Here is a 132,802-nt window from a genome sequence, read left to right on the forward strand (position 1 = left end):
CCGCTCACTTTATCCTCACCTGAGGTGTACCCGGGTGGAGAGTGAGTGAAAAGAGGTGTCCAGAGATGCAGGTGGAGAAAAGGCACAAAGATGGGCCCTGATGCCAAGGGAAGGTATTGGTGTTTTATCTGTTAGGACCTTCTCCCAACTGCCTTAGAATGTGACTTCCACAAGAACAGGGGTCTCGTCTGTCTTTTCCTTTTTCCTACTTGTATCACCAGCACCTAGCATGGTGCCTAAAATATAATAATCTCCCAACAATGTTTGTCGATTAATTGAATGAAGGAAGGAAGGAAGGAAGGAATGGTAAGCTGCTAGAAGGTTGAAGCAAAGAATTGGAGTTACCAAGTATAAAGTGAAAGGTCATTCTAGGAGTAATTATTAAAGATGTATTTAGGAGTAAGGCTGAAAGCAAAGAGCCTAGTTAGGAGGCTACTGCAGTGTTTTCTGGCCTTGCTGAAAAGTAGGCATACGAGGGATGAGAATGTGATTCTGGCATAAGAATGGACTGTGGATGTGTATCGTTCCCCTCAGAATGGATGACAGCCTCTCTTCTGGAGCCAGATGCTGGTGATTTTCAGCCCTTCGAAAAAGGGTCATCTCTTCCCTGGGGCGTTATTTGTGGGTAAATCCAGTGGTTCTCCAGTAAGTGTCAGGGATATGGTCATCTTGTATTCAGGGCAGATGTTTATACGAGCCTCATGTTTATGCAGGTTCACACATTTCACAGAAGCAGGAACATCCACCTTGTGCCAGATAATGAGGCAGACAAGCCAGACACTGGCACGGCCTCCATGGAGCTCATGGTCCACGTGGGTACACAGACAATGAAGAAATAAACACAAGACTACAGCTTAAAATGCCAGGAAGAAAAAGGACAGAATACTATGATAAAGCATACGGGACCAGAGGAGGATCCTAGTTTGGACTAGAATCAGAGAAAGCCTCTTTGAGAAAGTGACATTTGTGTTGAGACCTAAAGAATTATTAGAAGCTACTCGTAGTCAGAGGAGACAGTAGGTTGTAGGCTCTGAGGTGGGAGAGGTTTGATGAGTTCCAGAGCTCAGAGGGGGAGGTCTGTGCCCCTGGAGCTCAGAGCAAGGGGTGAGCTCCCAAGGGGGACAGAGCTTTCAGGGCACGGAGGGCTCTGGTGAGAAGGTGAAGTTTTACCCTCATTCGTGGAGGGTTATTTCCCCGTGTGCTTTGTAATCCTGGAAAGTGGGCTCTATTCATCAGGACTTTATCTGTGAGACTTGTGCAACGGAGTTTTGAGTTGAGGGTAGAAGCATCTATAATAGGTCTGCTGTTTGCTTCTATCAAAGAAACAAATCCTCTATCAGGGAGAGGGGGACAGGGACGGGGAGAAGGAGGATGGTTGGTTTGGTGAAGGAGAGGAGAAGGAGGAAAAGGATGGGAACTGGCTTGAAAATAGGTCAGGGATGGGTTATCATGAAAATGGAGAACTGGGTCTCCTTCGGGTGTCTTTGTTTTTTTCGTGATAGGGGCCGTGGTTGCAGGACAGACAGCGAGGAGGTATCAAATAGGACCCTGAGGCTCATGCACTCTGCATTTTGTGCCTTCATCAATGGCCTCGCATCTGCCCATCACCTGCTCCTCCATAAGTACTGGGTTGGGGAAGGAGTGTCCCTTAATGGCTGATTGGCCTGTTGTCTCCAGAACCACCTACTCAAGAAGGACGGTTTTCCCAAGGGCTGCGGTGGAGCGGGGTGGCGCCCTGATGGAGTACAGGGCGCCCAGTAGTAACCGCTGCTCCAGGGAAGCTCAGGAACTGCAGACCCCCGGGTTCTCCTCCGCGGCCCCTCCGGGCCCCAGCGGCTCCCGTGAGCATCATCGGGCTCTGATTGGCTCCAGACCGACTCGCACATGCTCATTGGCGCGCACGCAGGGGGTGGGGGGGGAGTTTCTACGCGGCTGGTGCCTCCACGTGACCTCTCCCTGATGGGGCGTTGGTGAAACTCGGGGACTCCTAGGCCGCCTAATGAACTTGTTATAAGACAGCCAATCAGTTAGCCTTCCTCTACCTTAGTCACTTCCCGGTGAGTTACTTAGTGGTTTTGCAGTTATTCACTGAGTCAGTCCATCGGGCTCATAGTGAGGCATTAAATCAGTACAACGATTTGTTCCTCTGAAAAGTAAGTTCTCCAGTCGGTGTTCTATAACATGTAGTAAGTCAGCCAGCCGGTCACTTGCTGCACTCAGCAAAAATCCAGGAGGATGCTCCATTTTCATAGCCAGGTGGAGACATGTTGAGGAAAGTCCAGTCTGGAACTTTTGGAACCCGAACCTGAGGAGGTAAATTGGGAAAGGGAAATGATCATTTGGCGGGGAAGGGGGAAGGTTGCCTTGAAGACAGCCCACGAATGTGCCAAAGCCTGGGGGAGGGAATAAGATTTGGAAGAGATCAGAATTTTAAAGTCTGAGGGACCATTGCATACTGGGCAATAAAACCCCCCGGTGTTAAACATGATGAAAGTAAGGGGAAACCAGAAAGGGGACAGCTCTCAGGTGGCTGCTCCACCTCCAGTATTACATCCATATTCTAGGGAAGGAGAAGAAGGAGAAGGTGACAAGGAGAAAATAGTGGTGTCAATATCAAAAAAAGCAGAATTCCCAGAACATAGCCTGATATGTTTGTATTTTGAATAGACGTCTCAAAATATTTGCTTCATAATAAGTCTAGCAGAGTCCAAGGTTTTTATTTTTGCAGCGTACATGTGGGAAAAGAGAAGAATGCAATCCCACCGATAGGCATACAATTTAGGAAAATGGTGCTGTCGATTACAACGTTACTGTTACCAGAGCGCGAAATTATCAAATAAGACAACTGGTCAGAATTCCGTTTTATTTGAATATAATTTTCTTAAGACATGGAGTAATTTCTAATATCTTTGAAGTCTCTTAAGACCACTTTGTTTAAATTGTTCTTTCAAGGGAGGATTTGTATTAACAGAGAGTGGAACAAGTCAGTGACAGTCATGAATGTTAACAAAAAAGAACTGTATATTGCAGAGGAGAACATAAATTATATTCTCATAAACATTCTCAACATGAATGATTTGCACAATATGAAATCAGATTCCTTGAACCCTTTTAAAACACAGAACAATATATTTTGATTTAGCGCTGCATCGGAAGGGAGCATCTTCAATTCTTTCTGCGAGTTGTTTCCTTTATTATAAAAACTTGTTTTTTCAAAAAATTAGGCTCTAGAATTTTATTAGCTAAGTATTACATACCTTCAGAGCTCAATTGTGATAGCAAAAATGGCATCAAGGCTAAATAGGCTTTTATTTGCTGGTAATAATTTCATAACGTTTTTCTTGTACTTGACTCAGTGGCCAGAGCTATGTCACATGGCCACTCCTAAATATAAAAAAGGCAGGCAAGTAGAGGTTTAAAAAAAAGAAAGAAAGAACTCGGGACTTGATCACCTGAACACATTTGAAATAATAAGGAGACACAGGAAATTGGATCACACAGGCAACACCCGGGGTCTGCCTGAGACATTGCCATAAAAGAGATGGACAGATAGCGGTGCTGAAGAGAGTCTGAGGCAGGAGGCTTTCTGCTTGTGGATATCCTTGCGAGTTTCCAGAACGAAGCTATATTCAACCTGTACGTGGATAGAGTGTAGGATTTGAACGTGGGCAGAGGAGAGAGTTGCAGCAGGATGCCATGAAAAGGGGAGTGGCCTGAGTAAACCTACAGAGGTAGGAATAGGTGGAGTATGTGTGGAAAGAGTACCTTTTTCTCTGTGGCATTCAAAGAATTGCAGAGGGGTAGGGAAGGGGGCAGTGGAGATAGGACAAGTGTGGGGCAAAATCATGGAGAGCCTCGAATGCAAGGCAAGGGAGTTTGGAATTTACCCTGTCAGCCATAGCGATGTCTCTTATTGCTCAACTATCTCTTAGATACATCCCATCTTCTCCAACCCCCGATCCACTGTGCCAGCTAAGGTCATATCATCTTTCTCCTGAACCCTTGCTTCCTCCTCAGTACAGACCCAGAGGGACCTTTATAACGCTCAAAACTGCATCCCATGGTTTAAAGCCTTTCCATGACTTCCATGACTTCCCCATTGGCTTGGGAGAGAGCCCAAGCTCCTCAGCCTGGCATTTGAGGTCCTTTAAAGGAGGAAGGGGCTGAGTGAAGACTGTAGGAGAGAGAAGAAGGCAAACATGGTGTTGGGACTCCACAGAGCGTCACGGGGATGCTCCTGTGTTCTTGAAGCTCCTAGCAGCTGCTCCTGTGAAGCTCCTAATTCAAAAGACGAACAGAGCTTAACCTTTTCACTGCGTTAATTGATTTCAAATTTGTTCTCCAAAATGTGTCAAAAATCCACAGAAAATAATTACAGTATTTGTATTTTAAGTAAATACAGTTAAGGTGCTATATTTTATGAAAATAAATTATTACTTAAAGTATAAAAATATCCTATTGTTATTCACTCTTGAAAAACACACAAAAATATAGAAAAATGTACGTCTGCTTTCCTAAACTTCCTTTCTAGAACACTGAGCTTGTGGGGCAAAGTTGAACGCCACAGTCAGAGGCATGGAAATATCATTCGACTATAGACGAACGTTGCAGTGAAAATGTTAAGGGAGATGGAAGAGACAATAGCCCCTAGTAAGCAGTGGATTTATTTCTACCCCCACCGCATGTCTTGTACTGCTGCGTCTTTCCTCACCCATTCCAAATCCTTCCCTCCAGGACACATGGATTGAGATCAGAGTTAGCAGCAGCACAGGTCCTCATCCTCTCTGGTCCCTGAGATCTTATAGGTGCTGATGGCACTACTGCTCTCATGGTTGGGTAAGTGGAATGAGAGACAGGGTGGGAGGCATCTGAAGGAGCCAAGAGTGGGCCGGGGTGGGTGTGAGTGGGAATAGAAGATGGGCAAGGCTGAGGCAAGGTGAAGTGGTGAGGATCTGCAGAATTAAGTACCTGATAAATAATAAGTAATAGAGAAGTTCCATGGGCATTGTGGCCCACCATGTGTCCCATTTCATCTACCCACCAGCTGCCTGAGGAATTAGCCCCATTTCACAGATGAGGAAACAGTCTTTGGGAAATTAAGCAGCTTGCCCAAAGTCCCTAGAAATTTTGCTAGTGAAGTGCCCAACTCTTCTGACTCCTAGTTCTATTTTAATGCCATGCCCCTGCCACTTTAGAATTTAAATGATAAATGCGTGCACATCTTCTCTCTCCAGCATCCTGTATGGTAGGTGTTACTAAGTCACAACTTAGAGAAGAAAGAGCATAGCGGCCCAGAACCAAGTGTTGAGATGCATGGAACGTGATGTCTTGGAGCCCCGGACTTTATGTGTGGAAAGCTGGGGTCCAGGCCCGAGACTGTTACTCTTTTCTTTATGACATGGCACAGGGCCCTTAATCTCTCTGAGCCTCAGTTTCCCCTTCTGTCTAGTGGAGTAATAATAAAGGCATTATGAGAATGGCGTAAGCTGATTTCTATGAAGGTGATTAGAAATCTATAAATGCTTACACAGGAGGTATTATTACCATCATTTTAGGATGTCGTTACTAGAAGTGGCCTCAGGAACCATGAAGTTTACCAGGACATCCGTTTTGTACATGAGAGAATTGTCACCTAGGAAATGGAGAAGGAAGGGGAAGGAATAATTGTTCACTAACAATATGCAATTATTATTACAGGGTACCATGTGTCTCTGTAGTTCATGTCTTTAATTCTCACAACATTGCAGCATTATGAGAATTAAAGGGTATTATTGTACCCATTTTTCTGATTCAGAAACTGAGATTCAGAAATGATGCAACATGGCCATGGTCACAAGATACAGCTTCTACCAACAAGAACAACAAAAAACCCAGCAGGCCAGATTAGGTTGGTGCAGTGCGGGAGTCCCCAAAGCCACCCTCAGGTTCCACAATTCCCAAAAATGACTCACAGAACTCAGCAGAACTGTTACATTTATAGTTACAGTTCATTGTTGCAGAAGAGATTCAAATCAGCAGAAGGAAGAGGCACATAAGGCAGGGTCTAGGAGAGACCAGGCACAAGCTTCCAGTTGTCTCTCCCAGTGGAGTTGTGCGGACAGTGTTTACTTCTCTCAGCAACTGCCAAGCAAGGAAACTCACTGAGCCTTAGTGGCCAGGGCTTTTATTGGGGGTCTGGTCTTGTAGACATGGCTGGCCACCCTTCTGTCTGACTTTAGTCTCCAGCCCCTCCAGAGGTCAAGCTGCTACCTCGTGCCCCAAAGCCCCCACCATCAATCACATTGTTAGCATAGACTATTTCTGTGTGGCCCAAGTCCCCAGGTAAACCAAGACACTCTTATCAGGCAGGACATTCCAAGGGCTTAGACGTTCCCTCCCAGGAGCTGGGCAAGAGCCAAACCTTTCTAGAAGAAGGTTAATCCTTTAATGCACCATTGGGATACTGGGGAAAACTAGGGGAGTCTGTTTTTCAACTTGAATCTCTCCCCACAGGGTTACTTTCTTATGTTTTGATGGAAGTCACGAAGATACCAGTGGAAGAAGGCCTGTGCACTACAGTCCCTTACAGATTAGAACTTCCCAAAGAATCCCGAATCAATTCCATGACCACAGGCTACTGGCTCAATAAGAATATCAGCTCCCTGATAGCTTCAAACCAACCCAGTGCTGCCATAGATGATAACACCAATGGAAGATTCCACATTATTTGGAATCTTGAAGAGCGAGACTGTATCTTGCTGACCCACCATGTACTCGAAAGTGACAACGTGACATCCTATGCAGATCTAGGAGAACAAAAGAGTGCTTTACCGAGGGAGACTATTACAGTCTCTATGTCAGGTGACGTGCAAGCTCATGCAATGGGTGGTTTGGAAAGAAGAAACTCCAGAAGAGGTTCTGGTAATTTTATGGTTTTTACTTCACCAGGCACTGGGCTTTCCAAAACCTTAGGGACTTAATTTTTACAATATATACAAAAAGATAGGTAGAATTGATAACTTTATTTTTCTGGATAGAAATGGCAAAGAGAGAGGAAGTGACTTGCCCAGCAGCGTCCAGCCAGTGAGACGTAGAAGCGTAACTGACCACAGATCAGCTGGGAGGGGACAGAGCCTCCTGGGAGAGTGGCCTGGGAGGGAGAGAGGCAGACTAGGAGCTGGCCCGAGGAAGCCGAGGCTGGGGAACCGACCAGGGCTCATAGGTAATGTAGATCCTCAGGAAATTCACTCACCGGGGTTCAGGCTCAAGTTCTGCCACTTTAAGCAGGTTTCTTCAGTTTGCTCACCTAGACGATTGGGTATGTCCTTTCCATGCAGAGAAGGGAAATATACAAGTCCTTACGAAAAGCCACCCAACAACAGCAATCCCAGGTTCCATGAGTTGGAGGAAGGGGTACAAAATGAGCTAGTGGGTGGGAAAGCACTCTGCAAACTGCAAACGCTGGGCCTCAGTGAAATGTCCATGAAGGTCCCTGTCCCCAAAGTTTGGGTCCAATCCATCTCTCTCCTTTAGACCTGACCCAGAAACCAGAGCTCTACATCCCAGAGATCCTTGTGGCTGGGGAGCCTGTCACCTTGTCCTGTACCATCAGAGGCTCCTGCATGGAAACCAAAGCCCTCTTCCTGTCCTGGAAAGGGCCCACCATGTCCTTCAACACCGATGGCTCCAGCAGCTCCGATGGCTCCTCTTCCTCTTCTTCGGCGCTGTGCTTCCCCCCTAAGCCTGAGGACTACAGCACCACCCTCCAATGTCATTTGAACTTCTCCCTACCTGACTTGACCAGAAGTAACATGGCTACGCTCCAGGTGGTCTGTAAGTGCCGGTGGGCAAGGGAAGAGCCAGAGTCTGGGAGAAATGATACGCCCAAGACAAAGACCTGAGTCCTGTAGGAAGGGGAGGGAAGAAGTCTGGGGAGAACTCACCTCTTCCCCTGGTTTCTGGGGCTGAAAGTTTAGAGATAAGAGCTGAACCAGAATCTGAGCCAGATGAAGAGAGGATGAAGGGGAACTGCTCTGAATCCCAGCACCTCTGGACTCCAAGGAAGTTTTTTTGAAGCTCCCTGTGAATCATGAATGAGGAGAAGGCTGGGTCCTGGAGGAAGCGGAGAAGGGAAGTCAGGATGCCTTGCCAACTCCTGACCCACCCTCTCCACAGTACCCGCTACGCTGCTCCATTCCTCCTGTTCCTTGGAGAAGACACTGCAGTGCAGCTGCTCTTTCTATGGGATCCCCACACCCACCGTGCAGTGGTTGATGAAAGGTGTTCCTGTAAGTGTGAACAGCATGGATAACATCCTCCAGGTGACTTCCACCATCACTGCCCCCGGGCCAACAGCACCGTCACCCTCATCGGGAATCCAGAAATAGTCATGAGCCTCCACTGTGAGGGGAGGAACCTATATGGAATCCATACTTCAAGCATCTTCCTGATACCAGGTAAGTATACAGGGGTCTAGTCACTAGAAGCCTGTCCCTAGGGACCAGGGACAAAGGAAAGAGTAGTAGCTCAGACTTCACAGCCTTAGGAGGAAAAAAACACTCTCACTTCCCTCTGATTCCAGATAAGAATTCAGTTTCCAAAGTGTTCGTGAAAGGGCTGGTCCAGGGCTTTGTGTATGGATTCATTGCATCAGCACTCTTCTGCTTCTTCCTTATCCTCCTTGCGTGAGTATCCAGTTAATCAGCACACCTTTTGCAAAGCATGCTACATTTATTTATGTTCTTTATGTCCTTCCTTATAACTGTTCCAGTTTATTCCGCTTTGTCTACCCTCTTGTTATGGGCTCTTATATCATTAAATTGAAGCCATTCTTCTTTTCCAATGTTTGCGTTTAAGGCTATAAATTTCCCTCTAAGCCTAATTTTGGCTGCATCTCACAAATTTTAATATAAAATACTTTGTTATCATTTAGTTAAAATATTTCTAATTTCCATTATGATTTTTTGACCCATGGCTTTTTTTGAGATACATGAATGTTTTTAAATAACCTCATTTCTTCATTTCTAGCTTAAGTCCAGTAAATTCAGAGAATATACTATGCATGGTTTCAATTGTTAATTTTATTTGTGGCACAATTTTTGTTTAGTTTTTATAAATATTCCGTGTGGGCTCAAAAATAACATATTTTCTACACTTGTTGAATTCCGTGTTTTACATATATGTGTAGCCTTTAAATCAAGTTCATTAATCGTGTTGTTTAAATCTTCTCTAGCTGCACTGTGATTTCTGCTTGGTGCCCTTCTCTACACTTAATCTTCCATCCCTGTTCCCTTCTCTTACCTGGCTGACGTTTACTCCTCATTTGGGATCAGTTCACAGCTCTTCCATCATGGGCTCCAGGAAACCTTCCCTGGCACCTGGGTTAGGTATCATTTCAGGGCTCCCACAGCCGTCTAGGCTTTGGGATATTAATTCTAATGCTTTCACTCTGATGTCAGTGTGGATATCTTTTTTGTTTGCTGTTATTTATATTTGTTTGGCCTCTTTAATCTGTGTTCTGGTGTCTTTTATCAATTCTGAAAAATTCTCATCCATTGTTTCTTCCTGTATTGCCTCTGTTCTTCCCTTTCACTATGGGGTTCTCATTAAATGCTTGCAAATCTTTCTTTCAACCCTTTTTCCTCTTACCCTGTAGTCCTATATTTTCCAGGCATATAGATAAGTAAACAAGTGCTCGCTTACAGGTCTGTACAAGGAAGATACTAAGGGAACGCTACCCGTTTAGTATCTCCATCCTTCGGTGGGAGTGGAGCATCAGTACTTCCCAGAAGTTCTTCAATTTACCCTTAATCAGCCCTCTCCAACATAGTACTGTCAGTATTATGAATGTTTTTCTTTTTTCCACAGCTCTCTCTTCTCCCCTCCACTCACTTGCAGCAGCAAGGTTTACCTACTTCACAGGAGAACAGCAACCCACAACATTGGTGCTGATGATTCACTCCTTGCCTTCTTCGGAGAAGGAGGCATTCCTCTTCCTGTCTGAGGTTAGCCTTCCCTCCTTTACTTAGGAATCCATCTCTTCCACACTCCATTAATCATCCCTTCTGTCTCCTAAATTTTCAATCATTCTTTCTTTACTGGCTCTCTCTCTGAAGGATATAAAAATGCCCAAATCTCTCCCACCTGAGCCCCACAAACTCCCTCTATGTACCATTCAATATTTTATTTTGAGAGAATAGCGTACACCCACTTCCTGATTCTCATCACCCTTACATTCTTCAGTCCACTACAATCTTCTCTCCAGCACCATGCCACTGAAATAGCACTTTCTAAAGCAACCAGTTATCCTTATCCTAAAAATCCAATGGCAGATATTCTGTATCTCTCTTGTTCATCTTTAGGTGGCATTTATGATTCGGGTGGGTGTGGTGAGGCCCTCCTACCCAATACGGTTTTTTCACACTGAAGGACTATGGCAAGGCCATCTGCTAAAATTGACATGGATGGGAGCAGGGGTAAAGGATAGGGAATTTAGGAAGATTGTTTGTGGTATTAAGGGTGGTTGGAATAGCCACTCAGGAAAATGAATGCAATCTGCACAAAGACAAGGAAAGCAATTGTTGAGCAACAGTGAAGGTCCAGTGGTAATGGGAGCTTATTCATTGTTAATGGCACCAAGTGTCATTGCTGTGCGATGCTTCCTCCCAGCAGTGGTCACTGGAAGAGAAAGAGTAGATGATGGCATTGATCTAGGTTTGGGTCTTTGCAGGCAGAGTTCCATGGAAGGGTGATGAGGTGGGAGACAAGGGAAGCATGGAGGATGGAAGGAGACAGCACTTCAAATGGGTACCATTTATACCCATCAGGGTAGGGAAGGAAGAAAGAGAAACCACGACAGGTGCTAGAGAACATGGCACCTTGGAACTGAAGCTTTCACCTATGAGATCAAAAATCAGGAACACGAGACTGAAATGAGAGCACAAGAAACCTGGATAGAACTAGGCAGATCATGAGGAATTGGGATTTAAATTTTCAGAGGTGGAAAAGTTTTGGGGGATAATGGACCCTTGGTAGTTAAGGGAGACATATCACATTAGTCAGGACTTTTTCAATTATGAGCAACAAGAGCTGAACTCAACAAGTTCAAAGAAAAAGACAGCAGTTTTGGTTATCTGTGACTATGTCACTACCCCCAAAACTCAGTGACTTTAAACAATGATCATTTTAGTTTTTCTCACAATTTCATGGATCAGGAGTTTGGGTAAGGTCCAGCTGGATGATTTTTCTGCTTTCTGTGGCATCCATTTAAGTCACTTAGTAGTATTCAGCTAGCAGCTGGGCTGAGATGGAGGGTCCAAAATGTCCTTGCTCACATGCCTGGCATTTTGATGGGGACAGCCGGAAGGCTGGGCTCAGCTGGTCCTCTCTTCCTTTCCTTGTAGTCTCAGAGCTTCTCATCTCTTCCAAGGCAGAAGTTGCCAGTCCTCCTTACGGGTAGGCCTGGAATTAACAGAGCAATTCATAGGCTAGCCAAGGGGAGAAGCACCTCTTCATGGGAGGGCACCAAAACTTCATAGCCGTCTTTAATCTGCCACAGGAACATATTGACCATGTGTAAAGTCTGAGACTTAAACAACAGAGATTTATTTTCTCATAGTTGTGCAGGCTGGAAGTCCAAAACGAAAGTGTCAACAGGGTTGGCTTCTCCTGAGGCCTCGCTCCTTGGTTTGCAGATGGCCACCCTCCTGCTGCCTTTTCACATGGGGAGCCCTCTGTGCACACATGCTCCTGGTGTCTCTCCCTCTTCTTACAAGGACACCAGTCACATTGGGTTAGGGTCCCACTTAACAGCCTCTGTGTAACTTAATCACCTTTTTGAAGACCCTGTCTCCAGGTCCGGTTGACCCCTGAACAACACGGGTTTGAACTGAGCAGGTCCATTTCTATGCAAGTTTTCAACTGACCGCACAGTTCAAAGCTGCGTTGTTCAAGGGTCAACTGTACAGTTACATGGATCAGGGCCCATCCATACGACCTCATTTAACCTTAATTGCCTCTTTCAAGGCCCTGTCTCCAAATACAGCTACATCTGGAGATACTGGGTGTCGGAACTTCAACATGTGAATTTGAGGGGAAGGACACAATCCATCCCATAATAGGAAGTACCTATACTTCAGGCATGACTGGATCCAGGCATGCAACTAATGTCCCTGAGAGTCTGTCTGTCCCCATCCCTTGGCCCTGCTTCTTCTGTGTCGACCTGATCTCTGGAGGTTCTCTCCACCTTGTGGACAAAACGGCCCATAGCAGCCCCAAGTTCACATCCTCCCGTCTTAGCAACTTTAGCTGAAAGAGAATTTCTCTCTCCTGGTGATACGTCAATCCCAGAGAAGACTTTGATTGTCCCCACTTGAGTCACAGGCCCATCCTGAGCCAATGGCCATCTGCAGGTGAACGAGGTACTTTGACGAGCCAATCCTGAGTCTGCTTGCCCTTCCTTGTCCGTTCCCATGGAAACCACACGAAAGCTCCTGTCCAAGCTTCCCCCCTTACCCCTTCCACTTGCTGACCCACCCTGATGCTTCCCCACGTGGTCTTGTGTGGCATGGCATGCCTCCTCTTCTGGGAACTGTGAGTAACAAACTATCTTTTCAATAGCAGTCTCCTGATCCGTTGACTTCACCATAGCTAAATACAAACAAAATCCCAGGTACATTTTAAAATAACTAAGGAAGAGCTAGACTGGTCAAAGCAGGGGGACCAGCCAGCAGGCGTGCAGTTGCCAGGGCAAGAGAGGAAGAGGACCGGTCGTGTAACCAATGGTACACCCATACAACAGAACACTACGCAGCTGTAAAGACAGAGAAAGTTCTCAGTGCACTGATACACACAAATATGCCAGCAATATTAAGAGAAAGAAGAAAAGTGCAAAAAAAAAAAACAAAAAAAAAATTTGTCCAGAAAAAAATTGTGTACATATCAAGATTAGGGGGTTGGGAGAGAAACAGAGGAAAGGCACAGTCATGAAGGGCCACTCAGCTGGAGGGCTGGGACTTTGCTTTGTCCTGTGGGTGCTGGGGAGCCATGGGAGGACTGTGAGCAGGGGAGGGGCAGGGCCAGCCCTGGGGCGGAGGACCGGGAAAGAGGCTGGAAAGAGGATCCAGGCCAAGAGAGTAGGTATTTGTACCCCCATTTGATGAAGGGAGGGGAGGATTGGTCACAGAACTGCAAATGGAGGGAAACTTGGTCTTCTGACCTCCAGCCCAGGGCTCCTTCTGGTAACGGGAGGAAACTGAGCACAGCATTGACCAGAAAGCTCATTGCCTTAGAATGAAGGTGCTTAAATGGTGGGAGAAGAGCCAAATCCCCAAGGACAAAGAAGCCCTGATCCTCAGGAAACCAGAGCTGCTGAAGGAACCAAAAACATCCAAGGAAACTTCACCAGTCTCGGTTGGAGGTAAGTCCCTGGGCCTATGGGAGCCCAGGTCATCCACCAGCCAGCCTGATGCACTGCTGAGGCCACCAGAGGGCACTCATTAGAAACACAGACTCCCAGGGCCCCCTGCACCCTTCAGCTCAAACTCCCAGGGCCAGAGCCCAGAGGGTATGCGCTTGGGGCAACCTCTCCAGCTCATTCCGATGCATGGCTACTGGCACAGAGAACCAGGGCTGGGTCTTAACAGCCTTTGTCTGGTTCTTCAAACTGAGTTCCCCTTCCAGCAGTCGAGCCCCAAGGGGCACCAGGCCCAGCCCCTGCCTCACGGAAGCCACTCAGCCACCGGCAGCTGCTGCCTTGCCAGGAGAGGACAGTAAATACTAGGAAGGGGGCTTTATTAGTCTTTTCAGGCTGCTGTAACAAAGTACCACAGACTGGAAGGCTTACACAACAGAAATGTATGTTTTCATGATTCTGGAAGCTGGAAGTCTGAGATCAAGAGGGCAGCAGGGTTGGTTCTCTGCAAGGTTGCTCTCCTTGGTTTGCAGACAGCCATCTTCTCCATGTGTCCACATGGTTCTCCCTCTGTGTGTGTGTCTTAATCTCCCTTTCTTATAAGGAAACCAGTCATACTGAATTAGCGCCTACCCTAATGGCCTCATTTTGCCTTAATTATCTCTTCAGAAGCCTATCTCCAAATACAGTCACATTCTGAAGTCCTGGGGATTAGGGCTTCAACATATGAATTTGGAGGGGCCCAATGCAGCTCATAACAGAGGCTTCCAGGAGCCAGCTGGCTCCCTGCATTTGTGGGAGACCCAGAGAGGGGAAGGCTCTTGCCCAAGGCAGAGAAATGCCAGGATCTTGTTTTCCCACAGTCTAGGACTCAAGAGAAAGAAGACCATGGACACGCAAACCCCAGGATGGATCGTGACAAATGTGTGACTCACAGACTCCATCTCAAATACCCCCAGAGGCCTCCGTGTGACCAGCATCTTGCCAGCCCACGCCAGAGACACGCCTGCTCCCTGCCATCAAGCACGCATGAGATACAGAGGAGCCTGGAAGGGGGCCGCACTAGGAAATGCACAGATGCTGTGGCAGAGGCCACACGGGCACTGTGACATGACCCTCCGACAGCCTCAGGGGCACCACCAATCAAATCCAGCCTCAGCAATCCAGAGAGAGAAACTGAGACCCGTAGCAGGGAAGGGGCTGGAACACTAAACAAATCCCAAGGGTTTCTCTCCACAGAGACTTTGGGGATCCTGAAGCCCCATTCTCCACACCTTGCTTTGCAAACAGGGAAACTGAGGCTTGTAGCACCTCAGGTCATGCAGCAATACTACTCCCCCTGGTCAGGACCCCTGAGTCCTGGGTCCTTGGTCCCTGATCTTGGTCTTCTTCTCCTGACCTCGTAAGACTCCGTGCAGGGACTGCAAACTCAAAAGTCCACCAGGCCAGGCAGCTAACAAAATGAGTGCAGTGCACTGGAGGGGTGTGCGGGGAGAGGGGGGTGAAGCCGCCATCTGGAGAGCTGGTGCCCCACCAGAAGGGGGCGCCTAGCAGCAGCGCACTCTGCTCCCGATTCTCACCCTACCCCCACCCCAGCAGGAACCGGGTCTGTATTGCCAGATCATATGACTTTATATTTTTTCAGGAGAATCCAGAGATTCAGATTTCACTGTGAAATTTCTGGATTCGAACATGTTAGTAATTGAAACCATGTTTTTAAAAAGCAGTATGGGTCCAAGAAAAGCCTCTTATTTGCAAATCCGAGTAGAAGCACAGATAGGGAAGGGACACTCTGTCTCTGAACCCACGTCCTGCCAAAAGGAGGTGTCTTTAATCAGAATGCAAACCCCTTGCCAAGTGCAAATGGAATCCCCAGATACTGGACAGAGGCTTGGGTGTGGAAGGGCTCGGAAGTTTCTTAGGTGGAGAAGAATGTCCCAGGTGACTCAGCAGTCCCAAAAACCCTGCCCTAGCAAAGCTTACATTCTGGAAGTGGGGAGTGGAGGGGAAGTGATTGAAAACAAACAAGTGAACTCATGAAATAAGGACGTGGTAAAGGCTATGGAGAAAACAAAAACAGAGGTATGACAAATACTGTGTTGGGAGTGGGGGTTGCTTTGCCTAGTACGATCTACAAAGTCTTCTTAAAGGGGAGACCTGAGTGATAAGAAAAAGTCTTGTGCCAGTCTGGTGGGAAGAGCATTGCAGCAGAAGGAACGGCAAGTGCAAAGGCCCTGAGGCTGGAACAGGTTTGTGTTGTTCAAGGAACAGAAAGAGAGGCAGAGCAGCTGGGGCGGAGTGAGTGTTGTGGCGCACCAGTTGGTTTCTGTGTTTCGGGGTTGTTGATCTAAGGTGGAGGCACAGGTGGAGGCCCGGAGACCAGGTCATTGGATGCTGTAGTCAGAGTAACCATTGGGGGGAACCAGTGGCACCTCAGAGCAGGGTGGAGTTGGGGGGTGGAAGAGGACAGAGTAGAGTCTGTTTAGGATGCAGAACAGCAGCTCCTGCAAACGTGGGGAAAATGGGGGAGGTTTGAGGATGGACATGCTTTTGAGGTAAAACAGCCTCTATCGTGTGACTTCAAAATTTCATGCCTCCACCTGCCCCAGACCTGGAGCAGGCTCAGAGACTGTTCTCCTCTCTCCTCAGAGGCCGAGCAGGACTGGACAGGGGACAGGAAAGTGGGCAGGAGGGAGGACGATGCCTCTTAAGGGGATGCACCGTGGAGCCAGGTTATCAGGGTGCTGGGCAGAGCCAGCACCTCCCCTGGGATCTCTTATTTTTCTCAGCATCCTGGAGGGAGGACGCTGAGTTTCTGGGAAGAGTAGTTACTTGTCCAAGGTCACACAGCCAAGTCCAAGAAAGAATGGGGTGCGGACTTTTTGCACCTAAGCCCTGGATTGCCATCTCCCCCTCCCCCAGCCCCAAGATCAGGTTCCCCCAGTTCCTCTCCATTCCTGTCATTCTGGGGATGAGGGTTGGGGTGGAAGGAAAAAGGAAATTTCACTTCCAAAGTCAGTGTTATTCATGAAAGGCGAAAGTGAACTGTGTCCCACAGAAAGAGGGGGCTGGGGGCCAGGATTCGTGGGTCTGAGAGATGAGGGGATGGGGGCCTGGACTCCTGGGTCTAAAGGAGGAGGGGTTCAGGGACAGGTCTCCTGGATCTGATGGAGGATGACATTGGGACCCGAAGCAGGAGGGAGGTGGGCTGTAGAAAGGTCCCGGACCCGGGATTCCGGGGATCGAGGCAGCAGGGGGTAGGGGCCGGGCCGCAGTAACAAAGGCCTCTCCCGCCCACAAGCAACCCCTCACGGCCCCGCCTCCCCGGCCCCCCGCCTGTCCTGATTGGTCGGTCTTCCTGCCCGTCTGCGCCGCCCCCCTCCCCGGGTCTGCAGCAGCTCCGGCCGCCTCGTCGCGCCCCCCCAGCCCCCTCCCCCCGCCCCCGCCGCCCCCCGGGCCGGTGCAGCCGCAGGCGGGGTCCCCCTCCCCCTCCCCCTCTCCCCCCAGGCCTTGCGCGCCCCGGACCGGCCCCCCCTTCCCCTCCCCCTTCGCGCCGCCGCTGCCGCGATGCCCCCCCCTGCGCCCGGGGCCCGGCTCCGGCTCCTCGCCGCCGCCGCCCTGGCCGGCCTGGCCGTCATCAGCCGAGGTACCGCAGCGCGGAGGGCGGGGGGGTGGGGGTTCGGCCGGGACACCGGGGTCCCGGGCGGGGACTGGGGGTGGGGGCTGCATCCCCGAGCGGGGAAGAGGAGTCCCCCGGACGCGGAGGTCTGGACTGGGGTCGGGGGCTGCATCCCCGGCCTGGGAAGGGGGTCCTCGGACTACTGGATTGGTGCCCGAGGGATGGTCCATGTCCTGGGGCCCGAGCTTGGGCCTCGGGGCGGAGGTCTGCTCCTCCCGGCCGGCCAGAGGGTCACGGACACCTGGCTCGGGCCTGGGGTCGGGAGTGTGCTGCTCCGGGTCAGGGAAGGGGATACGACGCTGGAGTAAGGGTCCCCGAACAGGATCTCTGAACTGAGTTGGGGGGTGAGGGGAGGGGGGTGCCCCATCGGGGGCTTCCTCTTTGCGTGGAGAGCGTCCCTGAGGGATTCCTGGCCTGAGGGCTAGGGCAGGCGTTTGTGAGCAAAGGTGGGGGTATGGTGTCTTCCCAGGGTCAGCAAGAGGAGGGGGCAGGGGTATCCACAGACCTCCATCCCAGGGCCAGAAAAAGAAGGGAGGGGGGCCTATTCTCTTAGCTGGGAGAGGCTGAAATTCTCCAGCTGGGTCATCTAGGTTGGGAGAAAGTGTTGGTATTTGGGGGTTTGCAGTTATGTGGGGTAATGGAGATCCAGGAAGTTTGGGTGCTGGGCCGGGGACTCAGATGTGGGGAGCTCTGGCTGGAATACCTGCCTTCTCCGGGCTGGACAGAGGAAGGGACAGATTGAGAAGGGTGGGAAGGGAAGGGTTAACGCAGGGTCAAAGTGTTCATCTCAACCCTCCAGTGGAGGTGGGGGCTAGATTGTGGAGCTGGGAAGGGAGAATGGAAAGTGGGGGGCTGGGGTGAACCGGGCAGTCTCTGGATAGAGGATGTGTAGCTGGACCTTGTGTCTCTCCTGCCGGGGCTGCAGCTGGAATGGTCCAGGAGATGCCCCTGAGGAGGGAAGGGGAGAGCAATTAGGCAGGAGGCTGGCAACAGGGTTAATTCAGTGTTTCTGGGCGATTCTCCCAGGCCCTGCCTCGAAACAGGGGTCACAGAGTCAGGGACACACCATCAGGAACAACCTAGAGCCCCCAACAGTCTCAGTGAGGCAGCTGCTCTCTGCCTCCCGCCCACACACACCCGGTCTTGCACAGCCTCGTAAACACGGACACCGAGTCCATCCAGGAGCAGCACCTGCAGCCGCCCACGGTCACACCATCACCGCCCGAGCTCGAAAGTCAGTACAGGCAGGACACAGGTCTGGGCCACAGCAGGTCTGAGCGTCAGTCCCTGCCGGTGCAGACAGTCTGAGTGCTCGTTCGCGTGTGACCTGTCTGACTCACTGTCTGACTTTCCTACTGCCTGATTGTGTCTTTCTCTGTCTCATTCACTTGTCTCTTTGGGTCTCTCTAGGAGTCACTATTTCCGGAGGCTCCCTGACTCTGGGTGACAGTCCATGTGTCTCTGTCCCTGGGTCTCTGTCTCTCCATCCCTGCTGGTCTCAGCACAATTTCACATCTGTCCCTCCCTGCCTTTAGAACTGCTTCCCATTGTCACACCATGTGTGCCTCTCTGTCCCTTCCTGGCTCCCCCACACGAGCCTTGGTCCTCATTCGCTTCTGGGAATTCACCTCACTGACACCTCTCATTTTTCTTTTGTCCTTTCCTTGTCTCTGGCCTTCCGCCTTCTCCCTCTCCTCCCCTCACTCCCTCCCCTCTCCCTTCACTTCCCCCTACCCTATCTCTCTCCCTTTACTCTCCAGATAACTCCCATTTCCCACTTTTCAGGACCCCCGAAATCACTGGTGTCCACACATCTTGGGCTGGGAGCTTAACGGAGCCAGGAGGTGGCCAAGTGCTTTCCCACCTCTGGGCCTTAGCGTCCCCATCTGAGAGCTGAAGGCAGGAGGGGTTGGGGTGGGGTGAGCTGAGACAACCAGGTGGTGGAAAGGCAGCCCCACCCGCCCACTCACCCCTGACAGTTGGGGCTCCCTGAGAAAAAGCCCGTGGAAGATACACAACGTTGTCTTCTGTTTTTCATTTGTTTTTCAAATTGTGGGAGGGATGCGTGCCGGTTAGCAGTCCACTGCTGTATGTATAAGAGCAAATCCCACAGCATCCCCACTATCCCGAGACACCCCGGTCAACAACCCAAGCACATCCTCTCACAGCTTTCTCTCACTTAGACAAAGTCGGACATGCAGAGTTCCGCATCTGTAAGGGATTGGTTTACTTGTTGGTGTTTTTCCCAAGAGAGAAACAAAATAAACCCATTTCTCTGCAATTGACTTTTTTTCTACCTCTCTGGTATCCATAGATATTGTTCTATCTTTATTTTTTTCTATATTCTTTATGACACCACACACATACACACACACACTCACAAGTAGCGGCAGCAAGCGCGGGGCAGGGCCAGTGTCCCCCTGGTTCAGACGATGGTCTCTGCCTTATCCATTAATTTAACACATATCTCCTGAGCCCACAGTCTCTCTTCTAGGTGCTGGGGACCTACACGTACACAGCAGTGAGTAAGCCAGATGAAGTCAGTGCCCTCACGGAGCTTAGATCCTGCTGGGATAGAGAGAGATCAAAAAACTAAAACAAAACCTAGAAACAATTCTGCAAGTAAATAGGTAATCTCAGCGAGTGAGAGGTAATGTTAAGAAAATCAGAATGGTTTGGGGGAGGAACTGGCCATGTGAACTCAGGTGGTCAAAAGAGCCATCTCTGAACAGCTGAGAGTAGAGTTCAGACTGAAAGAAGGGGAAAAGTCAGCCTTCAAAAGACCCCAAGGGAGCAGCAGAGGCAAAGGCCCTGAGGTGGGAACCAGCAAAAAATTCCAGGACTGTTGCTTAGTGTCTGGACTCCAGGCATCAGTGATGCAAAGGTCACTGGATTTCCAAGGTCAGCAGTGAGGAAGAGGAGTCTGGAGGCTCCTCAGTGGCAGCGAGGCCAGGCCCCACCCCTTCTCACTGCTCTCCCCTGCCAGAGCCACACACCCCCTCCCAACATGTCTCTACACCCCCTCTGTCCAGCCACGCTTCTGCCACTGCCTCACGCACACTCCTAAGCCTTGGGTTCCCCATCTGTGGGTTCCAGGACTGTGGAATCCAAGCATCCCCTCATTGATAGTTACCTGCTTTGGAGGGTCCCAGCTTCGTCTAAGTTCCTTCCAGGAGAGCAGAAGGTTCTTATCTCCAACTCAAGGTCACCCAGTTGTTAGAAAGCCCCTTCTGTCTCAAAAGAAAGGAACTCACCTACCTATGGCCCACCTCCCTTGATTTATCAAATAGGCATGCGGGCCACTAGTCTGGACTGACAGAGACTGCGGTGGTCTCTCCAGTCACCACTGGATCCCCACACAGGCTGGCACCTGCCAATCATGCCCCGTGCAGCTGTTAGCAGGTACTGTGGTAAACTCATTATTTGAATGACCTCTTTTCATGCTTCCCCACAATGTGATCCCACAACCCAATGAGGGAGGCACGGTGATCATCCTCATTTACAGGTGGAAAAACTGAGTCCCAGGGGGATGAAGTAACTTGGGCAACACAGAGGAAGAGCTGGGATTTGAACCCGGGCAGCCCAGCTCCCCACTCTGTCCTTTTAGGGGCCTGCTTATGCTGGCTTGGTGGTGTCAGAGCAGAAGCTAACAGGGCATCTATCTGTATATGAGTCACCGACTCGAGTGGGTGCTCAGCACAGAGCAACTTAAAGCCCAGATTCGCCCTGCTATTCCTGTGCCCCACTCCTGGGAGACTGACTCCAAACCAGGGGGAGCAATAGATGTTCTTTAAAAAAGAAAGTGTGCTTTGGAACAGCTAGCATTTATTAGGCTCTTTCTGCATGCCAAGCACTGAGCTAAACATTTTGCTAGCATGTTCTTGGGGAAGCCCTCACAAAAACCCTCAGAGGGACCTTCAAAGTTTCTCCCTTTTACAGGTGGGGAAACTGAAGTTCAGACTGGCCAGCAGGTCACCCAGCCAGGAAGTGGTGGGGCAGACAGTCAATCTCCCAGCCCAGTCTGCTCAGGACTTCCTTATCCAGTGTCTAGTGAACACCCATTCCCTCTACAAACACTTCCCTGCTCTGAGCTAAACACAGCCAAAATTCAGGCCCTTGGAGAACTGGTCAGGTGGGAGAGGCACCCCTGGACACTGTCCCAGCTGAGTCAGAAGGTACCCATGAGAGGGAATAAAGACTCTGCCTTGAACAGTCAGGGTGGTCCTCCTGGAGGAGGGGGCATTTGAGTTTGGGTCTTAAAGAATGAGTAGGAGCTCAAGAGTTGGAGAAGCATGTTGTAGGCACATCCATTTACACTCACTCATTCAACAAATATTTTCCAAGACCTCTGGGGGCCAGGCCCTATGCTGGGAGATGCTGGGGACACAGACCTGAGTCGGACACAGGCCCTGCCCTCAAGAAACTTCTAGTCTGATGGGGGAGACAGGCAGTCACGATAGTGTGATCTGAGCTCTAATGGAGGTAGTCCAGGCATTGTGGGGACACAGATTGGGCCTGCAGGGCGCAGGAAGGACTTCCCAAAATTGAGCCAGAGTTTTCCAAGCAGAAGTCCCTCAGGGTGGACCTCATGTGCACTAGTTTGTTTATACATTAAGCATCTCTTGAGGCCTCCTGTGAGGCAGGCCCTGAGCCTAGCTAAGCTGGAGCCCTGGAGGTGGGTCAGACCCAGGCCCCGCCCCGAGGGGCTCCCTTCTGGTGAGGGAAGCAGACCCGGACACAATCCAGGGTGATCGGGGCACAGACAGGGAGGGGCCGGGCTCAGGGACAGAGTAGGTGGTGGAGTGGCTAACCTGACCCCCACCCCCCATTTACTGAAGCTCAGAGAGGGAAAGGAACTTGCCCAACGTCACACAGCACGAGGGGCCTCCTGATCCTGGCGTCTGGGAATTATGCAAGACAGACAGGCAGACCCATGACATCAGATGTATAGACATACAGATCAGGAATCAGAGACCCACTTGAAACATTCCTTCATCACACGTCTCCTGGGACTGCTCTCACCCAGGCTCCAGGGTGTGCTGGGGACACAGAAATGGTCCACTCGGGCCTTATCACGGGGGAGCAGGTTTGGGAAGCAGACCATCCTGATCCAAGGAGCAGGGTGGAAGCTCAGTCGGCTCAAATGGGCCGTCTCTCCCAGGGGAGGCCCCACTGTACTAGGTCCCTGGGGAAGGAGAAGTGTCTTGATGGGAAATGGAGGGAGAGAGGGATGGGGAGAAAAGTGGGAGATGGAAAGCTGGGCCCCATACACACTAGGGGAGAGGAGGCAGGAGAGTGACTCCAGGTCCCCAGACACCAAGTGCCAGGAAGGGCAGGGCCTCTGTGAGTGTTGGAAAGACCCCTCTGGCAAGCAGTGCCACTGTCTGTCGGTACATTTGGTTAGGGTCCTGCCTGCCAGTGTGGGATGCACTCCTCACCCCAGAACCCTGGTTTGGGGACCCAGCCCCTGTGGTGTCTCCTGGCTGGAGTCAGGGGCTCAGCCCAGGAGCCCTGGGTTTCTTGAAGCTTGGGTGGCACCTTGGACAGCTCCATCCTTAACCCCAGCCCGGGGTCCTCCTCCTTTAACCTGGGACAACGGCTGTCATGGGGGGTGGAGGGGCGATTTTGCCCCCTAGGGGGCATCTGGCAGTGGTTGTCACCACTGTGGGGTGGGAGGAGCTACGGGCATTTAGTGGGTCGAGACCCCAGTAGTGGGATACTGCCGTACATCCTACACTGCACAGGACGGCCCCTCAATGAAGAATCATCCAGCCCCAAGCATCAGTGGTGTCAACGCGGAGAAGCCCTGGCCTAGTATGTGTGTGACCAGGAGTATGACAAATCCTGTGGGGGGGGTGTGTGTGTGTGGCCGGCCATGTGTGATCTGATTATAGGTGACAGTGTGACTGCGTGCACCAGATTCTTGGCCCAGAGCAGCCCCCTTGTATTTCAGAGGCTGTGACAAAGTAGCTGTGTCATTACACAGGCTGTATCTCCGTGCACGACTTGCCAGAGTGAGGGTGGGGATGAGCGTGGCCCTCAGGCTGGGAGTGTCAGTGTGGCCAATTCGGTCAGCGGGTGTGTGTGCACGCCCACGTATGTGAGGCAGCGCCCTGGGCAGGGCTGTGAGCGGGTGTAGACTTTGCACCTGTGTGTGGGGGGCGAGGGGGTTGTTGGTGTCAGTGTAACTGGGTTGTATGTGGTGGGGTGACTCAGTAGGCAATGGCTGCTTGGCCTCTGTTGTCACATCCTTCTGTGCCTGAACGTGACAACAGAGATGTTCTTGGGAGAGAGCTGTCTTCTGCTGGGTGTGTGTCTGGGCTGTGTGTCACCATGAGTGTGTATGGGCCTGTCCCTCTGAGAAGGACTGATTGCCATTCGTGTGACTGGGTGTGGGACTGTTTCCTGGCCTGGCACCAACTCTGTGTGTCTTTCCTGGACCCTGGTGGCCGAGTGTGTGTCTGTATGTGTGTCCATCCCCTGGCCATCTGCTGTTATCAGGGCTGTGTGTGACAGTGTACCCTGCACAACGGTGGAGGGCGAGCCCCTTCCCTCTGTCCTGGCGTCTTCAAAGCCCAGGAGCAACTGGGTGAGCCCAGGTTGAGGGGCCGCCCACCATCCTGGCTCTGCCCCAGCCCCAGCCTGAGGGCCTGCTGATGGAGGGGGCCCCAGGGAGTCACTGGGGCTGCACGGGCAATTAATTCATCAGATTAATTAGCGCCTCATCCTGGGGCAGGGCAGGGCCCTCCCTCCCGAGGCGTCCAAGGTCATCCAGCCTCTCCCCAGCCTGGTGCCATCTCCATGTGATGCCTCCACTTGCCCAGCCCCCACTTCCTGGCTCCCGTCCAGCCTGCTGGCCACAATCCACAGAGAGATGAATGGGAAGGGTGGGGGCTCTGCCCGGCAATGGGGTCTGCAAGCTGTACTGGAGCGAGTGGGCAGGCATGGGCCTGCACCCACAAGAGCGTGCCCAAGTGAGCATGGGCACACAGGTGTGTCTGTGTAGACGTGTGAGTCTGCAAAGCTTTGTGTGTGGCAGTGCCCCATGTCTAAGGGTGTATTTGGGCATCCGTGATAGATGTGTGTCTGGTATATATACGTATGTGTGTGTGTGTGCGTGTGCTTGCATCTGTGTCTGTATGTGTGCATGTACGTGGGTGTTGAGTGCCTGCATGCAGCCGGCTCTGTGTGTGTCTTTCCACGTATTCCTGAATTAACATGTGCACATGTGTGTGTCTGCATGTATTGGTTGCAAATGTACATGTATCTGTGTATCTGTGTATTCACGCATCTGTGAATATGTGTACCCATGACCATCCATGTGTATGTATGTATGTGTGTGTCTGCATATATATGTATGAATGTTCTTAAATCCATGTGTGTCTGCACACTCTGTATGTGTCCGTGTGCACACATACATGTGAATATGTATGTCTGTACACATACATCTGTGTACATGTATCTGTGTGTGCATCTATGTGTATGTCTGTACCCAGTATCTGTGAATATGTATATGTGTGAACGTATGTATGTGAGTGTTGGTGTACACGTCTTGCACGTGTACATGTGTGTTTGTGTGCTGTGATGAGGTGCTGTCTCAGTGTCTCTGAAGGTATGTAGGTTTGTGTGTCCCAGTCCATCTGAGTCTGTGTGGGCCTCTGGGAAGCTATGTGTTGTGTGTCTGTTCTGAGTGTGTCTGCTATACATGTCTCTGGAAGCATCGATGAACACGTGTGCAGGTGGGTGTGGGAACGTGCATGTGTGTGTGCACGAGCACAGTCTCTGCCATGCTGAGGGCCCAGTCCCAGCCCAGGCCCTGCCACTCTGAGCCTGCCCTTCCCCCGTTCTGTCCGCAGGGCTGCTGTCCCAGAGCCTGGAGTTCAGCTCTCCTGCTGACAACTACACGGTGTGCGAAGGCGACAACGCCACCCTCAGGTACAGGTCTCGGAAGACCTCCCAGAGACTGGGGTCCTGCCCCCTCACCTTCCCTAAGGAAAAACCATCCTGACCTGAGGCATAGCCCAGCACCTCCCCGTGGGGAGAGAAGCCGTTAGGGGCATGGACTCTGGGCCTCCGTGTCCCCATCTGTCAAACGGGCAGAGGACTGGTAACCACTGTGTGGGTTGTTGTGGGGATCAAGGGTCTGTCTATACACACACCACACAGCATTCTGTAGCTGCTTAATACAGGAGAGCCAGGATGATTTCCCTGGAGGTCTGCCTCTGTCCACTCGGGGTTTCTGTCCCCTCTCTGGTTCTCTGCCTTCCTCTCTCTGGGTCTCTGTCCCTCATCTTTCTGTATCTCTGTTCCCCTCTCCCAGAGTGTCTGCCTCCTCTTTTCGGGTCTCTGCACTTGGGCTCACAACTTTCCCTCTCTGAGGCTCAGTTTACCCACCTTAAAGTGGGCACAGTCGCCTCGCCTCACAGGACTGCAGTTGGACCTAGAGACGCAGTGGGCCTTCGTCTCCCCCCTCCAAGCCCCCGCAATGGGAGAACCAGGCTGGGGTGGGGGAGAGAAGAACCTTCCACTCCTGGTCCTCCCCGGCAGCTGCTTCATCGACGAGCATGTGACCCGAGTGGCCTGGCTGAACCGCTCCAACATCCTGTACGCGGGCAATGACCGCTGGACCAGTGACCCACGGGTGCGTCTGCTCATCAACACGCCCGAGGAGTTCTCCATCCTCATCACCCAGGTGGGGCTGGGTGATGAAGGCCTCTACACCTGCTCCTTCCAGACCCGCCACCAGCCGTACACCACTCAGGTCTACCTCATTGTGCACGGTGAGCCTGCCTCCGCGAGGCCACGGGGGCAACAGCAAGGGAGGGCGAGCGGGAGAGGACCCATGTGTTCCCCGATTCCAGGATACACCCACGTGGAAGGCAGACACAGGATTTCAGCCAAGGAGAGGGAGGGACAGTCACACAGAGAGTGACGCTTCAGCATGACAGCTTCTAGGGCAGGAGAACTACAGGGTGAGGGGAAGGTATACTCATAGGAAGACCACATTCATTCACTCAATCCCGTTTATTGAGCACCTACTACGTGCAGGCATTGCTCCAGGCACTGGGGATAGAGAAGGAGCCCGGCAGCAGTCCCCGCCCCTTTAGAGGTGACTTTCCAAGGAGACACAGCTTCCCAGACACAATGTCTGAGCTGAGACCTTCAGCTAGGCACAGAGCTGGTGCCAGAGAAGGAACGGTATATGCAGGGGTGCGGAGAGAAAATGAATGATGTGCAGAGGTGAGTCCCATGTGGCAGGATGCGCCAGAATTCAGAGAGGAGAGATGGGGCTGGAGAGATCCATAGAGGAGGCAGGAGGCAGGGAGAGCAAGGAGGCTGCCTCAAACAGCATCAGAAGGAGGCTGGAGGGAGGGAACAGTCAGAGAGACGGGAACCAGACACAGGACAGCCCAGCAGGGCCATGACAAGCCCCACTAGGGCACCAGACCATCTGGGTTCCAACCTCGGCACCACCCACCAGCGGAGGGACTCAGACTCCTCGCAGGCATCAAATCCAAGACGTCATTCATTGGAACAGGGACCTTTATTTTATGCTCTGTTAGAAAAGAAAAAAACCCTGCCAATTGAACGCTGGCATCCTGATTAGAGAAATGACCAAATGAGGTAAAAAAAAAAAAACACACCAAAGCAAAGCAAACCAAAAACAGCCACACGTGTTAGAATTGATGAATATAGCCACATCCACCCCGGAGGGTGGCAGTGAGGGCTTAACGAGTTAATTTTTATAAAACACTGAGAACAGGGGCTGCCACACAGTAAGCACCATATGAGTATTTGTTAAATAAGTTAATTTTAAATAATAAATAAATAAATAAATAAATAAATAAATAAATAAATAAATAAATAAAAATAGAGGTGGGGAGGGAGAAATTCAGAACAGAAGATAGAGAAATCAAGTTAGCATGAAGGCAGAGAGAGACACAGACTGAGAAAGAGGACAGAAGACCAGCAGTTAGACAAGGAGCCAGATGCAGAGGCATGGGAGAAACACAGAAAGTTGGAGGGAATGTCAGCTGGACTCCCGGGTCTGGGGGAGGAGGGGCCGGGGCCTGGACTCCCGGTCCTAGGAGCCCATACCCAGCCTCTAGCTGACCTCTCTCCCCCACCCCCATAGTCCCTGCCCGCATCGTGAACATCTCCTCACCTGTGACAGTGAATGAGGGGGGCAATGTAAACCTGCTTTGCCTGGCTGTGGGGCGGCCAGAGCCCACGGTCACCTGGAGGCAGCTCCGAGGTGAGGATCCCACCCCTGGCCCAAAGCCCCTTGTCCCACCCCACCATTTGGGCCCCTCATTTTCCTGTTTCCCTAGCTAGATTCTCCAGTGCCCCTTTCCTCCATTCCTGATCCCCTGAACGCTGTGATGACTTGATTCCCCCTACCACCCGATCCTGTAATTTCCCCAGCAGCCTCAGAGCCTTCACCATTTGCCGTCTAGGCCTGGGCCATTTCCTCCAAATCACCTGCTAGACCCCAGCTTGCACCCCTCCCCAATCCGCCCTGTCCCTACCCCCAATATCCCTAGTGTCTTCCCCACCAGCCATAGGATTCTCCTGGACTCAGATCCCTGTCACTAGGTGGCCAGAGCTCGGTCCCAGCCGGTGGTCCCCACCCATGTTTGTATCTGCGGGTCGCATCACTACGTCTCTGCTGCATGCTCCAGCCCAGGGGTTCTCAAAGCGGGGTCTCCCTGTCCAGCAGCATCAGCATCACCTGGGGACTTGCCAGAAATGCGCATTCCTGGGCTCACCCCGGACCTGATGAATAGAAACCACCACCCCTCAAAACTGTTGTAACAAGCCTTCAGGTGATTCTGAAGGTTGAGCTGAGAATCACTGCACTAGGCCACCCCCAAACATAGTATCAGGGTGCCTGAAGGTGACTTCCCCCCGACAACCCCGCCTGCCCCTTCTACCTGGATCTGCACTGCCATTTCCCAGATCCCTAGATTCTCATTCACTTGGTCTTTGGAGACCAATGGTCACTGAATCCCCTGAGATCCCAAACTAGGTCTCAGACCCTGGGCCCTCCCCCACTGGGTCATCTGAGCCCCACATTCCTGTCTTGAGATCTTGGCTCCCCAAATGCCCTAAGTCCCAAAGGGTCTTCTGAGCCTGATGATCTGTCCTAAGACCCCAGATGTCTGAATTGCTGATCCCAATCACCAGATCCAGATTCTCTGAACCCCAAGAGCTAGACCTCAGAACTCTGGACTCTCCCCCATTGGGTCTGCATTTCCTGGATCTTTCTGAGCCCAAAGATTCTGGGAGCCTCCTCACTGGGTCCTCTGAGCCCCAGGTTGGGAGTCATGTGCTCCCAGATCCTTGGATCCCCGGTACCCGCAAACTCGAGACCCTCCCCATTCCCAGATCCTCACTCCCCGCCCCGCCCCTAGCAGGAGATCCCAGCCCCCTCCACTTCCACACCCCCTCCTGTCTCCCACCGACCCTGGCACTCCAAGCCCTGCGGTGCCCACCCCGCTGATGTGTGTCCGTGTTGTACCCGTGTTGTCCCGTGTTAAGTGTTTGTGTCCGGCCCCGCCCCCTCCCCTTCCCAACCCCCACAGATGGCTTCACCTCAGAGGGCGAGATCCTTGAGATTTCCGACATCCAGCGGGGCCAGGCTGGGGAATATGAGTGCGTGACTCACAACGGGGTCAACTCGGCGCCCGACAGCCGTCGCGTGCTGGTCACAGTCAACTGTGAGCTCCCCTAGCACTGGGTCCCTGGGGAGGAAGGATCTGAGGGAAGAGAGGGCTGGGAAGGAGGGAGGATGGGCTGGGGGCAGCGGCCCTTATGCCCCACCTGGCTGGGAGAATTCGCTGACTCTCGCCCCTCGCCAGACCCTCCGACCATCACGGACGTGACCAGCGCCCGCACAGCCCTGGGCCGGGCCGCCCTCCTGCGCTGTGAAGCTATGGCGGTGCCCCCCGCGGACTTCCAGTGGTACAAGGATGACAGACTGTGAGGACAGCACGGGGTGGGCTGTGGGAGGAGGGCATTCCTTGCTACCTTGGACTGCGGTGGGGGGCAGGGAGGGTGCACGCGGAAAGTAGCAGAGTCCTAGGTCCCAAGAACTGGGGGGGTCCAGCTTCTAGGTGAGGGGTACACTGGGCCCCAGCAAGATTATGGGGACTTTCTGGAAGCTTGTGTCCCACGATGATGAATGCTGGAGCCGGGTCTCCTCCAGTCTCCTCAGGCTATTCAGGAAGAAGGTCGGGGGTCAATGCTGAGGACCTGGCGGGAAGCTTTAGGAGCCCATTGGGGCTGGGATCCAGCAGGGTCTGGGAGCCCCTAGAGACTGGGGGCACAAGCCTGGAGAGTCCAGCGTCCCTGAGGGGCAGGGGTGCCTGGAGAGGGGCATCGGTGGTTGCGATGAGTTGCTAGACTCCGAGGCCAGGGGTCTCTGGAGTCTCCCAGGAATCGGGGAGCCTGAGAGTCCGGGGGGTTGGGCTCTGCGCCCTGAGGGAATCCCGACCTGGTCCCTGACCCGGGTCCCCAGAAGAGTCAAGAATGCATTTTTGGACAGGCTGAGCAGCGGCACGGCGGAGGGCCTGAAGGTGCAGACCGAGCGCACACGCTCTATGCTTCTCTTCGCCAACGTGAGCACCCGGCATTACGGCAACTACACGTGTCGCGCCGCCAACCGGCTCGGAGCGTCCAGCGCCTCCATGCGGCTCCTGCGTGCGTCTGAGCGCCGGTCGGCGGAGGGGCGGGGCCTGGGGCGGGGGCGGGGCCTGGGGCGGGTGGGCGGGGTCGTGGTTTGGTGAGCCGGGCTTGGGCGGTGGAGATGCCCCAAGACTCACCCGGAACTTAGGAAAGACGGTCGCTGAGGCTCAAGCAATTTGAGTAAGAAACCGATCGCTTCAATGAATATTGATTCGCTGAGCGCCTACTAAGGGCCAGGCGTTGGGCACTGGGGACACGGCAGTGCACAACAGACAAGGTCTAGGGACTCGCAGAGCTTTCTGTCTAATAGGAGTAGAAAAGCAATAAACAAGTAGACAAATGAAAAAAAGCAAACACATACACATAAAGAAGTAAAAAAATAATTTTGGATATCAATAAGAGCTACGGAGAAAATAAATAATAGGATTGGGAATGGTAGCATTAGATAAGTTCATCAGAGGGAGCTTCCTGGAGGGGGTAACATTCGAACACCTGACTGGTAAGCAGTTAGCACAGCCCAGATCTTCTGGAAGAGCTTTGCAGGCAGAGGGAACAGCAAATGCAAAGGCACAGCAGGAAGCTAGCTTGACCTGAACAGAGGGGTCAAGAGGAAGGGAAAGCCAGAGTCTCATGGGCCATGGTAAGAATTTTGGATTCATGGGCCATGGTAAGAATTTTGGATTCTATTCTAATGCAAGGCGAGGACACTGGAGGCCACATGGGAGGGACATGTGGTTGAGGCTTCTCAAGAGAATCACTTTGACGGCTATGTGAGGGAGGGGTTGTGGGGGACGCAAAATCTAGACAGAGACCAGAGAGGAGGCTACTGCAGTCATTCAGGAGAAGAGTGGTGCGGGACTGGCACAAAGTCTCTGTATCCGGGAGATGTCTGGGAGGTGGAGGGAAGAGGAGAGTGGAGCAAAGCGATTCCAAAGTTGGCTTGAGCAGCTGGGTAATTGGGGATGTAGTAAGAAGTATTGAAATGGAGAAACAGTGGGGGGTGGGGCAGGGCCGGAGCCAGTCTGGGGAACAAAAGTCAAGAATGCATTTTTGGATATTGCTGACTATAAGATGCTTTGTGGCAATGCTGCATGGACAGAAATTGTATGACAGAAAGACAGACATTGACAGCCCCAGGCAGACGCCTGGAAAAGAGGTGGAGACCTGAGAAAAGCAGAAGAGACAAATGCTCAGCAAGATGCTGAGACTCAAAACACTCGGAGAAGCAGGCACACGGAGTGAAAGGCTCAGAACTGCCCCTGGAGAGGTAGCTTCAAACTAGACCTTCAGGGACCAATGTAGAGACAGGCACCTGAGAGACATATACATGGGGTCTCCTCCTCTCAGGCCTCGTCCTGTGACCCTCTCTCTTTCTTCAGGCCCAGGGTCCCTGGAGAACTCAGCGCCGAGGCCCCCAGGGCCCCTAACCCTCCTCTCTGCCCTCGGCTGGCTGTGGTGGAGGATGTAGGAAGAACCCAGTGCAGCTCGCCTCCCCCTGTGGGGGCCTGAGGCTGAAATCAAGAGAAAAAGGGGGAGCAAGCGGCATGGGTCTCGAAGGGGTGGAAGAGCTCTCAGACACCGAGGAAGAAGAGAGGAGGAGAAAGAAGAGGAGGGAAAAAGATCTTTAGAGAACCCATCACTGTGAGGGATAACGCAAAATTATGCATCTTTCTACAGCCATTCTCGCCACCGTTCACATTTCCGATTGTGACCCACCCTCCCCACCCCATCCCTGCCACCCCACACCCCTCTCTTAGCTCAGGCTGTCAACTGGATCGCATGTGTATAGTGAGTGTGTGCGTGTGAGCCTGCACGTGTGTGTATGTGTGTGGGGGGTGGTTGGGTGGGGTAGGGAAGGAAGTTTGGTAATCTTCCTTCCTCTACACCCCCACGTCCATTGCCCCCAACTCTGCTGCCTCTCCCCTCGGGCTGGAGGTAGGTAGTGGGGCTTTGTGGTAGAAGATGTGAGGGGAAGTTTTCCAAGCTCCCTGCTTTCCCAATATATGCACGCACACTGCCCCCTCCCTTCCCTGCTGAGAGGGTGTCTCCTGGGCTGGTTGGGAGTGGGGAGGAGTGTCGCACTCTCCTGCAAGCTGTCATTCAGCCTTTGTGAGCAGGTGGGGAATCTATCTGGGCTCTGGGCCCCCCTGCTGTCAGCCACCAACTGCCTGTAGCCAGAGGCCCCATCACTGGCTCAGTGGCCTGAGACCTTCCCACTTTCCCTGTCCCCACTTCCCCAACCCTGGACTTTCTGGCCCTGTCCTGGGCCAATCGGTGCTTCCATCCCACTGTCAGGCTGGTGCCTGTGGTCACCTGTCTGTCTCAGTGCTTTGCCCTATCCCACCTCCACTCCCTTCAGCCACCTGCAGCACCAACCAGCTGCCCTCAGCGCCCCTGCAGCCAGCTCACACCTGTGGGCTTGCTGGTCTACTACTCCCTGGCCTCTCACCAACTGTACCTCCCAAAGACTGACCTGACTGCCCTCACACACACTCAGACAGACACACACACACACACACACACACACACCAGCGACTGACCAGCAATAGCCCCCTGGCTCCAGCTGTCCTGTAGCCAGTGACCAGCTGTCATTCCCCCAAGGGTGGGCAACTGTTGTTAGGAGGGGACACGGAGAGCCTCAGCCCTGATTGTAGGAATACCCCACCCTGGCACACCACATCACGCAAAGTGGAGGGGAGGCCTCACACAGACATCCCGAGCCCAGACCAAGATGCCAAGTCATCAGCTCCAACTCCCTGGAGACCCTCTATAAATACCCACCCCAAACCACACCACCCAGAGCTTGGGAGGCGGGGGGAAGAGGGCAGAGCAGAGGCGGAGGGCAAGGGGCAGTGACTGTACCTCAGACAGGGGCGTGGGCCCCATCCCACATTGTCTTCCATTCCCAGGGTCCAGGGGACAGGGTCGGGAGGGGGAGGGATGCAAGGGAGGGGGTGGGGGGACCCTGGGGGCCGTGTGTTCCAATCCATGGGGAGTGTTGAGACCACCACACCAATAAACGCCTTTTTCCAAAGTCTCTGCCTGCAGGTGTCAATGTCATTAAGGATTTGGGTGCATGGAGGGCAAAGAGTCATTGGTGGCACCGCCCAGCATCATTTCTACCGTCTCCTGAGGTTGCTTTTCTCCATCACATGGAGAGATCTTGGTTATGTGGGGACAGCAGTGGTAGGGAAGACAGAACGTGTAGCCTGAGAATGATAGAAACAATATGGAATGGAGAGTGAAAGGTCTGAAGACACTAAGTCCTTGATGACATCATTTGAACTGCTGGATCAAAACTTAACCTGATGCCCATTTTCACTTACATAAGCAATAAAGTCCTTTGTATGTTTAAGCCAACTTGTGTTAGGTTTTATGTCTCTGGTGATCAATAAGGAAATGAAAACTCTAACTGATATAGAAGAGATATAGAGGGTCCAGGTAGCCAGGACCCCAGCCCTCAACTTCTCAAAATGATCCAAGAGCTCTATGATCCAAAGGCCTCTTTCATCCCAATCTTTCACCAGAACGCCTCACATCCTTTCCTTCCCTGAGACAGATTCTGGTTTTCTATGCTTTAGCACTTTGTTCCCTTTCTTCTTTGCCGTCAGACCCACGTCCCATGATACAGGCGGAGATGTTTGGTTTCCCACCCTTCCTTGCAGTGATAGAGCCAGTTTTTGGTCAATGAGACCTAAAGGAAGTTTTCTGATAGGCTTCCGGGAAAGTTTTTCCCCATGCATGAGGTTGGTCAAGGTGAAGGTGTAAGAAAACCCTCCTCCTCTCTTTTTGTCTTCAGATACAGTTGTGTGAAGATGTGATACCTGGAGCTGCAGTAGCCATCCTGCTAAATGAGACAATGTGCCAACTCACTGAGGATGGCAGAGCAGAAGGATGCAAAGAGCCCAGGTCCTTGATGGGGTCACTAAGTTGCTGAGCCAGCCTTGAAACCACCCACTTCCGTATTTCTTGCCACCATTTATATTGTTGCTTGCAGCCAAAAGAATCTTCATTGACGCACCCCCTAAATTTCCGTCTGGAAACCCAGCTGAGAAAGGAAGACGTGTTGAGGAGAGCAGCAGCAAACCCTGCCCTCCACTGGCACCAAAATGTGATCAGTTAACCAATATTCATTGATTGCCTGCTGTGTGCTAGGCTCTGTGTTAAGTTCTGGGGATAACATTATGGTCTCTGTCGTCACGAAGCTCTGTTTAGAAAGGGAATCAGAGGCTAAACAAGTAATGATGTATTTATGGATGAGAAGCAACAGGTTCAAGGTCCCCAGGACCTAATCTATGACAGAGGCAGGCATTAGAGAAGGTCTCCAATAGGATTTTATGTAGGGACCCTTCCAGTTTGCCCCTCACTCACTAACCGTTACCTTTACACTTGAGAAATGAACAACACAAGGAAAAGAGTTGTGCTCCAGGCAGAGTGAACTCTAGGAGCAAAGGCCTAAGGCAAAAATAAAGTGTGGCAGAGAGAAAGCCTGTGCTCCTGGAGTGGCAGCAGGGAAAGTACTGGAAGGAGAGGTCAGAGGGGCCAACGGAGGCCAAACTACTAGTCTCTGAAGGTCATGATGAGTTTGGACAATATCAGAATGGCAATGGGCAGCCATAGACGGGTTTAAAGAGAAGAAAGATGTGATCTGATCTGTTTTAAGATAAAGATTCTGGAAACTGGGTGGGTATGGCCCATAGGACGCAAAAGTGGATATAGGAAGACCTTTTCAGAGATGAGGCAGGGCCCCCCTCCTACTCCGAGCAGCACAGTAAGCACCGCTTTTCCGCAGCACAGCCCGCATGTCTTGGCTGCTTGGTGGTCCACAAACCACACTGTTAGGTAAGCAGGGGTCTCTCCCAGCCCAGGAGTCCCCTCTCCTTAGTTGCACAAATATGGGTAGAGTCTTCTGAGGTGAGAGAGGGAGACAGGAAGTCCCACATTCGGGGTCCAACCTTCAGTCACAGCAGTACAGGAAGGCCACGCCTGCTGCTGCGGAGAAACAGGAAGTCCCACCCAAAAAGTCCTGCACAGAGCAGGCCATTAGTCCTGGTCACACCTGCGTGGCTGCTCGAACAGTTTTCGGGCCGCCACCTGGAGAGATGACTGGACGGGGGCCGGTGGCCTGGAAGAGAGAGAAAGGATGGGGGACCAACCTCAGAGATTACCCTGGATGTGACATGACTCATCCCTTTCTAGTGCTAGCTCTCATTCAGAAATTAGCTGGGTTCCCTCCATTTGCAAGGAATAAAAAAATGTCTAGCTACACTTGGGAAAGATAAGACAGGAAACAACCCAACTTTGTGGGGAAGAAGAAATTCCATCCCACTTTGGAGAGAAAATGGAAGTGTTGCCCATTTGTGTGGGCAAAAAGGAGGTCCCACCTTACTCTCCTTTGGGAAAAGATTGTAATGTCACTCTTCTTTTAAAATCCATAAATGTTGAATGGGAAGCCCTGTCCAACATTTACATATTTGAAAAAGTATAAAATTTTACCAGCTCTGTAAACCAACATGTAAAGCTGGAAGAAGAGAATTCAGACCATCATATGTCCCTGACTAAACAAAAAAAAATTCCACCCTGTCGCCAGGGGTCACTGGGGCACCCGCACTCACTTGGTGAGCCCTGGTTATGCCAGCGTCCTCCATTGGGGCTTTGAGGGGCAGCGGCTGTGGGATCTGCGCTGGGACCACGCTCTGCGTCTTCTTTTCTGGTGAGGGGGCCACAGACTTAAAGGTAGGGAGATACTTCTTTTTCTCGGGAGTTTCTCCTGGGAAAGAGAGATAAAAGAGAAACAAACACGTGATTGGCTGCTCCAACATGCCAACCCAGCCAATAGCAAGAGAAGCTGGACTGAGAGGTGGAGCCTTAGTATAATTGGCTGACATGGAGGTAAGAAGGCAGGACGGATGACCTGTAACTGCGCTAAATAACTCCGCCAGGTCTCCAATAGGATTTTATGTAGGGACACTTCCAGTTGGCCCCTCACTCACCCTGAAAACGGCGCAGGCAGCAAATACACAGGAGAATAAGCGCTGCCAGGAGTGCCAAGCCTAGTAGGGAGCCCAGGACGATGCCAGCGATGGCCCCGGTACCCAGGGTGTGGCCTGGAAGAGACAAAGAGAAGGATAAGGGAAGCAGAAGCCAGGCAGGGCTGGACCTGTCTCCTAAGCCTCCTGCCCCAATCCTCTCAGAACACAGGAATTTGTGACTCAGCACTCTCAATTCATTTAACGTTTACTGAGTGACTGTGGTGTCCCTGGCATTCTACCAGGTGATGAAGATTCACTGGTGACAAACCAAGACATCTACTTTTGTGGGGATTCATTTTAGGAGGGAAATCAGAAACGAATATGTAAATAAATAATATAATTACAGATTGCACGAAGAAGAAAAATAAATGTGTTATAATAGAAATAATGGAAGAGGGGTGACATTTAGAAAGAGTGGTGAGGAAAGGTCCTGAGGAAGTAAGATTTAAGCAGAGACCTGGAGAATAAGGAGCCAGGCATGTTAAACAAGGGGAAGGGTATTCCAAGCAGAGGGAACAGAAAATGGAAAGGCTCAGAAGTAGGGAAGAGTTCACCGTGTTCAGTGAAGGCCAGTGAGGGTGGAAGATACGGAATGAGGGAAGAAGAGGTAGAGGATGACATCAGAGGGGTTAGCAGGGGCCAGAGCCCAGGGGATCTTGTCAGAATTCATGAAAGACTTTTAAGGAGGGCAGCAGCGATATGATTCGATTTGTATGACTTTGTGTGGTGAAGAATGGGTTGCAAGAGGGCATGAGGCGACATAAAGAGACCAGGTAAATGGCTGTTGCAATCCAGGCAAGAGAGGATGGTGGTGTCTGACCAGCATGGTGAGGTGGAAATGGAAAGAAATAGATGGGTTAAGAAAGCATTTTGGAAGGAAAGTTAACAGGACCTGCTGGTATTTGGGATGTTGGAGGTGACTTGAGCATGTGGGTGGTGCCATTGCCCAGGACTGGAAAGACTGGAGGTGGTTGGGGGATGGGGGGACGGAAGGAGGGGACACAGTTTGGGGCAAAAACACCAAGACGTCTATTTTGGACATACGGAGTTCAAGATGGCAGTTGGACATTCAAAGTAGAGATGTCAAGTAGGGAGGTGACTTTTCAAATGTGGAGTTCAGGAGAAAAGTCTGGGTTCTGGATCAGACATTTGAGTCATCTGAGTAATGACGATATTCAAGGCAATGAGAGTGGACAGAGTCCCACTGGGGAGAAATACAGGTAGAGAAGAGGTCTGAGCACTGAGCACCAAGACATCCAATACTTAGAAGTTTGGGATTATTATCTGTTGAATTATCTGTCCTCCCCAAAAGTATACTGACATCCTAGCCCCCCGTACCCATGAATGTGACCAATCAATTCAAGGTAAGATGATTAGGGTGCTGTACCCTAATCCAATATGTCTAGTGTCCTTACAAGAAAAAGACAGAGACACCCACAGGGAGGAGGAGGCTGGGGAGCTGGAGGCAGAAATGAGACTGATACGGCTGCCAGCCAAGGAACACCAAGGATTGACAGCCACCATCAGAAACTGGAAGAGGCAAGCAAGGATTCTACCCAGAGTCTCAGAAGGAGCATGGCCCCAGTGACACCTTCATTTTGGACTTCTGGCCTTCAGAGCTATGAGAGAATACGTTTCTCTTGTTCTGTCCAGTTCACGGTCCTTTGTCACGGCAGCCCCAGGAAATTAACACAGGGAGAGAGGGAGCATCCAATGAGACAGATTTAGGGAGAAGCCCAGGAGAAGGCTCTGATAGCCCAACTCACCCGTATTGTAGACCCGGCTTTGTGATGGGGTCCCTGGAAGGCTCCCCAGGGTGGGCAGGATACGCAAGGCCCATTTCCCAGGGTTCTGAGGAGGGAAGGGCACCACGGCTGACCGCTCCTGAGGCCCCAGCATGAGGAGGGAAACCCAGTCTTGGTAGGTATTGGCTCTGCCCGGGTCAGGCCCTTCTGTCCGTGCCTGGATCTCAAAACCACTGATAAGGGCCCCACGCTCCACATCCCAAGTCAGCACTGCTGCATCCTGGGCTCTCTGCAGCTTCCATGAGGAGATGGAGGGTCCTGGAAAGATCAAGGTAGGGGTGGGATTTGTGGGTCCTAGAGGGGAGAGGGAACAGGGCTGTGGGCCTGGAGTCATGGGTCTCAGAGGAAGAGGGTCTGAAGAACCAGACTTCTGGGCTTGTGAGAATAAGGGGCTAGGGACCTGGACTCCTGGGTCTGAGGGAGGAGGCTGGGGGCCTGGACTCCTGGGTCTGAGGGAGGAGGGGCCTGGGGGACCTGGACTCCTGGGTCTGAGGGAGGAGGCTGGGGGCCTGGATTCCTGGGTCTGAGAGAGGAGGGGCTGGGGGACCTGGACTCCTGGGTTTGAGGGAGGAGGGGCTGGGGGACCTGGACTCCTGGGTCTGAGGGAGGAGGGGCCTGGGGGACCTGGACTTCTGGGTCTGAGGGAGGAGGGGGCTGGGGGACCTGGACTTCTGGGTCTGAGGGAGGAGGGGCTGGGGGACCTGGACTCCTGGGTCTGAGGGAGGAGGGGGCTGGGGTACCTGGACTCCTGGGTCCGAGGGAGGAGGGGCTGGGGTACCTGGACTCCTGGGTCTGAGGGAGGAGGGGCTGGGGGACCTGGACTCCTGGGTCTGAGGGAGGAGGGGCTGGGGTACCTGGACTCCTGGGTCCAAGGGAGGAGGGGCTGGGGTACCTGGACTCCTGGGTCCAAGGGAGGAGGGGCTGGGGTACCTGGACTCCTGGGTCGGAGGGAGGAGGGGCTGGGGTACCTGGACTCCTGGGTCCAAGGGAGGAGGGGCTGGGGTACCTGGACTCCTGGGTCTGAGGGAGGAGGGGCTGGGGTACCTGGACTCCTGGGTCCGAGGGAGGAGGGGCTGGGGTACCTGGACTCCTGGGTCTGAGGGAGGAGGGGCTGGGGTACCTGGACTCCTGGGTCCGAGGGAGGAGGGGCTGGGGTACCTGGACTCCTGGGTCTGAGGGAGGAGGGGCTGGGGTACCTGGACTCCTGGGTCCGAGGGAGGAGGGGCTGGGGTACCTGGACTCCTGGGTCCAAGGGAGGAGGGGCTGGGGTACCTGGACTCCTGGGTCTGAGGGAGGAGGGGCTGGGGTACCTGGACTCCTGGGTCTGAGGGAGGAGGGGCTGGGGTACCTGGACTCCTGGGTCCGAGGGAGGAGGGGCTGGGGTACCTGGACTCCTGGGTCTGAGGGAGGAGGGGCTGGGGTACCTGGACTCCTGGGTCTGAGGGAGGAGGGGCTGGGGTACCTGGACTCCTGGGTCCGAGGGAGGAGGGGCTGGGGTACCTGGACTCCTGGGTCTGAGGGAGGCGGGGCTGGGGTACCTGGACTCCTGGGTCTGAGGGAGGAGGGGCTGGGGTACCTGGACTCCTGGGTCCGAGGGAGGAGGGGCTGGGGTACCTGGACTCCTGGGTCCAAGGGAGGAGGGGCTGGGGTACCTGGACTCCTGGGTCTGAGGGAGGAGGGGCTGGGGTACCTGGACTCCTGGGTCTGAGGGAGGAGGGGCTGGGGTACCTGGACTCCTGGGTCCGAGGGAGGAGGGGCTGGGGTACCTGGACTCCTGGGTCTGAGGGAGGAGGGGCTGGGGTACCTGGACTCCTGGGTCTGAGGGAGGAGGGGCCGGGGGACCTGGACTCCTGGGTTCTGGGAAAGGACGGAACTCACCAGTGAGGGTGATCTGGTTGCCCCCAGCACCCAGCACCCCACTGCACAACACAGAGTAATTTCCCAGGTCCCAGTCCAGGCTGAAGTTGCTAATGAGGAGCCTCCGCCCGTCTTGGCTGAGACGCAGTCTCCCCCTGCCTCCTGAGGCCAGGGGCCGCCCTTCCCGTGCCCAGAATGCTCTCGAAGGTGGCTGACAGCCAGAGGCCTCCAGTGCCACCTCTGCCTCCCCTGACCGTGTCTCCTCCACCACTGGATGCAGTAGCACTTCTTGAGGGGCCTCTGCAGGTGCAAGAAACCCAGTTAAGGAGGTCAAGACCTTGTCCCAGAGTCAAAGAACAAGCCCTGCCCCTTTTGGTGAGTCGGTAGCAGTGAAACCTCAGCACCTCGGCCAAAAGAGGAAGGAATACCATCCCCTCCCACATTTGTTCACTCATCACCTGCTTTCCTTAACAAGGACTCATTGAGTACATAGTAGAGGCCAGGTCCTAGCCTGGGAAACTCATGTTATTGTCAGCCATTTATTGCTCTGATCACGTGGGAAGGTGTCAGCCCTCTTCCTGGGTCCAGGAAAGAAATTTTGTCCCTGCCCGTTTGAGGTTTAGGAAAAACCTGGGCCTTTCTGTAGGGTTAAAGATAAAGGAAATCCCTTTTCCTGGAGTTGGGAAGGACTCCTTTCTCATATCCTAAAGGAGCTAAGAAATACCCCGTCCTCCTCGGGAAATTGGAAAGAAGTCCCACACGCTCTCACCCGGGGTGATAGTGCAGGTGCGCGTGGTCACCAGGTGTCGAGCAAAGCAGGTGACAGGGACGCCGCTGAGACGGGGGTACGCGGGGACAGCGGCCAGGAGCACAGAAGGTACCGGCCCCGCGCGGACGCCTTCTGGGAGACCCTGAAACTGCAGGGAGGCGGCAGGAACCCCGCCGGGCCACGAGCAGCGGAAGCGGAGGCTGCGTTCCTCGGGACCCCCTTCGACTGAGCACTGTGGGGACCCGGGGGGCAGATCTGTGGATCCGGCAGAGAGACCACGAGGTCAACCTCACGGCCCTTTCCCCTCTAGCCCCGCCTCTCCGCGCGTTCATTCCACCCCTTTTCACTTAGCCCCGCCCCCTAGGGCTGAGCGCGCCCCTCCATGCTGGCCCCGCCCCCTCCCCGGGTATCTCAGCCTCTTGCTGGTTCCAGTCTTTCTCTTGGGCATCCCTGCCACTTTCACGAGGAATCTCCGCCCTGCCTTGAGGGCCTGGCGCTTCAGCGATGGCCCCGCCCTTCCATGCGGCCCCGCCCCCCCAGGTATGTATTCCCGCCCCTTACTGGTTCTGCCCCTTCTCCTGGGCAACCCCTCCCCTTTTACAGGGCGTCTGTCCTTCGTTGACCGCCCGGTCCTCTCCGGTACCTCGCCCCTCCATCCCGCCTCGGCTGCTCTCACCCGCGACGGTCAGGTTGAGCAGCGAGCGGCGGCGGCGGCCTGTGCGCTGGTTCGCGGCGAGGCAGCCGTAAGCGCCGGCGTGGCCGGGCCTGACAGCAGGCAGCAGGAGGCGCGGGCCGGCGGGCACCGCGGCCTCGGCGGGGTCCGCCAGGCTCCACGCGATGTCGGCTGGCGGCCGCGAGGCGGCGGTGCAGCGCAGGGTCACGTTGCTGCCCGCGGTAACGTAGAGGGCGGGGGTGGCGTCGCGGTCTGAGGAGATCTGGACGACCGGCGGATCCGGGCCGTCTGGGGAGAGGGAGGAGGTCGGAACCGCGAGAGTCGGGGTCACCCGGGACTCATCCAGATACCCCGGAGACTAGACCTCCAGCCCCTTCCTCCCCGGGGACTCAGGAGCCTGGACTCCCAGGTCCCTGCCCCCAACCCGAGGCATCCTCCAACTCACAGAAGACGCTGACGTTAGCCGCGGCCTCGGTGTGGCCGAAGGGGCTGCGGACGTGGCAAGTGTATCGAGCGTGGTCGCTGCGCACAGGGCGCGCGATGATTAGCTGGTCGCCCTCCGCGTGGATCCGGGGCGGCTCCGCTCCCTCCGGGTCCGCTGCCTCCAGTGCGCGTCCGTCCCGGCTCCAGCTCAGCTCCCCGCGACCCGGCCGCCACCCCATGCAGCGCAACCGGAGCTCGGCTGCACCTTCCTCTGTCTCCGGGGCCTCGGGCTGCACCGACAGCTGGGGCAGGGGCTCTGGGAGACGGGAAACGTGCTGAGGACCCAGCCTCCTGCTCCCTTGTCGCTTAGGTTCAAGACTCCAAGCCCCAGCCCCCACACCCCCTATACCAGGACTTCCAGGTGCAGTCGCACCGCCTTAGCCACAGGAGTCCTCCTCTTCTCACAGACCCGAGAGTCTGAGTCTCCAGCTCTCTCCTCTGGAGAACTGAGGAGTTGAGGCCCCCAGGAGTCTTGATTACCCAGGTCCAGCTTCCCTCTGGTGCCCCTACCTTGGCCCCTAGCCCCTTTTCTCCTCCCTCTCTCCAACTCAGAAGTCCCCTCTCCCCTACCCAGGGACCCCTTCCTCTGGGAAGGAAACACATCCTCAGAACAGCAGTGACCTGCCCGAAGGCCTGGCAGAGCAGCCCCTACAGCCTGCATTCTGGACCTTTGAACCCACTTACCATACACTCCCACCGTGAACTCCCGAATCTGCCGAGAGACCCCAGCCCGGATGACCTCGGCCGTGTAGACCCCGGCATCCTCCAGCTGGGCAGAGGCGAGTTCCAGGCTCCCTCCAGTCTGGTCAAATCGTAGGCGGTCTCGGTGAGCCGGGTCCAGGCTAATCAGAGGAGCCCCTGGCCCCAGACCCCCAGCTGCCAGCACCTTGGAGCCCCGGCGCCAGACCACCAGAGGGGCAGGGGGCCCAGGGCTGGGTACTGGAACCAGGGGGAGCTGGATGGTGGTCCCCACCAGCACTGCAAGAGGCCCCCCCACCTGCTGGGGGAAGCTTGCCCCTGGGGTGGTCTCTGCTGGAACTTTGGATTCCAGGCTGTCGGCAGAGATTTTAAGACCCAGATCCTCGGGGAAGAACTTTGAACCTGGGTCCTCCACAGATACTTTAGTATCGGAGACTTGAGTAGAAATGTCTGAAGCTGGGGTCTTAACAGAGAAAGAAGGTTCTGGGTCTTTGGCGGGAACTTGAGAACCCAAGGTATCAGGAAATACTTGGGAACCTGGGATCCCGGAGAAGATGTTTTCCATGCCCAACTTTCCGTCTTCAGCAGAAATATTTGACCAGAAGGACCCAGGCATATCATTCGAATTCAGGGCCTCAGGAAACCATTTGGAATGGGGGATATCAGCAGTGGCTTTTGAACCTGGAGACTGATCCAGAAATTTCCAGCGGGGGGATTTGATGGAGGGAACATTCGAACCCGGGCCCTGGGAAGAGCTTTCTGAGTCAGAGATGGAATTGGTTCGCTGAACTCCAGAAGAGGCTCTGAGGGCCTCTACTCCGGAGGCTGCAGAGGAGAGGAGGGGAGGGTGTTGGGGGCTGCTGAGAAGGGGGACTGGTGGAGAAGCAGCTGAGCAGGGCACTTACCGAAGAGCAGGAAGACTGGCAGAGCCCATGAGGTGTCCATGGTGCTGGCCGCAACTGAGAAGACACTGAAGTGAGACTCAGGGCCCACACCTGTCCCTCCAGGGACGAGTCTGACAGGACTGGTAGCTTCCTGGGCGGGGAAGGGAGCCAGACCCAGTGGGAGGTGCCAGGATCTCCCACCCCGATCTGGTGGCCCAGCAGCCCACCCCACCCCACTGGTCCTAATCAGCTGGTCCTGTTTGAAGAGAGGCCCAGCCTGAACCCTGCCTTCCCCATCCCCAGGGGGAAGATGGTGAGAGCTGAGTTCCTGCTGGAAATGTGGGAGCAAAGCCAGGGAGACTTCCTGGAGGAGGGTGAGGTGACTTTTCAGAGAGTCCCATCTCTGATGGCCTTAGCCTCAGCTAAGGCTTCCTCCTCCCCAGCCTCCTGGCCTTGGGTCCACTATGTTCTGCCTGCAACCTCAGATGCCCGTCTGACCCTGCTACTCCTCTGCTCCAAACTCTCCCATGGCTCCCTGTTGCCCTCAGGACCAAGTCTCAAGTGGCTATCTCACACCCAGTCATCTCTCCTGAGACCAATAGCTGCACCTCCATGTCCCCAGAGCCTCCATGCCCTGCATCCCACGTAACTCAGCATCTTCCCTCTAACCCGACCTTCCTTCTAGGATTCTCTATCTTGTATGGTTCCACCATCTATGCAGGATCTGGGAGCCTGCCTTCCTCCTCCCTCCCCATCACTGCTGTCAGTCTCTGAATCCCATCCCTCTTGACCCCTGCATCTCTCTGCCCCATCTTTTCTTCTCTGTTCCCACTGGCCAGGCCCCAGCACAGGCCTCATCCTCTCCCTTGGCCCCCTCACCTAGCCTTCTCTCTCCAGCCTTGTCTCCTTCAGTTCGAGGAGTCTTTCTATACCCAGAGCTGCCCTGCCCCTTCCCTGCTCACAGCCCTCCCATGGCTCCCCAGCTCCCTCAGGAGATAGCCAAGGAATTTCCAGACCCTGTGTGTCCTAGACCCACATACTCTATCCACTTCCTTCCTGCTCCAGCACTTATTCTTTGAACACCCTGCCATTCTTAGGTGCCAACTCTCCACTCCCAGATTTGCAGGTGCAGTTTCCTCTGCCTGGAATGCTCTCTCCCCGCCCCCCTCCAACCTGGCTAAGCCACAACTTGTCCTTCAGGTCTCTTAAGAACCAAAATTGTAATTACCACTTATCATGTTCCAGGAACTGTGCAAAAATGCTTCCCAGGCATTATAGGGCTGAACCCTTCTAAACGCCCTATGAGCTGGGTGTTTACAAACCAGGGGACTATGGCTCGGAGAGGTTGAGGGATCTGCTGGAGGTTACACAGCCAGAGGGAGAAGCTGGGCCTCAGCCCAGGATGACCAGGCTGCTCATTCCTCCTGGAAGCTTCTCCGACTACCCCATGCTGGCCTTCGTGCCCCTGCTTGGCTCCCAGTCCTTTGAGCTCACCCAGACACCGTTCTTGAAAGCTGATAATAATAATGGTAATAATACATAGTGAGCATTTTCTGTGTGTCAGGTGTGGTTCTGAGGATGCCACATTAATTAACCCTTCAAAACCCTATGGGGTAGATTATGTAACAAAGATAGCTGCAAATTCAACCCTCCTCCCATTAAGGAGTAGGGTCTCTGTCCCCTCCCCTGACATCTGGGTAGGCTCTGTGACCGCTAAACAAAGAGAGTACAGTGGAAATGGCCCCGTGTTTCTGCATCTAGGCCTTGAGAGACTGGCATGTTCCACTTCCTGTATCACGGAACACTCCCTCTTGGAACCCAGCTGCCATCTGTGAGGAAGCTCAAGCAGCCTCATGGAGAGGAATCATGGCCCCTGGTCAACAGCCAGATCGAGCCAACAGCCCCAGCCAGCTCACAGGCCACCTGACTGAGCCAGCTTGGAAGTCGACCCTCTGGCCCCATTTGAGCCACCCCAAGTGATGGTGGAGAAGCAAGCTGTTCCTGCCAAGCCCTGCCCAAATTTCAGATTTATGAGCAAAATAAATGACTATTGGTTTAAGCCACCAAGCAAGACAATCAGATCACAGGTATTGTTACTAACTTCACCTGATGGAAGAGGAAACCCAATCTCAGAGAGGAGGATCTTGCCAAGGATCCTTCTGGAGCCAGGGATTGACCAGGCTGGGATCTGAACCCAGCGTCTCAGGATCCAGATCCCACGTCCTTAACCACTACACTAAGCTCTGACTGCTTTGATTGGCCAGATGAAAAAACCGAAGTTCAGAGATGGAAAGTAACTCACTCCCGATCTCCCAGCTGAGAAGTGTGAGTAAGGGTTTGAAATCCCTAAGTCTGACTCCAGGCCCCAGCTCTTCATCGCCACACGACGTTTGGACTGTCTGTTGCTTGTCTGTCCCCAACCAGCATCAGAGCTGGCCTCATTCCCTCTCAAGTCTCAACAGGGGCCTGGCACCCAGGAGTCCCCAGCAAACATTTTGCAGATGAAAGCCCATCCCCCACCACACTGAGATTTGTCTTTCAAGACTCAACTTAGATGCCACCTCCCTGGGAAGTCTCTTTGCCCCCACAGGCCAGGTCGGATGCCCCATGTGGGCTCCCAAGTGCCCAGCGCTGCCTCTGCTTATAGCACACAGCACCCCACATCACAGCTACCTTTGCCCACGTCCACGTCCATCCCCTCTTCAACATGGACGCTTCTTGAGGGCAGGGACTGGACATGACTCACCTGGGTCTCCAGTGTCGCCTAGCACAGGGCCTGGCTTGCAGGAAACCTAAGTAAATGTTTGTTGAATGAATCAAAGAATGGGTGTCCATGGAATGAGGTAAGAGACAGATGCTGGGAGTCATAGTTTTATTGTCAAGTTTCACGGAAGGGGCTTAAATCCGCCCAATCTCCTTCAGCTTGGCCACCAGGTCCTCCGTGGTCTCCACCTTGACACCGGCCGTGCGCTGGGGCGGGTCCTCCACACTAACCACGGAAAGCTTGGAGGACAGGTCCACACCCAGGTCCCCGGCTTTGAGCACCTCGATCTTCTTCTTCTTGGCTTTCTACACACAGGAAGTCATGGTTCCCGGGACTGCTGAAGGCCCAGCCCACCCTTCTGCAGCCCCTTCCATAGCGCATGTCTGCAGATCCACGCCCACTGGCTGAACCCTTCTGGACCTACCCACTGGCCACGACACATGTGTGACTTATGGCTGTGGACAGTTCCTGGGAAGCCCCCACTATTGTGGGAATCCTCCAGCTTGAGAAGCTTTTCACTGGCTGAAATGAACTGGCAAACTCATCCTTCCAGCAGTAATAACTCACTGGACTTTTGGCCAAGCGGACCCACTGAACTCTCCCTATTGGCTGAGATGAACCACTGAACTCTCCCTATTGGCTGAGATAACCCACTGAACTCTCCCTATTGGATGAGATAACCCACTGAACTCTTCCTGTTGGCTGAGATGACCCAATAAATCCTCCTCATTTGGCTAGGTTTCACAATGAACTATTCTTGTTGGTTGGAATGACAAGGGGAAACATTTTTTATTGTCCAATGAAGCCTTTCTATTGGTTGAGGTAAATAGGAAACTGTCCCTATTAGCCGAAACAGCCCCTATGGACTATCGTTATTGGCAGAAATGACCCAGTGAGCCCTCTCTGTTAGCCAAAATGACCAGTGATTCCTTCCTTTGGATGAGATGTCCCTTGGATCTTATCTCCTCCCATCTGACCACCAGGGAGGCGCTGGGCCTGCAATATTCACCCACTCCCAGACCCTAAGTGACTTTCACTCCCAGATCCTCCGTGACCACCCCACGCGTAGGCCCTCAGTGACCCATCTGCCAAGTGCTCACCATGATATTGGGCAACGTGGCATATCGGGGCTCATTGAGCCGCAGGTCGGCTGTCACCACAGCAGGCAGCTTCAGGCGCAGGGTCTCCAGGCCCCCATCAATCTCCCGCTCCACTTTCACCTTGTCTCCTTCCAGTGTCAGCTGGGAGGCGAAGGTGCCCTGGGGAGGGACAGCATGGGGGGGTAAGCACATTAATCCAGGGCAGGCCGGGAGCAGTCCTCCTCCGGCCACTACACTCAGAGGCGAGAATGCATGAGAGAACAGGAGGAGCAGCATCCTGCAATGTGACCTACAGACACCGAGTTCCAAAACGGGGGGAAGCCACAGAAAGAGACCTCAAAACATCTAGGAAGGGCCCCACTGGCCGCTTGGAAAAGCCATCTTTGCATTGTTCCTGTGTCTGGCTCCCCGCTCGCCGCCGCCACCTCCGCCACGCGCCTCTCCCGCCACCACTGTGGACTCAGGCAGCTTTAGAGTTCTCGAACTCTCGCTTTCTTTTTGACCCGCTGCTTAGCATCACTGGCGTGCCCAACCATGTCAGATGCAGCCGTGGACACCAGCTCGGAGATCAGCACCAAGGACTTAAAGGAGAAGAAGGAAGTTGTGGAGGAGGCAGAAAACGAAGAGACGCACCTGCTAACGGAACGCTAATGAGGAGAATGAGAGCAGGAGGCTGACAATGGGGTAGATGAAGAAGAGGAAGGAGGAGAAGGAGGAGGAAGAGGAGGAAGTGGAGGCGGAGGAGGGTGATGGTGGAGAAGAGGATGAAGACGAGGAGGCTGAGGCAACTACGGGCAAGCGGGCAGCTGAAGATGATGAGGATGGCGATGCTGACACCAAGCAGCAGAAAACGGACGAAGACGACTGGACAGCAAAACAGGAAAAGTTAAACTTAAAACAAAAAGGCCGCCGTGACCCACGTACCTTCCACTTTCAGTCTCAGAATCTAAACGTGCTCACCCTCGGGTAGAGTCCCGCCCGCCGGCCTGCCCACCGCGGGCAGTGCCACCCGCAGACGATGACACACGCTCTCCACCACCCAACCAAAACCACAACGGGAATTTGCAACAGGGGAGGAAAAAAGAACCCAAACTGCCAAGGCCCTGTTTTTCTTAAAAGTACTTTAAAAAGGAAACTTTGCTTGTATTTTTTATTTACATTTTATATTTTTGTACATATTGTTAGGGTCAGCCATTTTTAATGATCTCCTGATGACCCAAACAGCCTTTGGAGCGTTCTCTGTCCTACTTCTGACTTTACTTGTAGTGTGATCATGTTCATTATAACCTCAGAGGAGGAAAAAATACCTTGTAAAAAAAAAAAAAAACCAACAAAAAATCTTATTCTGAGCATTCCAGTATCTTTTTTTGTGTATGTACTTAGCTGTACTATAAGTAGTTGGTTTCTATGAGATGGTTAAAAAGGCCAAAGATAAAAGGTTTCTTTTTTTCTTTTTTCCTATGAAGTTGCTGTTTATTTATTATTATTATTAATTTTTTTTGGCCTGTCTGATGTATGTGTGAAACAATGTTGTCCAACAATAAACCGGAATTTTATTTTGCTGAGTTATTCTAACAAGAACAAAAAATCTAGGAAGGGTGTCTTTACGTTCACTGGAAGCCAAGGTGTAGGTCCTACCATCCTGAACCTGCCAGTTGGGTCTCCCTTAATAATGAACATGCATTGAATATAAGGCACGGTTCTAAGCAACGTAAATGTAGTAAGTCAGCAGAACTCTACGAGGGAAATGTTGTTATCCCCACTTGACAAATGAGGAAAACTGAGGTAGAGACAGGCTCAAAGACGTGCCCACTGTCACCTACAGCTGACAAATCTGAAAGCAAGCAGTCTGGTTCTAGGCTCCAAGTCATGCTGTCACCAACCCCCCATTCTGTCCCCAAGTGGCCCCTTCAAGGACCCTCTGCAGGGCCGACAGCAGCCTCATGTGTCACCTCCATCCTCAAAATGTCCTCCGGGGTCTCATCGTCTTCGCTCAGTGTCCCCTCTGGTAAGGCCCCTTGCCCCTTAGTCCTGAATCATTTTCTGATGTGACCCACGCCCTTTTTGTCTAACCAATCTGTTCTCTCCATTCACTTACTCGCTGGAAAAGTCTTTCAGGTCTTAGTTGGAATGTCCCATTATTCCCAGTCTCCTCCGAGTGCCCCGAGTCTGGCTTTGGGGGTACACCGTGAACACAAACAACAAGGCCCCAGCTTTTGTGGGCACTTATCCTGGCAGGGAAAGCCACCAGTAACCAAGTGAACACACACTTGCCACTGGCCATGTGTGGCTCCTGAGCACATAAAACGTGGCTACTGTGATTGAGGGAAGGCAGAACTTTTTATTTCATTTAATTATTTTAAATTTAAAAGCCAATAAGCAAGATACATTATCAGGATTGTGGTGATGGCTTCCCGGATGTATACATGTGTTAAAGCTTATCAAATTGTACACTTTCAGTGTGTGCAGTTTATTATAGGCCAGTTATGTCTTAATAAAGCTGTTTAAAAAAATGATACTCGATACAGTTATTGGAAAACATTTAAGTCTGTTTGGAAAAACTTGGGTGTAGAAATCTACTTTTTCAGCTATGAACTTTAGGAATCTAGTTAAGTATTTCTGATGGAAATTTACCATCTGAATTGAGATGTGCTCTCAATATAATATTCACTGGCTTTCAAAAATTTTGTATGAAAAGAAAAAAGAATGTAAAATAGTTCAATATTTTTATATTGATTACATACATATTGAAATGATATTTTAGATATATTGGGTTGAATAAAATATCATTAAAATTAATTTGCCTGTTAGCACTTTTTTAATGTGGCTATGAAAAAATTTAAATTACCAATGTGGCTTGCTTGCATTTCTATTGGACTGGCACAAGCGGGGACTGGGGGACCTGGAATTTGGAATGGGCATGAGTATTTCACAGAGGGTGAGCAAGGAAGGCCTCTCTGAAGAAGTGATATCTGAGAGGTCTCCACCTGAAGGAAGGGAGTGAAAAGCCCTGAGGAAATCTAAGGGAACCGTGTTCCAGACTGACGGAACAGCAAGCACAAAGGCCCTGAGGCAGGAATGAGTTTGGAGTGGTGGAGGAGCAGCAGGACTGGAGGGGCTGGAGCACATGAGGGCCTGGAAGAGGCCCGGTGTCCTGGCTGGGGGCTCCTCCGTCCTACCCGTTGGAGTAAACATCCTGCTTTACCTGCCTCCCTCCAGAACATCAGGGACAAGGGCGGGTGTGTCCTAAGCTCCAGGCCTGGCCCTCAGCAGGTGCACCCCACTCCAGCCTCACCTGTGGCCAGTCCAGAAAGCCGGCTGTCATCTGCCCCGTCTGGTTACAGTCATCATCGATGGCCTGAAGGGAACAAAGAGGAGACTATGACAATGGGGCATCTCAGACACAATGGGGGCCTTTGAACAAGAGTGGGCAAGTGTTTTCTATTCTGGCTCAGACAGTAAATATCACCCGGTCTGTCACAGCAACCCAACCCTGTTATAGTGCACGAGCAGCCAGACAACATGTGTCTACATAAACAAATGGGTGTGGTGGCATTTCAGTAAAACTTTATTTACAAAATCAGTGGTGGCCAAAGCCAGTTTGCTGACTCCTGGTCTAGAATGATCCCATCCCTTCACATGGGCCCAGAGACAGTCACTCATCCAGGGCACATGAGAGCACCTGGTATCCCCAATGCTAAATCTTTGCCCAATTTAAATATTCACAGAAGCCTCCAGGGAGCCAGGCCCTGGGCAGGCCACACTGGGAAGTGAATAAACAGGATCTGGACCAATAAGAACATTCTATCCCCATCCCCAGTGATTGGGTCAGGGACGAGCATGTGACTCCAGCTGGACCAATGAAGAGTTTGCCCTGGGAGCTTTGCTGGAGCCCTTGGGAAAGAGGCCCTTTTCTTTCTGCTAGGGTCACTGGGCCGGTGGGATGTGAGCCTAGAGATGCAGAGAGTGAAATCAAGACAGAGGAGCATATCGTATAAGACCCTGGATCAAGCCATGCCTGAAGCTCGCATTACATAAGCTAATAAGTTTGCTTTTTGGCTTAAGCCAGTTTGAGTCGTGATTCTGCCACTTACAACAAAGCATCCTGACTAGTTCACCCAGCATCTCCCCAGCTGGAGGCCCAGGCCCCAGAAACTGTTCCTAACAACTAGGACAGGCAGGACATCAGAGTCTGAGACCCACCACCAAATGCAGGGGCCTTCAACAAGCTGTGCCACCAACACCCATATCCTGGGGAGCTGGTGTGAGACCTGGGGCTCCCGAGCCCTACCCAGACCATGCCTTTTTGGCCTGTTCTCTGGTTAGGCCCTATGCCTCAGTTTGCTAATTTGTACTCTGACTCCCCTGCTGTCATCTTTCGCTTTCTCTGTTTTCTACTGCCTGACTTAGGCAGGACACCCAATGACCTACTAGGACCCATCAGCCTCCCCATCTCCCCAGGGACTAAGCCAGCCCTCTGCAATCCCTGTCTCTCCCCACTGGGGCTCCAGTTCTTTCTCTGAGTCTTGCTGACATCTCTGTGCCCTTCTCCCCTTGCTGTCTCTGAGCCTCCTGATCTCCCCCTCCCTGTCTGTCTGAGGCTCTTCCAATGGCCGGCCCCTCTCTGCCGCTCCCCTGCCCTCAGATGGAAGGGTAGGCCTGGTACCCTATGGGAATGAATGGGCCCCAACGCACGCCAGCCTCGCCTGGGAGTGCCATGTGCTAAGGAAGGTCTAGTTGAATCTTCGCCCCAGCACACTGTTACTGCCCAAGCTCCTCCCCAAATTCCTGGCCTCTGGTCTCTCCCCTTCCAGTCCATTCCTTATGCATCCAGAGCTCGTCCCATCCCTCCCCTGCTCACAGATCTCCCCTGGCTCCCCAGCGCCCTCCAAAAGGCTCAGATCTCTGTTTAAGCCCAGGCTTCAGTCCTGAACCCAGGATGTCTCCCCACATGTCCCCCTGGGCCCTCCACACTTCCTCTCACCTGTTCTTCCAGGGTTTCCCTCCCTGTGCCTCCAAACCAGACCCTCGTACCATCCCCACCTCCTGCCTCCCTGTTACTCCCTAGGGAGGACGGAGCCCTGCAGCCATCTGTCTCTCGGCTCTGTCCCTCTGTCCTGTTGGCCTTGGCCCAGGCCTCCTTTTCTTCCACGTGGACTATCATAATGGCCTCTGGGGCTTCAATCTCACCCCACAGGACCACAAGGAGCCTTTCTCAGGCCCGTAGTGACCCTGCCCTCTCTGCTCAAACTCTCTAGGTGGGGGACAGCAAAGCCGCAACCTGCTCAGCCTGAGACACCTGAACCCCAGGCCTGAGTCACCTGCAGTGTCACCTCACACCCCTCCCTCCAATCCTGAGCAGGGTAGAAGCAAAATGTGGGGAGGGGCTGGGCACACCCACCTGCTTGCCGAGCAGCACCAGGTTCACCTTCTCCTTCTCTGCCAGCTTGGCCAGGACCCGGGCTACCTGCAGGGGACCAAGGCGATCTGCCTCTGCGGCTGGCACCTCTACATGGATCCCTCGGTCTGCGCCCATGGCCAGAGCGGTGCGAATGGTCTCCTGCCAAGGAGAGAAGGGGTTCGACATGGCTTCTAGCCCCAGGGGGACCCAGGATCTGGTCCTCAGCCTCCTCCTCCCTCAGACCCAGGAGTCCAGGTCCCCGGCCCCTCCTCCCTCAGACCCAGGAGTCCAGACCCCAGCACCCCTCCTGGGACCCTGAGCACCTGGCACTGGGTAGGCCCGCAGCTGACAGCAATGACCTCTTTCACCAGCTTCTTCTCTTTGAGCCGCACGGCCTCCTCCACGGCGATCTCACAAAAGGGGTTCATGGAGTGCTTCACGCCATCTGTGACCACACCTGTCTTGTCAGGCTTCACCCGGATCTGCCCAGCCAGGAGGGGAAGGGACAGGGTCATGGGGAAGCAGGCGAGAAGGAAAGGGCACAGGGTCAACCCACGCACAGGCTGAATGGAGACGACAGGGACCTGGAGAGGTCCCACAACTCCAGGGACAGAATGGGGTTAGAACCCACAGTCGGGTGGAGGGTCACCCTCTCACCCTCTCCTTCAGACGTTCCCTAAGCACCAGGGACATTTGACATGCTTATCCCGACTCTGTCGCTGCTCCTTGGGGCTGAAAGAGTGTTTCTTAAAGTTTTGTTTATCATAACCCACAGTGAGAAATGCATTTGATGATAGTCCCAAATGTATCATATACGTAACATACCTTAAAATATAAACACCACTGCAATGTGAGGTTTGGTGAGCAATACTTACCCTTACTTCATGACATTTTCTGTTTGGTTTTTTTTTGCATTTCATGATCAACATGTGGTCACGATCTACTTTGAAAAACGCCAGCATCAAAGGCCTCTCTCTGCCACACAAGCAAGGGTGGAGGGCAAGCAAACCTTTCCTCACACTGAGCACCGACTGTGGCCTGGCCCTGAGCTGGGCAAGGTCGTTCCGGACCAATTTTTCTTGGTGGAAAAAATTGGAAAAATGGCAAGAGTGGAAGTGTGTAGGCAGCTGGGCAGCCGTGAGTCACCGAAATAAGAGATGACAGTGGCTCGGACAGCTGTGACAGTGGGGGTGGAGGAATGAGTGGATCAGAAAGGTCTGTGGAGGTGCAACTGACAGAACTTGGCACTTGGTGGGGAACTGGGGGAGGTGAGAGAGAAGAGTCAAGCAAGACTCTCGGGTTTCTGGTGGGTACTTAGTACAGCGGCGAGGACTAGGAGGAGCCAGCCATGCCGAGAGCAGGGGGAGCGAGGGGAGGGGGGCAAAGCCATGTGCTCCCGGAACCAAGAGAAGAAGTGGCTGGTCGGGGACAGGCCCAGAGATGGAAACAGGTTTTTCTGGGGCCCGAAGTTTCCATTCTTTGGAGGGTCCTCTTTAACAAGGTGAACACCAAATCACCAAATCATGGACACAAAATTGTTCCAACTTCTCCTTGGGCCTTGAGAGAAGCCCTGAAGGTTAAGCCTCATCGGCCTCATGGAAAACGTGTCCTTGGCCAGAACTTGGGTTGCAAAATACCTATTAATACCCTACACACACACACTGAGCAGAACATTTGTCACGTTTTGAATAAATGACCAAATAAACTTCCATTACTATTACCACCAGTAACACTCACTGAGTGCCAGCCAACACTTAACTTACCATGTGCTAGGCACTGTTTAAGACCTTATTTATTCTTCATTACAACCTAATAAAGGAGGTACTATCATTGTCTCCGTTGTACAGACAGAGGAGGAAAATGAGACTAAGTAGCTAAGCATCTCCCCCAAGGTCACACAGCAGAAAGCAGACCTGGGTGGCCGGGATCAAAGTGCACACTGGGAACCATTCTAGCAGTGTACCTGCTGTCTGCGATGGCAGTGACTACATCAGACAGACTGTCCTCCCTCTCCCCCCTAGAGTTCAAATACTGGAAGGGGAGCCTGTCACGACAGCAAGAAATCAGAAAACTATACCATGAGTTACAAAGAGATAAAAGTATGGGGGAAAATACAGCAAGGAAGCAGACACGGACTGTCGGGGCTGTGATTTTAAGTAGGTGACCAGGGACGGCATCACAAATGTGACCTTTGAGCAAAGACTGGAAGGAGGTGAGGGAGGGAACACAGAGGGGGGTCAGAGCCAGCATTCCCTGAAAAGAACTGCCAGTTAGTGTGTGTGTGTGTGTGTGTGTGTGTGTGTGTGTGTGTGAGAGAGAGAGAGAGAGAGAGAGAGAGAGAGAGATCTGGGTAAACAGAGGATCCCAACCCAGTGCGGGGAGGGCTGAGAAAGGCACGCCCAGGGGACTGCAGGAGCAACCAAGGACGCACCAAGGTAGCCTGAGGGGGTGGAATGGGGGCTTTCTGGAGGACGGTGATGCCAGAGAATCACTAAACTTTGATACAACAATGGGTCAGAGTTAGACAGGACAAGACAGCGATAAGAAGCAGAGGGTGGAAGGTAAGGCGGGAAGGGTGCCCAGGTAGAAGGCACAGCAGGGGACAAAGGCCCAAGGCAAAAAGCAGCCTGGTCTGCCAGGAAAGTACAAGCCAGCTGGAGCTACGGAACCACAAAGGGTGAGGAACTGGGGGCAGGTGGATGGCTGGACCATAAAGGGTCTCAAACACCGGACTAAGGGGTAGGACGCTGTCCTAAGGGTGCTGGGGAGCCACTGGAGGACTCTGAGCAGGGGAGGGGCAGGGGCAGATTCAGGGAGACCCCCTAAGGCAGGGAGGGTTCAGACTGGAAGGAAGAGACCGGGAGATCAGGAAATTGGGGCAAGGGTCCAGGTGGGAGAAGATGAGGCCTAAACTCTGGGGCCGTGAGGATGGAGAAGAGGAAATAGGGCCGAGAGGTGGCGAGGGCAGGAGGGACGGGGCTGAGAGCGGATGTGCTGTGGGAGGTGAGGGAAGGACAGGTGCCTGGGGTCTGGCCTGGTGACTAGGTAGTTGGCAGTGTTCAAATAACTTATTTGTTCAGAAAAAACATCAACAGACACATCCAGCGAGACAGGATGCAATGGAGGGGGCCCAGGAGCACTGTGGAAGGGGCAGGCAGCATACCCACTTCAGGAAAGGACAGGAACTAATGCAAGGGCGCATTCCCTTCCTCTCGTGGAGCACACACACACCGGAGGCACTCATGTGCCAGGCCCGTGCTGGGTGATGCTGGGACCCACAGCTGAGTCAAACGTGGGCCTGCCTAGTGGGGGAGACAGATACAACCCCAAATACCTCAGGTCGGGGACCAGTGATGAGGCCGGACCAGGGCTGACGCAGGCCCAGGGGGCTGTGGAGCCTAAAAGAACAGAGGTGCGAGGAAACCAGGAGCGTCAGGTTCAAGGACCCCAAGAGGAGCATGTCTCAAAAAGCCTGAAGGCAACAGCCCTGCCACATGCTGCCAGAGCTGTCATGAGGCCCAGTGGCTGTTGAGTGGAGATGCAGGGAGCACAGACTGGAGCAGGACTTGCCTGCATTTCAATCCTGACTGCCCATGCCTAGCTGGATGACCTGGCAAGTAACAGACCCTCCACGGGCCTCAGTTTCCTCACCTGTCCAACAGGACTAATAATATCTAGATATGACAAGGGCTGAATGGGGTAATCTCAGTCAAGGACTTAGAATGCTGCCTGGTGAACGGTTAAGTACTCACTAAATGTGACCTGTTATAATCACTGAAATGTTCCTGCCGGGGCCTGGCTCCTGGCTCCTCCTCCCCACTACCTACCCCACCCTGGCAGAGGCCAGTTTCACCCACCAGGCCTCTAACATTCCAAGCCCCGTGCTGGGCAAGGCTTGGGGACATGGAGGCAGGCTTCCAGTCCGGGGGGACAGACACGAATGGACACTCACCCCTTGTCTGGTGTAGGCCAAGTACTGACAAGAAAGTGGCCTGTGAGACTGTGTGATTAACCTCTGTCCACACCAGCTTCTCTCCTGGAGACAGGCAAGGCCCTAAAAGATGTTGTCCCCCAACTGTCTCATGGAGCGTGTGAGCCATTCCACCAACTCATGACTGGCTTTCCTCTCCAGCAAACACTTCTCCCTCCCTGCCTAGCTCTCAGGCCTCCTCACTCACCCTATAACTATGTAGCTTCTGGATTCTCTCAGCGTCCTGTCACCCCAGGCACCTCAGGCCAGGGACCAGGGCTGGGGCAGGTTTCCTGTACTGTAATAGTCGATTGGGTTTGCAATGCAGCCTAGTGGGTCAAAGCGTGGCTTGTGTGCAAAGCTCTCACTGGGGTGAGGAGTCAGACGGACCAGTATAGGAATCGCGGCTCTGCCCCTTCCCGGCTGAGTGACCTCTCTGTGCCTCAATTTCTCCGTGTGTTAAACAGGGGCCATGACTCCTCCAGAAGATAAGAAATACAGAAAGTAACTCGTCCTGCACGCAATTATTAAGACAGTGAGTCCAGCACCGGGGGAAAAGGGAACGGGGTCATAACCCTAGACGTACCGGGTTTGAGTGAGGAGCGATTGGATGTCAGAACCTCACAGTCTTTGATCTTTGCCCTCAGATGTGACTTTGACGTTTGGGGGAAGAGTAGTGGCAGAGATCAGAGGTTACAAGAGGACCCCCCCACACAGTGTGCACTCGTGATCCCAGAAGCACACCGCCGCGGGGCACAGGGATGAGGGAGAGGGGGGCCCGGTCACCTTCACGGCGAAGTCTATGACCCTCTTGACAGCAACGAGCGCACGCAGTTCCGCCATCTTCCTGCCGCAGCCACCTGCGGGGTCAGGCGGCACCTTCAGCCTCCCGGTCCGGACGACCCGCCTCCGTCCTTTTCCGCGCATGCGCCCCGAGCCGCTAGCCAGTCAACCGCTGCGGTGGACGCCTCCGCCCCGACAGAGGACCAATCGGAAGGCCGGAGTGAGGGAGGCGTGGCGAGCGGAGAGAGGCGGAACCCGGAGGGGAAGGGACCGGGGCTGTGAGAAGGGGGCGTGGCCAGGAACTAGGGGAAAGGTCGTTCCGGGGCGGGGAGGCGCCCTTGGAGTGGAACTCCTAATCGTCCTAAACTTTTCTCGGCGTCCTGGGATCTACCCCTTCCCCTAGTTCTTTGCCTCTTCCTCGCCTCATTATGTCGAAGTGCCTGTGTCCCCACGCTTCTGAGTCCTCCTGTGTTTGTCTCCTTATTTTCTCCGTGTGTGTGTCCCCACATCCTCTCCATGCGCCCATCCCCTCCTGACCCCACTCCCCCATGTCCCCGTTGCCCTCCACATCCATGTCCCTTATCCACTCCAGGTTCGTGTCTCCATGCCCGTGCCCTCCAGGTCTCCATGTTCCCTATAGGTTCATGTCCTCATGTCCTTCCTGAGGCTCCATGTACCCCCGTGCTCTTCCTGTTCGTGTTCCCACGTCTATTCATGTCGCCTGTGACCGCGTTCTCACGTCCCGCAGAAAGGCAGGCGGAGCCGCGGCAGTGGAAGCGGATCCTTTATTCTGCCCCAGGCAGGCTGTGGTCACAAGCACACGGGGAACCCACTGATGGCCTCTGTGCTCTGCAAGATCATGTCCGCCAGCAGAAAGCAGAAGCCTAGCGGGAGGGGAACGGAGGACGGGTAGAGGACGGTGGGTCTTGGGGTGGATGGCCGGGAGGGCCCCGGAGCCTGGGGTTTGAAGCTCCAGGGCGTCTCTGCCGGGTCTGCAGGAGTCGGAGTGGAGTGAGTGTACTGGGGAGTCCTTGAGAGGTCAAAGTGGGGGTTCCTGGGAGGGCGGCTAGGGAGTCTCTGCGTGGAGGGGGTGTCCCTTGGACAGTCTCCTTCACCCTCTTCCCTCTGTCCAAGTTACCCGCGAGAAATGAGAAGGGTAAAGCCAGCCACCCCGAAAAATAGGACCAGGAGAAGAAGACATCGTTTTTCCACGCATTCTTCACCGTGTAGCCTGTCAAGACGATCAGCAGCAGCAGGCCTGGGCACCGCCCACCCGCGGGGTGAGCTTGGCAAGGGCCCACCTAGACCGCGCCCACCGTCCCAGGTCATGCCCCTTCCGGACTCACCGCCCCGCTAGAGCAGGCCACGCCCATCTCTTTCCAGGCTCCGCCCTACCCCTGCCCCCACCTCTGCGTCTCCAGCCCCTCTCCTCCGCAGGGTTCCCCCCGGCCCACCCTGAGCCTGGGGGCCCGCTCTCGTCTCACCGCAGAGGAAGAAGACAGCGCTCGTAGTCTGGCCCCGCAACTCCCCCTCGCGGCAGAGAATCCGCAGCCCCATCACCAAGCCCACGATGCCAGAGCCCGCCGCCAGCACCATGCACGCCCCTGTCACCGCCTGCATGGCTGGGGAGAGCCGGCCGCCTCAGCCCAGCGCTAGCGCGGCGCCTGGCCACCGCCCCTACCCTCCGGTATGGGTCTGGGAGAAGAGTCAGGGGTTCGGCTAGGGACTTGGAAGGTGTCGTGAGGGGTTGTGAAATCCGTGGTGGCCTCGGTCACGGAGGGGCGGCTAGAGCTGAAGCTGCAGTGGAAGGGATGCGGTAGGGGCGCTGAAGGACGTTCCTAGCTCTTGTGCTGGGCAGGGGAGCCAGCTGTGGTCAGTGCTGGGGTAGTCTGTGCAGTGGGGGCCTGACATCCGGGCGGGCTGGGCCTCACTCTGGCAGGACATGTTGGAGCAGATGCCGCGGATGCACTCCTGCCACAGGCCACTGTGGCCCCCTGGGAAGCGGATCCAGTAGTTGGTGGCAGTGGAGAGAATCATGAGGATATTGGCCAAGAGGCCCAGCAGGGTGCCCCCGCTCTGAAGGCTCCGCTTCACCCCCATGCCAGGGAGGCTGCTGCAGGGGTCCACACACACAGTATTGGCCAACATTCCTCCCACCCCCAGACCCATCTCCCAGTTCCTTCAAGTCCCTGAGACCCCCTCCCTCAAGTCTCTCCATGCCCCAGCCCTGCCTGGGGCCCCTGCTTCTGGGGACCTGGAGATGCCTCCCCTCAGTTGCTCTCATTCTGTGGGTCCCTCCCCCACAGAGGAAGGTCTCTGACTAGAAACTTGGAGACCTTCCCTCCCAGGAGTCACTGCTTAGGAATCTCGCTGTTTTCCAGAGACTTCCATCCCCCAGTGGAAAGTCCCTTTGGCCTGTCCAGCGCCCTCCCCCCACACACACCCACCTAAGTGACACATCTAGCTCCCTGGGCTTCTTAGACACAGAGCCCAGAGGGGTGGGGGAGGGAGTCTGGGCATCTGTGAGGCAACAAGAGTTCCAGAACCACCCCCTCCCAGCCACCACTTAAAGAGATAACCACCCGCTCCCCCAGCCACACACACAGGCAGCTCTCCTCGCAAAGTGACAGCTTAGCGTCGGAGGGCAGGTGTAGTGCAGGGGACCCTGCCGACTGCGCCATGTGTCATGCGGGGCGGCCTGCGGGGTCTCTGCTCCCGCTCCCCACACAAGAACGCAGGATATGGTGAGGCCAAAAAGGAACACCAACGGAGCCATAGGTAGGGGAGTCACACCACTATACTCTGGCAGGCGGCTGGGTTGGAGACACAGGAAGCAGGAGCCACACAATTCTCAACCCTCACTGCACTGCTTGCAGGCTCAGCCACCATCTTCTTGCTAGCCCCCCTTTTCTGCTAGCCTAGCCACGGCAGTTATATTAGTGCCCAATGGTTACAGCTGACAACCAACTAGCCACAGCTGATGGCCATTTACTACCTGAGCCAGCACCTTTCTATGCGAGGCCGAGAGCCTGGAAACTGCTCTTTGGGGCTCTGTCCCCACACTCCACCCCTACAGGCTCACGCCTCACAATCTATGCGACAAGCGTCTTCCGCGAGGGGCCCTGTGCGAGGAGCCTGGAGGTGAATGCTATTTCCTGGACACAGCCAAGCTCTCTTGTCACAGCCAGGGTTTCTCAGGGCACCACCAGTACTTCTGGGCACAGCCAGACTTCCTGGGCTTCTTAGGGTACCACTAGTCTCCTCGGGCACACGAGGGCCTCTCAGGGCACTGCCACTCTCTCTGGGCTCAGCCAGACTTCCTGGACTCAGCCAGGGCTCTCAGGGCACTGCCACTCTCTGGGCACAGCCAGACTTCCTGGACACAGCCGGGGCTCTCAGGGCAGTGCCACTCTCTCTGGGCCTCTCGGTACCGTGCTGGAACAACAGCGGCTCACAGTCAAGGTGCTTACATATTCTCAATGGTGGCCGGTCAAGACACAAGCAAACATCTGCCAGTTCCACTACATGGTAGTATGTTCCCAAACAAATAGTCAAGTGGTCCATTAAATTAGGGATGGAAGGCAATTCCCCATAGTCCATAGTCATTCGCCAGGGCTGTCCTGGGGGTGAGGGATGACCTTGACCTCACCCTCATCTCCCACGGAGGACTCAGCAAGTGTTTCCTCCTGGGACTACAAGTCCTGCATCCGGGCTGCCTCAGCAAGCACTTCCCAGCCCACAGGACCGCAGCGACCTTCGCTTTCTCCGGCCTCTGCTGGTTGGGGAACCATCCATGTCTTCCCACCTCTCCACGGGGTTCCAGCTCTCAGGCAGCTGCTCCTCCTGGTCTTCCTGAGACTGAGTGTTCATACGCACAAACTGCTCCACCGCCCTTCGGGGAGCTTTGGCTGACACCGTACCCCTGCTCGCTGCGCCATGTGTCGTGCAGGAGATCCTGCCGACTACGCCATGTGTCATGCGGGGCGGCCTGCGGGGTCTCTGCTCCCGCTCCCCACACAAGAACGCAGGATATGATGAGGCCAAAAAGGAACACCCACGGAGCCATAGGTAGGGGAGTCACACCACTATACTCTGGCTGGCGGCTGGGTTGGAGACACAGGAAGCAGGAGCCACACAATTCTCAACCCTCACTGTGCCGCTTGCAGACTCAGCTACCATCTTCTTGCTAGCCCCCATTCTCTGCTAGCGTAGCCACGGCAGTTATATTCGTGGCCAATTGCTCACTGGTTACAGCTGACGGCCAACTAGCCACAGCTGATGGCCATTTGATCACAGTCGATGGCCATTTACTACCTGAACCAGCACCTTTCTATGTGAGGCCGAGAGCCTGGAAACTGCTTTTTGGGGCTCTGTCCCCACAGCAGGTCTGGGGGGAGTCTGAGGGCCCTGACTTGGTAGGCCATGTCCTTCTAGAAACTCCTCTTTCCTTTACAGCATAAGTGCTCCCGGTCTCCAGCTCTGACTGTGCCTCCCAGGCCCCCACCCGGGCTCCTGCTCCTCCCGCTCCCTTCACTTCTCAATGCTGGTTTTCCAGGAGGCTCCTTCCTGCACCTTCTACCAGGTGAGCTTCCTCAGTACCACAGCTCCAGGGGCTATGATGCTCTGATAGCACCCCAAACTCCAGTCCAGGTCTCTCTCCCATGCCTTAAACCGGCCTGTTCCTGGCCGTCTCCCAGAACCCAGGCACTCAACCACCTCCCACCTGACTCAGCATCTTCCACCAAACCAGGGATGACCTCAGTGTCCCACCCCTGGCCACTTGCTCCCTTCCTGCCCCTCACCCTTGGATCCCCAAGTCCGGTTCCTCCTGCGCCCTGTATCTGGCTCCTTCCCTCCTTTCCATCTCATGACCTGATCCCAGTCAGGCCTGGTCCTGCCTCATGCTGCACCTGTTACATTGCCAAGTAGCTCTTTCCCTTTCTTCCCCGCCCCCCCCCCATACCGTACAGAGTGCTTTCTGGCACCTGGAGCTGCACATCCTGGCTCCCCGTTCCCCTCAGGAGAGAGTCAGTTGTGGCCATGAGGGGTCCTGGCTCCCACCCAGCTCTCCATCCTCATTTTCCACCTCCACCCCCCATCCTACATCCCAGCCACAAAGCACTATTCTCCATCCTCTGAACACTTCCGGCCTTCTCATGCTTTCACCTTGGAATCTCTCTGCCTGGATTACCTACCTTTCCTTGGCCCTCCAGAAGTTCCTACACACCCTCTCCCCAGTAAGCCCACCTCCACCCCCATAAGAGGGTCAGCCTTTGTCTCGTGCCCTCCCTGGGCTCTTCCTGCCATCCTGTCTGTATTGACAGTCCTCACTGGACAGCCCCCCACTGGACTTGCAGCCCCCGGTGGGCAGGGCCCAGGTCTGACTCATGTCAGCATCCCCAGCGAGTTCCGGCAGAAAGGATGGGCTCAGGAAAAGCCAGCAGAAGGAGTGAATGAATTAATGAAATGAGCAAGGAGGCCTAGAGTGAAGGTGAGGTGAGAAAGTCAGAGGTAGCAAGAAAGAAAGAGTGCTAAAGTGAAACACAGGGAAGAAAAGAGAAAGAAGGACAAAGAAAACAGACAGAAACGGAGAAGGAGGAGGGAAGAGAAGGACGTGGGGCAGTACCTGAGTCCACACTGGGCCCCACACTGGGCAGGAGCCCCCGGAGAGCAGCTTGAGGGTCTGACTCTTTTCTGAGTATCACCCACCATGGAGCTGGTGTGCCGTTGGCTTATGCTGTGGTTCAATAAATCGCAGAATAACAAGCTTCCAGCAAATTTTTGTTGACTGAATAAAGAAACAAATGAAGGGGCTGCGAAAGGGCTGGGGGTGAGGGCCGAGGGAGGGCCAGGTGTTCCCATGTCTCCTGATGGTGCTTTCAGAGAAGGGTGCTCCAAACCCATCCTGCTGTCCTCTGTCCTCGCCTGCGGCTCACAAGGTGTCGTAGCCAGGCCGGGGGCCACTGCAGTGAGCACCTAGACTCAGGCCACCTGGGGTGGCAGGGGAGGTTAGCACTTATCCCCACCTGCTCCCTCATAGCCCCCGGCAGGCCTTCCCAAGCTCCCGGGGCAGCAGTCACCTGCACTGAGAAAGAGGGGAACCGAAACCCAGCCTAGGTAGAAGGACCAGGAGAAGAAGGTCTGGATCTGGGGGTGTCCAGGTTGGCTCCACCGCTCACTGGTATAGACCACCATGGCCACCATCACAGAGAGGGCTGGGGACAAAAACAAGAGAGCCTGCTCTGCTCCTCTGCGGGAACTCAGAGTTCCCAGTGCCCCCCGGGCAGCCTGGAGTCCTTACCTGCTGCAAAAGCTGTGATGGATGAGAAAAGAGGCCCACGGCCCGGGGCAGATAGCGAGGGGATGCAGGACAGGACCAGGAGGCCCACAGACACCAGGCCAAGCAGGGCAGCCAGAATGCTGAAGGTCTGCGTCACGTGGATGTAGCCTGCTCAGACACAAGTCCTCTGAGGGCCTGTCCCCTCAGCCAGTTCCCCCCACGAGAGACCACGTCCCCTTACCTGCTATCAGTACTACTAGGTCATGATTCCCTTTTGGCCAGAGGCCTGAGTGAGATGAAGATGTGGGCCCCATGGCCATGAACCAGAAATCTGTGCTCAAAGCAACAAGGATAGCTATCAGGCCCAGGGAGCCAGCCAGCAGGGCCAGGGACCGACAGGGCTCCATGTGGGTGAGCGCTGGTTTCTGGGTTCTGGAGGGTGAAGAGGCTGGTGATGCAGCTCCCTGGGTCTCTGAGAGAGGAGGAAGCTGTGCACCCGAGCTCCTCGCTCGTCTGAGCTCAAGAAAAAGAAGCCCACAAGCAGTAGGGGTGGCTGGGGGCCTGTGCTCTTTAAGACCAGGCTGCTTCTGTGTCACCCAGTTCAGTTCCTGGCAGCCTACTCTTGTCACATACCCTCCCTTCCTGGATTGCACCGATAATGTCTCCCCTCCCCAACGTCCTGGTTCCCTTCACTGTGTATGGTTGGGGAAGGGTGTCACATCATCAGTGGTTTGGTTGGTGGTTCAGAATCTGCCTCTCTATCTCAGATTCTGTATCTCCCGCCCTAGAAGTCCTCAGCACCAGAAGGGGCCTCCCGGAAGAGGTGAGAGAGAGGCTTGGAGGCTCAGAGGTGGAGGTGGCAAATGAGGCCAGGGTGTGAGTTCAATGGCAGGGGGGATGTGGCCAGAGGGGACAGTTGAGGATGCGTCATGTTTTCCTGTGGGTTCTGCAATCTTCTGTTCTGGGGTGGTGGGGGTGGGGGGGACCCACAATAGGGTCTCCACAAAAGGAGGGGGCTGGAGGCCAGGATGCCTGGGCCTGAAGGAAGAAGGAGCTGGAGACATGGGCGCCACATCCTGAGAAAGGAAGGGGTGGTAGGAGGACACGTGGGGGCCTCAGACTCCTGGATCCCTCTTTGGAGATCATGCTCAGGGCAGGCAAAAAGTGGAGAATCACAATTCTGAAAGTGTGGAAGGGAAGACACACTCACATCCACATCTGATAAATGAGTATACACACAGCTCTGCTTTGAGCATGGCCGGCTTCCTCACCAGGATCATGGTTCCTGGCGGGGGTCCAGGAGCAGGGATGTCAGTGCAGGACGCTTTGGCCCTCCAAGCATGAGCCTCCTCCTCCCACATCAGCGTCAGGTCCTGGGCAGCACCTCACCTATGAGCAGGTATAAGGTGACAGTGCCGCAGCTCAGGCAGAAGGCCCAGGCAAACTTGACCTCTGTGAAGCTGGAATGGCCCTGAAGAGGACCTCTGTTGTGAAGACAAATGAGCCAGCAGACCCAGGACAGCTGGAGAAAGGGGGAACCAGTGACCCAGAAGGCCATTCATCTTCCTTTGTTGGAGACTCCGGTTTGCAGGCCCCCGGCCCTCACCCAGACCGTCACCAGTGAGGAAACTGGCCACTCCTGAGACCACGATCACGAGGACAGGCTTCAATAGGTGGAGCGAGGTCATCGGCTGCAGGGACACCAGCACGAAAAAAATGGCTGTGGACATGGCTCTGGCCAGGAACAGCAAGACAGACTTCAGGACGTCTGCGCTGTGGGTGTGTGGTGAGGGGCCAGTCAGAGCACAGGGCCCACCTGTGATCTTGACTCCATCCCAAACCCACCCCCATCCCTATCCTCCAACCCAACCCAACCCAACCCAACCCAATCCCATTTCATCTCCAAACCCAACCCCATTCTTTTTTATTTATTTATTTTTAAAGATTCAGCTTTAGGTAAAGCCTGGTTAGTTTGGTTACTTTTGTTGTTGTTGTTGTTTTTAATTTTTTTAAATCGGGGAACAGTGTGGTTTTCCAGGTCCCATCAGCTCCAAGTCAAGTCGTTGTCCTTCAATCTAGTTGCGGAGGACACAGCTCATGTGGGAATCGAACCAGCAACCCTGGTGCTAAGAGCTTGCGCTCTAACCAACTGAGCCATCCAGCTGCCCCCCAACCCCATTCTGAACCGTAGCTCCAAGCTCAAACTCAACCCCCCAATTCCCAGCCTAACCCCATTCTCATTTCCAAACCCAACTCGAAACCCAACCCCACCCATAATCCAGCTCCAGCTCAATTCCCCAAGCCAAGTCTAAACCCAATCCCAGCCTCAATCCCAAACACAATTCATTTCTTCACCCCAGCTCCAATCTCTAATTGAACTCCATTCCTATCCTCCAGCGTAACCCCATTTTTATTTGCAAACCCAACCCCAAACTAACCCCCAACCCCAAGCCCAGCCTCGTCCTAAGACTTCACCCTCTCCGCATTCCCCTTCTCACACCTCCATACACCCAGTCCCAACCCCAGCCCCAGACCCACGCCCACTTCCTTCTTCAGACTTCTCCCCAAACCCGGTAACTCCTACCTCAACCCTGCCCCATTTCATCTTCATCTCATTTTCAGATTCAAGTCTGGAACCCTGTTTCTCATTTCCCTAAGTCCCACCACCACCACCACCACCATTGACCAAAGGAAGGTTGACATTGCTTGGCTCCTGGAGGGAACCTCTAAGCCCTTGGAATGTCCCGCCTGATAATTGCTTCTGTTTACCTGGAGTCCTTGGGCCACACCAGGTAGTTTATGCTATTAGTGTGGTTTGTGGGGGCAGAAGGGCTTGGATTGCACTTCATCAGTTTGACCCCTGGAGAGGCTGGAGACTGAATAACTAAGGGCAGCCTTGTGGGTGCTTCATGCCTACGAAACTGACCTCCAATAAAAACCCTAACCTGAACAAGAAGAAGAAAAAAAACGATTAAAAAAATGAATAACAAAATGGCAATAAGTAATAGCTATCAATAATTACTTTAAATGTAAATGGATTAAATGCTCCAGTCGAAACACAGAGGGTGGCTGAATGGATAAGAAAACGAGATCTTTACATGTGCTGCCTAAAGAGACCACACACAGACTGAAAGTAAAGGGATAGAGAAAGATAGCTCACGAAAATGGAAACACGCAAACAAAAAGCTGGGGTAGCAATAATTATACCAGACAAAACAGACTTTAAAACAAAGGCTGTAACAAGAGACAAAGAAAGACCCAGTAATTCCATTTCTGGATATTTATCGGAAGAAACCTAAAACACTACTTTGAGAGCACCTGTGCATCCATCTGTGCATTGCAGCTTTGTGTACAGCGGCCAAGATGTGGAGGCAGCCTGGTGTCCATCAGTGGATGACTGGATAAAGAGGAGGTGGTACATGTACTCGTATACAATGGAACTTTACTCAGACATAAAGAATCAAACCTTGCCATCTGCAACAACAGGGGTGCACTTAGAGGGTACTGCGCTGAGTGGAGTAAGTCAGACAGAGAAAGACAAATAGCATACGATTTCACTTATATGTGGACTCTAAAGAACAAAATAAATGAACAAACAAAACAGAAACAGAATCACAGACACAGAGAACATTTTGAAAACCAGATGAGAGGGGGTGTAGGGGATGGGTGAAAAGGGGGGAGGGATTAAGATGTACAAATGGTAGTCATGGGGATATAAAGTATAGCAGAGGGAATATAGTCAATAATATTGTCATAACTATGTATAATGTCAGATGGCTACTAGATTTATTGGGGTGATCTCTTTGTAAGCTTTATAAATGTCTAATCACTATATTGTACACCTGAAACTGATATTGTATGTCAACTGTAATTGAAAAAAAATTATTTGGTAAAAGAAAACTTGTTCTGAATTAAAAACAAACAAACCCTAGACACGAGCTCCTCTGGTGGGCAGCACTCCATGTGTGTTATCACACATCATTGTTGGGAGGTGCTGTCCTTAGACTCCACTGGGGAGAGATAACTGGAATCTCACACCTGGTGTCTCCTAGATGCTGCCCGATAAGGCTCATCCCTTCGCTTATTTTAAACTGTATCCTTTCACTGTAATAAACTGCAACTGTGAGTGTAACAGTTTTCCTGAGCTCTGTGAGTCATTCTAGCAACTCATTGAACCCTAAGGCAGGCTTGGGGACCCCTGAACTGCAGCGAGTGAGGGGGGATTAAGTCAGAGAGTTAGCCGGGGCCAGAACCCTGGCATTTTGTATGACCTTGATAGGCTTTAGCTTTTCATGTGAGATGGGAGCCACTGGAGGGCTTATAGCAGGAGCGACAGGACTTTAATAAAAAAAAAACCCTCTAAAAGAGGCAACCAACCAAATGGGAAAAGATTTTTGCAAACAACGCCTCCGATAAGGGATTAATATCCAAAATATATAAGGAACTCATACCACTCAACAACAAAAGAACAAACAATCCAATTAAAATATGGGCAGAGGACCTGACTCGACATTTCTCCAAAGAGGACATACAGATGGCCAATACACATATGAAAAAATGCTCAACATCACTAATCATCAGAGAAATGCAAATAAAAACCACAATGAGATCTCACCTCACCCCAGTCAGAATGGCTATCGTCAACAAGACAAATAGTAACAAGTGTTGGAGAGACTGTGGAGAAAAAGGAACCCCCATACACTGTTGGTGGGAATGCAGACTGGTGCAGCCGCTATGGAAGGCAGTGTGGAGGTTCCTCAAAAAATTAAGAATAAAATTACCATATGACCCAGCAAGCCCTGGGTATCTACCTAGAAAATCTGAAAACATTTATCTGTAAAGATATATGTGTTCCAATGTTTATTGCAGCTTTATTTATGGTGGCCAAGACATGGAAACAACCAAAGTGTCCTTCGATAGATAATTGGATAAAGAAGATGTGGTATATATTCACAATGGAATACTATTCTGCCATAAGAAAAGATGAAATGGTGTCATTTGCAACAACATGGGTGGATCTTGAGATTATTATGCTAAGCGAAGTAAGTCAGACAGAAAAAGTCGAGAGCCATATGATTTCACTGATATGTGGTATATAAACCAAAAACAACAACAAAAAATACAAGACAAACAAGTGAAGAAACAAAAACTCATAGACACAAACAATAGTTTAGTGGTTGCCAGAGGGTAAGGGGGGTGGTGGGTGAGAGATGAGGGTAAGGGGGATCAAATATATGGTGATGGAAGGTATATCACTGACTCCGGGTGGTGAACACAGTGGGATTTATAGATGATGTATTACAGAATTGTACACCTGAAACTTATGTAACTTTACTAACAATTGTCACCCCAATAAACTTTAATTTTTAAAAAAAAAACAACATTCTAGATGCTGCCCAGAGAATGAACTGCATGGGGCAGGGGAAGGGCAAGGGCAGAGGCAGAAGTGGTTAGGAAGAGGTGGCAATGAAGCAGGTGATAGATGATGGTGGCTTGCGTCAGAGTGGTAACTGGCTGAGCAAGACAGAGTCAAATTCTGAATGCATTTTAAAGGTGGAGCCGACACTATTTGCTGATGAATCAGCTGTGGCATGTGACAAGAAGAAAGCTGAGGATGACCCCAACCATTGTGGCTTGAGCAACTGGATAAAAATGGTGGTGTCATGGATTTCTTCAGATAAACACCCAGAAGTGGAATTGCTGGGTCATAAGGAAGTTCTATGTTTTTTACTTTTAATTTTTTTTTTTTAAATTGGGGAACAATGTGTTTCTCCAGGGCCCATCAGCTCCAAGTCGTTGTCCTTCAATCTAGTTGTGGAGGGCGCAGCTCAGCTCCAAGTCCAGTTGCCATTTTCAATCTTTAGTTGCAGGGGGCGCAGCCCACCATCCCATATAGAGGAACTGAATGGGCAACCTTGTTGAGAACTCACACTCCAACCAACTGAGCCATTCGGCTACCTGAAAATTCTGTTTTCAATTTTTTGAGGAGTCTCCATACTGTTTTCCGTAGTAGCTGCACCAATTTGCAATCCCACCAATGGTGCTATGTATGGTGCCAGGTGGGTACTAGACTAGTGAAGGAAATCACGGCATAAATTATATAAATGTCTAACCACTATGCTGTACACCTGAAAGTAATATAAAATAATATTGTCAACTCTAACTGAAAAAAATATTTTTTAATAAACATAAGTAAAAAATAAAGAAGCTGTTGACACTCCATACCAAAAAAAAAAAAAAATAGAGGTGTCATTTACTAAGATGGGGGAGACTGTGGGAAGAGCAGACGTGGGGTGTGAGAGATATCGGGAACTCAGTGTCAGATATGTGAGGTTTGAAATGCCTCTTCTCTTCAAGTGGAAATGTTGAGTAACAAGTTTGAGGTGTGAATCTGAAGTTGTAACATCATCATTGCTAGAGTAAGCCCCTGTAAATACTGCTGGCATAAGCCTCAGTAAATATTTCTATTTAAAGAGGCCTCGGTAAAGTATTATTAGAGAAGGCCTCAATTATCGTTATTATTATGAGAAGCCTCTATAAGTATAGTATTACTGTTTTTTTGAGGAGGCCCCAATAAATGTTATGGGTAGGGAGTAAGCCTCCATTAATAAAACAATTATTAGCATAGGCTGTGATAAATATTATTAGAATCATCCTTGCTAAATGGTCTTATTAATTTATGATTGGCATCAGTAAATTTCACGGCAGTCAGCATCAGTTTATTGAATGAACTAAGGAAGGAGAGAATGAAGAGAAGGTCAAGGTCATGAGTGGTGTGTGAAGAGGCAGGTGCAGGGGGTAAAGGCGCAGAGTTCTGGTGTTTCTGGTTGTGGGGGCCTATCAGGGAGGGGGAGGAGGTCGGGAGAGCCAACTGGAAATGGGGCTAGGCTGGGGGGCTGGGAAGTTGTTCTTCCACAGAGCTTTCCACTTACCCTATTATCCTACTGTAATAATATTGTGATTTTTAACAAAAATATATGTATATTTGGTCTGAGTCCTGATTGTGACAGCTCCTAGAACCCCCGGAATTTCTTAAGTGATGAAAGCCGTAAAGGAGTTTGTTTTGCTATGTTAATGAGGTGATTTTTGCACCCCACCTAAGGATGGGGAGTGGTTCTGGTGGAGCCAACCACGTGATTAGAGGACTGGAGCTTTCAGTCTCAGCCCCTGACCTTGGGGAGGAGCGAGAAGCTGGAGGCTGAGTTCAATCCGCAATGGCCAAGGACTCAATCAATCATGCCTATGAAATAAACCATCGTAATAACCCAGAAGGAGAGGGTTCGGGGAGCTTCCAGGTCGGTGAGCACTTGGAGATTTGGGGAGAACGGTGACCTTGGAGAGGCCATGGAAGCTTCTTGGCACCCTTTCCAACGACCTGGCCCTGCGCACCGCTTCCATCTCGCTGTTCCTGAGTTATATCCTTTTATAATGAGCCGGTGCTCCAGTAAGTAAAATGTTTCTCTGAGTTCTGTGAGCCGCTCTAGCAAGTTAATGGAACCTGAGGAGCAGGTCATGGGAACCACCGACCTACAGATGGTTGGTCAGCAGCACAGGTGACAACCTGAACTAGCAATCTGCATCTGCAGCAGGGGGCAGTCTTGCAGGACTGAGCCCTGAACTTGTGATATCGGATGCTGTCTCCAGGCAGATGACATCAGAATCGAGTTAATTGCTTGGTGGTGTCGGGGGAAACATACACATAGGAATTGGTGTCAGAATTGGACCTCCACATCAATTTCCTAGAAGTTGAACTGTCCTCTGGGTGGGGGCTGGGTGATTTATCTCTGTCCGCATGCCTCCAGAAATAGCAGGTTGAGCCGCCATTACCACCCCCCACCACCACCCCAACCACCACACTCACCCCAACCCTCACGGTCACATTATAATAGTTTCACATCAGTTTTATTAGACTCCAACAAATTGCTCTAATGGATATTCCATTTCTCAGACACCCCTCCCCTCCTGACAAGTGGGGACTTGAGTCTTCTCGACTCCCTCCCACCAGGCCCCATTCTTCCTTCTTCCCCCACTGGACTCGGGAGTCAGGAGCCCCCACCCAGAGTCCAGGACCGAGCCCCCTCATGACCCCAGGAACCCGGATTTCAGACCTCTAGACCCTCCCCTCCTCTTCTCCCATTCCTCCTCTCTCTCATTTTAACTTCCAGGAGAAGTTGGTGGATACATTTGGGCTCAGCGGGGCGTGGACAGGCGCCGACATTCATGCATCCGGTAGGCACACATGTAGAAAATTCCTGTGCGAGAAAAGGTCCCACTGGATGCTCCCCACTGAAAGCCCCTGCCCCAGCTTTCCCTTTCTCTCCAGGTGCCCACAGGGCCTGGGGTCTGCCTTCTGGCTCAGTGCTGGGGGACCGTGTGGGACACCCATCGTCTCACCCTCTGGAGTGTTGCCCGCTCTGCCCCAGACACTGCCCTTCCCACCATCAACCCCTGTACCTGCAAAGAACGTCATGAGCAAGGCCACCCAGCCCAGGATGTAAGACCAGGAAAAGCGCCAGTCCCCAAAGCGGCGACCGAGGAAGCTGACGGTGACTCCAGTGTAAATGGCCAAGGCCAGCAGGATGAAAAGGGCTGGGGAGAAGAGGGTGTGGGTGGGAGTGGGGATGGGGGTTAGGGGTGGAGATGGGGTGGGCGTGAGATTGAGGAAAGGGGTGAGATAGGGTCGGTCGATGGAGGTGGAGATAAGGGTGAAGACGTTGAGTTGAAAGTGAGAGCAAAGACGGACAGAGAGTGGGGGTGGGGGAGGGTTGTGCTGCGTCATAAAGAATCTGGTCTTTGTCTCTGCTTCCTGGGAGGCTGGCTCTAAATCCTTGTAATTTCCTGAGTTCTGAGAGTGTCTTTGCTATTCTTGAGCCTTTGGGATCCCGCCTGTTGTTGAGCTGAGATGACTCAGGATGGGAGCTGGTCACCAGAAAGACCAACAACAGGAATAGAGAGTTGGGTTTTGTGCCAGTAGATATCAGCCCCTCTGAGAAGCGGAGTGTGGCTGGAGACTGAGTTCAGTCCCCAGGCCAATGATTCAATCATGAAGCGCCAGTAAAATCTCTGGACGATGGAGCACACTGGAGCCTCCTGGACGTGCTGGGAGGGTGACAGACCCTCTCAAGCGTCTCCCTCTGCATCTGTTTATTTGGCTAGTCTTGAGGTGATCCTTTAGAGTAAAACTAGAATTATCAGCATAGTGCTTTCCTGAGTTCTGTGAGTTGTTCTAGCAAATTTTCAAACCTGATTGGGTCCCAGGAATCCTCAAATTTGTAGCCAAATTTGAACCCTCAAATTTTGTAGGTCAAAAGTGCAGGTGGCCTGGGGACTCTACCTGCAACTGAAGTAGGGGTAGTCTTTTTGGGAACCATACCCTTCAACCTGTGGGATCTGACGCTAGCTCCAGGAAGTTATGCCAGAACTGAACTGCTGTGTTGGAATAGGTGGAATTAGAAATAGTCTTGGAGTTGGTACTGGGCGAGGGGTTGGAATTAGGATGGGAACGAAGCTGAGAGTGAGGAGGAGTCAGAGATAAGAATGGTGTTGGAAGTGGAGCTGGATTGGGCTTAGAGAGTGGCAGGGAGTGGGGAGAGGTTTGGGGAAGTGTGGGTCCACTCACTGGAGGCAAAAAACATGATGCCAGCAGAGAAGGGCCTGGAGACACGGGTGAAGGTGGGCTGCTGAGCGAAGGCCAGGATGCCCATGATGATGCCGGAGGTCGCAGACAGGGAGGACAGGATCATGAAGGCACGAGTGGCATTCCAGTACGCTGTGGGAGCACCCCATGGTCACTCCCATGCCTCCCGTGACCTCGATGGTAAAGGCTGCTACCTCTGAGGGCAGGAATGCCTTGCCACTCTCCATGTCCCTAATCCAGTTCCTCCTTCACCTTTCAGCAAGTGCCTTCCTCATCACCTGGCAAACTCCTATTCATCCTCCAAAGCCCAACTCCCAAATCCCCTTTTCCAGAAAATGTCCCTTTGCCCCTCAGGCATCATCCCCATCCCATGCTCTATGTTGTGCTTCTTTGTCCGTCTCCCCCTCCAGCCTGATTGCTCCCTGAGGACAGGACCCGGGTTGATTCTATGTCACAGATACACACAGCACAGGGTTGCTTTGCACATGGGCTTAGAGAAATATTTGTTGGATGAATGAATGAATGCTGATTCCCCATATTTTCCTGCTAATCATTCTTTATCCTCTCTCCCATTGCTCTATTTCATTTCCTTTATACCACTTGCCCATATCTGAAAATGTCCTATTTATTTATTTATTTATTTATTTATTTTTAACTTGTTTATGATGTCTGTCTCTCCCCAATGAATTCTCAGCTCTATGAGGACAAGGTCTTGCTTTCCCATTCACTGCTATATGCCCAGTACCTAGTGCCTAGCACATAATAGTTGCTCAATAAACGTGTTGAATGAATAGATATTGAGCCCTGGGGATCCGTCTTCTCTCTTTCTATAAAATATATATTGTGTAATATGCTATATTGCTATGTGTCTCTAGAGGTACATAGAGATAGAGATATAGTATATTACATAATATATATTATATACATACTATACATATATAATATGTAATATACATATATATGTATGTAATATGGATTGCAAGAGCCCTGTACTGGAAGTACTACTCTTATTCCCACTTTTATAATATATATATATATATATATATATATATATATATATATATATATATATATATATATATATCATGGCCTGGCACATAGCAAGTAATTAAAAAATACCTCATTCAGTATTTAGCAAATTTAGGGTCCATCTTATTTCTGTATCCCCCAATACCTAGTAGTCTTGACACATAGGAAATATTTAGGAAATGCTATTCCCAGCCACACTCGCCCTAGCCTGACTTCTATTTTGTGCCAGGAGATATAACCTCTCCCTACTTAATTCCTCAATCAGTACATCCTGTAACTGTACTAGGAAGAAATCCGAGCTCTGCCCCTTCCATGCTGAGTGACCTTGGGTTGGTCCTTTTCCCTCTCTGAGCCATAGGGTTCTCCATCTGCAAAACAGGTGGCCCTTCGGCTGTGAGGTTCTGCCCCGCAGGGCTCTGACCCCAAGCACAACCCAGACCCTGCCCTGCAGTCTCACCGATGCTGTCTGTCTGCAGGTAGCACTTGCTGCCCAGGCAATACCGCCATAAGCCCTGGTGGGCAAAGGACCCCGACAGCCGGTACTGCATCCAGTGGTCTGTCGCTGTGGCCACCACCAGGAGGATGGTCCCCACCCAGGCACAGAAGAGGCCGCCACTCATGAAGCTGTACATGGTGATCTGTGGGGAAGGGGAGAGATGGGGTCAGGAACTGGACTCCTGGGTCCTGGAGGAGGAAAGGGCAGGGGGACTGGGCTCCTGGGTCCTGGGGAAGGAGGGGCTGTGAGTCTAGACTCCTAAATCTGAGAGAGGAGGGATTGAAGCCCTAGACCCTTAGGTCCTGGAGGAGAAAGGGGCTGGGGGCCTGGACTTCCAGGTCCTAAGTGGGGAGGAGGCTAGGAGTTGGGACCTCTCCAGGTCCCTGGGATAGAAAGGAGCTGGAGGATGGGAGGCCTAAGTCTTGGGGGAGGAGGGGTTCACAGGTCCCATGCCTGGTCCCTACCTGAATGGCACAGCCTGTCCTGAGCCCTCTGTCCGCCTCGGCCCCTCTGTGCAGACTGTGTCGAGCCAGTTCGCTGGCCTCTTTGCTCCCTGGGTCCCCCAAATCCCTTAAGCCTCCCCACACAATGGCCCCATGGCCCAGCAGCTTCCAGCAGGCAGAAGTGCAACGGTGGCAGAGGCCCCAAATGGAATTCGCTGACACAGGGATCCAGGCGCTCCCTCCCTGCTGGCCTCTCTCTGTGACCATTCCGACCACCCTCCCACCCTTTCACAGGCCTTGCTCATGGCACCCACTGGGTTGGCCTGAGCTGCGTAAGCACACACACAGACACAAGACATCAGAACAGCTATCCATTTATTGCTCAACCAGGGCAGGAACTGGGGTGGTGTTTGGATACACTGGGCCTATGGGGTTCTTTGCGGGTGGGGTCATAGGGCATGTAGCAGTAGGGGCTGGGACAAGATAGAGGTTGAGGACGAGATGGGGTTGGGTGGGATGGAAGATGGGCTGGGTCTGGGATCCAGTTTAGGTGAAGGGTAAGGATTGGGTTGGCCTGAGGTAGGTGGGGAGTGAGGATGAAGAAGCTGGGAATGAAGTGGGTTGGGGTGTAGATGGGGACGGAGATGGGAATGAATGGGATTGGGACTATGGCACCGAGAGTGGGGATGGGATGGGGGCTGCACAGGTACCTGTGAGTAGCTTTGGGGTTAAGAATGGGGTCTGGATGGAGTTGGAGGAGCCCCTGGGGTTGAGAATGAGGTGAGGGTTGTCGCTATAGTTGGGGTTACTGTCAGAATGGGGAGAGTCACTGAGTATGAGGTTTAAGGCTTTTTTAGCTTGGAATCCTAAGTCAGGTCCAGATTTCACCAGCTGACTCTCAGGCTCCACTCCTAAAGCCATGGTTTTGGGGGAAGAAGGATGGGAGCTGGATGCTTCTTAGGGTACCTTTGACAGGGTTGACATGGCTGGCAGCTCCAGGAAAACCCTCGCGGTGACCCCGAGGGTGCCCTCCCCCCACCAGAGTCCTAATATTCAGCATCCCAGTCCTCAGCCGCAGGTGACAGGTCCAAGGGTGGCTCCGGACCTTGCACTTCCTTCTTCTCATCCTGGGCAGGCGGTGCTGGTGGTGATGGTGGTGTCATCAGCGGGGTCCTGAGGCCAGCCCCAGAGCCCCCTGCCCAGCCCTTCTCTGGCTGCTCAGCTCTCCCAGGTCCCCATCGCCGCTGGCTCCGGCCCCGGCCTGGCCTGCGTGGGACGTCCCAGCCCCCGCGTCCCCTGGATGGCCTCTTGGTGGTGCCTGGGTGGGTGCAATTTGCTTGGGGGTTGCAGGGGCAGGAGGGCAAGGACTGTTGAAAGGTGTACGCCCCCATCAGGGCACTGTGCAGAAGGTAGGAGAGGGCATCCAGACGGATGGGGACCGTGACAGAGGCCAGGTTCTCGGGGAGACCCAGGTGGGCTGGATCTGGGGTGCCCAAGAGAGCAGGTGGCAGGGCTGGGAAAGGTGGAAGGGGCCACGACTCAGTCCCAGGTGATGGCAGGGGCAGGCTGTTCCTAGAATGACAAGAGGATCAAGTCAGTGATTCTCATCATCTCCTTATGTCTTTCCTAGTGCAGCCTGGCTGCCTCTGTGCTTCTCCCCAAGTCCATTTCTCTCTATCCTGAGTTCTGCGTCCACCTCTGCCGCCCTCACCCCCTTCTCCCCACCCCTCTCTCCTTCCACACCCCTCTCTGTTTCTTCCCATTTCTCTTTACAGAGAGACAGGCAGCTCTGCCAAAACTTCAGCACCAGACGGAACTCCGTTCCAGTTCCAGGCTGCCTCTCTTGCTCACGGTGTGTGTGGCCAAATCACTTTCCCACTCTGAACCTGAACTTTTCATACCGAAAGATGGCTTTTGATGGTATCAAAGGTGCCTATTAAAGGGCTGGGTCTGGGCAGTGTTCAAGAAATGTAGATTATTATTATTATTATTATTATTATTATTATTATTATTATTATTATTATTTCTCCAGCCCTACAACTGTTCCTGACATCTTCCATTCTCCTGGTTCTTCCATTCTTCAAATTTCTGTTCCATGAATACCTGTTCCTAGCTCTCTGTCTAGTTCTAAGTATCTCACTCAACTCTGTCACCAACATCCCCTAAGATTCTTTCTATGTGATGATAGCTGAGACTTTTTTTTTCTCTGATACTTTCTCTGGCTTTATTCACCACTCTGATTTTCTCTGTGCCCTCCTTTCTTTGGGTCTCTGTCCTCCGCGCAGGTCGTGAGTCTCTCACCCCTCAGGCCCAGTCTCTTCCTTTCGCTGTTCCATCCTCACAGGGATCTCTCAAGTTTCTTCTAGCACCTTCCACCTGATTTCTCCAAGACCCACGGAAACGGGAGGGGTCGGGAAGAAAACGGGCGGGCGGGACTTTTCAGAAACGGGGCGTGGCCTGTACAGCGTGAGTCGCCATGGGAAAGAACGGCAGGGTGGGTTCGCAGGAGCTAGTTCCTCAATCCCACTCAGCTCAGGACACAGTGCCCACCTCCCCAATACCTAGGAGTCTAGGCCCCCAGCTCCTCTTCCCTCAGACTCAGGAGTCAGGACCCCTAGCCTCTCCTCTCTCTCCATTGGTATACCTGTTTTCCGGGGGCCTGCTGGTGTTCTTTAGGATTAAGGGGACATTTAGACAGGGAAATCTGGACGTCTGAACCCTCCCCAGGGTAGAGAGGTTAGTAGATGAGCTGGGAATCTTAGGGGCTGGATTCCATTCTAACCTCTGTCTCTGACTTATTCTGTGACCTTAAGTCTATGCCTCATTTTCCCCATCTGAGAAATGGGGCTATTATTACCTCCCAGGTTCTTGGGAGGTTTAAAGAATACCGCGTGTGTAAAGTCGTCAACACAGAAACTGAACTGTAATTAGTCTCAACAAATGAGAGTCACTTATCGTTATTGCTGATGGCATTTTATTAAGAAGCAATAGTCATTCTTATACCCATTCATTTAAGAAATACATACCAGTGCCTGTCCTGTGCTGGGCTGGGCACTGGGGATGTAGCTCAAGACAAGAAGATAGAGACGCTATTCCCGTGGAACTTACATGTGGCAGAAAGAGACAGATAAGACACAAACAATACATTTCCTGTAAGTGCTGTGAAGATGTGAAGTCAGGGCTAGGGGATATAGAGGCACTGGGGCAGCTACCTTAGATAAGATGGTTATGGAAGGAGCCAGAAGACGTCGGACTTGAGTATTTCCAGTGGAGGGAACAGCAAACGCAAAGGTTTGAGAGTGGAATTAGTGTAGCGTTTGAGGGACTGGGCAGGAATGAGCTGGGAAGAGAGGAATAGGTCTATTTAAAAATATATATATATATTTTCAAATTCTTTGTATTTACAGAAAAGTCACAAGGATGCTAAGTACAGAGTTCCCATATACTCCACACCCAGCTTCCTTAATATTATCTTTTTACATTGTCGTGGAGCATTTGTCACAAGTAAGAAATCAATATGACTGTTAACTAAACTCCAGACTTTATTTGGATTTTACCAATTTTTATACTAATGCCTTTTTTGTCCCCTTCTGTTCCAGAATACAAGGCAGAATACCATTCAGTCATCACATCTCTTTTGTCTTCTCTGGTCTGGGGCAGTTTCTGTCTTTCCTTGTTTTTCACGACCTTTATGTTTTTGAGAAATATTAACTAGTCAGCTATTTTATAAAACAGAGACCTGGGGCCGGCCCGGTGGCTCAGGAAGTTAGAGCTCCATGCTCCTAACTCCGAAGGCTGCCGGTTCGATTCCCACATGGGCCAGTGGGCTCTCAACCACAAGGTTGCCAGTTCGATTCCTTGACTCCCTCAAGGGATGGTGGGCTCCGCCCCCTGCAACTAAGATTGAACACGGCACCTTGAACTGAGCTGCCTCCCGGATGGCTCAGTTGGTTGGAGCGCATCCTCTCAACCACAAGGTTGGCGGTTCGACTCCTGCAAGGGATGGTGGGCTGTGCCCCCTGCAGCTCGCAACAGCAACTGGACCTGGAGCTGAGCTGCGCCCTCCACAACTAAGACTGAAAGGACAACAACTTGAAGCTGAACGGCACCCTCCACAACTAAGATTGAAAGGACAACTTGACTTGGAAAACAGGCCTGGAAGTACACACTGTTCCCCAATAAAGTCCTGTTCCCCTTCCCCAATAAAATCTTAAAAAAAAAAAAAAAAAAAAAAACAGAGACCTGTTTCAATTAATAATTGTAACTCATTTAATCCTCATTTCAAACAGGATCAAATTGTGCCTCACAGAAATTAAGTAAGCTGCCTTAGGGCACAACGGGGATTTGAACCCTGGGCAGCCTGGCTCCAGAGTCTGTGCTTTTAATGGAGATACAAGTAGAAGCCAGATATTGCAGAGGACCTTGTAGGCTACAGTAAAGACTTTGGATGCTTTTCTTTTTTTTTTTAGATGACTTTGAACATTTGAAAGCAGAGATATGACATAATTTGATTTATGTTTTATGAAGAGCACTGTGTCTGTAGTTTGGAGAATGGATTGTGGTGGAAAGCAAGAGTGGACATATGGGAGGAAGCTGCTATGGTCCGGGCGAGGGGTGGCAGTGACACCAAGGAAGGCGGGATGAGTAGGGATGGGAATGAATTTGAGATGTATAGTTGACCCTTGAACAACATGGTTTTGAACTGCAAGGGTCCACTTATATGCAGATTTTCTTTTCTGATAAATACATACAGACTATAAATGCATTTTTCTCTTCCTTATGATTTTCTTAATAACATTCTTTACTCTAGCTTACTTTATTGTAAGAATACAGTATATGATACATATAACATACAAAATACGTGTTAATCTACTGTTTGTGTTTTCCTAAAGGCTTCTGGTCAACAGTAAGCTATTAGTTAAGTTTTGGGGGAGTTAAAAATTATAGATGGGAAAATCTGCACAGGGATCCAAACCCTAACACCCACAGTGTTCAAGGGTCAACTGTATTTTGGAGGAAGAACTATCAGGACTTGCTGTAAGACTTCTGGGGGTGAGTAATGGGGAAATAATGATGCAGTTTTCCACCTGCGCAGTCCCTTTGAACAAGAATCTTCTTTTGAGAGGTTCACAACAACATCCCATTTTAAGGATGAGAAATCCCAGATATTAGCTTTCACTTTCTGAGTTCTCTTGAATCCAGGCCCTTTGCTGGATGATGCTGGCGACACTGAAATGATGCAGAACCAGTACCTGCCCTCCTAGGGCTCTCAGTCTTGAGGGGTGGGGGGCAGACACAGAAATGGACAGTAACATTCCAGCATTATCATGTAACCAGAGGCCTAAATGAGTCCGGGACTCATGCTGCCTGCGCCACTCAGCCAATAGATTGACACAGGAGTTGAGTCAGAGAATAAGCGTTTATTATCAGAGCACCAGTAATCTGAGAAGGCAGAGGGTTAACACCTCCAAAAACTGCCTTACATTCTCAGACCCGCTGGGATATTTAAGAGAAAATCACGGCACTCTCCCAGAGGCTGCAAGACCGTCCTGGAGGTTCTATCTCCTATCATGATGCCCCCTTCTGTTATATCTCTTGTGGCGCCAGTGATCCCGGAACGGTGGGGGAGTAACCTGGAAAAAATGCTAAGCGATGGAGTTTGTAAAAGCAAGCATTTACAAGGTGATCTTTTAAGATAAGGAGCTGGAACCAGGACAGGGCGTCCCAGAGGCATTCTGAGTACTGGGGGCCCAGCTGGGCCCTGCTTCAATCAGACCCAGGACACAAGGAGGAACAGGAGCAATGAGTGCCCAAGGAAAGGGGTGGAGGGTAAGGTCAGGGAGGTGTTTCTAGAGAAGGAGGCCCAGTGAGCAAAGGCCAGGTATCTGGAAGCTAAAGACTTTTTTTTTATGAAGAAAGCAGGGTTGCCTTTCATGGCGACTGTGATTAGGATCTGGGTCCCCAGATTTTTAGTCTGGGTCTATCTGTCCCAGATTATGTCTAGACAGGGTTTGGAAATTGAGGGTTCGAATCCCTGCTCCGCTATTTACCAGCGCACGCTGGTGAGGCTTATTGAGTCTCCGTTTCTTCGCGAAATAGCGCTTACTGCTCGATTCCAGCGTGATGGGAATGCTCCTTGTTTCGTGCCGTTATTGTTTCTCCTGTTTCTGCAATGAAGGTCAGACCTCCTCATTTACCACCTACCTGGCCCTTTAAGGGACCTCTTCCACGCCAGGAGGGCGGTGGAGGGATCTTGGCGTCTCTAAGGAAATGATTTTTATACTCAGCTTCCAAAATTGACAGGCAAGTACTGAAAAGTGACCAATCAACTGCTGCGTCGGGGGTAAGCGAAGCTTCCGATTCGTGGGAATACTGTGGCATTGATTGCTCTGAGCCCCGCCCACTCCTTGATACGTAGCGCAGCGCGAGACATCGTCCTCGGCTTTGATTGGTGGATGAGCTTCCGTTTGTAACTGACTTTTTTTTGTTTCGGCGTCTCCTGGGGTCAGTTGCCCGCGCTCGCCAAGGGTGGCGTTGTTCGCGTCGGCCGCGTCGTGAGAGACCCAGCCTAGACCTAGAGATACGAGCGAAGCTGGGAGAGGACAAGAGGCCCTGGGCTGAGAGGGGAATCCCGCCTAGGGGTCTTCTTGCCCACTAGAGAGCCCCATTGCCCCATCCCCGCCTTAGGACCAAACCATTCCTTTCCCTGCTCCCCATCCCCCACCCCACCCCGCCACGGCCTCAGACCGTCCAAGTCACAGGGCTCACAGGGTTCACGTATTTTCTTAAGTCCCCGCCCTGGAGACTCTGGGGGCCCTGCTCTCTCCCTTGAGCCGTAACCACTCATCCAAGCCTTCCAACTTGGAGGTCCTTCTGAATGCAGGTTAGGCACAGGGCCTTCGGGTCTTGGGAGCTCCTCTCACTGCCACCCCTACCTGCCCTTATTTCCTCCCTCCACTCCCCAAACCCCCAGGTCCAAGAGGTCATCCTTGCCTCCCTTCCTTGGAGGAATCTCCCACCTCACTGCTCCCCACCCAGCCCTTTCAAGGCCCAGGGGTCACCTTTAGACTTTGACCCAGGAGCTCTCTGCATTTTCACCACCCCTTATTTCTAGACTCTATTCCAAGTACGTACTTTTATCTAATTCAATCCTGACAACAGCCCTAATAGGTATTCTCATGTTACAGATGAGGAAACTAATAACTTACTCAAAGTCATGTAGCTAAATGTATGGCCTTTCTTAGCTGCTCTGGCTATATGTTTCTTAGGTTTTATATCCTCTTAGAGGAAAATAAGGAATTTTGAACTGACATTAGGTGGAGATACACCTGTGAAGGTAGATCATCTGGTGATGGCTTCTGGGGAAGAGAGGATTGAGAGCTATCGCAAAGGAGATGGCACAGAATACCTGGCATGTAGGGTAAAAAAGTGATAGCTCAAAGTTGGCTTCTGTTATGTAATAAAGAATTTGGCCTTTGTCCCTGGCTCCTGGGAGGGAGCCTCTAAACCCTTGGAATTTTCTGAGTGACAGGAAGGTCTTTGTTATCTACAGTAGGACCCTTGGACCACACCTGAATTTATGCTAATAAGGCTGGAAACCAAGACTAGGGGGAGCTTCCTGGCTGGTGACACACATCCACTTGCTGGGAAGGCAATGCATCTTGACACAGCGTTGCATTGGGGACCTTCCCTGGCCTCTCCCTATGCATCTCATCTTTTGGCGGTCCTGATATGTAGCCTTTATAATAAAACTAATCGTATGTACAGCACTTTCCTGAGTTCTGTGAGTCGTTGTAGTGAATTACTGCCCATGAGGTCACGGGAACCCCTGAATTTATTATAGTCAGTCAGAAGTGCTGGTGGCCTGGGATCTCTGAGCTTGTGGCTGGTGTCTGCAGTGGGTATGGAGGTAGTGCAGCCCGAATTTCACAGTCCAGCACGGTTAGGATGTGTGAGTCAAGTGGGTACCGAGGTGATAACTGGGCCTCAGCCGTCTAGAAGGTATCTCACCCAAGAGGTCAGCGAGAGGCCATGTGGCATCTGCTAGTGGTGGAACTGGAGAAGGTGTCAGTGAAAGAAACAGAGGAGTCCAGAAAGTCACTGGGCACACCCAAATCCTCACACTTTGCTCCATGAGAAAGCCAGTGTTTGGACACCTGCCACACAGGGCCAGCAGGGTTAGCCAGAGAAGCTGCTTCAGCCAACAAGAGGCCATAGCTGCAGCCAGTTAGATCAAGAGTCACTTGTCCCCATACCTGTCCCTCCTCTAAGCCCCAATATGTTGGGAAACTTGAAGTGGAAATGGAGAAGAGGTGTGTGAGGGACAACTGGTATCCCTGTCTTCTCCAAGGAGTCAGGTCTCAGCTTAAACCTCTGCTGGATGGAGAGGGGAGGCAAGGGGGTTTAAACCAAGTTTGAGGTGAAGATTTAAGAGTAGGCTGAGTTCTAATCATCAGAGCTGACTAGAAAGTTACGGAATGTCCGAGACACTGTTAAGGGCTGAGAAAAAGTTTTAACAACACAACTGAGTCAGTGATTAGAAATATGGAACTGTTTTATATTTATATTTCCTGGAGTTGATAGTCTCTCATTAACTGATTACAGAGGATATTTGGCAATGAAGAAAGTCCAAGCTGGGTCTTCTGACTCCAGGTAGAGTTTTTTTTGTTTTCTTTTTAAACTAATTAATGTTTTTCATCTACACAACATTGCCTTTCCCCAAGAGTACTGGATAACAACATCATCCCCACCAGCCCCTCCGATCCCAAGTCATGATTGCAGAAGTCAGGACCTTAACACACATTTCAAAGTTCCCAACCCCTGGTCAAACCTGTTGCCCTAGCAACACAACCTTGTAATCTTGCAGTTTCCCAGGTCACACAAACTTGGAAGGATTGCTCTCGTGGCAGGATTTGGGGTTTGAGGAAGAAAAACAGAGGTCCCTCTAGTATCTTCCCCACTCTAAGTTTATGAAAAGGCATTCATGACCTGCAGTGCTCATCTATTTTAGGACCTGTCTGGGTTTTGGATTTCACTTCTGCTATCTCACAGTGTGACCTAGGCAAGACCCTGTCCCTCTCTAAGACCCATCTATAAAAGGGAAGCACTCAGTGACCCCATCCATGAGTCTGTAATTCTGTTACCGTGTACGCTGACTTCTGGAGGCCAACTTCAGTCCTTGAAGCCAATTCAGTTTTTAATTTTATTCAATACCTGGATGTGCTGGCACATTTGGAAGCAAAACATGTTAGAGTGGGCCTGCTTACTATATCATCAACTACCCGGTAACTACCACGTCAAACTCCTGGCCAGAAGGGAGACTTCCCTAGTCTTTGGTCAAAAATTCCCTTAACATTTTATGAGTTATTAGGTGGGATAATATAAGCATTAAGCAACAGCGCCTGTAGTAAGTGCTCAATATATGTTAGTGTCACAGACGTTTTTACAGATAAATAGCTCTGGAATTTGAGAGGGTTTAGCTGAAGTGGATATTATCTCTGAACATCCTCGGTTTTTCTCTCGCTCAGGACATCGGCCACACCCCTCTGCTTGTGCTTGGAAAACGTTAACTTGTTCGTTCACAGCTTTTTCCTCTCAGTCTAAGTTGTCATCTTTTGAAATTATATGCCTTCCCTTCTAAATCTTGCCCTGCTCTTTAGCATCTCTTAAATTTATTGTTATTTATTGCCCCTTTGGCGAAAGAAAAGAAATGTTTATTATCAAGTGATATGATTTTTTACATAGAAAATCCCAAATAATTTACAGATGAATTACTTAAAGAGGCAAATTTCACAAGGTTGATCGATACAAGGATAACGTGCAAAATTCAAGTGTATTCCTACATACCAGAATCAACAAGAAAATGAAATCAAAAGAAATGCACCATTTTTAATAGAACCAAAAAATATCAAATACCTAGAAAGAAATCTAACAAAAATATGCATGTGTTCTACATGGAAGATTACAAAACATTATAGAGAAAAATAATGTTAAAGGACACAATTAAATTAGAGAAAATACCATGTAAAATATTGACAGGATTTTATAAAGATGTCAATTGTTCCCAATTAAATAGCATCTTTTTAAAAAATTTACTTTCCAATTACAATTGACATACAATTATATTAGTTTCAGGTGTACAGCATAGTGATTAGACATTTATATACCTTACAAAGTGATCATCTGGATAAATCTAGTACTATCTGACACCACGCATAGTTATTACAATCTTATTGACTATATTCCCTATGCTGTACCTTACATCCCTGTGACTGTATAACTGGCAATTTGTACTTTTTAATTCCTTCACCTTTCGTCCATTCCCCCAATCCCCTCTCATCTTGATCCTGTGGACTATAAGCTAGATCGTTTAGGTCTCAGTCTCTCCACAAGCCAAGCCAAGTGCCCAGGGCTCTGAGTCCTTTTCACTCACGAGCGCTCTCTTCAGGAAGAATTGCGAAGTACAAGGAAAGCTGTGGTTTTAGAGTCAGCCAGCCAGTTGGGATTCCTGATTCCGCCCATCTCTCCTGGTGGCTTCAGGTAAGTAAATTCACCTCTGTGAGTCTCAGATATCTTCACCGTGAAGATATTCTTTATCATACACCACGAAGATACACTTTATCATGCACCACAGGAACTACACCACAGAGCTCAATTAGAACTATGAACTCCGGGGAAGGACGAAGAGACAGCTATAAATAACTTACTCACAATGTAATACCTAGGAGGTGCTTAAAAATATGAATTTCCTTCCTCCCCTTCCCTCCCTCATAATTACACTGCCACTTATGCGGTCTGACAATTAAGTTCATAAACTCCTCCTAGAAAAAGTGCTGCATACCTCATTGCTGAATCTCACTACAGTCACCTTTGAAATACTCCCCTTGGGAAGCTATGCACTGATGCCAGTGCCTAGTCCACCCTTCAAAGCAATTTTGGAACTCTTTTTCTGGAATGGCCATCAGAGCTGTCATTATATTACCCTTGACGTCCTGAATGTCATCAAAATGTCTTCCTTTCAATATTTCCTTGATCTTTGGGTAAAGAAAGAAGTCACTGGGGGCCAGATCGGGTGAGTAGGGAGGGTGCTCCAATACAGTTATTTGTTTACTGGCTAAAAACTCCCTCACAGACAGTGCCGTGTGAATTAGTGCTTTGTCATGATGCAAGAGCCATGAATTGGTGAAAAGTTCAGGTCGTCCAACTTTTTCACACAGCCTTTTCAGCACTTCCAAATAGTAAACGTAGTTAACTGTTTGTCCAGTTAGTATAAATTCATAATGAATAATCCCTCTGATATCAAAAAAGGTTAGCAACATCATTGCAAACAAGTTCTTGAACTTAATTGTCCAACCTTGTATGTACAGTTTGTGATCTGAGAAAATCCTATTTGACCTGCTTTTACCCATATTTTGTTCTGCTTTACTTATAACCTCTTCTGCTTTATTCATACTTTTTTTCAGCTCTTCCTGTCTTCCAACTGTGTAATTTATCACTTTAAAAAAATGAAAAGACCAGCATCTTTTCTGAATCCCCAGTTTTCTGCCTGACAACTAGCAACCATGCCCCAGGAGGACTGTTCATGAAACAATTAGAACTATGAGCTCTGGGGAAGGAGGAAGAGAAAAGACCTGCTTTGCTGTGTGAAACAGACTCCTTTTCCTCTGTTCACCAGCTGGTTGTATCAGAACATGTTGCCAGTTTATTCTTCATTCCATTTCGCCAGTGTTCCTGTTCCCATGCCCTCAAGTATTTGCTCTTCCCTAGATTGGGGGTGGACAAGCATTCACCCCCAACTTCTTTGTGCCTCATATCCTCACCCTGGGAACCTTCCATCTAGTCCCACAGACTGTCACGTAGGTCTTGGCTACTTTTGGCCCCTTTCTGAACCTCTGCTTCTGTTTCCTCTTCTGTAAAAAGAAATAGGTGAGTTTACTTTAGACTAGATCTGTAAACTTTTCCTGTAAAGCAAACGCTATGTATCTTAGGCTTTTCAGGCTGGCACTTCAATTCCACATGAAACTTGCCATAGACAGTGATACATAAAAGAATGGGAGTGTCTGGGCTCCAATAAAACTTTATTAATGAACATCAACATTTAAATTTCATATTTCCATGCATCACAAAACATTCTTCTTTTCTTGATTTTTTTCTCCCCAACCACTTAAAATGTAAAAAAAAAAACAAAAAAAAAAAAAAAAAAAACAATTCTTGGCTGACATGTGGAATGAAAATAGGCGTAGGGCCAGGTTTGACCTGACAGGTTAGCTTGCTGACCTCACACAAATGGTGTTGAACCGTCTTTAAAGACCCTCCCGCTGTTGAGAAACATGAGACTGAGTTATCAGCTAGGGAGGTGCTGGGTATATCAAAGGGAAAGCTTATCCTTGTGTATTCAGAGGTCACTCTGGAGATTTGTCAAGCAGTTCGAATGCCAGGTGTGGGATGGGATGACCCATGCTTTGAGGAGTAAAAAAAAAGAGAGAGAGAGTGACTTTGCCCTCTTCCTCGTCTTCTCAATGGCCCTGCCTTCCTCCCTAGCCTGGATCCCTGTCCCACAGCCTGTGGACCCTCAGTGGAATCTGATTTCTGCGTATTCTGAGCCAGTGTCCTTGGACTCCTGGGTCACCTGTGGTCTGTGGCCTGGAAAGTTGAGGGCTGCATAATGGAGCTCCTCCTCATTGTCCCCTGATTCTGGGGCTTGTCGGGATGCTTTGGGTCCTGGACCACAGTGGGAAACACAGCGTAGCTCCTGGCTGTTCTTAGACTGTGGAGAGTCAGCATCTGCAGGAGGGGTCCGGGAAGGACTGCTCGGTTGGGCCTTCCGATTCCGCGCCTAAGGGGAAAATGACATTCATTCATTCATTCATTCAATCCTTGAGTGCCTACCACGTGCCAGGCACAGATGAAGGAACTGGGGTTACATCACGGAGTAAAACGAAGTCTGTTCTTGCTGAGCTTATATTCCATCTTGGGGCAGAAACAATAAACAAATGTGTGTTGTTTAAGCCACTCAATCTGCAGCTCTCGGCTACGGCCACTCTAGGACTAACACAGGTAGCCTGTGACCACCAACACCACAAGGACCTCCCTCTTGCTCCCCCTCTAGAGTCCCTCTCGTCACCCTCCCAGCACCAACCCTGGGCAGCTACTAATCTGTTCTCCATCTCTACAATTTTATCATTTGTAGACTTATATACATGGAATCATGCGTATGTGACCATTGGCGATTGGCCTTTTTCATTTTTTTTGTTCCCTAAGCTCTATTTAACTGGTTGCATGTATCAATCCATTGTTCCCTTGGTTGTATTAAAGAGGGGTGATGGACCTATTTGGGTTTTAAATAGATATCATGTACAGAGAAATAGGCTGGGGCGTGGGGAGCCGAGATGCCCTGTAGAAGGCGGCAGTGGTGTCCGGGGAGAGATGTTGGCACACGGACTAGGGAGGTGGGGAGACGAGTGGTTTGAATGTATTTTGAAGGGGATTTGCTGACGGATTGATTGTGGGGTGATGGAGAAGAGAGGCATGGAAGACGAGTCTGAGGCTTTAGGCTTGAGCCGGGGCAAACGTGGTGCTATTTGCTGAGATGGGAGGATGAAGGAGACGGGGAAGAGCTGAAGTGACTCGTAAGTTTGCTTTTGGAGTCACTAGCATGGAGATGCTGCCTAGACAGCTGCATATGAGTCTAGGGTTCACGGGTGAGTCTAGAGTTTAGGGGTGTATCTGGGAGATGTAAATTTCAGAGTCATCAGGATATAGAAGGTCTCTTCTGGAAAATATCCAGCATTTCTGACACTTACTATGTGCCAGGTATGATTATAAATGTTTTCCAGGTACAATTTGAGCATATCAAATACCTGGAGAGATCCTAGGTAGTAGGTACTACTATTTTCCCCATATTATAGTTCAAGAAATCGAAGCACAGAGACGTTTAGTGACTTGCCCAAGAACACACAGCGATGGAAGCAAGATTGAACCCAGGCCGCCCTGCTCTTAATCACTAGAACATACTGCCTCTCAGTGATATTAATGATTGTTACATCATTACTTATAATTAATAATGTTTTTGGTGGTGGCAATAATGGAATAGCTGCTACATATAGAGCAAGTGCAAGTGTTGTACTCCTCAAACCAGCTCTCAAAGGAAAGGGAGGAGGAAATGGACAGAGTGATTTGGTCAAGGCCTCATAGATAGCAGGTGCCAGGAGAGTCAGGATTAGAATCCAACATGCGTGCTTTCCCTCAGGCAAAGCGTGGGAGCAGGGCTGGGGAGGAGCGAGTTCAGGAGTCACAGAGAGAAAGAAGAGGCAGCCCGTTCAGCCACCCACCAGGGCACCGATGTTAGGGACCACGTTGACGTAATCCAGGATCGTGCTCCTCCTTGTGATCCTGGGCCTCCAAGTCTCCTCCTGGGTCGGAGTCTCCGCCTGGGTCTGTTTCTTCCTCAGAGTCTTCAGGCTGAGGAAACGACCCACCTCTGTGTGTGCCCTGGCACCTCCCCTGGCCCCAGACCCCACATCGCCCTCTCCTGCTCCTCACTCACAGGACTCGGATGAGGCAGAGGCAGAGGAAGAAGAGGAGGGTGGTGACGCCAATGCCCAGAACTACTCCGTTGGAGAATCCTTCTGAGATGAGTCCCTTTTTATCTGCACGAGGGATGGTCAGACGTTTCTGAGCCTCTCCCATCAACCTGGGTCCTCCCACCCACCTGCCACCAGGCACGCCGGCTTCCAGCTCCCATTCCAGATGCCAGACGTCTTACCTACAATCCCTTTTGGTCTATTTCTTTAAAACCCAGCTGCACCCTAGGCCCAGGTGTCAGGCCTTCTGATTTGTATGTTTGTGGTGCGGGACAGCCTGCGGGGTCTCTGCTCCCGCTCCCCACATAAGAACGCAGGATGTGGTGAGGCCAAAAAGGAACACCCGCGGAGCCATAGGTAGGGGAGTCAGACCACTATGGTCTCACTGGAGGCTGGGTTCACACGACGTGCGACCTGCTGTCCGCTTTGCTGCCAACCGACCGACTCTCCTCGACTCCCCAACGCAGCCGCGGCAGTTATACTAGTGGCCAACGGCCCAATGGCCACAGCCGACGGCCAACCAGCCACAGCTGATGGCCATCTACCACCCGAGCTAGCACCCTTCCACATGAGGCCGAGAGCCTGGAAACTGCTCTCTGGGGCTCTGTCCCCACAATGTTCCCCTCTGCACCCCCAGCCACAAGCACCATGTCCCCATCTCCAGCTCCTGCTCCAACCACAGGACCCTGCCCCTGCCCGCCTCAGCCCCTGCCTCCAGGGGGCGTCCAACGGGCCCCCTCACCTGGAAGCAGCAGGACAGTGACACTCTGGGTCCCATGGACGTTCCCAACCTTGCAGCTGAGTCTGAGGCTGGAGCTGAGGCTGGAGCTGAGCGCCTCGCCGAGGCTCAGGGAGCTGTTGGCCCAGGGCCCCACTGAACTGGAGGTGACCTTGAAGGAGGCATTGCTGAGGTTCCCTTCCAGCGGCCCCTCCCCCAACCACCAGCTCACGGAGGGGGCCGGCTGGGCTCGGGAGGAGCAGCTGCAGTGCAGACCCTCCTCCTCCCAGGAGCAGGAGTGTCCCAGCAGCTGTGGGGGGTCTGTGGGGAGGGAGGAGAAGGGTCAGCGGTGCCTCTCCCCTCCCCAGCACCCAGGTGTCCTGCCCCCAGGGGTCCCCCATCCCCCCACTCACAGTGCACAGAGAGGCTCAGAGAGACATACTGGGAGCCCAGCAGGTTCTGAGCATGGCAGGTGAATTCTCCTTCGTGCTCCATTTGTATCTGAGGCAGCTCCAGGACCCCAGGGTCTGAGGGCTGGGAAGGGTGGAGAGTCTGTCCCCCCCGGGCCCAGCTCAGCAAGGCTGGGGGATTGCTGTGAGTGACACAGAGCAGACGCAGGCTTTGGCCCTCCAGGACAGGGAGGGATGTGCCATTCCTGAGGTTTTCCAGGACTAGGGGAGAGAAGAGGCAGGACAGAGGCACAGCTGAGGGCACAGGGACCCTCTTGAATGCTGACATTTCCGACACCTAGGCCCCCAATTTGGGCACTGAGAGGCCCTGGCTCTTCTGTCCCCCTTCCTACCTGTCCTGTTGGCTTGGGAGACCATCACTCTCAGGTTCTCTGGGGCATCTGAAACAGAGACAGAGCTCCAGCTGTAGCCGGGCAAGAGGCTTCACTCTGGGCAAAGGGTCCCTGGAGACAGTGGCGGGAGGGGGGGAGGGGGGGTGGTTGGCGGGGGAGGAGGACGGAATCACCTGCTGAGTGTGAGCCACCACTGAGTGACACAAACTACCCAAGGGAATAGATGGTTAAGAAGGGTAGGTCCCTGTGTTTACTGTGCCAGTTGCAGGCACCGAGCTTCTGAAACCGTTGGAAATTTCTAAGTGATGAGAGCGATAAAGGTATTTTGATATTCACAACAAACCCCTTTTTACCACATTTGAGTTTATGTTATTGAGGTGACTTTTGGAAAGCACCTAAGGGTGGGGTGGTTGCCAGGGGAACCAACCATGCAATTGGAGGGTTGGGAATCCCAGCCCCACCCCCTGACCTCCCAAAGGGGAAGGAGGTGGACAGGGAGTTCAATCACCAAGAGACAAGGATTTAATCAATCATGCCTCTGTAATGAAGCCTCCATAAAACCCCAAAGATGGGGTGGAGAGCTTTTGGGTTGCAGATTCATGGAGAGGGCACACCTGGAGAGGGCATGGAAGGTCCACACGCTTCCATACCTGGCCCTACGAATCTCTTCCATTTGGCTGCTCCTGAATTCTTTTGCAACGAGTTGGTAATCTAGTAAGTAAACCATTTCCCTGAGTTCTGTGAGCTGCTCTATCTAGCAAATTAGTTGACCGTAAGGAGAGGGTCGTGGAAGCTCCCATCTGTAGCCTCTGATTTATAGTCAGAAGCACAGGTGACAACTTGGACTTGAGATTGGTGTCTGTGTGGGGCCAGTCTTGTGAGAGTGAGCCCTTAACCTGTGGGATCTGATTCTATTTCTGGGGCGAAAGTGTCAGAATTGAATTGACTTGTAGGACATCCAGCTGGCGTCAGAGAATTGCTTGGTGATGGAAAGAAAAATACCTACATCAGAATTGGAATCAGAATCCTTAGTCCCATAAGCCTGGGGGGGTTCCAGGTCCCTTCGAGCTCTAGGATCCTGCCTCCAGCCCCTGCCCCCTCACCCTCTCTCCTCCCAGAAACGGGGCCCTGCTGGCCACACTCACACTGCACAGAGAGGTTCAGGGTGCGGCTTTGGAAGCCAAGCCTGTTCTCGGCTCTGCAGGTGTAGTGCCCCGCGTCCGCAGGCTTCACCCTGGGCAGCTCCAGCTCCAGGCCTCTGGACCCTGAGGAGCGGGACCAAGACAGGACTCTGTCCTCCAGGGCCCAGCTCAGGGTGGCAGGGGGCCTGCTGTCAGCAGCACAGCGCAGCCGCAGGAACTGGCCTTCCTGGGCTTGCAGATATAGGCTGTCTTCCTGGGGCTCCAGGGCTGCAGAGCAGGAGGCACAGAGAGAGAGACAGAGAATGGGCTGAAGGGACAAACGCCGTTTCCCCAGCCTCCTGATAGCTTTTCATCCATGAACGAGGACTGGCACAACCCCACCCTGCCCTCCAGGCCCTCGGTACCTGATCCTTTGGCTGGGGAAGTGCTGATAAACAGGGCTTTGGGAGGATCTGCAAAAAGATTGTGAGCTGGAAGGGGGAAGGAACGGTTGGTTCCCCACAGCCAGAGAGAACCTCCTCAGGGAACAGAAAGTGTGACTATCCTCAGGAAAAACAAGTGACAAAGGAGTGACAAAGGCATGCTTATGGAGGGAGGACCAGATGACAGCCACCTCCCCTCCCACCTCCACACCTTCTCGCTGACACCCTACCCAGGGCACCCAGCACCGGCCACCTCTCCCCCACCCACTGTGGATGTTGATCACCCGGACCTCTCACACCAAACTCACAGGCCACATTAAGGCGGACGGTGTTTTCGGTGCTCACACCCTTCTTGGAGAAGTCCACTCGACAGGTGAGGTTGGTGCCGTGGTCCTGGTGTCTTGGCATGAGGGTGAGCATGGAGACATGGGACCCTGTCGATCTGGTTTCTTGGGAGGAGAGGGCAGCCCCCATCCAGGAGAAAGTAGGGGCTGGACATTGCTCAAAGTCTGAGTCAAACACACAGATGACTGTTACCTGATGCCCAGGCTCCAGCATCTCTGGGATGTAGACGTCTGGCTTCCGTGTCAGGGCTGGACGAAGAGAGGACACAATCCGAGTTCCCAGATGGGATACTGCAGGGGGTATCCCCTGCTCCATTCCCCACAGTCCCTCCCAGTCTGAGAAGCAAGGGGGTCCCACCCCAATCCACCTCGAGCCAGTTCTATACCTGTGACTCTCAGAGAGAACGTATGTTGTTTGAAATTATATCGCGCGTAAGAGCCTCTCTCGATCCGAAAGAAATACTCTGCCATGTCTTCCTTCTGTGCGTCTCTGATCAGCAGGGAGCAGCTCTTGTCCTGGGGACTGCCCACGAGTTGGAATCGGCCCTGGGTTTTCTTTTGCACCTTTTGAGACTGGTTGTTTGTGGCCACTGGAAGACTAGTGGTCAGCTGGAACCCCATTTGGAACCAGTAGCCGTAAGCTGGGGTATCTTCAGTCCAGTTTATGCGTGGGTAGGAGAGGTTGCAGGGCACGAGCACACACAGGCCCTCCTGCACTGTCACCATCCTCTGCACGTTCAGCAAGAATTCTGGGTTCGGAACTGGAGACGCTGCGGTAGAACAGAGGCTCAAGCTGCAACCTCAGCCCTGGCCCCCCCCCCCCCCAGGGCCCTCTGGCCCTCAGCCACTCACCGCCCCTCAGCACGGCAAAGAGCAGCATCAGGACCATCTCTGCACAGGAGAAGTTGGACCAAGACAGGCGCATTCCCCAGACCCTGACTGGCACTGGGCAGGGGCAGAAGGGGAAGCCAGGGGCAGGCGGAAGCTGAGCCTGGGGAGCTGATGCGTGAAATGAGCTGCTGGGCTGAGACCCACAGGAATCTCCCTCTCTCCCCACGCCCCACCCCTCCTTCGCCCACTTGGACTCTCAGTCTTTTCTTGAGGGACCTGCCTGGTGTTGGGCTGGCTGACCTGGGCCTTCCTGGGTCACCTCTGGGGGAGGGAGTGGAAGACATGTGTCTAGCCCTGGTGCCTGGCTGGGGGTGGGTGGAAGGTGGGGGCTGTCCTGCCAGGCCCCGGGTCATTGCAGAAGCAGAAGTGAAAGTCCACAGTGAGCCCTTCCTCCAGGGGCCCCTGGAGACGGAGGTGAGTGCAACTGACGGTGGGTTTCTGGGGGGCAGGGGGCAGGAGCAGGGCTGGCCTTGCCAGATAAAATGCAGGATGCCCAGTAAAGCTGACTTTCAGGTAAACAATGAATCATTGTTTTCAGTGTAAGTATGTCCCAAATATTGCATAAGACATACTTACACTAAAATGGTATGTTGTTATCTGAAATTCAAATTTAACTGGGTGCCTTCTATTTTTATTTGCTAAATCTGGCAACGATGGATGGACCTCAGGCCCACCCCCACCATCCTCCCTGGTGGGCTCACTGACCCTGGTCCTCCAGGAGCACCCACCCCCAAGACCTGCGTCCACTTGCCCATTGCGCCTGCTTCTTCTGTCATACAGTCGGACACATGTCCTTGTAACACCTGTCGGGATAAGAACACCTACACCCAGAGGCCCTGCTGCTGGTGGGAGTCGCGGCGACATAAAGGGGATGGGGGTGAGGAGGGAGTGAGAGAAACGTCCTCAGATGTTGCTCCCCTCACCCGTCCTGCCTTCTTGAAATGACTGTGGTTTGGTCACGAAGGGACTGCTAGTCCATTGAACCTCGTGCCCTGGGACCTCGTGGGTGGCAGGCGCCGTGCTGTACGGGGGACACACAGAGACATCAGACACAGTGTCGGACTTCAAGGGGACCCAGTTTGGTAAATGAAGAGACTTAGAAACAGAAAAGCACTGACACGTTCATCATTGCCACCCCTACCCCTCACCCCCATTAATGGGCCTGCGGATGGACGGGTCACTTCTGCATGGTGGAGGGAAGTCAGGTGAAGGTGACCTGGAGGAGGTGACATGTATCTGTGCCTGCCCTTGCTCTTACCTCCCCTCTACGCGTTTGCTTGGACTGACACAGACTGGGCAGCTTAAACAATAGAAATGTATATCCTCACAGCTCTGGGGGGTGGAAGTCCAATACCAAGGTGTCAGCAGGGTAGGTTCCTTACCAGGCTTGCTGATGTCTGTCTTCTCCCCGTGTCCTCACATAGTCCTTCCTCTGTGTGCGTCTGTGTCCTAATCTCCCCTTCTTATAAGGACACCAGTCCTATTACATTTGGGACCACCCTACGACCTTACTTTAACTGAGTTGCTTCCTCAAAGGCCCTATCTCCAAATACAGTCGCATTCTTAGGTACTGGGAATCAAGACTTCCACATGTGAATTGCAGGTGAGACATAATTCAGTTCATAACATCTGCCTTCCTCTCCACTCTGATCCTTGGTACTCACTGCCCAACCTGGGCTTTCCTGGGGACAGACAGGTTCCTTCCTCCTAGGGGAGCTCATGGAGGAGAAGACTCTCCAGGGAGAAGTGAGAGGGAGGGAAGGATGCCTGGTCCTGCTGGGGGCCTGTCCTGAAAGAACTGAGACTGGAGTCCCGCACTCCACCTCCCCAGCTTAAGCCCAGCCCCACCTCTGCCTTCGAGCATTTCCATGCGTCTATGGGACTACCTGGGGCAAGAACCAGGAGAATGGCAACCTCTTGGTCTTTGGGTGGGTTCTCCACACCACTATTCAATGCTGCCCCTTCATCTGGAGAAGGGAGAAAGGACCCTCTGCCACTCTGGGGCGAAATATGTCAATCTGTGGCCCCCTGGCTCCTCCAGGCTGACTTGCAAGCCTCAGAACCCCACCTCAGAGTGTGGGCCACCCTCAGGGTTAGATCTCCCTTCAAACCTCAGAGCTGATCCCTCAGGTGTGGGGCCGAGGAGGCCTCCGGTACCAGATGCGGACGTTGGCAGGTCTAACCACATTGACAGGGAGAAGTGGAAAGTGAGGTCAGGCAACCTTTCAGTGACCCTGCCTGTAGAATGACCCTTCCCCTTCTGGCAGCACCTGTCGAGAGGTTCCTGGGGGTGGTCTTAACACCATCAGCCCCCTGCTCCCCTTTTCCCGAAACTCTGAGGGTTCTCTCTTCTCTTCACAGGAAAACTTCTTCAAGGACCAGTCCTCCTGTATTGGTTGTCCATCCTATCCAACAGTCCAATCTTGCCTTCATTCCCATGTCACTCAAACTGTTCCTGTCAAGGTCACCAAAGTCTCAAACGGCTAACACGCACAGACAATTTCTGTTCTCATTTTATGTGGACACCACCTCTCAGCAGCATTTGACGTGCTCAGCCACTCATTTCTTCTTGAAGCACTGCAGTCCGGTGCTGCCATCTTGGTCCAGTCTGGGACAGCATCCCTGTCTTCTAGCAAAGTCACATTTTCCTCTCCCTGTTCCTTCCCACAGCTCAGGACGCTGCCTCCAGGTGGCTTTCCATTCCACCGGCACAGAATGACCCCTGTGAAGCCCTGGGGAACCAGGATCTGTGACAAACAGCATCCCAGAAAAGTACAGCTCTACAGGGACTATTTCCCAGGTTCTGGACACATTTTCAAATGTTGCTCTTCTGGAAAGGCTGCATTCATTCTCACGTCACCTACAAATTATGACTGTGCCCATTTCACTGCCCTTCAATAGAACCGAGTCTCTGCCAGGAGGAGCATATCAATGCAAATTCTGTAACCATGACCCTGCAAACACTTCAATATCTTCCCATTCTCACTATCTGAAATGACTACCACCCAGACACACTCATCATGTGATGTCCACATAAGAAAATGTGTTCCCTTGGTGTTTTAGTCCCTTCTGGCTGCTATCACCAGAATACCACCATAGACTGGGTGGCTTAAGCAGCAAACATTCATTTCTCACAGTCCTGGAGGCTGGATGTCCAAGATAAAGGCACTGGCAGACTCGGGGTCTGTGAGAGCTCACTTCCTGGCTCAAAAATACTGTCTTCGCACTGTGTCCTCACATGGTGGAAAGGGCAAGAGAGCTCTCTAGAGTTTCTTTCATAAGGGCATGAATCCCATTCATGAGGGCTTGACCCGCGTGCCCTAATCACTTCCCAAAGGCCCCGCCTCCGAAAAACTGAAACATTGAAGGTTAGGTTTCAACATACAGTTTTTTGGGGAGACACAGTCTATAGCATGTGGGGTTATTCAGGTCACATCTTTGCTCTGTTTAGGTTAAGGGCATGTAATACCATAGGAGCTCTTAGCTGGGCCTTCATACTTTTCTCCTCAAGTCAAGATAGTATGTTATGAGGCAAGAAGGTGACTGAAATGCTACAATAGGATAACCTGGATTCAGTAATTTCCAGTCAAGGGAAAGTTTTGCAAGTTCAGTACTTTATGATTAATTATGATTGCTACTCACTGGTGTGTGCGTGTTGACACTCAGTGTGAAGTATTTCTTTTCCAAAAGCAAATACCAACTCTTTAACGCTACTACCCAAGGCTGTCTCTGATCTGACCCCTGTTGACTTCTCCAGCCTCCTATCTTTATAACCCATTACTTTAAATTTTTGTCTTTTAAGAAAGAGTAAAGCAGCCCCTGCTGGCACTCACAGGCAGGCCGTGCTGTTCTCCTACTGAACACATACAACATCACAGGGTGTCACGGCAGAAAGGCCATTGTGACCAGGGTGGAACAAGACCACCCCAGTCATGTCTCCTCACAGACACAAGCAAGAACACTGTCTAAGCCACAAAATGACCAAATGCACCCTTATCCCGAGTAACATGAATGACTGACTGATGACTGTTGACCAACTACAGCTTCAGCCTCTGCTATGGACTGAATAACTTGCCCCCACATTCAGATGTGGAAGCCCTAACCCCAGTGTGATGGTATTTGTTGGTGAGGCCTTTGGAAGGTGATTAGGTCATGAGGTGGAGCCCCCAGAAATGGGATTCGTGCCCTCACAAAAGGGACCCCAGAGAGCACTGTCACCCCTTTCACCACATGAGGACACAGTGAGAAGATACTGCCTATGAGCCAGGCAATAGGTCCTTCTCAGACACCTAATGGCGGTGACTAGAACTTGAACTTCACAGCTTCAGAATTGGAATAAATTTTTGTTGTCTATAAGCCACCCAGTCTACGGGGCCTGACAATTAAGACTGTGAACTTGTTGTAATGATGTTGCTAACCTTTTTGGTATCAGAGGGATTATTCATTATGAATTTGTACCAACTGAATAAACTGTTTACTGAACCAAGTTTACTATTTGGAAGTGCTGAAAAGGCTGCATGAAAAGTTAAATGACCTGAATTTTTCACCAACAATTCATGGCTCTTGCATCACGACAATGTACCAGCTCACACGGCACTGTCTCTGAGGGAGTTTTTAGCCAGTAAACAAAGAATTGTGTTGGAACACCCTCCCTACTCACCTGCTCCAGCCCCCAATTACTTCTTTCTTTACCCAGAGATAAAGGAAATATTGAAAGGGAGACATTTTGATGACATTCAGGACATCAAGGGTAATACGACGGCAGCTCTGATGGCCATTCCAGAAAAAGAGTTCCAAAATTGCTTTGAAAGGTGGACTAAGCACTGGCATCAATGCATAGCTTCTTAAGGGGAGCACTTCGAAGGTGACCGAAGTGATATTCAGCAATAAGGTATGTGGTACTTTTTCTAGGATGAGTTCATGAACTTAATTGACCTTGTATGGCACTTTTTTACAGCAACCAGAACAGACTCAGACACGCATGGGAGCTCAGAGACGTCACTTGGTGAGACTGTCATATATTCCTCTGAAACCCTGATCAAGATAGGGAGCATTTCTGTCACCCTAGAAAATATGACTCACCATGCCGTTCCAGATCACTCTGAATATTCTCAGCATGCCATGCTTGTGTGACAACCTCTGCCCCATGTACTGAAGGGGATCTTGAAGAAGAGAGACCCCAACTTCTCAGCTGCATTCACCTCAATGCAGAGCTGGCAGGGGATGAGAAATGCTAGCAATCTGCCCCTCCTGAGAAGACACTATATCGTTCCACTTGGGGCTTGGAGGGCCGGGAGCTCTGTGTTCTTGGCACCATGCACCTGCAAGGGAGTTTCTTTCATACTGAGCTGGACCAGGGATGGGAGGTGTAGATGGTCCTCCTACAGCCACAACTCACCTCGTTCCTCCCGAATTTCAGTAAATTTCCTTACATACCTGTTTCACCATGTGATGCTTGCCTTCGGACAATTTCCAGAGAATGTAGTTGGCTGTTTTTAAAAAATAATTTTTTGGGCGGCTGGTTGGCTCAGCTGGATAGCATGCCGTGCTCATAACACCAACATCACCGGTTCTCTTCCCACATGGGCCAGTGAGCTGCGCCCTCCACAACTAGATTGAAAAGAACAACTTGACTTGGAGCTGATGGGTCCTGGAAAAACACATTGTTCCCCAATATTCCCCAGTAAAAAAATAATAATAATTTTCACTAGTTATGCTTCCTTGATGGGAGAGTGAGTCCATGGCGCATCTCACACTACTATTTCAAAAGTGGAAATAGCAGTCTTATTCTTTTTTGAGGGAAAATTTAAAAACTGGATATTTATTTGAAACAACATAGTACAGGAGATATTTTGACTATTTTCACTTTTTCTTATTGAGATTATTTTTTATTATTATAAATTATTTAGTTTTTTGTTTAGTTTTTAACTCTCTTTTTAAAAAAATTTTGGATTTTTTTTTCAATTATTCTTAAAGCCACACTGGAAATGATCTAAATGTCTATCAACTGGTGAATGCATAAACGAAATGCGGCATATAACCATACATGGAATAATAGTGAGAATAAAATGTAATCACTTTTAATTAACACAATAAGATGTATTAATTTAAAAATTAGTGACATGTGCTCCAACATGGATAAACTTTAAAAACTTCATATTTAGTGAAAAGTAACAGACACAAGAGACTTTATATTATATGATTCCATTTATATGAAATGTTCATAAAAACAGATCATTACAGCTTGAAAGCAGACCAACGGTTTTTTGGAGCTGTGAAGGAATGGGTATTGATTGCAAATGGTCTCAAGTGTCCTTTCTAAGCTAATCTAGATGTGTGACAATTGTTGCACAATTCTAAAAACTTACAAAAAAATCATTGAACTGTATACTTACAATGAATTAATTTTATGTTACATAAGTTATACCTTATCAAAAGAGTTTTTAAAGGTCTGCTGAGGAATTCTGCTTCTGAGCAGGAGAGACTGACAGAGTCCAGAATTAACCTTCTTCTGTAAACACCTAGAATACTGAATATAATACAGGGAACCCATATTTTTATACATGGGACACAGACAGGTAATAACTATGATCCTTGAGTAAAGGAAAAATATGAGATGAGACTTAACAATCACCCAGGTTTTCTACTAGGAGGTAGTTTGCAATGGCAAAATAACCTGATATTTCACTGAATCGAGAAGCCAGACATTGAGCATTAATTAAGGAGACATGGCTGAAATACATACATCAGAGTTTTAGATAAGAAAGAACATTGCAGAGAAAGAGTTCAAGGTCTTCAGCAAAGGCACCTTGAGTGGTTCGCAAAATGACAATTGGCACATGCATAGGGTGAAACCCCATGAGGCCAACAAAAACAATTGCTAAGGAGAGAATTATTACCAGAGAGCTATCAGATGGAAAATTCCTGGAACTTACAAAGTCCTTGGACTTGTGCATAGTCCCTCCAGACACAGTGAGGATACCTCCTTGAATATATAGGGCATTCAGTCAAATCTCCAAAAGGGCCATGGCATTCAAGTGAAAGAAAATTAGCCCTAGAATAAAGGCAACACCAAACCTACTTAGGAGAGGAGCTAAAAACTTAAGAGACCTTAAAAACAATGGCCCAACATTAAAGTAACTTAACCGACTTCGAGAAAAAGGACCAATGTTCTTAAAGAAATACAACAAAACCAAGCAGTCAGCCTCATAAAATTAACAATGTCCACTACTCAGTGAAAAATTACTAGACATATAAAGAAGTATGAACATGTGACATGTAATAAGAGAAAAATCATTCGATAGAATCATTCTCAGACATGATAGAGGAAATGAATTTAGCAGACAAAGTCATTAAAAGAGTCCTTACAAATATATTTCATATACTCAAGCATGTAAAGGAAATCATTACCATAACAAGAGAAATATAAGATTAAAAATGAAGGAACTGTAACTTCTAGGGGAAAATACATTATCTAAAAGGTGAATTTCACTGGAAGAGATTAAGAGCAGAGTCAACATTGTAGAATGTTTAATGAACTTGAAGATGTAGCAAACAGCTCCTGTTCTAAGTTAAGAATATAAAGGAAAAAAGCTGGATAACAGTGCACAAATGCTGAAGGCCCTATGAGATAATATTGGGCAATATAACATATATAAAATTGGAGACTCTGAGAAGAAGAGACAAGAAGAATAAAAAATATACAATTAAATAAATATTGGCTTCAATTTTTACAAATTTGATCACTACTGTAAATCCACAAAATCCAAGACACTCAACAAACTCACAATAATATAATCTCTCTCTCTCTCTCTCTCTCTCTCTCTCTCTCTCTCTCTCTCTCTCTCTCTCTCTCCCTTTCCCTCTCACTCCCCTCTCTCAAACACACACACACACACACACACACACACACACGCACACTCATATACACACAGTCACATACACATCCAACACCAAGGCACATATTAATCATATCATTTAAACCCAGTGAAAAAGAGAAAATATTTAAACCAGCCAGAGAAAAAGACAAACTGCAAACAAAGATTAAAAAAAAAAAAAACTACACCAGAATTCTCATTAGAAACTATAAGAGTCCAAAAACTTTTCCAGACAAACATCAGCTGAGATAATTCATCACCAGCATACCTGCACTATAAGAAATATACAAAAAAATTCTCAAGGCAAAAAGAAAATGATAGGGAGGAGAAAATGGAGAAAGGTGGTCAGAAGATAGAAATTTCCAGTTATAAGATAAATAAGTACTAGGGATGTACTGTACAACGTGATGACTGTAGCTGACACTGCTGTACCATATCTAGGAAAGCTGTTAGGAAAGTAAATCCTGAGTTCTCATCATAAAGAGAAATATTTATTTTCCTTTTTTCTTTTCTTACCTTTTATCGCATTTATATGAGAAGATGGATGTTAGCTGAACCTGTTGTGGTAATCATTTCATAATATATGCAAATCAAACCAACATGCTGTATGCCGGAAACTTATATACTGATCTGTATCAATTAATTTTCAATAAAACTGGGAAAAAAGAAAATGATACTATAGGGAAAGTTGAATGTATGCAAAGAAATAAAGAGCAATCAAATAGGTTAATATGTGGATAAATATAAAAGTTGCTTTTTCTAATTGAAAAATTACTTTAAAATTGACTGTTTTAGAGATAAGATGTCACGGAATTTATAACAATATATTATGGGGTTGAATTATGGGTTTACCAAAAGTTACATTTTACAAAAGCAAACTATTGCATGGAGTATGATTCAAATTAATTCAAATTAATACTTTAAAATTTTTATTTATCTCCTCACTTGCCCTCCCAACCATTGAGGTACAACTACCAGGATGAGTCCTGGGAACCAGAGGTGAAGGGTTATTTCTGGGTAGAACGCAGGGCAGAGTCATCCAGCACCTCCTTGCTCCACAGAGCTGTGCAGACTTGGTCTCAGGATACACTGGCTGGCTGGATCCTCATCCACCTGCCAGGGCTCTGTAGCCCAGATCTCAGCACCACCTTGAAGAAGGGGCTCGGTCACACCTTTCAACCTTATCCTGGTGGAAGCCTCTGACCAATGGGAGAAACAGGTTCTGAAATGAGAGACTAGTCCTGCGGAGGGTTTGCTCTGGAGAGGACAAAATGGGTGAAGCAAAGGTGTCTCCAAGTCCGGGACATCTTGAGAAACCTTCTCACCTGGTGTAGTAATGCAGGTGAGGTCATAGGTGAGGAGGAAGCCAGCTCCGATGCGGAGGGTGAGAACCAGGGCCAGGAGCCCTGCTAATCCCCACAGATCTGAGAGCAGGAACAGGAAACACCTGGGAAAGGAAGGTGGGGAAGGTGGAGGTGTGAGTTTCCTTATGTCCACACCTTAATCCTGCTCATGGCTTCACCTCAGAATGCAGGTGTCCTGTTTATACTCATCCTGCACAACTAGGTTCAGGGAGATGTGGTAGGAGACCAGTCCCATGGGTGCTGAGCTCAACAAGTGAATTCTCCTCTGCCATGCAGGGTGTAATGCGGGGTCTCAGCTCCCACTCCCCACATAAGAATGCAGGATATGGTGAGTCCAAAAAGGAACACCCACGGAACCATAGATAGGGGAGTCATACCCCACTCTATTCTCGCTGGCCGCTGGGTTGGAGACACAGGAAACAGGAGCCCCACCATCCGCAGTCCGCCGCCTGCTTTTCTGCCTGCCCACCAGCCAACCAACCAACACAGTTACAGCAGTTACATCAGCAGCCAATGACCAACCACCACTCGAGCCAGCACCCCCCACGTGAGGCCGAGAGCCTGGAAACTGCTCTCTGGGACTCTGTCCCCACATCCTTCATCTCCTGAGACCACCCGGGGCAGCTCCGGGACCCCAGGATGCAGGGCTGGAAGGGATTCAGTGTCAGGCTCCCCTGGAACCAGCTCAGCCTGGCAGAGGGATTGCCATCTGTTTCACAAACCAGGTGCAGGGACTAGCAAGGAGGTGACATTGCCTAGGTCCTCTGGGACTAGGGAGACAGAGCGAGCCAGAAGGGCAGGGCTGAGAGGCCCTCCTCTCCTCTGTCCTCCCACAGACACAGGAGTGGAAAATAGTGTCTCTGAGAAAAGCGTTGCAAGCAAGGACCAGTAGGGGTGAAGATCCATAAGGTGAGGCTGGGGAAGGAGAGGCAGCCTGATGATCCCAGGGCAGAAGGAAGGACATTTGAGGAAAAGCTCATTCTATCTAGACCAGGGAGACCACCCAGGAGGTGGACCTTGGTGTGTGACATCGTGCAGGACCACTGACACACATGGGTCTGACCAGAGAGGCTTGCACACAGGTGATGCTCTCAGCCTCCCCGCTGAGGGATGGGGAGCCATGGTGGGCTCTAGGCAGGGAAGGAATAGCGTCAGATCCGGGGCATGTAGAGATCCCTTTGAGGCTTGAATTGTGGCAGGCTGGAGGCGGTGAGACTCCAGGACCTCTCCCACCTGTGCTGTTTCCCCAGAAGACACAGACAGTCAGGTTCTGTGGAGCATCTGGAACAGAAATATGTAATTGGCCACTTGCAGTATGACGGGGTGGTCATGAGCATGGTGTTTGGGTCTGGGTGTTCTTTCCATCTTCATCCAGCCATGCCTCCAAGAAGGGTCCCCAACTATCCTCCACGCAGGCCCTGCCTCCCCTTCCCCGACACCCACTGCCCTCAGGGACCCGGTGTCCTGGTGGGGCACTCACACACATTGAGCTGGATGGTCCTCTCTGTGCTCATGTCAGCTCCAGGGAACGTCACTTGACAGGTGAGGTTGGTGCCATGGGGCTGCGGCCCCGGCGTGAGGGTGACCACTGAGAGTGGGGAGTTCCTGGGACCCAGGAAGGTGAGGTTGACCCCAATCCAAGAGAAGGTGGGGGGAGTCCCTCTCTCACAGGCCCATAGCACTGTACAGGTAATGTTCTTGGGGTGCCCAGATTCTAGGGTCCCCTGGAAGTGGATATCAGGTGTCTGTGTCAGAGCTGGAGAAAAGAGAGACAGATACCCAGACCCTGGAGATGGGGTCCCTGAGGGTGCCCCCCAAGAGCAGCCTGTGCCTCAGGCCAGCCCCAGCGTCGTCTACCCCTGTATCTCCCTGGGTCCTTCCTAAGAGGAAGAGCAGGGTGCCCCATCCTAGCCCTGCCCTGGGTGCCCTCAGGACCCATCCGTGTGTCCTCTCCTTGACCCCTTTCTTCACATACACAAAGAGCTGGTTCTTTTTGTAACTCTATGTCTCCATAATAGTCTCTTTCCACCCTAAAGAAGTATGTCCCTGTGTCCCTTCTCTGTGCGTCTCTGATGTTCAGTGAGCAGTTGTAGGTCGGGAGTCCCGGAGGGGGCGAAATCGGCCCTGGGTTTTCTCCTGCACTTCACGACGTGGGTTGTTTGTGGCCACTGGAGGATACTTGAGTTCTTTTGCCCCTTCCCGGAAGCAGTAGCCCCGAGCTGCTGTAGGTCAGTCCAGTAGTACCCGCGATAGGTGACAGTGTAGGGCACGAAGACACACAGGCCCTCATGCACCATCACGTACCTCTGCACTGTCCCCCAGTGGTCTTTATCCTGAGCCAGGGACTCTGTGGGAAAAGGAGGGTCAGCCGCAGCCCCTGTCCCGCCCCCTCCCCCCCTCAGCCACTCACCTGCCCAGGGCAGGGGCAGCAGCAGCGGCAGCATCTGGGACTGGAGGGTTTCTGGGCTCCTGTGGGAGAAAAGAGAAGGAAGGCGGTGTGGGGGAGGGGGTTGGGGAGAGACCACGGAAGCTGGGGCAGAGCACCGGGCCTCCGGGTTCGCAGAACCTCAGAGCAGCAGCTCGTCCCCCTCTGTACTGAGAGGGTGGACACCCCACAAACCAGAGAGACTTCAGAGATCCTCTCAGAGAAGAGCAGACAGGGAGCAGACACCAGGTCCTGTCCCATCTTGGCGGCTTCCCTCCAGCATCGGAGCAGGACAAGGACCTCTGAGAACATCTGAGGATGCGACACGCGAATCTCCTTCAATACCCACTCCTGGTATTGTCTTAGTTTTTTTGTTGTTTGTTTTTTGGGGGATTTTGTGTGTGTGTGTGTGTGTGTGTGTGTGTGTGTGTGTGTGTGTTAATGAAATCACACCTATGACCTCATGGGATGTTCTGTATGACCGTTGTATGAGGAGGAAACATCCCGCCTTGGTTTACCAATGGTTCTGACGATATGCTGGAATGGCAAGCAGTGGACCATTACACGCCCAACCACAAGGAACCTGAGACACAGCGCTGAAGGGAGGCCCCCTCGTGGCAGAAATTCGTCAGTACAATGGTTTTTCATTTCATCTGGGCTGAGAGATGGCCACGAGTACAGACAGACACATACCGAATAATGGCTGGGGTTTGAGTAACATATATGTCTAGGAATTCGCCCATTTTTTACAGATTTTAAATTTATGGTCGTAAAAGATTTTCATTTCTTCCTGTTTAGTTCCTGCTACATCGAGTGATGTCTTCTTTATGTTCCTGGATGCTGGTTATTCTTGTCTTCTATATTTATTTCTGGATCAATCTCAACTGAGTCAGTTTTATTGTTCATATCAAAGAACAGTTTTTGACATTGTCACTCTATTAAATATATTTTCTATTATATTTGCTTTTATCATTTAATATTTTCTTCCTTCAGATTCCTATTGGTTTATTTTATTTTTTTATTTTTCTAAGTTCTTAAAATAAAATCTTAGCTTATTAAAATTTAGCTTTCCTTCATCTCTAATATATACATCTGAATTTACATATACATGTTTATTCTAATAACTGTTTTAGTTTTATACTAAATGTTTTATAATTAGTATTTTCATCATTCAATTTTAAATAATTTTAAATTTACATTATGATGATTTTATCTATAACTTATTTGTAAGGAATTTTCTAAATTTCCATTAATAATTACAAACAGTTATATAGAGAGTGATATTTTTATTATATATTGTGTAATCATAAATATAATATATACATGTTACAAATGTAAGCTATGTTTTTGTTTTGGATTTCTACCTTAATAACCCTGGAATCAGAAAACATATTCTGTATGATTTCAATCTGTTGACATGTGTTGAAATTTATTTCATGGCGCAGTGTATGGTAAAATATTTTGAAGTGCTCCATTTCAAATATTTTTATGCACAAATAGAGTGTGTATTCCGCCATCATTGGGAGAAGTTTTCTATCTATGGCTATAGGTTAAGTTTGTTAATGTTTACATGTAGTATAATGACATATCCTTAGTGATTTTCTTGTCTGTGTTACTGTAAAATATATATATTAAAATTCCCTCTATGACTGAGGATTAGTATAGGTTTTTTTAATTTGTCAGTTTTTGCCTTATGTTTTCATGTGCATGCACATTTTAAATGTATCTTCCTGATAGATTGAATCTTTTTTTTTAATACATTTTTTTTTAATTTATTGGGGTGACAATTGTTAGTAAAATTACATATATTTCAGGTGTGCAATTCTGTATCACATCATCCATAAATCACACTGTGTGTTCACCACCCAGAGTCAGTTCTCCTTCCATCACCATATATTTGATCCCCCTCACCCTCATCCCCCACCCCCCAACCCCCTTACCCTCTAGTAACCACCAAATTACGTTCCCCAGATTAATTTTCAAACCCGTGGCCATCCTGTGGTCACCGACTGCCCTCCAATCCCCTCACCCTCCCCCCCACCCCCCACCCCTCCCGCCCATCTAGCAACCCTCAGTTTTTCCTCTTTGTCTCCAAAACTGTTTCTGATTAGTTCATTCACTTATTCTTTTCTTTAGAATCCACAAATAAGTGAGATCATATGGTACTTATCTTTCTCTGTCTGACTTATTTCGCTTAACATAATGTTCTCTAGGTCCATCCATGTTGTTGCAAATGGTAAGATTTCTTTCTTCTTTATGGCTGCGTAATACTCCATTGTATAAATGTACCACAGTTTCTTCATCCAGTCATCTACTGATGGGCATTTTGGTTGTTTCCATGTCTTAGCTATTGTCTATAGTGCTGCAATAAACATAGGAGTGCATAGAGATTTTTGAATTGGAGTTTTGGGTTTCTCCGGATAGATACCTAGGAGTGGAATTATTGGATCATAGGGTAGTTCCATTTTCAGATTTTTGAGATACCTCCATACTGTTTTCCATAGTGGCTGCACCAATCTGCAATCCCACCAACAGTGCACAAGCGTTCCCTTTTCTCCACATCCGTGCCAGCACTTGTTGTTTGTTGATTTATTGATGATAGCCATTTTGACTGGAGTGAGGTGGTATCTCATTGTGGTTTTTTATTTGCATTTCTCTGATGGTTAGTGAGGTTGAGCATTTCTTCATATGTCTGTTTGCCATCTGTATATCCTTTTTAGAAAAATGTCTCTTCAAGTCCTCTGCCCATTTCTTAATTGGGTCGTTTGTTTTTTTGGAGTTGAGTTGAGTGAGTTTTTCATAGATTTGTGATATTAATCCCTTATCAGATATATCATTGGCAAATATCTTTTCCCATTCAGTAGGATCCCTTCTTGTTTTATTGATGGTTTCCTTTGCTGTGAAAAAACTTTTTAGTTTGATATAACCCCACATGTTTATTTTTTCTCTTACTTCTCTCGAGCGAGGGTATATATCAGTAAAAATCTTACTCCGGGTAATGTCTGAGAAGTTTCTTCCTATATTTTCTTCTAGGTATTTTATGGTTTCAGATCTTACATTTAAGTCTTTAAGCCATTTTGAATTTATTTTTGTATATGGTGTAAGGAGGTGGTCCAGCTTCATTTTTTTGCATGTGTCTGTCCAGGTTTCCCAGCATCATTTATTGAATAGACTGTCTTTACTCCATCGTACATTCTTGCTTCCATTGTCGTAGATTAAATGGCCATATAGGCGTGGATTTATTTCTGGACTCTCTATTCTGTTCCATTGATCTATGTGTCTGTTTTTATGTCAGTACCATGCTGTTTTGATTACTGTAGCCTTGTAGTATAATTTGAAGTCAGGTATTGTTATACCTCCCACTTTGTTCTTATTTCTCAAGATTGCCTTTGCTATTCGGGGTCTTTTATGGTCCCATATAAATTTTAGGATTATATGTTCTATTTCTGTGAAAAACGACGTTGGCAGTTTGATAGGAATTGCATTGAATATGTATATTGCCTTAGGCTAGATTGAATCTTTAATTATTATGAACTAGTCCCATTTACCTCTTTATTGTAAAGTATGTATTTTCTGATATTAATACACTGGTGATGGCCAGTTTTATGTGTCATCATGACTAGGCTATAATCCCCAGAATTGATTGACTAATCAAACACTAATCTAGGTTTACATAGATCTCTTGTAAACAATATATAGCTGCATTTTTCCCCAGTCTGATTATATTTGTATTTTATTGGGAGCATTAAGTTCATTTGTCCTTAATGTGATTTTTAAAATGTATTTGGGTCTAACTACAGAATCTTATATTTGTACTCTATATGTTCTATTTTATTTTTTTCTCTTAATCTCTCATTTCTTGATTCTCTGGTTGATTGAATAACGTTTACAAAACCTTTGCTACTTCCTCTAGCTTGGAGGTGATAAACTGGGTGTCAATTCTTTTAGCAAATTTCCTTGAGATGACAACAACAAAATATCAAAATCTGAAGTTTATTGTAACATTTAATTTTCTCCTGAATAATATAAAGACTTTATAAACTACAAACTCTATTTACACTTTCTTGAATTATGTTATTATAGTGTGGTATTTCAGTATTATATTTTATGTTTGACCCCTCTACACATCATCATTATTTCTCACAATAAATATTTGTTTCCTTTGCTCACATGTTTGCACTTTTTTTTACGTTTTCATCCCCTTTTGCATCTCAGAGCTTACATGTGGGTTCACTTTCCTAATACCCAAATTATATCTTTTAGAATTTACTTTGAGAAATCTTTTGGGCATGAATGCTCACATTTGTTTTTTGGTTTGTCTTAAATATCTTTATTTCACCTTCAGTCTTAAAACATAATGTTCATTAAGTAGAACTTCTAAACTTACATTTAATTCTCTCAGTAGAGAAAAGATATTTTTCCATTGGATTTGGACTTTCCATATTGCCCTTGAAGGGCCAGCCTGGTGGCGCAGGCGGTTGGAGCTCCATGCTCCTAACTCCGAAGGCTGCCAGCTCTCAAACACAAGGTTGTCGGTTCAATTCCTCGAGTCCCGCAAGGGATGGTGGGTAGCGTCCCCTGCAACTAGCAACGGCAACTGGACCTGGATCTGAGCTGTGCCCTCCACAACTAAGACTGAAAGGACAACAACTTGAAGCTGAATGGCACCCTCCACAACTAAGATTGAAAGGACAACAACTTGACTTGGAAAAAAGTCCTGGAAGTATACACTGTTCCCCAATAAAGTCCTGTTCCCCTTCCCCAATAAAGTCTTTAAAAAAAAATATCGCCCCTGAAAAAAATCACCTGTTAGTCTGTGGTCTTTTTAATGTATTCTGTCTTTTTTTTTTTTTCCTGGCTACTCTTAAGAATTTCACCTTCTTCTTGGTCTTCATTTATTTTCTTCAGTCATTGTGAGAGTGGAGGCTGAAGATCTAAAAGAAAGCTGTTGGAATTGGCATTGAATATGGCAAGAAATTAGGTTGGCGAGGTCGGCATGGACAAGAGTGTGGAAAGCCTGGAACAGAAAGATGAAGGACATAAACTTTATTTGGGGGACTCATGAATACTTTTGAGCAGGTTGTGACGCAGATATCTGACGCTGTGGCCTCTGGGACTGGTCCCTCCAAGTCGTAGGGGAAATTGTTAGCAGAAACTTTCTGTAATAACAACTAACAAAATTCCTGGCACAAGTAGTCAGTGTTCACAACAAGCTTTGTGTCAGGACTTTTGTTAGCTGTTTCATATGTACTATTTTATTGGTCTTTCAGAATAATCTGGTTAGATAGGGATGATTTCTCTGCTTTGCAGAAGCAAGGCATGAGAAGTGAAGTGACTTACTCAAGCGGTATAGATGGATTTGAACTCAGTTCTTTTGGACAGAAGTCCTGTGGTCTTCTACATAGGGGTTTCATACCATTGCCAAGATTATTTTAATTTTAAAAGAATCAGATCCTGAGGATTATGGACTGAAAATCATAAAATTAATAAATTGAAGTCCTAACCTCCAGTACCTCATAATTTCTCCTTGCAGCTCTGTTAGTTTGGGAGGTGGGGCCTTTAAAGAGATACTTCAGTTAAAGTGAGGTCGTTAGGGTGTTTTAATCCACCATTTCTGGTGCCCTGATAAGAAGCGGAGATTAGCAGACAGACACACACAGAAGAAGGACCATGTGAAGACGCACAGAGGAAAGCCATCAACAAGCCAAGGAGAGAGGGCTCAGAAGGCCACTGACACGTGGATCTCAGACGTCCAGCCTCCAGAACTATGAAAAAAATAGCTCCTGACGTATGTGTCTTGATCTCTGAGGACTCAGTGTTGGCACCTTCCGGCTCCTGAGGCTTCACATTGTGAAACCTGAGGAAAGTGTAGGGCAACTCGTGTTCCTCTTTGCCATCAGGGGCCGGGTGGTCTGAGGGCTGTCTGTCCAGAAGTGGTGCTGATGTGCCTGAGTGGAAAGAAGAGAAAGGATTCACGGCCGGTCCAAAGGGTCTGGGTAAAAGCAGCCAAGACCGGAATGGGATTGGGAACTGATGGAACTTTTATCGTTTACCCATTCATTTATTTTATTTTATTTTATTTTTTATTTTTTTTAAAGGAGTATGCAATTTTTTTTGTTTGTTTTTGTTTTTGTTTTCAATAAGTATTAATTTTATTAATAAAGCCTCTCCCCAGATTTCCATATATAATTTTTAAAGAAAATATTAGAATTACAGGTAAAACTCCTTACCATCCCCCTCCCATTCTCCTCACTGGTAATGACTTTCCTGAGGTTGATGTATACCCTTCCTATCTATATATTTTTTTTCTCCTTTTTTTTTTATTATTTTTAAAAATTTATTGGGGTGACAATTGTTAGTAAAATTACATAGATTTCAGGTGTACAATTCTGTATCACATCATCTATAAATTACATTGTGTGTTCACCAGCCAGAGTCAGTTCTCCTTCCATCACCATATATTTGATCCCCCTTACCCTCATCTCCCACCCCACTCATTTATTTTAAAATGTTTAATCATTAAGCTTGGCAAGTTCTTAGAGAGTATTTGTATTAATCCCATTCATTCTTTTAGAAATGCGAGTAGAGGATGCTGTGATCACATTCACCTTACAAACAGAAAAACTAATGCTAAGAGAGATCATATGCATTGCCCTTAAGACAAACATTTATAGAAATACACCACGGAGCCAGAACTCAAGATCAATCTTTCTAACTTTAGTGCCACCCCTTGTTTAGGCAAAGTGTCAGGCGCTGTGTGTGGAGTGAAGAAAGCAGACACAGGCCCTGATACCATGCAGCTTATGGTTTTCCAGGAGAGGAAGTTACAATACAAATAAAAAACAAATGTATTTCAAATTCTAAATGGAGATAGGAGATATTTTCAAATATAAAGCAAGGGCAGGAATGGCATATCCTAGAAGACAGAGCAGAGGTCAGGTCCTGCAGTAAGGAGGGCAACCAGACAACCTCGCTCACATCTGCTCTCTGCCCACAGCACCCTCAGGCTACAGAAGCATGAACTAGAAACCCTCAAAACGTAGCTCAGAGAGGCAGAGACTAATAGTTCTCAGATGAGGAGGAAAGGGCTTCACTATAGCAGAGCAAATAGAAGATAGAAAGAAGGATGTCCATGTTAAGAAAAAGAAGATGAAAATGCACGACAAGTCAACTGCACAATTCTACTGTAGCCAAAGCACAGAAAAGACAAAAGAATGTGCCTGTTAATAACCATAACTAAAATATGTGAATGTGGGTGAACCTCACCAATCAAAAGATATAGACATAGATTTTAATAGAAAATGAGATCCAGCAATATGGTTATTCAACGATATAGTATTTGTTGAGTACCTACTGTGAGTTATATGATAAGCACTCCTCTAAGCCCTGAGTATGCAACAAGGAATAAAACAGAAACAATAGCAGCAAACCGCCCTTGGGACTTACGTGCTAGAGAACAGAATGATTCTGAATGGTATAATGAGTACAGTGCTTAGTATATGCCAGGTATTATTTGAAGCGCTCCTCATAACTACTCTATCATACAGGTACGCTTAACATTTCTATGTCACAGAAAATAAATAGAGATCAGAGAGGGTACATCATTTGCCCAAAGTCACACAGCTTGTAAGTAGGGAAAGACGGGATTTGAATGCAGGCAGTCTAGCTCCAGAGTATACGTTTTGAACTACTATGTGATACTGACTACAAAAGGGGAAAGAAGTTTAAAAGAAAAAACTTTACTGAAAATTTGAAAATAAAGTAATGGAAAAGATATATCATGATTCCTGACAAGATGAGGATTCAGCACGCACTGAGGATTTCATTCCCTGAGACCAACCAGCAACAACAATATGGGGAATTATATAAATTAGAAATTTAAAAAACCCACAATTTTCTATTTACTTGTTCTCTCAGGGGCTGAGCGAATACTTGTGGAATAGTTGTGGATGTGTCTATTTCTCCTTGCAGCTCTGTCAGTTTGGGTTCATTTATTTTGATGGATGATGCCCTGTTATTGGGCACATACACATTTAGTAATTTTATATTTTTTAATAACGTGATAGAAACTAGATATGTAGAGTAAATATTGCATGGTTCCATTTATATGGCATTCCAGAATGGACAAAACTAATCTATGGGGATAGAAATTGGGGACTGCTGGAAAGGGAGTTGACTGGGAAAAGAAACAGAGGAATTTAGGGGCATGATGGAAATGGTCCTGATTTTGATTAGGGGCCTGGTTACAGCGTATATACATTTGTCAAAAGTCATTTAAGTGTATACTCAAAATGAGTGCATTTTATATAAATGTAAATTATACCTCAATAAAGCTGATATTAAATAAATTTCAAAAATACAAAATGGGAGTGTGAATTGTGACTTTTGGATGCCGTCTGCGCTGGGGCTTGTGTACAGCATTTCCTTGTAAAGAAGTTTGGGTCATTAATCTTCCGCAGTGTTCAACGCCGGAAGGAAAGGCTAATATTTCAACTACTCAGCCATAAAAAAAGAGGAACTGGTGCCATTTGTGACGACACGTATAGTATCATGCTAAGTGAAGTAAGTCAGATGGAAAAGAACAAGAACCATATGCTTTCACTCATATATAGGATATAAAACAAAACAAACTTATAGACACAGCAACAGAAGGATACCAGAGGGGAAGGGGGCTAAGGGAGGACAAAGAGGGTAGAGGGGTAAAATATATGGTGATGGAAGGAGACTAGAATTTGGGTGGTAAACGGGTATACAGATGTCACATTATAAAGTTGTACACATTAAATTTATATAATGTTATTAACCAATGTGTCCCCAATAAATTTGATTAAAAAAAAGACAACCAGAATAAAAATTAAAACTCATGAAACTGTACACTTGAGATATTTGCATTTTGTTGTGTGTAGAGAAAATAAAATATTCCAGGGAAGGTGATAATCTGACATATGAGGCATAAACATCCCCAACAAAGCAACTGGACTACATTCATATTTCACCAAAGGCAGAAGCACTCAAGTGGTTGAATCTATGGTTTAAAATAACCAATTACGGAACTCTGGGTAGTGTGGGATGTTAATAGGGAAATGCCTGAAGGCCCTTACGGAGGACGGCATCCCAAAGGAATAATGCTGAGTGAGAGCTGAGTCCTGTCCCTCGCCCTGGAGCCTGAGCCCACGACTCGGTTCACATTGCCGTCTGTGCTGCGCACTGGCTGGACTGCTTTCTTCCTGCGGGTCTTCTCTCTAAGGGAACAACCCTGGGCTTTTCAGCCTGGTTATTTGGGTCATGGAGTCGGCATACTATCCCTACTCCCTATGAAGAGAATGCAGTGAGGGGGTAGAGGTGGGTCCAGTCACCAGGTGCTCCCCTAACCCAAGAACTGACCCAGGAGTAGTTGGGAAGAGACCCCATACTTGGCCCCCTGGTTACGGGCTGATTTATGCCAGCACTCAGCCTCCCTTCTCTGGTTCCTGGCTGTACAATCAGCCGAGGGTCTTCCAGCTCAGGTTTTCTGAGATCCTGGAACCTTAAGCTCTTCCCACCCCAGGCCTCTCCCTCCACCCTTGGAGCTCACCCTTGCCTGAGGATGACACAAAAGAAGAGAGAAAGCAGGACCACGATACCAGCTCTCCTGACCACTCCCAGGACCATGCCAGCCCTGGGTTCTGGTTTCCCTGTAGATAATTAGAGTTTTGTGTCAGTTCCAACTCCATTCCACGGCACCCTCCCAGCTGGCCACTTCTGTCTCTGTGTGCTCCGTTAGTGGCCCAGTCCCCAACCAGGACTCAGTCACTTGGCAACGTCCTGCCTTGTAGACCCTGGACTCGCCCCTTTCCCTGTCCATTCCCCTTCCCTGGCCTCAGGACTGGAAGTCTTACACCCCCAGCCCCTCCTGTCTGGGCCTTCGGGTGTCTCTCCTCCAAACTCCATCTCTCTGCGGTTGTTATGGCTTGAGTTGTGTGCTCCCCACACAATTCATTTGATTCATATATTGCAGTCCTAACTCTCCTGAACCCCACCAGCACCCCCATACCTCAGAATGTGACCTTATTTGGAGATAGGGCCTTACAGAGGTAATAGTTGAAATGAGAGCACTAGGGTGGGCCCTTAATCCAATACAAGGTCAGACAATTAAGTTCACACATTCATCCTAGAAAAAGTGCTACATATCCCATTGCTGAATATCACTTCGGTCACCTTCGAAGTCCTCCCCTTGGGAAGCTATGCACTGATGCCAGCACCTATTCCGCCCCTCAAAGCAATTTTGGAACTCTTCTTCTGGAATGGCCATCAGAGCTCTTGTCGTATTACCCTTGATGTCCTGAATGTCATCAAAATGTCTTTCTTTCAATATTTCCTTTATCTTTAGGTAAAGAAAGAAGTCATTGGGGGTCAGATCAGGTGAGTAGGGAGGGTGTTCCAGTACAGTTATTTGTTTACTGGCTAAAAACTCCCTCACAGACAGTGCCGTGTGAGCTGGTGCATTGTCGTGATGCAAGAGCCATGAATTGTTGGCGAAAAGTTCAGGTCGTCTTTTGCACGCAGCCTTTTCAGCACTTCCAAATAGTAAACTTGGCTCACTGTTTGTCCAATTGGTACAAATTCATAATGAATAATCTCTCTGATATCAAAAAAGGTTACCAACATTGTTGTAACAAGTCCACGAACTTAATTGTCACGCCTCGTATGACTGGGGTCCTCATAAAAATGGGGAATTTGCACACTGACACACAGAGGGCGGAGGCCAGGTAAACAAGAAGGCAAAGATTAGAGTGATGCTCCTACGAGCTAAGAAACGCCAAGGATTGCCAGCCGACCCCCAGAAGCTGGGAGACACCTGCAACATACTCACAGCCACAGAACCAACCCTGCCGGCACCTTGATCTCGGACTTCCAGCCTCCACAACAGTGAGGTGTTTTGTTATGGCAGCCGTAGGAAACTCATACAGGGGTCGAGGCTCCTCTTCACCCAGACGTCAGTCCCCAGCAGACCCCCTGACCTGGTAGCAGCAGGACAGTGACGCTCTAGGTCCCAAGGACATTCCCAGCCTCGCAGCTGAGTCTGAAGCTGAAGCGGAGCCCCTCACTGACGCTCAGGGAGCTGTTGGCCCAGGGACCCTCTGAGCTGAAGGTGACCTTGAAGGAGGCATTGCTGAGGTTCCCCTCTCTCTCTCTGCTGCCAGCATGGAAGGGTGGGCTGGGCTAGGGGAATAACTGCAGTGCAGACCCTCCTCCTCCCAGGAGCAGGAGGGTCCCAGCAGCTGTGGGGGGGTCTGTGGGGAGCGAGGAGAAGGGTCAGCAATGCCTCTCCCCTCCCCAGCACCCAGGTGTCACGCTCCCAGGGGTTCCCACCCTCAGACCACAGAGAGGCTGAGAGAGACATTTGGGGAGCCCAGTAGGTGCCGAGCTTGGCAAGTGAACTCTCCTTTTGCAGTCCCCACTTGAGGCAGCTCCAGGATCCCGGTGCTGGAGATGGGGGTGGTGTTCAGGGCTGGGGACCCCGGGAACCAGCTCAGTTCTGCAAGGGGGTTGCTGTCAGCAGCACAGAGCAGCCGCAGAGCCTGGCCCTCCAGTATGGGAAGGGGCGAAGTGGTTTGCAGAATCTCAAAGGCTTTGGGGAGAGAAGTGTAAAGAGAGAGTGACAGAGAAAGAGAGAGACAGAGAGAGAGAGACGAGAGAGAGAGAGAGAGAGAGAGAGAGAGAAAGAAAGAGACATGAGGTGAGCAAAGCTGGAGTCTCATCCTGCAATGTCCACACTAGCTCTGAGAAGGAAGGGGACTGGCAGGGTCCCAGCCTCAGGCCTTCAGAAGTGGCCCAGACGATTTCCCTGGAGCTGCCCACGCTGTCCAGTGGATGGAAGACAGAGGGCTCGGGACAGGGATATGGCATCTACTGCAGTTATGGGCCAAAGATGAGCCTGGGGAAGCTGGAGGAGGTAAACCATCACAGGGAATGGTGAAGCAGGAGGCATGCGAGTTTCCTTTGGAAATGGTCACAGAAAGCTGTGAGCAAGCGAAAGATCAACTTCAGGGACTTGAGCTAGGCGGGGCCTTTCCACCTGTGCTCTCCCCGCATCTGCCCTCAGTGTCTGGCTTCTCGTGTATCTCACACTTGTTCTCCAGCCAATTGGAGCTCTGAGACCAACTAGACCCTGCGTCTATCCCAGCCCTGGAGAGAAGAGGTCCTTTCTTACCTGTGTTGTTTCCTTGGAAAACGCTGATGGCTGTGTTCTGTGGAGCATCTGTGACAGAAGGATATGGCAGTCTCTACATCCATGGTGATGGATGGGTGGACACTGGGCCTTTCCCCCCAGGAGCCATAGAAACAGGTAAGAGCATTCCCTTCCTGGTGAACTATCAGGACCCCGATTCCAAGCCCTGGTCCAGCTCTGCCCTGGCTCTACCCCCTAGGAACCCGGGCGTCCTGGCCCAGCTCTCACAGGTGACGTTGAGCCTGATGGTTCTCTCCACGGTCACACCAGCTGCAGGGAACTTCACCTGACAGGTGAGGTTGGTGCCGTGGTCCTGGGGCCGAGGGGTGAGGGTGATCATGGAGGAGAGGAGGGTCCTGGGGCCCAGGGAGGTGAGGGCAGCTGAGGTCCAGGAGAAGATGGGGGGGTGCCCCACTCACAGGCCCAGGGCACAGAGCAGGTCAGGTTCCTGGGGTGGCCAGACTCCAGGGAGCCCGGGAAGGAGATGTGGGGCCTGAGGGTCAGGGCTGGTGAGCAGAGAGGAGGTTAGGGCCCCTTTGTGTGTTGTCAGCCTGCCCCCATGGTCTTGTCATGGCTATTCTCACCCCAGCCCCAAGAGAAACAGAACCTTCATTTTTCTATTTCTGGCACCCCATACCCTGGGGCCTTTCCTTGGGTCCCTACCATCCCTGTCACCTTCAGAGGGAGCCTCTCATCTAAATATGAGTAGTTCACGAAGAGTTTCTCCATTTGAAAAAACTATGTCCCACTGTCCCTTGTGTTGCCGTCTCTGATGGTCAGGGAGCAGTTGTTGGTCTGAGGATCCCTGGGGAGGAAGAATCGGCCTTGGGTCTTCTCCTGCAGCTTCTGTTTGGCTTGTTTGTGGCCATTAGAGGATCATCATGCATATCCACCCCTTTCCGGAATCAAAACCAGTGGAGAGGTCCAGAGGAAATATTGGGGTAGAAAAATTTGCATGGTACAAAACACACAGGCCCTCCTGCATTATCACAGACTCCTGTAGGTCTAGCCCAAACTTCAGGTTCTGAGCCAGGGGTCCTGGGAGAGGGAGAAACAGCCTGGAGCTCCCGGGTCTCCCCCAAGTGGGGTCCCTTCTCCCCTTGGCTCACTCACCTCCCCACAGCATGGGCAGCAGCAGCAGCAGCCTCAGTGACACCCCTTCTTCAGGCCCTGGGACAAGCATGCCTTTTAGGGTCCCTCAGAGAGAGGGGAAAGCTGCAGATGAAGGAGGGCAGACAAAGCTTGCACAGAAAGCCTGTGGCGAGAACAAAAGGCCAAAGCCCAGAAGAGGGGACTTTAGACTCACAGACAGTCTGCTGTGATTGATTCTTTGAGATCATCCAGCCCCATTTCTGCATGTGGCAAATGAACCCTGAGGCGCAGAGGAGGCGAGGGCCGTGCCCAAGTGAGGCCGCAAAGAAGGACAAGGGCCCCCAAGCCCTGCCTCCTGGGCCCGTGCAGGCATCTGCACCGGAAATGCAGGTCCCTCACAGCCATGGCCTTGGGACCTTCATGAAGGTGGCCTGCTAGGGATGGCTCTTAGGATAGCCTATATGGATGGGCACCAGGAGCGGAAAAGGGTTCAGATGAGGTAAGAGAAACACCACACACCTTCACTCATTGCATTTATTCCCTTATTCATTTGCAAACTAACATAAAAATATTTGAATCAGTCCTGATGCTCAACTAGTTCAAGCAGTGGGGGAAGACAGACAAGTGATGGGCTTGAGCTTTGTCTGAAGGCAATGGGGAGCCATGGAAAGTTCTTGAGCAAGAAAGTGGCACAGTCACCGAGGTATTGATATGGTCCCTCTGAAGCCAGTGTAGGAAAGAGCTGGAGGGGAAATACAGGAGGCCAAGAGACCAGAAAGGAAACTTGTGAATTTTGGGGAAGGGGAGAACAAAACCTGCATGGCGATGGAGGAAAAACTTGAGATGGAAGACACTTCGGGAAATGAAATTTGAAGGGAGGTGTGGTGGGTGGGGGAGGGAGGCATCCAGAATGACACCCCAAGCCCTGACTCTAGTAGCAGGGGAATGAAGGTACCATCACCAAGAACAGAACAAACGTGTATGGCTGGGCTGGGAAGAAGGTCATAGAGAAGACAGCAGAGTTGGCCCACGGGGTTCTTTCCTGTGGACCCTTGGCTACTTGTCACTTCAGAGATAGTGTCATATATTGGGAGCTATATTTTGCATAATATCTCTCAATCCAAAAGTATTCTCACTTTCCTGCACTTTGGAGAATCAGATGTTCAGAGAGAAACTATGTGTTCCTGGGTCCCCAAGGAGGTCGGCCTTAGGCTCTCTCTTTCAGCCTTTTTTTTTTTTTTTTTAATGTATTAGTAGCCACTGTGCCTTGGATACATGACCTGGGATGTGGAAGACACAGCGGCCTTTTTTTTTTTTTTAATTGGAGAAGGGGAACAGGACTTTATTGGGGAACAGTGTGTACTTCCAGGACTTTTTTTTTTTCCAAGTCAAGTTGTTGTCCTTTCAATCTTAGTTGTGGAGGGCGCAGCTCAGCTCTAGGTCCAGTTGCCATTAGTAGTTGCAGGGGGCACAGCCCACCATCCCTTGCGTGAGTCGAACTGGCAACCTTGTGGTTGAGAGAACACCCTCCAACAAATAGCCATCTGGGAGCTCAGTGGCAGCTCAGCTCAAGGTGCCGTGTTCAATCTTAGTTGCACGGGGCGCTGCCCACCATCCCTTGCGGGACTCGAGGAGTTGAACCGGCAACCTTGTGGTTGAGAGCCCACTGGCCCATGTGGGAATCGAACCGGCAGTCTTCGGAGTTAGGAGCATGGAGCTCCAACCGCCTGAGCCACCGGGCCGGCCCCCTCTCTTTCAGCTTTTGATAGGGCCTGTGGCCAGAGGAGGGCTCTGGTGTCTGTTGGACCACCTCCAGGATCTGAAGGAGGGAGTCGAGTGGGCTAAAATCAGGTCAGATTATCCATGGCTTGGACTGGAGAATGGGTTAGGATGCACAGGCAGGCCCTCCTTTGCTGTCACTGACTGAAGGTTACAGATTGGACCTGCACCATCCTCCAGGGACCAATGCGGGCAACAGAGTCTCTGACTGCAGCGCTACCCAGAAACCTGTTCCTCAGACCCTCTGCTGCCCTCACAGTTGTGGCAACAGCAGCTGCAGCGTCTCAGGGCTGTAAAGGATCATGTGGATTCATTTGATGCTACCTGATTCACCTCTTCCAGCCCAGAGGTGTGGGTGACTGCTGGGTGGTGAGAGACCTGAGGACTCTTTCTGGATGGAAATATATGGTTTGTGCCCCAAACTTCTCCCTTCAACAGGGAACACCCCTCTCTCCCTTGGGCCACTGCAGGGGAAGTGAAAGCAGAGCTCTTCTCCACCTGGACCACAGCAGGGTGGACCCTTCCTTCCTCCTGTACCCTGAAACCCCGCCTCTAACCTCCTAAAGACCAACACCCACTTCCCTCAAGAGAGATGTGGAGTTTTAGTGTCTAATTTCCCCAGATAGATTTTTTGGAGCCCCTCTCATGGGGACAGAGGAACGGGATTCCAAAAACTCTCCTGGCCTCAGGAAGCATTGGGTGAACTCCTGAATTCATCTGCAAGGAGAGACCCGATGGGTAGAGTCTGGGGCTGAGGTGGAGCATTCCCTGCAGTGCCAGACAGGCGAGCAATTTGGGCGCAGGGTGAGACACCTTATGACTGGGTTTTAGTCCCTCCTCACAGTTCCTGTGAACCCAGCATACAGGCGTACAAAATATCCCTCCCTGTCTTCTCACAGCTCCTCCAACTTCCACAATTCCTCTTCTCCATGGATGACCACCTAATTTCCCTCTCCTTACTTGTCTCCCTCTTGTAGCCAGCCTCTAGTTCTCCCATTGGCAGTACTATATTCCTGAGGTTACATCTCAGGTTTCCCAATCTAAGCAATGTCCCTCGTGTGCCCAAACGCACTGAATGTCTTCCATCGCTTCCAAGACGATGTCTCCGTCAACCTCCTTATAGATCTTTCCTTCATTATCCGACAGACACTGAGGCGTATTTTTTTAATCTTCCAGGATTTGGTACCAAGCTAGAGACAGTAAAGAACTATGCACCTTGCTCTGTCTTCCAGAGCTCCATTTGAGTACCAGCCGGAGACTAAGCAAGAGAAAGACAAGACAGGAAGAGGAAGAGGAGAGAGAGAGAGAGAGAGAGAGAGAGAGAGAGAGAGAGAGAGAGAGAGAGAGAGAGAGAGAGAGAGAGAGAGAGAATGAATCAGCATGTTGGGGAAAGAGGCCCTTACCCCGCCTATAAGAAGTACTGGAAGAGAGGAAGGGGGTTTACCCCAGACAGGGAGGGATTTCTGAAGAGATTGGGGTGGAGTCTGCCCTGCGCGACAAGAAATCAAGGGTGTGTGAGCAGTCCCTCTCTGACTGACTATAAGGCCCGTATTTCCTAGGGTGGCAAGACGTCTGAGAAGGGCAGACCTAGATTGGGAGGCCCTTATCCTGTTCATCTGCGGTCCCCAAGTCTCTCCCAATTCTCCCATCAGTGTTTGCCCACGGGGAAATGGGGGCTCTCGTTTTAGCCAAGACACACAGTCCAGTCCTTGGCGAGTCCCAGAAAGCGGGGCTGGTGCTGTCCGTGGTGCTGAAGGAGGACAAGGTGCTGAATTTAGGAATAACTGATCTGTGAGGAAGGGTCTGGATATTCAGGAACCGGATCCGGGCCTCAGGCGGGAAAGCAGCTGAATCAGAGGTAAAGGCCGGCCTAGGAGGTAACGGACGCCCCTCGGGTCTGGGGGCTGGGCTTTCCCCGAGCCCCTCCCCCTCCTTCTTCTTTACCTCCCAGACCGTACTGTGATCTCTGCCAAGCCGCGGAATCAAAGCTAGCACAGCCCATAACTAGACTTCTCGTTATGTGACAAAAATAAAGCCCTATTTGTTAAAGTTCCTGAAAGCCAGCCTTTTTGTAACTTACAACCAAACGCGTTTCTGACTGATAAAATATGTGGGGAGTGGAGATGACTCCTCCAATTCCATTTGAAGCCAACAGGACGCTTTCCAAATGTGCCCTACTGGTGTACATCTCCCAACAGCACATGACAGTTCCTGGTATGATTGACTTTTTTCACTGTTGCTAACTCAAGATTAGAGAAATAATATTCCATATTGTCTTTACATTGATGTCAGTATAAATAACTTTTCCTATGTTTTTTAATTGACTGTAATTCTTTTTTGTGAGTTACCTATTCAAAGGGTTATACAGAGGGACCTTGCAGTTTTCCTGATCAACTTCTCTAAAGATATTAATCTCATCCCCATTATGTGCCTTAGAGAATAATATATTTTTACTAATGAAATATGCATCCCTAAATTTCAAAGATTAGGTGTTACTATTTTTGACCTTTGGATATATGGCATCATATAGTCTGCATTTTTTCTAGCTACTTCCCTTCAATATTAACTAAATTTTTTATATTATAAAGTGTATAACATGCAGAAGATGCAAATGGCTAAGTGTGCAGATCAGTGATTTATCACAAAGCAAATACAGTCAGTTCATGAAATAAAGTATTGCCAGTCCCCAAAATGCCTCAATAGTCTACGCTGCCACCATCAGAGCACAAGGGTCCCATTTCCTCACATCTTCCCCACACTTGCTGCTATCTGCCTTCTTGGTTTTCTGATCCATTGTGGATGAAGTTGCATCTCGTTTCTGTTTAATTTGATGTTTTCCAATTACCAGTGAGTTTGAGCATCTGAATGTGGATTTGCTTTCCTGTTTCCACACTTGGGAAATATGTATTTATGCCTCTTGCTTGCTTTTATGTTGGCTCGTTTTCCTTTTCCTTGATGATTTATGGAAGTTTTTGTGCATTCTAGTTAAAAAGTCTTGTGAGCTTAAATGAAGGAAATTATTTCTTCCATTCTGTCATATCTTGATTAAATTTGTCTGAGTTGCCCTCTGAAGGAAACCTTTATGATGCAATCAAATGTACGCACGAATTGATCTCATTTCTCTGGCAGACAAAACTGAATATTTCTTGAGCTTTCAAAAAAAATTATCTCATTTATGAATATTGAGCTGTGTAGGAAAGAAGCACTGTAAAATGTCACCAAAAGACGAGTGTCAGAGCATCAGATTTCTCTTACCTTGTCAGATTCTTGCTATAATTTACTGTTATATATTTTATATATATATAATATAAATGTATATATTTTTACTGATATATACAGAGGGTACCAAAAATGTATACACATTTTAAGAAAGGAAAAAACTGTATTAATATATACCGATAACAAAAGATGAATACAAGTCAAGTGTATACATTTTTTTGGCACCCCCAGTATATATACTAGTATAACCATATAGGTGACATTAGCCAAATGGTTAGAAAGCAAAAAGTAGTGTAAGCACAACATAGACCAAATAATAAAACACTAATGACCACCTTCTAGATGTCCCTTTATGTGTCTCTCTGATCTCAACACTCTGCATCCCCCTAAAAGTCTCTGTGCTTCCATACTCTTGGCTTTTACTTTAACCATTTCCATGTTTTCTTTATAGTTTTATCACCTATCTATGTATCCCTAAAAAGTATAGTTCAGATAAACCTATTTTGAATTTTTTATAAATTAATTGTATGTTGTTGCCTATATCTTGCTTCATTTTTTATTGTGGTTTAATTTACATGTAATGAATATATATATATGTAAGTATGTTTACATATTTATATACATTTATATACATATATTTATGTACATTTATAAATAATGGATTTATATAACAAGTGAATTTTTCTAATTAAGACTTTATTTTTTACAACGGTTTTAGGTTTACAGAAAAATTGAGTACAAAGCACAGAGTTCCCATATACACCCCACTGCCCTCTCAGTTTCCTCTGTTGTTGACATCTTGCATGCGTGTGGCACTTTTGTTACAATTAGTGAACCAATATCGGTACGTCATGATCAACTAAAGCCCATAGTTCTCTCTTTGTGGTGTACAGCTCTATGGGTTTTGACAAAAGCATAATGTCATGTACCCACCATTACAGTATCTTACATACATATTTTATCACATATGCATGATACACTTATCATGTATAACATACTTATGTGTTTATATCTAATACATTTTATATAATGTATTTATGTATAGTGTCGGAGCCTGCCGACGAGACGAACGGTCCTGAAGTGGGGAGCGAGGATTGAGAAGAAAGAAGACAAGAGACAAAGATGGGATCGGGAGGGCTAGCAGTTCTCATTAGACGGCTGCCCCTGCTTTATTTTACAGTTCTCTTTTATGTGCACAAAGACAGGGAGGTTACATCAGAAGACTGAGACAGTAAATATAAAGTAACCTTGTAGTGTCTAATGTTAGGCCTTGACTGTCCTCCTACCTATAGATAAATCCCTGTTCCCAGGACAGATGGCTTCTACTTGTTTCTTTAGTTTAGATAAGTTCCCCTTGGGAGTTCTCTATATGTGCCTCCTGATTAACCAAGTCCCTGCTTAGACTTCTTCTGTTCATTTTAACTCTTTATGTATCAGCGCTGCATTAGCTCCCCTCAGTATAGTACACATATTTTAATGAGTTTTGATAAATGCATGCATCCACCCCGATTGTGATGTAGAATATTTCCATCACTACACAAATTTCCCTCATATCACCTCCTCCCGGAGGCAGCCTTTCCTGATTTGTCACCATAGCTTAGTTTTGACCATCCTAGAACTTCATAAAAATAGAATCATACTCTGTATTCTTTTATGCCTGGCCTCTTGTGATTCTTGCATGCTGTTGTATATATCAGTAGTTTATTCCATTTTATTGCTGAGTGGTATCTTGGGAACAGGGGGTCCAGAATTTGCTGCTTCTTGTGTCTGTTCTGAAGTTCTGGAGAATTGTCCTTAGGACTCCTGCTTACCTCACATGATCCATCCTTCTCCTCTGGACCCAGGACCTGGGGCCTCTGGGGCAAATTCACATCAGTAGGCCATGTCCTTTCTGGGCTTCAACTCTTGGTCTCTTTTGCTGACAGCTCCACTTTTCCCAGGAGCCCAAAACTGGATGGGCATCTGGGGTTCCAACCAGAGCTGCTGGGGAGAGTCATGCTAGGCTGTGAAGGGAGATTCCAGGGCTCTGCAAAGGCACCAAGAGCCCAGGAAAGGCAATGACCACATGGTCACTTATCTAATTTTCACTCCTCATGAATTTCTGGGGTCCCTTACGTGAAGGTCACTGTGCTAGACATTGAGAGTAGATGAAACTCAGAAAACTGGAACTGGTAAGAGAGTGACGTTCACTGAGTAACATCCTCATCCATCTATTCATTCTTCCATCCATCCATCCATCCGTCCATCCATCCATCCACCTATCCATCCATCCATCCATTCACCTATCCATCAGATGCATAACACCTGTCTTTCCATTTGTCCATCCATTCATCTGTCCATCTCTATCAGTTAAGGTCCAATTACAAAAAATAAAAATCACTCCAGGTATTTAAAACAGAGGAAATTTAATCAATGAAATGGGTTACACAGTTGTTAGAAGGGATGAAAAATTAAAGAGGACAATGAAGCAGCCTAGAAATGAACAACAGCAGGAGGCCACCACCAAGACAAAGGAAGAGGCAGTGTGCCAGAGCCCAAAGATCAGCGACCCCCAGAAGAAGCTGGACCATGGCAGGTCTTCTTCCCCTTTGGGAGCTGGAGGCTCAGAGGCGATGCAACCACTGCCAGAGATGTTGCACGATGCAAATAGAGGGGAAGAAATAAATACTTTGGCTTCTCCATTTTCTTCTTCAATTTTAATCTCCAACACTTGACTCTCATTAACTGAACCTATTGGGAAGCCAGCTAATAAAGGTACCTGGAAAATGTAGCCTGCAGGAATAAATCCCAGTAGTATGGAGCAGTGTATAGGAGGGACCAGGCAATGACCTGAGAGCACACCAGCCAAGGACTAGTTCATCCATCACTTCATCCCGTCTCTCCCATGGGACCAGTTCAAGAGACCAGACATGAAACTGGACTGACGTTATTTCTGGCTGAAAAAAGTCAGCAAGTGCCTCTCTTGTGCACAGAGTGGCCTTTGGTGAGACAGATGCCTGGGAGACAGGGACTCTGTCCCTCTGAGCTTGTGTGTCCTGCTCCCCACCATGTCCAGAGGACAGAGAGTGGTTCCGTCTATTCTCCTGGCCATGCTCCTCTGGGACCCTCTGATCCTGTGGGAAAATATAAGGGTGGGTTAGGGACTGGGGCTGCAGAGAGCTCGCCCTGGAGAAGACAGGCTAGGCTGCTCTCCCTTGGGATTTGGGTGCTCAGGTACTGAGTCATCAGAGGAAGGGACAACTCATCTAGCGTAGTAGATGCAGGTGAGTCCATAGGTAAGTAGGAAGATAATCCCCATGGGAATCCCCTTAAGAAGCATAAGACCCAGGGGCTGTAAAACACCTTGATCTGCAAAGACAATAGAGTCTTATGAAGAAGAGGAAAGAACGTAATTTTCCTCCCAGACCTCATCGTGCCCACAGCTTCACCCTCAGAATGCAGGTATCCTACCCACTCTTCCCTCCCATGACTCACTATGCACAGAGAGGCTCATGGAGATATCTTGGGAGCCCATAGGGTGCTTAGCTCAGCAGACAAACTCCCCTCTATTATCAAACTCCATATGAGGAAGCTCCAGGACCCTCCCAGGCTCTGCGGACTGGGAGGAGCTCAGGGTTTGGCCTTCCGAGGTCCAGTTCAGCCTGGCAGGGACTGATAGGAAGGAGCCATTCTCCAAGGCTACAGATGCTGGAAAGAGGGGAAAACAGAACATCAGAGAGAAAAACAAAGAGCAACCAATGTGGACCTAGCATTCAGATATTGAGAAGAAGGCTCTCCCTCAGCCCCTTTCCTTTTTGATGCAGTTTGGTCTCTTCGCCTTCTGAGCTGCTATCAGTCTAGATTCAGACTTCATGAGGTGCAGGAATAGAGGGAGGATTTTTGTCCTTACAAAATCCCTAGTCAAGTTTGTTGGTTTGGCCACCCCACCAGTTCTCACATCTCCCCTCCTCTTACCCTTACCAAGGCCCATTTCCAATTTCCCCAAAGTTAATCATGCATTTATTTGTTCTGCAACCATTTACTGCTCCTTGTCTAAATGAGTTGCCACGGAGAGGGTATCAGCAACTGAGGGACTCACAGTCTAGTAGAGTCAAGAGGCCAGGACCAGACCCTCACTCAGCAATATGATGAGTGCTGTGAGGAAGTAACCAGGCTATGGATTCCCGGAGGATGAACAGCTCAATGAAACAGACAGTGAGGGAGGACTTCCTGGAGAAAGAGGGCCTGAGCGGAGTAGACGAAGAAGCAGAGGTACACATCTGATGATTTTTGGAGCAGAAAATCATGCTAGAAGGAAGGAACAGCAGAGCAAAGACAACCATGGATAGAAATGACCTTGGATTTTCACGGTATGGAAGTAATTTTGTAAAGCAAGAGGGAAGGAATGTGTATGGAAGTGTGGAGAGCAGAGGCCAAGAGAGGAAACCTTGGCAGGATTATATGTAAATATAAATGCAAATTAAATATAAACATAAATATATTACAATATATACATTATATATAACCTTGGAGTTGGAAATATATGCCAGAATGGTAAAAAAAAAAAAAAAAAAAGAGTTATAAGCAAGTGCTTATAAAGTCAACTACATAAAATTAAATTTGGAGGCAAATCCAAGCCAAACTAAGTCAGAAGACAATGACAAACTGGGAAAAGATAGTCACAATTATATTACAGACTAATGATTGTATTTCCTAATATAACAAGAACTTATCCAAATCCTTAAGAAAGGACATATAAGGGTGATAACAATAGAAAATGATATGAACAACAGTTAGTTCACAGACTAGCAGAACAGAATAAAATGCAAAATATTAATGACTATTTATGAAAACTATTTAAAAATGCTCACCTTCATGCTTAACAAGAGCAATGCAAATTAGAACTATGGGGGGTACATTTTTCATCAGTAACATTGGAAAGATCAAAATCATTGCTAATGCACTCCGCTATTGCAGTCAGAGTGAAGCGGAAACGCTAACACATTGCAAGGGATGGGGATGAAAACTGGTACAACCTCTCGCAGAGCCATTTGGCCATTTCCACCAAAACTGGTAATGCATGTGCCTTCTGACTGAGGAATTCAAATTCATACCGATATTTTAGCATTCTTACAAAATAGGTGTACAACATTATTTACTGCAACAGTGTTTATAAGTAGCAAATTTTTGTTCCATTAGTACACACTTGTTTAAAGATATTATAACACAATGGAATACTTTGCAGTTGTAAAAAAGAAAAGGATGAACGTCTTTACCTACTAATATGGAAAGATTTCCAAAAAATTATTGTTAATTAGAAAACATAAGACGCAAAACAGTGTCTATAAGACACTTTGTGTGTAAAAAATAATAAAAAACATCTTCACACAAAATCTATCTCTACAGATAGATAAACAGATATCTTTATATGTGCATAAGGCATATGTGGATACAATTTACAATGGGTGCCTCACATGAAGGAAACTAGGAGTCTGGGGTGGGGAGCAGAGGTGGGAGAGGTCATCCTACCACACGCTGTTTTGAACCCTTTGAATATGAGACCATGCAAATGAATTGCCTAGGGAAAATACTTAAATCAAAAGTACTGAAAACTGGAAAGGTGAGGCTGGATGAAGAGGTAGGATCAAGAAGGATTTTCAAAAGCAACATCTGATGCTTGTGTTTGGCTCCTCCGGTGGGAACTGAGAAGTTTAAGAAGTTAATTGTCAAACCCAAAGATCCTTCCAAGTGGTCCAGGTAAGTGAGGCTGGAAAGTCTCCCTAAGATTTGACAAGAAGAAGGTCTTAGTTGTGGTGCTGAGCGTAGGGTTTGACAGCAGGGTACAGAGGAGTTGGGAGCATTGTAGTACCTATACTCTGCTTTTCTGATCTCAGCCCTCCTATCATCCAAGCTCTGAGACTCGGACTCTATTCTGAGGTACTGTAGACACCCTCTTCCCTCCGTCACAACTTTTCAAAGGAGAAATTCTCTCCTACCTGTGTTATTTCCGTGGAAGACCCTGACGGTCAGGTTCCGTGGAGCATCTGAATTCAGAAGACAATATGTCCTTCTTCAGTTTTGAAGTTAGCTTCAGTCTTAGCATCCTCCTGGCCCCCGTCCCCTGCCCAGAATCCAGGACTCAGCTGCAAGTATCCAGGCCCTAACTCCCTTCCCCCAATAACCCAGAAGTCCTGGCTCAGCATTCACAGGAGACATTGAGCAGGATAGTTATTTCTGTGGTCACATAGGACCTCAGTAAGGTCACTTGGCGGGTGGCATTGCTACTGTGATGCCAGATCTGTGGGATGATGGAGACCTCAGACAAGTGAGCTGTTTCAGGGCCCAAGGAGATAAGGGTGTCCAATATCCAGGAGCAGATGAGGGGCTTCGTCCAATTACAGGCTGCCGGCATGGAGCAGATCAGGCTCCCAGGACAGCCAGACTCCAGAGGTGCTGGCACTTGAGTCAGGTGTCTGGGTGAAGGCTGGGAAGGATAGAGGAAGAAACCCAAGACACGGAGAGGGGACCCCCAGGGTGTGACACTGGAAGTGGCCGCTGCACCAGCCCCAGAGATATCTCCCCTCTGAGTCCCAGGCTCCTGGGTACACCTACCCTCACCCTGATCCCTAGCCTTAGATGATGAGTAGGGGGCCAGCCCTACTTGTCACATTCACAAAGAGTGTCTTATACTCGAAATTGAACTTCACGACAGGTCCCCTCTCCGACCGAAGTAAGTACATCCTGCCATCGTTCTTCCCGGTGTGTCAGTTTAGGAAACAATTGTTGGTCTAAGTGTCCCCGAAGATATGGAAGATGCCCAGGGTCCCCTCTTGCAGCTTCCAACTGGTTTGTTTGTGGCCACTGGAGGATCCTGGTGTATGTTGGCCCCTTCCAGGAACCAGAAGATGTGGAGTGGGTCTGAGTGATTCCATCCATCTGTGGGGTAGGAGAAGCGACGGCACCAGGACACACAAGCTTTCCTGCGTCATGACTGATCCTGATATCTGCAGCTCATACCCTCCAGGGACATGTGGAGAGCCTAATATTTAGCTCTGTGACATTTAGCTCCAGATGTTCCGTACTCTGCTCGGTCCCAGCCCACTCATTTCCCCATTGCAAGGTGTGTAGAGTGCCCCTGGAAGCTGTTAGAATGAGTTTTGTGTGAGCTAGAGTGACTCTGTTTTGGACATGTGTGAAGAACTTAGCAGACAACTGCCCAGGAGGCCACCACCCAGTTTCTCTGGTAATTCGGTGTGACCAGTTACACCCCAAAGGTCAGCTACTGAAGATATGATGATGTCAGGGTCACCGGCTGGCTGCCCCATAAGGTGACGTCAGAAAGACACTCAGAAATGTATAAGAACTAAGGACTTTTGCAGCTCAGAGAGCCGGTCTTGACCGAGAGGTCACCAAGCTGCCACTGTGCCCCAAGAACTCTCCACTCTGCTCTGCTCTGCTCAGACCTCTGCTGGACCGACCTCCCGGACCAGCCACCCTTCCTTGCTCCACCAGGACTCTGATTGACTTTGGGACTGGTTTGTTGCTCTACTTTACCCAGTTATTGTATTATTCTGTGTGCTTTACTGTTTGGTGTGTTGATGGTTGATGTTTGAGTAAAGAGCATTATTGAAAAGCATTTAAGATCTTATGTACACTGTTCTTTGTTGGTGCCATGGCTACTGCAGAGGCCTCACTCATTGCCAGGTAAATCCTGGGGGTCTGAGAGTCTCTCGAGGGTTAGTCCCCCTGACTTGCAGGAAAAGACTGCAGCACTGACTGTGAGCCTAGCAGTCACTTGTGACACAAGGATAGCAGTAGTAGCAGGGGTGACATCTGTAACACTAGAGGCTTACTCAGAAATCCTTAACACCATCTGATTAGCCTTCCTGGCAGACACACGGCATCTATTTCTGAGGTTTGCATCAAACCCTTCTCTCCAACAGGAACACCAAAACCACTTCAGGGGAAGTGAAAGTTAAACTCAATTAACCCCAGGGACACTTCAGAAGTGAGCTGTTCTTTCACTTCCCCATGCAGACTGTCATGCAGGACTCACACGGGGTCTCAGCAATTGCTCCCCAGACAAGAATGCAGGGTATGGTGAGGCCAAAAAGGAACACCCACGGAACCATACATGGGGGAGTCATACCACTATATTCTCCCTGGCGGCTGGGTTGGAGACACAGGAAGCAAACATCCGCAAGTACCCCAACAAGGGGTCTTCCTGCACCCCAGTCTCTCTGGTGGCTGGGTGAGACACACACAGGAAGTAGTAGCCACACAATGCACAATCTTTCTCTGCCTGCCAACCAACCAATCAACCAACGAACCAATCAACCAATGTAGTCACGGCAGATACATCAGCAGCCAATTAGCCAACCAGCTATAGCCAACGGCCAACCAGTCACAGCTGACGGCCATCACCCCAGCCAGCACCTTTCCACGTGAGGCCGAGAGCCTGGAAACTGCACTCCTGGCTCTGTCCCCACAAGACTCCCCCTTCTACCCCTGGAAACCCTTCACCTTCCTTCAGGAAAGCCAGGAATTCAAGTAATTCTCCCACCATGCAGGGGACTAAATCTTCCCATCCTGTGCTCATCCTCAGTCCAGGTCTGGACACATAGAGAGCCTTGTGAAGTGCTGGCCAAGCTCCTGAACTCGAGAGGGGAGGGCCAAGGGCAGACGCCAAGGCTGAGGCCTGGGAGCTGTGGATGCAGCCGTTGGCTCGGGTTTGTTGGTTTCCTTGTGCCTATTTGGGATCCAGGAAGAGCCTGACTCACACACTCTCCTTAGGTTTCCCCACAAACTCTCCCTTTGTAGTGTGGTTTTCCTGTCCGAGAGAGGCCCACGATAGCCTTGTCATCTGCTGCTCTCACTACCCCGAACGACTCCTCTGCCTCCCCCCTCAGATCTTTTCATCCTGCCCCCTTCCTCATCCTGCTCCCTCTCTGACCCAGTAGATGTCTGGCCTGCTGAGCTGCCTCACTGGAAACATCTGGCTTGTGGTTACATGAAGCCACAAGTTCCCTTCCAATCATACGAGCTTCCTGGGCCAGAGAATGCGATGCGACTCAAACAGCTGATACCATGTTAA

At 50.1% G+C, this 132,802-nt stretch overlaps 8 protein-coding genes and 2 pseudogenes across 10 annotated transcripts; 2 read left to right on the forward strand and 8 right to left on the reverse strand.

Annotated features, from left to right (window-relative positions):
* Positions 1 to 16,930: 16,930 nt before the first annotated feature.
* On the forward strand, positions 16,931 to 32,673 carry IGLON5 (IgLON family member 5). Of its 2 annotated transcripts, none has more exons than XM_033127213.1 (8): positions 16,931 to 17,036; positions 24,926 to 25,004; positions 25,617 to 25,849; positions 27,205 to 27,324; positions 28,655 to 28,789; positions 28,931 to 29,051; positions 29,617 to 29,787; positions 31,136 to 32,673. In XM_033127213.1, exons 1-8 carry the CDS (start codon positions 16,958 to 16,960, stop codon positions 31,263 to 31,265), a joined length of 1,068 nt encoding a protein of 355 aa, XP_032983104.1. In that variant the 5' UTR covers positions 16,931 to 16,957; the 3' UTR covers positions 31,266 to 32,673. The 2 variants fall into 2 exon arrangements, with proteins under 2 accessions (XP_032983104.1, XP_032983105.1); XM_033127214.1 differs by having other exon boundaries at positions 29,617 to 29,771; positions 31,136 to 32,672.
* Positions 32,674 to 33,232: 559 nt separating this feature from the next.
* VSIG10L (V-set and immunoglobulin domain containing 10 like) lies at positions 33,233 to 43,331 on the reverse strand. Its single transcript, XM_033127212.1, has 10 exons — positions 42,980 to 43,331; positions 42,060 to 42,899; positions 41,338 to 41,631; positions 40,896 to 41,180; positions 40,220 to 40,474; positions 39,472 to 39,750; positions 37,555 to 37,851; positions 35,750 to 35,863; positions 35,372 to 35,526; positions 33,233 to 34,881 (listed from the first exon to the last, which is right to left on the reverse strand). Exons 1-10 carry the CDS (start codon positions 43,017 to 43,019, stop codon positions 34,810 to 34,812), a joined length of 2,631 nt encoding a protein of 876 aa, XP_032983103.1. The 5' UTR covers positions 43,020 to 43,331; the 3' UTR covers positions 33,233 to 34,809.
* A 2,480-nt stretch (positions 43,332 to 45,811) lies between these two features.
* ETFB (electron transfer flavoprotein subunit beta) lies at positions 45,812 to 57,137 on the reverse strand. Of its 2 annotated transcripts, none has more exons than XM_033127215.1 (6): positions 56,980 to 57,137; positions 52,547 to 52,705; positions 52,224 to 52,382; positions 50,118 to 50,180; positions 46,823 to 46,981; positions 45,812 to 46,027 (listed from the first exon to the last, which is right to left on the reverse strand). In XM_033127215.1, the coding sequence occupies exons 1-6, from the start codon at positions 57,118 to 57,120 to the stop codon at positions 45,857 to 45,859; spliced, it is 852 nt and encodes a 283-aa protein (XP_032983106.1). In that variant the 5' UTR covers positions 57,121 to 57,137; the 3' UTR covers positions 45,812 to 45,856. The 2 variants fall into 2 exon arrangements, with proteins under 2 accessions (XP_032983106.1, XP_032983107.1); XM_033127216.1 differs by lacking the exon at positions 56,980 to 57,137 and adding an exon at positions 56,780 to 56,926 and having other exon boundaries at positions 45,814 to 46,027.
* On the forward strand, positions 46,988 to 50,111 carry LOC117034384 (prothymosin alpha-like; annotated as a pseudogene).
* Positions 57,138 to 57,560: 423 nt separating the features above from the next.
* CLDND2 (claudin domain containing 2) lies at positions 57,561 to 62,906 on the reverse strand. The gene is made up of 5 exons (XM_033127033.1): positions 62,603 to 62,906; positions 58,908 to 59,089; positions 58,461 to 58,598; positions 58,115 to 58,234; positions 57,561 to 57,860 (listed from the first exon to the last, which is right to left on the reverse strand). Exons 1-5 carry the CDS (start codon positions 62,878 to 62,880, stop codon positions 57,787 to 57,789), a joined length of 792 nt encoding a protein of 263 aa, XP_032982924.1. The 5' UTR covers positions 62,881 to 62,906; the 3' UTR covers positions 57,561 to 57,786.
* On the reverse strand, positions 62,691 to 63,906 carry NKG7 (natural killer cell granule protein 7). Its single transcript, XM_033127034.1, has 4 exons — positions 63,498 to 63,906; positions 63,278 to 63,424; positions 63,057 to 63,191; positions 62,691 to 62,967 (listed from the first exon to the last, which is right to left on the reverse strand). Exons 1-4 carry the CDS (start codon positions 63,661 to 63,663, stop codon positions 62,909 to 62,911), a joined length of 507 nt encoding a protein of 168 aa, XP_032982925.1. The 5' UTR covers positions 63,664 to 63,906; the 3' UTR covers positions 62,691 to 62,908.
* Positions 63,907 to 71,142: 7,236 nt separating this feature from the next.
* On the reverse strand, positions 71,143 to 74,933 carry LIM2 (lens intrinsic membrane protein 2). The gene is made up of 5 exons (XM_033127035.1): positions 74,883 to 74,933; positions 74,380 to 74,560; positions 72,876 to 73,025; positions 71,711 to 71,845; positions 71,143 to 71,508 (listed from the first exon to the last, which is right to left on the reverse strand). The coding sequence occupies exons 2-5, from the start codon at positions 74,552 to 74,554 to the stop codon at positions 71,447 to 71,449; spliced, it is 522 nt and encodes a 173-aa protein (XP_032982926.1). The 5' UTR covers positions 74,555 to 74,560; positions 74,883 to 74,933; the 3' UTR covers positions 71,143 to 71,446.
* Positions 74,934 to 75,476: 543 nt separating this feature from the next.
* Positions 75,477 to 77,263, reverse strand: C15H19orf84 (chromosome 15 C19orf84 homolog). Its single transcript, XM_033127036.1, has 2 exons — positions 77,163 to 77,263; positions 75,477 to 76,433 (listed from the first exon to the last, which is right to left on the reverse strand). The coding sequence occupies exons 1-2, from the start codon at positions 77,195 to 77,197 to the stop codon at positions 75,908 to 75,910; spliced, it is 561 nt and encodes a 186-aa protein (XP_032982927.1). The 5' UTR covers positions 77,198 to 77,263; the 3' UTR covers positions 75,477 to 75,907.
* Positions 77,264 to 87,028: 9,765 nt separating this feature from the next.
* SIGLEC10 (sialic acid binding Ig like lectin 10) lies at positions 87,029 to 93,918 on the reverse strand. The gene is made up of 11 exons (XM_033127337.1): positions 93,724 to 93,918; positions 93,258 to 93,641; positions 92,836 to 93,120; positions 92,510 to 92,557; positions 92,109 to 92,372; positions 90,964 to 91,011; positions 90,575 to 90,832; positions 90,186 to 90,482; positions 89,407 to 89,509; positions 89,192 to 89,321; positions 87,029 to 87,696 (listed from the first exon to the last, which is right to left on the reverse strand). The coding sequence occupies exons 1-11, from the start codon at positions 93,794 to 93,796 to the stop codon at positions 87,433 to 87,435; spliced, it is 2,154 nt and encodes a 717-aa protein (XP_032983228.1). The 5' UTR covers positions 93,797 to 93,918; the 3' UTR covers positions 87,029 to 87,432.
* Positions 93,919 to 102,674: 8,756 nt separating this feature from the next.
* On the reverse strand, positions 102,675 to 118,822 carry LOC117035409 (sialic acid-binding Ig-like lectin 6; annotated as a pseudogene).
* Positions 118,823 to 132,802: the final 13,980 nt, after the last annotated feature.

This window comes from Rhinolophus ferrumequinum, chromosome 15 (genome assembly GCF_004115265.2).
Source record: "Rhinolophus ferrumequinum isolate MPI-CBG mRhiFer1 chromosome 15, mRhiFer1_v1.p, whole genome shotgun sequence".
Taxonomy (NCBI): Eukaryota; Metazoa; Chordata; class Mammalia; order Chiroptera; family Rhinolophidae; genus Rhinolophus; species Rhinolophus ferrumequinum.

What these genes read in the sequence shown, in the direction of transcription:
- CLDND2 (XM_033127033.1), bottom strand. Translation starts at nt 62,880, where the DNA reads ATGGGTTTGGAGCACCCTTCTCTGAAAGCACCATCAGGAGACATGGGA. An exon ending in CTCCAACATGTCCTGCCAGA is followed by an intron (nt 58,599 to 58,907) that starts GTGAGGCCCAGC and finishes GGCTCTCCCCAG; the next exon opens with CCATGCAGGCGGTGACAGGG. An exon ending in CGCTGTCTTCTTCCTCTGCG is followed by an intron (nt 58,235 to 58,460) that starts GTGAGACGAGAG and finishes GGCGGTGCCCAG; the next exon opens with GCCTGCTGCTGCTGATCGTC.
- C15H19orf84 (XM_033127036.1), bottom strand. Translation starts at nt 77,197, where the DNA reads ATGGAACAGCGAAAGGAAGAGACTGGGCCTGAGGG. An exon ending in GAAGAGACTGGGCCTGAGGG is followed by an intron (nt 76,434 to 77,162) that starts GTGAGAGACTCA and finishes TTGTCATTCTAG; the next exon opens with GAACAGCCTGCCCCTGCCAT.
- IGLON5 (XM_033127213.1), top strand. Translation starts at nt 16,958, where the DNA reads ATGCCCCCCCCTGCGCCCGGGGCCCGGCTCCGGCTCCTCGCCGCCGCC. An exon ending in CCTGGCCGTCATCAGCCGAG is followed by an intron (nt 17,037 to 24,925) that starts GTACCGCAGCGC and finishes TTCTGTCCGCAG; the next exon opens with GGCTGCTGTCCCAGAGCCTG. An exon ending in GGTCTACCTCATTGTGCACG is followed by an intron (nt 25,850 to 27,204) that starts GTGAGCCTGCCT and finishes CCACCCCCATAG; the next exon opens with TCCCTGCCCGCATCGTGAAC.
- NKG7 (XM_033127034.1), bottom strand. Translation starts at nt 63,663, where the DNA reads ATGGAGCCCTGTCGGTCCCTGGCCCTGCTGGCTGGCTCCCTGGGCCTG. An exon ending in CATCACAGCTTTTGCAGCAG is followed by an intron (nt 63,192 to 63,277) that starts GTAAGGACTCCA and finishes TTTTGTCCCCAG; the next exon opens with CCCTCTCTGTGATGGTGGCC. An exon ending in TCCCCTCTTTCTCAGTGCAG is followed by an intron (nt 62,968 to 63,056) that starts GTGACTGCTGCC and finishes CTGCCACCCCAG; the next exon opens with GTGGCCTGAGTCTAGGTGCT.
- LIM2 (XM_033127035.1), bottom strand. Translation starts at nt 74,554, where the DNA reads ATGTACAGCTTCATGAGTGGCGGCCTCTTCTGTGCCTGGGTGGGGACC. An exon ending in CATCATGTTTTTTGCCTCCA is followed by an intron (nt 71,846 to 72,875) that starts GTGAGTGGACCC and finishes TCTTCTCCCCAG; the next exon opens with CCCTTTTCATCCTGCTGGCC. An exon ending in GCTCATGACGTTCTTTGCAG is followed by an intron (nt 71,509 to 71,710) that starts GTACAGGGGTTG and finishes TTTCTCGCACAG; the next exon opens with GAATTTTCTACATGTGTGCC.
- VSIG10L (XM_033127212.1), bottom strand. Translation starts at nt 43,019, where the DNA reads ATGGACACCTCATGGGCTCTGCCAGTCTTCCTGCTCTTCG. An exon ending in GTTCACGGTGGGAGTGTATG is followed by an intron (nt 41,632 to 42,059) that starts GTAAGTGGGTTC and finishes CCCGTCTCCCAG; the next exon opens with AGCCCCTGCCCCAGCTGTCG. An exon ending in CACCTGCACTATCACCCCGG is followed by an intron (nt 39,751 to 40,219) that starts GTGAGAGCGTGT and finishes TTGCACCTGCAG; the next exon opens with AGGCCCCTCAAGAAGTGCTA.
- SIGLEC10 (XM_033127337.1), bottom strand. Translation starts at nt 93,796, where the DNA reads ATGCGCCTGTCTTGGTCCAACTTCTCCTGTGCAGAGATGGTCCTGATG. An exon ending in CTTTGCCGTGCTGAGGGGCG is followed by an intron (nt 93,642 to 93,723) that starts GTGAGTGGCTGA and finishes GTTCTACCGCAG; the next exon opens with CGTCTCCAGTTCCGAACCCA. An exon ending in TCTGAGCCTCTCTGTGCACT is followed by an intron (nt 90,483 to 90,574) that starts GTGAGTGGGGGG and finishes CCCTCCCCACAG; the next exon opens with ACCCCCCACAGCTGCTGGGA.
- ETFB (XM_033127215.1), bottom strand. Translation starts at nt 57,120, where the DNA reads ATGCGCGGAAAAGGACGGAGGCGGGTCGTCCGGACCGGGAGGCTGAAG. An exon ending in TCATAGACTTCGCCGTGAAG is followed by an intron (nt 52,706 to 56,979) that starts GTGACCGGGCCC and finishes CTGGCTGGGCAG; the next exon opens with ATCCGGGTGAAGCCTGACAA. An exon ending in TGGTGCTGCTCGGCAAGCAG is followed by an intron (nt 50,181 to 52,223) that starts GTGGGTGTGCCC and finishes TGTTCCCTTCAG; the next exon opens with GCCATCGATGATGACTGTAA.